The following is a 144,179-nucleotide window of genomic DNA, read 5'->3' as shown; positions in this document are numbered from 1 at the left end:
TTCCACAGTTTCACGTGTTGTGATTGTGGACAAATGCCGCACTCCACTTCATTCTTAAATGAATATACACTAGCTACCGAGTAAATTCATGGAATGTGTATTGTCTATTGTGTAACCTCTTTTGCATCAAGGTTGATGTAAGAATTCAGAAGACAATACATTTTACTGATTGCTCTGATGTGTATTAGACTCCTTTGATAGTTTCCACTTCTTAAATGTCATCTAGCTATTAAAGGCCGCAGCATCCCAGTAACTTAGCAACCTAACAAATTCATTATAGGATGATTTCCGAGGCTTTGTCACCACTAAATGTGGCACAGTTTAATTTTGCGTATGCTGGATTTTTCTCATTGCAAAGTGACTCGCATCAGAAACATCCAATATGATTGCAAAAATTGTGTTCACACAGGAAGCTTTGTGTCAGCAGAGATAGGCAGGATTTCCTCCACTTAGAGCTGATTAACCAACAGCATCTGGTAGTATTCATTACATAATCTGAAATGCCATGTCGGACCTTGTGTTAACATTGTGGCCCATTGGTCAGGAAGGTGCAAAACACATTTTTCAGCCGGACAGCTTAAATCTTTTAAACTGACATAATTATTGAAACAAATTATAAAACAGAGTTTAATAAAGCTGCGAGCCAGCGGAGGGTGTTTCAGATACCCTTTGGCAGTGGAGCTTGGAGGTAGTTTCAGTTCAGTTCAGTTTCAATTAAAAGTTGGTTTTTTTTTTGCTGAAGAAAAAAAGATGAAAATGGTTCATGGGTAGATGGAAACAGAAAGAAAAAGAAGAGGCAGATGATGTCAAAAACATCATGACAGAAAGAGCAACATTTTACCAAAGTGGTTTAAGCTATTAATCCTACCTAAATAAACAAAAAATTAATTAAATACAAATGCCTGAATTAGTTCACAGAACATTGCCAGACAGATATCTGAATAAACAGGAATCAGTGAACGATCATGCAACCCAATCCAAAGGAAAGAGGAAATTACTGAAAGAGTGATGCTTGGCCTCACTCAGCCTCTATTGATCTGCTCCCTAGATGAGGGCAAGGTGAAGGACACAGACATCAAATGGAAACGAGGAAGACGACTGAAAGAGGTACAGGATGATGAGAGATGGGAGTAAAGTGTTGCAGCAGGAGGTGAAGCAGGTGGAAAATGTGCAAAAGCAGTTGAATTGGAGGGGAGCGTGAAGGGGCTCTTCGGAAGATTGACAAAAAAATGGATTTGAAAGAAAAAGGATTGAAATTTTAGAAGAAGAAGTGTGCAGCAAGGCATTTAGGGTGAATGTCAGACAGCACGCACTGTAGTTTAAAGCGCTTCTGCTGCATTCAGTTTGCAGATCTACATACTAATGCTTCCTTACTGCGCCTCTTTACTCAATTCTCAACGCATCTTGCTTCACCCACTGATCTACCTGTATGTCTACACCAACAAAAGTGTGTTTTATTGATGGTAAAAGCTCATCCCTACACTCCAGAGTGTCGGCGCATCAATGAAAATACATCACAGAGAGGAAGCAGTCAACTTCAGCTTCCACATCGACAATAAATCTGAGGTTGAGAGGGCCTTGTAGGGTATGTGGAAAAAAAACTCGTTCTCGCTGATGAGAAAGGTACGTGACGCGAAAGGACACTCCATCTAAAATGGGCTTCTGTCAGCACAGAAATGGAGGAGATGGAACAGCAGGAGAAGGGAGAGCGGGAGATGAGCAGTGGATATGAGAAGGACAACAGATGAGCAGTTGTCTCGGCAGCAGAATCACATTCTCTGAGCCTGTCAACAAGACACTTGGAAAATACAGTTGAGTCCAGTGAAGGGATTAAAAAGGTAGGGAGTTGTGCAACTGAGAAATAGACTAAGGTGTAAAGCTGAGAATATTCGAAGAAAAGAGTTGTTGGAGGAGAAATAGCAGCTTTTATTGCAGACTGAGAGAGAGAGAGAACGAGTGGGAGCCCAGAAAATCAGCTTGGGAAGATGAATTCTGCTGCTGTTAAGTTCCACACTCATCTGACCTCTGCACGTCTGACCATTTCACCTCCCCGTTACATTTCACGGTAGCAATTTGAGCCTCTTGTATTCTGGCACAGTTTTGTTACTCTGCATCAGAGCATCAGTGAAAACACTGACAATATAAACTGGAAGCAGAAAATCCATTATTTTTGCACATTGTTTTCAAATGCTAATAGAAATAGTAATACTAGCTCGGACAGATAGTTGTGATTTGGCTGTTGATAATTATTAACATGAATCTTTTTCAATTTACGAATAGATAATAATACACTGCAAAAATATTGTGCTAATCGTACAAATATGAAGGAAAAGGCAAAGTTGTTGGTTATTTTTACAGTAAAATGTATATCTGGTTTTGTCATGCACTCAAGCAGTAGCCTTGACACACTTTAATGGTCCAAGCTCATCCTTACAAACCATCCATCCATCCATCCATCCATCCATCCATTCATTCATCCATTCATTCTCTATACACCGCTTTATCCTCACTAGGGTCGCGGGGGGTGCTGGAGCCTATCCCAGCTGACTCGGGCGAAGGCAGGGGACATCCTGGACAGGTCACCAGTCTGTCTCAGGGCTACATATACAGACAAACAATCACACTCACACCTACGGGCAATTTAGAGTAATCAATTAACCTCAGCATATTTTTGGACTGTGGGAGGAAGCCGGAGTACCCGGGGAAAACCCACGCATGCACAGGGAGAACATGCAAACTCCATGCAGAAAGATCCCAGGCCCAAGCCGGGTTTTGAACCGGGGATCTTCTTGCTGCAAGGCGAAAGTGCTAACCACTACTTCACTGTGCAGCCCTCCTTACAAACCAATCTAGAACATTTTTTTCAGTCCCTTTCTCTGTTAAAACATACAGAAACTGCCTTCTTTTATCCACCACATTCTTGACTGAAAGGAATAGGAACAAGTGATCAATAGCGTACAGTGCTGCTTCTTTTCACTCTGCAGAGTTTGGGATCAATGCACCTATCACTTGGGTTTTTGCAGTGGCAAAGAACTACTGTAGAGTCTGTGCATCCTGTAAACACAACTTATATGTCTGCTCATTTATTTTTCCTATTTTTATTTATACATCTATATTTGCATGTTACAGCAAAATAGACATTTCCAGTGTCACAGTTTGATTGTAATTCCACATTTCCATCATTAGTGTGTTCTGGACTTAATACTCAAGTACATGACTTTACACAATTTTTTGTAAAGAAGTTAGTATGTAGCTTTTTGTATCTTTGGAACTTTGAAATGAATACTGCATTACGTATATGCTGTAGTAGCTCAATAGAAAACTGGAAGTAATCATCAGGAGAAATTAGCATGTATAACATTCAGCATATTTCATCTGCAATTTAGAGTATTTCAGCATCCTTACGTGTTGTTAATTGTACAACAAAAACTATGTTATGGATCTTCATTATTTTTTGTTTAAACTGACTGTGACTTATTTCACATCAGTTGTCTGTTTGAAGATGTTTATTTAAGGAGGAAGTGATGAAAGTTTAATGATATGCAGCACAATTAAACCAAAGCATGTTTGCTTTGTCAGAGACTTCTTCCTCTTTCAGGCTTATTACAACAGAATATTACAACATACTAACATTCTCATTTAAGCCACGTCTAATTTAATTAATCAGAGCAAAGGACCTAAAAAAGTGTAGTGCATAAATTAAACTCGCATGCAGTGCTAAAGCATTTCTTTGCCACTGCAGCACCATGAAAAAAGAGGGTGAGGAGATGATCCGCTGCCTTGAAACCATTTTACAGCAGTCATGTCACAAAGCTCCCTTGGCTCACAATGATTTGTAATTTGTAATTACAAGAATTGATTAAAATGACCTCACCGGGTTACAATTTATTCTTTAAAAAAAAAAATCCAATTATTAGACTGTTGAGGCCTTCAGCTGACAGATTCTGCTTCTGCAATGCATATCTGGGAAAGAGGACACACAGACATCTCTTTCCAGGGGTCAGATGTGATGGAAAATACTGTGTCTGTTGAACAAAACCGACATAATTTCTATGCATCTCCAAAACCAGCTTTGCTCTCACGCACACTGATTTGCTCATACGTACTCACGATGCGTGCCGTGCAAGATTTTACCTCCATCTCTCTAAGTCCTCATGAACCCTCTCTTTCATGTTCCGTCCTTTCTTTTAAATTTAAAGGGAGACTGGATCAAACATTTGCACAGGCTAAACACAAAAGCAGAGAGGAGGGAGTGGCATCCATCACTGGCAGCCATTATATCTGTCACCGCTACCCAATAACTTTCAAAATGTCGCTCTCCTTTACTTTTAATCACATCCTGCAGTTATGCCACTCAATTTATCTCTCAGTTTGTTTCGACAGACTCTCAGTTTGTCGAACAGGCTGGCATGCTGTGAGTTATGTAACGGACCCAATTTCAGAGCTGCGGTAACTAATATACATGCATCAAAAATCAGATCTTATGTGAAAGCCTACTTTGTTTGTGTAGCTTCTACTGACCAAATTAAGTCTCACAACGATGTGTGTTTTTGCTGTGCGTCTCTGTCTATCTTAGTCTGGAGCAGTAATTAGATTATCATTCGGCTGATGAGCTTCCATCACGCAGCCACACACTCGCTGAACGACAGAATGTACACACACCGACGCACATTTGCACACACCCGCTGCCTTTTTTTCTTCAAACACAAAGTATAATCAGCACACACAATGCTGAAAATATTTGATTCAAGCCAATGTTCAGGTGATGAATTACATTGTATACACCTGCGACAAAATGACCTTCAGCAGACACAAAGCAGACATGGCTGCACCCACATTTAATCCATAAAAAGAAATAACATTTGCAGCCATGTTTCTTCTGTTCTCTCATTAATTTGATCATTAACCAAAACCTAACTCAGGAAAGCCCTAAGCTGCACACAGTATGGTAGCTACAGTATAATATGCATGTAGTAAAAATTGCCCAGAGGTGGAGGGAGAGACGAGAAAAACAAAGAGTGAGAGAACAAAGTGCATCACAGAACTGAACAGGAGGAAGCACAGTTAGCAAAGTTGTTGATGATTGGGACTGTTCTATCGTTGTATTTACACCCATCTGACACCCTTCAGGCCAAGTTTAGCCAAACTGAGGCTGAATCAAAGTAGCAGTGAGATAGAAGGAAATATGTTAATACCTTGCTGCGTTGTATTTTCAGGAGTTTCACAAAAGGAAACCATGAAGCAGACAACCAAAATCAATGTGACAATTATTATAATTCCTCAGCACGATGAGAGTTTCTTAGAATACTTCCGCGTATTCAAAAGGCTGTTTGGAGGGGAAATTATACTCAGAAATGTCACTTTACCCTTTTATTTGATTGCATCAAAAGATAATCTAAAGCTCCCATAAGAAGAAGGAAAATTCAGCAAAGATTTCACATCTATGCCACAATAGCGTCTGAAAAAACTCTGAAGACAAAGTCTAGGTCAGTACAGCGGATAATGAATAACAGAAAAATCTGTGGTTGAAAGGTCAATGCCTCAGTGCCTGAAGATAAAACTTTAAAGTAAGAAGGAAAGAGCACTCAATATCAAGAAACCCTAATCTAATCTTTTTTTGGAGACGAGTGGAGATCAGAGATTGAACCACATCTCTTTTTTTTAGCAAAGCTTTGGGGTCTGATCTAAGTATGTAACTTATTCAGGACATCATCCCTGTTTCACAGCTGGTTCCCCAAACAATCTGTCTTGAAATATTGGACAACACATCTTGCCTTGTCATGCTGTTCTGTACACACAAGTGAAGACAGAAAACGTGGGGGGAGCAACACATTAAGCGAAGAGATTAGAAAGATGTTATCTACATCTGTGCATAGCCCTATCCAAACTATTAATCAAAGATTCATTTTCCCCTTCATCATGAAGACTGTTAAATCCTTTAGGAGATGAGAGAATTACTACATCCTTACCTCTGTAAGCTCTTCATTTCTGCAGATTTAAAACAGCATAGTGTCAAAGCTCACAACAGACCGGCAGCCTCACTTTGTTCTAAAAGCATTAGTCTCTTAATCTCTTCTTTTTTGTGTGTGGCAACAGGAGTGTTGAAACTAAGCCACAACTACTCACAAAGTTAAGATGGTGAATAAATCAAATCCGCTCAAGCAGCTTATAGATGGGGCAAGATTGCAGTGGCATGCCATATCTGAATGAGTCCACTTTTACTTGTTTGTCAAATGTATGAAAGGATCCAGTGTTACAGATATTGTGCTTAATTTGTTTTGAAAAGCTCAAACAACTGTCAGTGTTTACTGATCGCTAGGCTTTTAGTGTAATGATAAACCCTCTTACATACGAGGCAAACAACAGGTGCTACTCCCATCCTTTTCCACAGTTAAAGAAAATGAACCCTGAGAGGCTGTTTTTCTTTAAAGTTTTAAACCCGTCTTCGCTGGAACAAATCTATAACCGGCGCTGTGCTGTGCTTCTATCATGCAGCAGGTTGTTAATCATGTTTGCACCATTGTGTGTACCGAAGCAGTAATTGCCAGTAGGAATACGTTGGTTGGGAGCACCTTGAAAGTGATTGTTTTAGTCACAAACTGTGATATGACTCTGTTAACATGTCAGCGCGACACACAAGGACAATTATTTCTATTGGCCATGCACATATGGGGTAGTTAGTCAGCCAATTACAAGCACGCGCCTCTGTCCTAGATCTTGAAGGATAATAGAGGCAGTAATTATGATGTGTTCATTTTAATGTGGTTTTATTGACAAGCATGGTGGCAGCTCAGCCTTCGCCCCCTATTGCAAGTGCTTGTGAAAACAGCTTTGCAATTCAATTAGATTTGACATTGTATTTGACTCAAACAGATACAGGTAAAAAAAAAAAATGGAGACAGAGGTGCGCTGGAATGCTGTGTAATTCAGCTGTGCAAAATCAACTGTAACAAATGTGTTGAAATAATTTTAACAGGATAGAAAACAAGACAAATTTCAACACAGGAGGATGTTATATACAATCATCCTTGCCTATAATCTGAGCAGAGAAAAGAAAAATACAGAGGAAGGTCTTGAGGATCAAAGATTCTTAGCAGAGAATTTCCCTGTTTTTCTGTGCAAATATTCATATGACATTCATTATTATGATCTTGATTTATTCAAGAATGTTTTTTTCAATAGATTGAAGTTCAAGGTCAAAGTATCATGTTCTTGCCAATACAACACGAGGGAACTAACGGCAAATCAAAGACACACAGTCAACTGAGTTTTCTTTTGCCAGTTCCTGTCCTTGCTTATGCTTCCTATTAGCTTCTTTATAGACATTATCGTCAGTTTGACACTCTTTATCACTACACTTCACTTGAGACCGTAAGTCTTTAACACCCTTTTATATTGCTATTCTTCATTTCTGTCCTTTTCTTGTCCTTTTTATCTTTATTTTACATTCATTACTCCAGCTTTTCATTCCTTTCTCCTCTTTCTTTGTTTTTTATCTTCCCTTCTCTTGAGACTTTAAGGTCATGGTCAGGCATTTATAACCATGTGCTTTAAATGCCGTTTAACCTTATCTCTGCATGCTTTATGGATGCTTCATGACTGATGGCGTGAAGCCCCTGTGCTCCACTCCAGGTGCTACAAGAAAACAGCTCTCTGTGTCTCTCTGTCTTTCTCTTCCTCTCTTTCTGTCTGTCTTTCTGTTTGCCCGTGTCCCTCACCCTCTCTCTGGATGGTACTTGTGGTACGCAGTGCATCATGCATCAGCCCGGCTCCTCGGTGTACAGGTAGGCGCGCTACAGCTGAGGCTCTGACAAATAGAGATAGGGATGGCCGATCACATGATTCAGCTAGCCCACATCCCGTGTGCTCCCTCTCGAAGGACACTGACGTCATGGGCAGAACCAGATCTGGTGCAATGACTGTGTCAATGTCACCTTATGTTCTGCTTAGCTGTTAGCATAGTGTGCTGGATGCCGCTGCTCCTGTCGTTACTGGCCTGGCAGCCTTGAGTGTAGCAAGGTGGAGGCAGCAGAGTGAGTGACAAGTCATCCTAAACTGCCACTTTAAAACCTGCTGTGGCTAATGATGTGTATCTTACAGTGGCATGTGTGCGGGTCCATGTGTGTGTCTTGAGTGCTTGTGCGCCATTACATCTGTGGGTGTCATTTTTAATGTGTTTTCATTTCGTTTAGCAATAAAGACATTGCCCATTAACCTCGTAATATAAATTTAATCTATTTTAACCCTTTGGTAAAGGTCAGAACACAAGAATAATCTAAATAATGGCCAAATAATGGTTAATATTCAATTCCTCTTCTATTTCGGGAGCATACCATCCATCTATAATGTATTCCATGTGACGATGCATGTTCATGCTGAACAAATAGTGTTCTTTAGCCTGGAGAAGTAAGTGCTATGTATGTTTAGGGACAGTTGTTCAGGAAACCTTAAGAGTTCTGTTGTGAAGTAAATCAAGGAGTCAAGCAGTTGGTATGGCTGCTTTCAGTTCCACGCGTCTTGAACTGCATGAAACTGTTACTTATTTAAACCGACAATTCAGAAAAGGTTGGTTACCTTGCTGACATGTTTCGACAGCTTCTGCTGGCTTCCTCAGAGCGTCATCTGACGTTTGGTGACGTGTCCTTTTTATCACGTGGTCGGTTTGACAGATCTGTCAGAATCTGTCAAACCGACCACGCCTCCCACTGTCTGGTGGTCTCCGGAGGATGGTGTCCCAGGTATGAGAGAGGATGTAGGCCCCCTCGTCCCGGTTCATTGTGCAGCCTGCCCGCTTCCTGATTTCGATGGCTTCCTTGATCCATCGTTTCAGTTTATTTGTCTCCGAGGTTATAATTCTCCCCCCGTCCCAGTCCATAACGTGATTTTGTCTTCTGCAGTGATCTGTGATGGCTGATTTTTTATTTTAACTGCATGTTGTGTTTTTTGTGTCAGTTGTAAAATAATCTCTGCAAAAGATGTAAATAACATTTACAAATGTTTGTGCACACATGTATGCCAATCTGCAAACGTGTGTTTTCTAAACTTGACACTACACAGCAAAATGCAAATGGTATTGTAAAGTGTGCAGCCTAATTGCACTTCATTGTCAGGGCCGTACTCTACATCAAAAAGAAACCAATCTCTTCCCCTGGAAAGCACTGAGAGATGATACTTGGTTTGTCAGCGGGAGCCTATGCGTTTATGTCTGTTTGTGTGTGCATTTGTGCCCATATGTCCGCTTGTGTGCACACATGAACGTGTGTGGCAGAGAAAGAAGCAGGGACAGTACATGCACATAAGCTTGTGTGTCTATGTGGTGGGAATACTAAATAACTGTTGCGAAAAGCCCTCCAGCCACTGTCAAAATTATCTTCTGTAGCAAGTCCCTGTAGCGCTGCTTGGCTGTATGAAGAGCCTGTGGGTTGGACTCGCAGTTGTGGCTCGGCTTGAAACTTGGACAAACCGTCTCACCAGAAACTTACTACGTCCTTACCTCGCTGCAGACGACACTGAAGCGAAATAAATAAATAGATCAACAGTCATGAAGTTAAATTTAACAAATCAGTTATGGCAGCGTGTATGGGCCTTTTTCTCCCTGTCTCTTTCTATTTCTGCAATGCCATACCCAGTTGCCAGGATACCACTTCAGTAATGCACAGTCCTAATTGTTTTGACTGAGTAACAAGCTGTTTAATAAAGGCACCTTGTACAATGTTGTGATTCAAGTCATGCACAAGCTCAGCGGATTAATTTAGCAGGGGGTGGAGTGGCTAGTGGTGTTGTCTGTATATGTTCTTCTAAGTCAAAGAAATTACACATAAACAGGTACATCAGTAATTTTAGTCACCTCAAACACAGCGTGAGTGCACAGCTCTCCTAATCCTCTCTGTGTCAACTGCTTCATTTCTCGATGCTCATCTTCCCACATCTCTTTCCAAAAGGATGTTTGACACAATTAAAAGCCATTTAGATGCTTTCTTGAATTGTGCACTGTCTTGTCAACAACAAATATACCAAAAAATTACTCACTTCTGCGTATTGCACTTCCATTTGTTTACTGCCATCACCAGACCATACAAGTGAGCTGTTGCCACAAGTACCTACAAAAAGTGTCAGTTTCATTGCAATAAAGGCAACAATTTGCCTTTTTTTTCTGCTGTAATGGATTATGCCTCTCAAACAACAACCATGCCTCAGCAAGGAGCAACACATGCAGGAGGTGTTGAATGTAGGTTTTCATGTGAAAATAACAGGGCTTCTCAGCTGCTGTGAACTGACAATGGCAATGAGCCAAAAGCAAAATTATGCCAGTGTCAAGCTTTAATAACTCTGCAGGCCTCCAACTCAACCTATTTTCCAATTAACAATATCAGCTTTTCCTCAAAAAGCACTGCGTAAAGTTCACAAAAACAGGGAATTTGTGAAATTTCTTGGATGAAAAAGGAAAATTAATATTTCTGTCCGGCAGTTTGTACAGGCTTTGAAAACTTACTAAATAACATATACATAAAAGCAGCTACTTCAGAACTCAGTATGAATTCACTGATAAATTGTAAAATAAAGATGAACCCAGTTCTTAAATACAGCAAAGAAGAGTCTATTTTGCAGTATTTTGTTTTTATAAAATAAAGCATTTAAAGCAATTGTAATGAGCTCAATTATTGACATTTCAGTAGAATTATTATCTTTATTCAGTTAAGCCAGTTCCAATGAATTCAATTCATATTAGACGGATTAGAAATGCCAACATATTTACTAACACAACTACATTAACCAGACATCAAGTCACCAATCTGATCCATTTCAGATTCCATTTTAACCAGTTTAATCTCACATAAAAAAAATCATTGTTCTTACTCGCATAGTCAAAAAAAGAAAATCTGCAGAATTTTATTTTAACAGATATACCACACATTATCGTTTTTGCAAGGGTATAAATAAAATATCTTACATAAATGTCACTTTTTCATTTTTAGCCTGAACTAAATCTTTATCACCCACATAATATTTGCTATTCCATTAATCTACTCTTATTATGCGTGTGTACTGAAAAAGGAAGCTAAATGGTCTTTCAGTGCGGAGTTATTCTACTCTTAAATGTTACAAACAAACTCGAAACAGCAATAAAATGCAAATACAAAGAGATACAGTACATGTATCCATTCATCCATCCTGTATACACCGCTTTAGCCTCACTAGGGGTGCTGGAGTCTATCCCAGCTGACTCGGGCAAAGGCAGGGGACACCCTGGACAGGTCGTCAGTGTGTCGCAGGGCTACATGTACAGACGAACAATCCCACTCGCATTCACACCTATGGGCAATTTATAGTAATCAATTAACCTCAGCATATTTTTGGACTGTGGGAGGAAGCCGGAGTGCCCGGAGAAAACCCACACATGCACAGTGAGAACATGCGAACTCCATGCAGAAAGATCCCAGGCCCACCCCGGGATTTGAACTGGGGATCTTCTTGCTGCAAGGCAAAAGTGTTAACCACTGAAGCACTGTGCAGCCCTGATACATATATCCCCACACTAAATGATCTAGAATATAGCGTACAATTGTGATAAATGAGGATGAGGTGATGATTGCTCCAATATTTTGTAGTGTTTGTTTTCAGAGATTTGAGGATGAAAGAGCCATTCACTTATTTACTCCTGTTTATGTTGGAAATCCTTCTGATGACAGAAGATAATGCAGTCATATTTTTTCATTTGCACTGTAGCCAAGAAATCTTTTGATTAATTTCAAGTGCCTTTCTCTTGCGGCTGATTGGATCTCAATTGAAGTAAATTAATGTGATGTGCATAAGCTATAAGTCAAAAAGGTGTGATTATCAGTTATTATTTTTATTCATGTATCATTCATGTATACTCCAATCCCTACAGGTCTGCAGAGCAAAGTGCATCCTTAGAAAATGTAAACATGTTTTAAATAAAATATTATAGAGGGAGATCTGATCATTTCCCAAGGCTTTACAGATAAATTATGCTGCTTAGATTGCTGCTAATTTTAGTTAGACAAAAATATAACACAGACACAGATTTTTACTAATTGCATCTGAGAGACATTTGAACTGTTAATACACACTACCAGTGAAAAGTGTGGACAACCCTTCTTGTTAAATGGTTTTTGTTTATTTTCACGACTATTTACTTCGTAGATTCTCCCTGAAGGCATCAAGACTATGAATGAATACATATGGAATTACGTAGTAAAGAAAAATGTGTGAAATAAGTCAAAACATGTTTTATATTTTAGATTCTTCAACATAGCCACCCTTTGCTTTGATTGCTGCTTTGCACACTCTTGGCATTCTCTCCATGAGCCTTACGAAGTAGTCACCTGAAATGGTTTTCCGACAGTCTTGAAGGAGTTCCCAGAGATACTGAGCACTTGTTGTCCCTTTTGCGTTCACTCTGCAGTTCATCTCATCCCAAACCATCTGGTTTGTGTTTAGATCAGGTGACTGTGGAGGCCAGGTCATCTGAGGCAGCACTCCATCACTCTCATTGGTCAAATCGTCCTTACACAGCCTGGAGGTGTGTTTGGGGTCTTTGTCCTGGTCAAAAATAAATGATGGTCCAGTTAAATGCGAACTGGATGGGATGGCATGTTGCTGCAGGATGCTGTGGTAGCCATGCTGGTTAAGTGTCCCTTCAGTTTCTCCTCCATGCTTCACAGTGGGAACCATGCAAGTAGAGACCGTTCGTTCACCTTTTCTGCATCGCACAAAGACACGGCAGGTGGAATAAAAGATTTCAAATTTGGACTCGTCAGACCAAAGCACAGATTTCCACTTATCTAATGTCCATTCCTTGTGTTTCCTGGTCCAAACAAATCTTCTCTGCTTGTTGCTTTTCCTTAGTACTAGTTTCGTAGGGGGCCTATGCAGTGGTGTAGTGGTTAGCAATTTCGCCTTGCAGCGAGAAGATCCCTGGTTCACGTCCCAGCCTTCCTGGAATCTTTCTGCATGTAGTTTGCATGTTCTCAACATACTCCGGTTTCCTCCCACAGTCCAAACATATGCTGAGTTTAACTGATGACTCTAAATTGCCCATAGGAGTGAATGTGAGTGTGATTGTCTGTATATGTGGCCTTGCGTCAGACTGGCGACCTGTCCAGGGTGTCTCCTGCTTTCACTCCAAGTCAGGTGGGATGGACTCCAGCCCCACCGCAACCGTAGTGAGGTTTCTTAGCAGCTATTTGATCATAAGGACCTGATTGGTGCAGTCACCACCCAACAGTTGATGTAGAGATGTGTCTGCTACTAGAACTCTGTGTAGCATTTATCTTTGCTTTAATTTGAAGTGCTGTTAACTTGACATTCCTGAGGCTAGTGACTCGGATGAACCTGTCCTGAGCTGCAGAGGTGACTTTTTGTCTTCCTTTCCTGAGGCAGTCCTCATGTGAGCCAGTTTCGTCGTAGCACTTGATGGTTTTTGCGACTGCACTTGGGAATACATTCAAAGTTGTTGCAATTTTCCAGACTGACTGACCTTCAGTTCTGAAAGTAATGAAGGACTGTCGTTTCTCTTTACTTAGCTGATTGGTTCTTGCCAAAATATGGATTCTAACAGTTGTCACATAGGGCTGTCAACTGTGTACCAACCTGACTTCTGCACAACACAACTAATGGTCCCAACTTCATTAAGAATCCATTTCACTCCCTGTGAAGTGAAAATCATTTCAGGTGACTACCTTATAAAGCTCACTGACAGAATGCCAAGAGTGTGCTGTCATCAAAGCAAAAGGTGGCTACTCTGAGGAATCTAAAATATAGAACATATTTAGAGTTATTTCACAATTGTTTATTTGCTAGATAATCTTGCTTCATAGGTTTTGATGTCTTCAGTATGAATCTACAATGTAGAAAATAATAAAAACAAAGTAAAAACATTGAATGAGAAGGTGTGTCCAAACTTTTAGTAGTGCACATATTACTATTTATAATTTGCCTTTTCTTTAAATTTACCTGTAGTTGTTCAGAAGCGTGTCTTTGAGAACTTAATGACATTTGCCTGGCACAGACAACAGATGAATCATGATGTGATATTTGACAGCATGTGCTTTTTAAAACTCAAATATACATTCTAGATACATTTTCCCTTTATAGTTAGTTGGATCATTGACATTTAATATATCTCATATTTCTTTCCAGTTGTAAATGGAAATAATGTTGTTTGACTGGCATTTTTTCATGCCGTGTTTCAGAATTTCTCCATTAAATGAAAAACAATATTTTTCCAAAAATATTCATCAGCAGGGCAACATTTAGTGCAGGCAGACTGGAACGACTGGAGAAAAGTGTCAGGTGTGATGTGAGATAGAAGAGTTTCAGCTAAAATTAAAGGAAAGGTTTACAAAACTGTGGTGAGACCAGCCATGTTGTTTGGTCTGGAGACAGTGTCCCTGAGGGAAAGACAGGAGGCAGAGCTGGAGGTAGCAGAACTGAAGATGCTGAGGTTCTCTTTGGGAGTGACCAGGATGGATAGGATCAGGAATGAGTACATCAGAGGGACAACACATGTTAGACGCTTTGGAGATAAAGTCAGAGAGGCCAGACTGAGATGGTTCGGACATGTCCAGAGGAGAGAGAGTGAATATATTGGTAGAAGGATGCTGAGTTTCCCACTGCCAGGCAGGAGGCCTAGAGGAGGACCAAAAAGGAGGTTTATGGATGTGGTTAAAGAGGACATGAAGGTAGTTGGTGTGAGAGAAGAGGATGCAGAAGACAGAGTTAGATGGAGGCAATTGATTCGCTGTGGCGACCCCTGAAGGGAAAAGCCGAAAGGAAAAGAAGAAGCAGAGGGCAACATTTAGTGATGCAAATGATGCAATTTAATTCTGTACCTGGATGAAAATATACAAATTATGCTCTAACAGAACAGAGTCTTCTAATCTATAATATGTATAATTTTGCCTATAGTGTGATATAACCGTATAATCTATTACCATGCTGGCGGATGCTATGGGAAGTGGTGCAGCACATTCAAACCTGTGGCTTGACCACCCAAACAAGAGTTTATAAGAGGGACGATTGCCAATGGAGAAATAACTCAGAAAATATCAATAACATTTCATTTTCTAATTGGATGTTCTGGTTACAGCCCACGTAGTTACCTGTTATAGAAATGAATTTGGACCACAGAAAGCAAGTAAGGCCAGGCACACCCTACCCAGAGTTTAAAAAAAAATCTTCAGATTTTCATATCAAGTTGCATAAGGAGAAACTTCTCGGATATTCTTCTCTATCTAATCTCACACCACAAGATTTGAAAATAATGGCGCATTACACGCTACGGGATATTGTTAAGTTTGTTGTTCCAGAGCAAGCAATCAGAGAGCAGCACACCACCTCACGTGGGGACGCAGACGTAAACAAAATGGAGACTGTGGTGCAATAACTTGCTGTAACACTAATAATAGCGAGAAAATAACAAAAGCAAAAGCCTGATTGTGTCTGGATGAGAAAATAATTGGGAGACGCTGTCAACAGTGGATGTCAATTCTTCAGCAAGAACTGGAGATGATTTTTAGTATTGCTTGACAACAGCATTAATTGCGGCGTCATACCCTTACCATTTTAACTCCTAATTATCAAATTAAGAGTTAAATGCTGACACTAATTAGGGCTTCCCCAATGAGTCTGTGAGCAATTTGACCAAATTTTTAATTCAGTTGTTGGGAGGAGTGAAATATGAGTAAATCATGCTGAAACTCTTGTCGTGTAAACCTGTAGTATGCCTAAGAGCACAGTACTCATGAAACGTCGCATACACAAACACATATCCTGCTCTAACCCATGTATGGATTACAGCTAATTAGTCTGCGGAATGTCAGTTTAACTTTGGCTAAATTCTCATTTATCATACCTGTTTATGCCAGGGATCACGCCCACTTACCCATGGTTTTTCCCCCACCTGCAGACTGAAACAAATCTTGCTATATGATTAAATTAAACAGTATGAACTGACAAGAGACGTCACACCACCTGTTGTCACTGCTTTTATATTCCTGTTCTACAAAGAGGAAATGTTCATTTTAATATGTTAATAAGTTAATTTAATCACCGTTTATAGAAACTTTGTATATTTAACACCCCAATTTACCATCTGTACACATACCACCTGACAACTTAAGCACTTACCTGTGTGTCTGTCATTTCTTTTTCTTCTGGTCTCTGGAGATTTAAGAAGTTATTCTAGAGTAAGATTAATACCCCCCCCCCCTTTTTTTGTAAAGTTTAAACATTTTCAGCTTCAACAGATGTGTGACTGCAAAAATATGCCATTTAAGGTTCATTTGAGTCTTTCAGTTGACTTCATGTATGCCATCTGAACAAACCGTTAATGTTTATGTTGTTTATTTGGTTTTGAAGAGTACTCCAGTCAAACAGGGTGACAGGCCAGCAGAGCCACTTCAGTAGCTACATGTCAGTATTTACTTTTAATTCTACACATCTCTGTTATCTAATTATCATAAATAGACATTTATTTCATCAGCTAGCCTTCTTTTTTTGTTATTGTAGCAGTTACACTTCATAAATGTGTTATTGTCAGCGATGGTGATGATGTCGTATGACACACTGCCTTGCTGGGCATTTACGCCAATAAATGGATATTGTGTGAAATGTTTAATGTGCGACACAAAGTAGTTTATTTAAACTGCTCCAGCTAATGGCTCTCAGTGCAGAGGGCTACCTGAAGACGGACTCGCTGGAGAGATTGAAGTAAATCTGTATACAGTGTTGTGCCGATGGAAAATTACATCCTGTGTCAGTCAGTTTGAGCATGGGGAGGCAAGTGTGAGCGCTGCATGCAAATGACTAGGATGCCTCAGCCCGGGCTCTGTGGAGGATGCTAATGTGAGCATCAAGCTTTCTTTAGAATGCAACTCAGACTCGAGTGGGGTGCACACCAACATGAACTCGCACCTGATGAGGTGAGCGCTGTCATTCAAATGAGTGTGAACCAATCAGCATGTGACAGGATTACTGACTTTGCCCTTGCAGAGTCAGGCCCTCTCTGTGTCTAAAGTAGCTTTGGAAAACCACACAATTTTCTCACTTGTCACCAGAAAGACAGCTCATATGTATTTATTATATGTTTACATAAAAGGCATGCTTCTTCATGAGGGTCAAAATGATATAGTCTTAAGCCCTTTTCACACTGGCATCGACAAGTTGAATGGCTGGTAGGTGGTAGTCATGAATATCCTGAACCCTTGGATATTACTTTTATACATATGTATATGTATATTTCTTGCTGGGTCTGAAAGGAATAAGATTCAAGCAATGTTTGCTCTGAATCAATAAGCGTGGTTCTGAGTTTTGCAGTAAAGTAAATAGCTGTGAATGTGTCTATGGACATATACACATAGACATGTACACATATTCATGGATTGTGGTTGATTTGTGTGTTAATTTCTGTCACTCCAGACAAAGTATTTTGCCTGTGGAGAGGTCGAACCAGAATATCAGCTTCACTGGGATTAGCTTCTATTGATGTTTCTTCTCTGGAAATAGCAAAAATAATCTGTGACCTCTAATTACACGATGACATAATCTGTGGATTACCCTGCATACAAGGAGATGTTGCTTACCATAAACCGCAGCGCTTTTGAAGCAGAACACCCAGATGGAAACAATCTTGGCTCAGGGTTTGTTTTTTTTTTGTAAGAATCTGGATCATTTGTGGTGAAAATCTTTCAACTTATTTCCTTGGGTGAGTTACGTTTCCTTAACAATGTCCAAACAGTCTTTTCCAACACGAGCGCTGCCAGTGCTGTGACAGTGATGGATAACTTACAGTATGTTGAAATTCTCTGCAAGTCTTCTATTGATTTTATTCTATTCTCTCAAATTGTCTGGGGAGTCTTTCATGTGTTGACCAACACTTTGAAAACACAGAATTCCATGAAGTAAGCGGCCAATTTCAGTTCAGACTTCTTGGTAAGACAAAAGATAAAACAAAAGTTGTCACAAGTACAAGAAAATGAATCACAAACTAACATGGGCACAAAAGCTGGTAACACCTGTAATTCTTTTTAAAAGCAAAGGTAATCCAATAAGGGCCGAGGTGGGCTAAGAGGCCGTCTTTGCAGCAGAGCGCCTCTGCTACTGACAGAGAGGCGAGGATTACTGCAATCCAAACACCTGGCCTCTCATTGTAGAAGGAGAAGCTATAAATCAGTTCAGGTCCCCATTTACCCTGCTCTCTTGTTTTCATCCCTGTCATATACACCCATTCAGTTTAGATTGGTGTATTGAGTTTGCACTTGTATTGAACCTGCTAAGTATGGACTGAAAGTGAAGTGTGCGCGCTTGTGTGTGTTCCATTTGCTTCTGGGTCTATAACATGCTCAGAAACTGTGGTGGATAATAAAGATTTACACACCATAAACATAAAACAACAAAAATGGCAGCTGGATAGAGTGAAGCAAAAACCGAAAGACAGAACACTGACGAGTTTCAGTTGTCTCTGGGTAAGACTTCAAATGCTACACCACTTTCCTCCACACGACTAATGCCATAGAAAACCAAAGATTTTGAGCTGGATTGCCTTTACAGAAGACTGAGTGTGCAGAGGTGACATGGTTGAGATTGCTCAGGGGTGTATTGAGCTCTTTTTGATTTTATTGCTAAATAAAACAAAATCCTAGTCAAGAAATGTCACTATTTCATTGTTTTTGCTTCATGTTTTGCATAAAACATTAGTTTCCAACCTTTCTGGCCCCTTAAAAGGATTCTTGGGCAGCTTGTGACCACTCATCAAGAGCTGTTTTTTAAAGGGCCTGGAGATGTGAGAATTTCCAGAAATTCACAAAGAAACATCAAAGACTAGATAACCCCCCCCCCCCCCCCCAAAAAAAAAAAATAAATAAAATTAAAATTAAAATTAAAATTAAAAATAAAAATAAATAAACATTTGGAAAGTCAAACTTCTGTGTGTTTTTCCTGATTTTTGGCATCCATTAAAATAAATAAATCTTCTCTGATTTGACTCATTGTTCTTTGGGGGATTTAGACTTCAGATTAAAAAACTGCTCCGTAGGATTAGAAAGATGCAAAACTGGCATTAATAGTAATTCATCCATCCATTCTCTATACACCGCTTTATCCTCATTAGGGTCGCGGGGGTGCTGGAGTCTATCCCAGCTGACTCGGTTGAAGGCAGGGGACACCCTGGACAGGTCGCCAGTCTGTCACAGGGCTACATATACAGACAAACAATCACACTCACATTCACACCTACGGGCAATTTAGAGTGATCAATTAACCTCAGCATCATAATAATTTTCAATCATTACATTCACAAATGGTTAATAAGTTTATCCAAAATGGATTCTAGCACATATGTGGAGCGGACAATGATTTACTTTCATGTTACACAGCTGAAATATTTGGCTTCGGCTTAGTCACTCCTGAAACTTTTGTGCACATGCTTTACACTATGATTATAATATTGTCTTTGGCAGTTACCTGAAGGTTTCCTGTGATTGCTTTTGAGACCATCTGTACAGAGTGCTCCTGAATTTATGCTCAAAAACATCTGTGGTATGTCTGATTCAACCAGCAGGAGACTTCCACACACAGAGAAGGACACCTTAGATATCTGTTTTTAACCCACATCATTGAATTAATTAATGCATTGTGTGTAATAGACAAACTCGTCAACACTGAATACTCACCTGGGAACCAAACCAACTTCTCTCTAAGTTGGCGCTGTTTTTTTTTTTGGGTTCTTTTAAATTTTTTAAAATCTTTTTTAGAAAAATTAAAGCATGTTCTGATTTGTTTTGACTTGCCAGACAGACACATTAATCTGAATAGAGGAACGTCTGAGAAGAGAGGACTTAATGAATACAGCGTGGGACTGCAATAACCTGATCTTAGCAGCCAAAGACTCTGAAGAACTGACTCACTCTGATGGGAAGTGCCCTTTAATGAGAAGTGCTAGTGATTGTAGGTGGTAATATTAAGAAAGGCAAAGGAGGATTGGAAAGTCAAGGGTCACGCTTGCTCACCTCTCTGGGCTTTGTTCTCCATTACCACTGCGGTACACAGTGTTTGCATTATGCTCCAACATCAAAGAGGAGACTCATTTTCTGCCTCTTTAGCAGAAGACCTGGGGAAACAGATGCTGAAGAGGTGCGTGTGCATGTTTTTCTAAGGACTGGGGTAAGAGCGCGAAGAGATGGTGCTGTCGAGGGATAATGTGTGTTTTCGGTTGCTAAGGAACTGTCTGGCAGACCATCAGGATAAACAGATGCAGAGAGAAAGATCAACATAAAAAAGAAAAAAAAACCTTTTCAGGATTTTTGTAAAGTCAAAGAGGGTTCTTAAAATTCTTTACAAAAGAATCTAGTGGAGTATGAAAGAAGGGACTGAGAACATATTCTCTTATTTTGAATTTTCAGACTTGACTCATCACTTTGCAATGAGCAGTTGTAAGAATTTAAAATATTATGTTCATTTTGAATAGGACAGGAGAATTATACATTATTAATTAGACCTCCTATCTGCTACTTATGTATTCTCATTAGTTTTGTCTGCAGTGATTTGGTTTTTTTTTATCTTCAATGTTTTTGAAGTTTATTTTATTTTTATTATTCTCTTGATATTTTGGAAAACTGTTCATCTAACAAACTGAAAGCAGTTTATTCATGCCAGTACAGCACAATGAAGTATAAAGAGTGAGGAGGAGACTGAGAGAAAGAGCTATGTTATATAACACTAGGTTCTTTTAATTGCTAAGCTGTAATGTCAAGCAGCCTGAACAAAAGACAAAATGCTAATAAAAAATTAACATCTATGTCAATAAGTCACTGCTTATATACCTAATTATCAGTTAAACTTAAAATTAAACGATCTCAGAATAGACATGTTGACATTGTGAAATTAAATTGTGTTTTTGTGACAACAAATACAAATGATTATTAATATTGTTGCACAGAAATTCATTTATTTTCACTTCCTCTTAAAATCTGCTGATATAAAATGAATTTCGATATTTTTACTTCCTTGACATTTCTTTGTCATGTGCTTTTATTTTGACAAGTGGAGAATAACATGATAATTGATAACTGATAATCATTGATTAACTTACACTTGCTAAATGAATTGCAAACCAAAAATCAAAACAGTGAGCCATTAACTTTTATTTCATAATTTGACGATGTAAGATTTTAGGTACTAATTGCTGTCATATATGAAGTAACCTTTAGGAGTTTTATTATGAACAAAGTGTTTGTTTACAGTCAGTGTTACTCCCTAAAATGCATGGTGCATGTGTTGGAGATTTCATAAACGTTGATTATGTTTCCTTCTGCATAAAAATACCAGCTTTTCTTTTTTTCAATGCACAGAAAAAACAGACAGCTACTGGACCATGAAAAGTCACTGAATTCAACAAAGCATGCGCTAGATTAGAATTTTGTGTTCAACTTTTAAGTCCACTCAAAGCAAAACAAAAAACAAAAAAACAAGACAACATCTACAACAAAAACTTGTTGCAGTGACTTCAAAAATGATTTATCGGAGATTTTCCTGCTCTGGTGCTCATCAAGTCCTCCAAAGGCAGTATTTCAATGCCCTTCAGAATGACTTGTAATGCCTTTTATATCCATTACCTGCATAGTTAGGGCACCCTAATTTACATTAACTAAAGTTACAATTTGTGGTGTTGATATCTTTTGAAGAAACAAAGTGGAGCTATCAACTCTTTTGAATTTGTAGAGTTATAACAACAGGACATCACTTGAGCCTTTTTTCTGATATAGAACAGTTATTCACATGACTCCAAGAGGTCATTTGTCACAAAAAATGTAAACTTTGGTCATTGTAAATGTGGCAACTGGCAATATTGTCATTTTTATGCCAAGGACAGTGTGAGCATTCTTGCTAGGAAAGTTGTCCATCCTTCAGTTGATACCTTGGCAAAAATGAGTAATGCAATAAGCCACATCTGACAAGCAAGAATGCTGCAAGGACTCAAGTGTAGATAAACACAGGAGACTGAAGACATGCTGGCAAATCAAAGAAACACAACAGCTAACAAGAGTGCAGTGAAAAGAACAGACCAGGATGTATTCTCTGGCAGAAGCCGGGATGGATAGTGAACACAAAAGGCCCAATCCCAGTGTCCTCACTCATGGACTAACAGAGTTTGAGGTGCATTCCTGATAAGTTCGTGTTGGCTGAGGGTCATCCCACTGTCAAATCGTCAAGTGCATTAGGTCTCTCTCTACAGACATTGTGAGCCCTTTATACACACTTACTGCAAGTCTGCATTTCTGCAGATTTTGGCTGAGGGAATTTCATAATGTCGTAAACAGCTCACAGTGTTGTGATGTGGAAAGCAGCCATGGCTCAGGTAGTAGAGTGGGTTGTATACTAATTCAACTGAATCATTGAATGAAATTGAATTAAATGAGAAACATATTGTAAAGCATTTTGTAAAATTCACCAAGGATTAAAAGGCATAGTATAATTGTAAACCATTTACCAATGGAAGCCCAGAATCACTAGAAAATGACAAAAAAAAAGAAAGAAAAAAAACAGCAATGAAATGGGAGCAACCATTTTTAACGGAATGCATTTACATGTGCATAAACACATAGGGACTGCACAGTAACTCGGTGGTTAGTGCTGTGGCCTGGTATCTTTCTGCATGGAGTTTGCATGTTCTCCCTATGCATGCGTGGGTTTTCTCCGTGTACTCCGGCTTCCTCCCACAGTCCAAAAACATGCTGACATTAATTGGTAACTCTAAATTGTCTGTCGGTGTGAATGTAAGTGTGCTTGTTTGTCTCTATATGTTGCCCTGTGATAGACTGGTGACCTGTCCAGGTGTCCCCTGCCTTTGCCTTGCATCAACTAGGATAGGCTCCAACCCCTGTGACCCTAAAGAGGATTAAGCGGTATATAGAGAATGGATGGATAAACATGTAGCTCAATTTAGATTTTTTTTACCAAAACTGAGTGCAGTGTGGTGTTCTATATTGACATGAGGATGATGATGATGACCCCTAATATATAGCACACATCCAGAAAAAAACAAACAAACAAACACAGAAGAATATGGTCCAAACCCACAATAGTATAACACGTGTTCATGTTGTCAAGGTAACATGACATGTCACTTGCAGTTCATCACACTCATTCATGTAGTGGGTTGCTTCTGTTAGGATTAGGTGCTTAGGAAATTTGGATTTGAAATTTGGATTTGGTTCAAGATTCAGAAACTACTAACTCCTTACTGGCTGGAACTTCCAACTGGCTTCCAACAGCCAGGATTGTCATTTAAGAAATTCCATCTGCAAGATCAGGACCATGGAGAGCAGCACAGTGCACAGTCTTGACAAAATGTCACTGTCAACCTAAAATTAAACTATTAAGCAAATAGAGACAATGGGATGACATGAATTAAACTGAAACACCTGATAAAGAAACGACCTGAATGAATCATACAGTTTGGTATTTAAAATGGATGCTATTCCTAGCTGATGTCAAGTATGAAATCATGTATTCTTTCAGTCAAGTGAATCCCCGCTTATCCAAGAAGTCTCGCTTGACTCATTTATGATAGTTAAAAATGTAACACTTAAAAAAAAAATCTTGCCTCTGAACATAATCCTGAAAGCCATTACATTTGCCTACACGCCGTAATTAGGAAAACAGTTTAGTAATACAAGAAAATTATTTCTAGGAGATATGCTTGCATTTTTAATGCCGCCGAAAACATGGGAGGTTTGTTTTTGTTTCAAATTCACCAAGACAGAATTCTGAGATTTCATGTTTTTGTGGTCTGTGTTTTTTTCTTTCACTCTTTCTTTTTATCCCCCGCTGTCTTCATGTGTGTCCATAATAAGACCCCAAAAAAGTCAAGCTGTGATTTCATGCCTTCTTCTTCCTTTTGGACTAGCAAAAGACTACAATTACATGCAGTGTCCATAAATTGCTATGTTTACTCGGGCCTCTACCACGGCCCTCATCGCAGGTCTTAGAGCCTTTGGGATTAAAAATAGTAGACTAAAAGACAGACAGTCAGAGACATTTTTAGAGTTATGACTATTTATTTGTGATAATACTAATACTGTGTGAAGTGATGCCATTTATTGCTTCCAACTCAAAAAAAAAATGTTCTAAGAATTGTGTATTCGTTCATATTCATTCATAAGTTTTCAATATTAATAATTACATTTTGCCCCGTTGCATTTGGTTGTCTAATTTACCTGTAGCTATTGTTCTGAATTCCTTTTAAATACCAGTGAAATCAGGTTTATTTTTTTCACAACTCAACTTGTCCAGCAGTCCTCTTATGTGCATGCAAAATCATTATTTCTAAATGTTGGGTTTGTGTTAACTCAAATTTCATAACTCAGCTAACCTGTCAGAATACCAGCGGTTCTTCCTTTATTGTCTGGCAGGTCTTTCAGGCATTTTAATTTCTAATACTTTACTCCCACCATTACACTTCAAAAACTGCTCTGAAGGAACAGCTCGAGGAATACAACCAAGAGCCCAAAGTGTTGATCCAGACTCCAAACTCCTGAAACCCCATCCTTATCAAGCATCTGTACAGTGTGCTGTAACAAGTCCAATCTAAAGAGGTTGCAACCAATCAGCATTCTTGTTCCAGACACCACAGACAGACAATTTAGAGCTGTTTTGGCAGCAAAAATGCGACATACATGATATTAAGCATCCCTGTTGGGGCTGATTGGGATGTATAGTTGATTAATATTCTGAATACTATGGCATATTCCAATATCCTTGCCAAGCTACAAAAAGGAACATTTAACATTATAAATATCTCTCACTGGAAACAGCTGTAGTCAGTACGAAAGACGACAAAATTTATCAATAATCTCTTGTACAGGTAAATGAGAAATTACTGTTACAATGTGGACTCATAAGCATTCGGATTTGACATTAAGTCTCCAACATTGATTAAAGGTTAATTATTTTGGTGGGTCAATTCTTCAAAGATGCAATAAAAAATGACAAAACCAAAACACAGACAGAGACAGAGGTTTAACGTTATGCCAGACTGATCAATATTTACTTTGCTGAACTTCTGTCTGCTTCCCCTTCTCCCATTCTTGCAAATACACCACTAAATTATAACTTGGATCGCACAAATGGAATAAGAACCCCATCTTAGACACGAAAACAAACATCCCCATCATCATGAGTGACACAAATCAGAAAATCCCTACAAATCATAACAGGAGGAATACTGTGGTTTGTGTGCAGAAAGGCTAGTTATGTGCATTGATGTCTTTGATGGTCTGGAGATGAGTTCGTGACTTTCATGAGCAAGGCTTATTAGCAGTCTCTAAATGCCCTGGCAAATGGCTTGAGCTATTATATAAACATGAAGTACTGGCTCTTTCAAACAGGTAAAGGGGGGATTTTAAAAAGGACACATTTGAAGATAATTGCAGGAACACGCTGGAAGTGAATTCATAATTTACTTGACATTCAGAGTTCTTTATTATTTGGCTAATTAGTTCTGGTTTGAGATTTCTCTTAATCAGAGCACTTGATCTGCAAGGCATAATGGCAGTCTATCAGAATATGCAACTTAATTAATTTTCTAGGCAGTCAACACATAGATAGATAGATAGATAGATAGATAGATAGATAGATAGATAGATAGATAGATAGATAGATAGATAGTATATGATGATATGCTGTATATTCTTTCGTCAGACATGATGACTTGCAACTAAAACCAATAAAGAGAGTATGATGTACATGTGAAATCATGAAATGGACAGAAAGGCCCTTCTAAACTGGCCACTAGATGGTGCTAATGTTTTTGCCACCTCATTCTTTTCAGTAGATGGATGTTCTCTGTGCAACACACGAGCCATTGGGGTTAAACACAGAAATTAAATGTATTCACTAAAAGTGTCCTATATTAATTACCTGTTGTCGTTAAAAATGTTGAAGAAACAAATAATTCAAAGACCTGAAGGTCTGCATGAGCTGTGTGCATCTTCTGCAACTACAAAAGGAGACAAAAAAAAAAATGAGTGTGCGGTTGCCATGGACAACTAGACATTAAAGTAAAGGTGAAACATATGAAGAGTTTTTTTTATTATTATTTTATTTTCCAACTGATAAAGATTGTGTGTTGATAAAAAAAAGAGAAAGGATGATGCACACAGCATATATATATATATATATATATATATATATATATATATATATATATATATATATATATATATATATATACTCGGTGATTAAAGTGCCACAGCTCATGTCATTTTGCATGTAAAATATCACATGTGAGTAGCACCTGTGGGCGCTTTACAGAGCCAGAGGGTAGTCTCTGGCTGCTGTGCACCAAACTACTGATGATGAACACAACGCATCTGCATACTTCAAGGCCTTGAGAGTCTACGAAGCCTTTGCAGTAGCACTGAGGGAATCAGGTGCTGCACTTTCACTTTAGCGTGATACACATCTAAGCACAGGCACCGCACCGCTCTATGGGGATGGGTTGCGAGTCTTTGTTTTGCTTTCAACTCCTTTGATATCTCCTGGTAGGAAGGTTGAGGAGGGGAGGAGGGGCAGGTGTTTGCAAGTAGAAGACAGAGAAAAATACATGGTGAGAGAGGAAGGGGAGAGAGAGAGCAAGACAGACGAGGTGGGTGGAGGGTGGGAACATTTCTTGGTTGATGGGAAGCCAAAAACTTACCTCCTGAGTCACCTCTGCTGTCCAGGATCATAGCATGGAGCCACTATGGATTACTCAGAACATGTGTTAGCTTGAGGTTATTTATATACTGTGCTGTGAATCAGAGGCAGTGAAAGGGTGACATGAATGATAGGAGGCTACAGTCTTACTGTTACTGTGAATATAGAACATGTAACTCCACCAGTGAAACCACATCAGTAACCTAGAGACCTTGTAAGAGCATCTTGTGACATGTTATCCCTGCATCACAGTAGAGTATCTGGTGCCACTTTGTTTTTTGGGGTCAATCTATTTCAAAGCACTTCTGATCAATATTTCCATATGCTGGCAATGTTTCAAATGGTTGAGTGAAATGCATGATCCTTCCACCCCAAGAAATGAACACCCAGCTCCCAGTTCCAAGTCAGCTTATTGTTATCTCAGGCCTTCGAGTTCAGGTTCACTTTCACTGCACTCACTAGCTTTGTTTTCAGATACAGCTAGCAGGTGGCTGTTTTTATGGAATCCACTCCTATAAGCTCATTGTACACAACGTCTCCAGCACCAAATGGCAGACTTGCTTGTAAACATAAAGAAACTTGAAGCAGCTAAAAGCCATATTTTCCCCCCTGGGAGTTGGTGGAGACCTAGAACTACAAGGAAAGTGGATATTGGAATTATGTTCATCAAGTGGTCAGAAACAACAGCTCCAAATGATTGATATTGCTTCTCAGGATTTGCAGAATATCTCATTAACCACGTTTGCAAAAAAATATTTAAATTTCAAATGATGTAGTACATCGGTGTTGTGCAGTCGCTCCAATTAGCCCCAAACTGAATTGCACTACTGATGTAATAATCAAAGAAAAAAATAATAATTCGTAGCTTGGCGCTGAAGTACTATGACTTTAAACCTGGTATATAACGGTAAATACTCTCTGAGAGCGACTAAGAATTCATTCCTTTTGCTGCTGTATATGTAATGAACTTCCTTCTGATTCCTCCTGAGAGCACAGCAGCTTGATGTGTTGAAGGAACCAAGCTGAGTCACTCTGCATTAATCTCCATACCAGCTCACTGGCAAAAAAAAAAGATGTCTATAAATGTTCCCAAGGTCTGGAAAGCTGGTCACCATGATAGCACACTGCAGTGTCACTCTCATCACCTTAAGTGGGTGGGAGAAGGTTACTCTGTATGGGTGTTTGTCTGTCTGCGTGTCAACTCCTGACATACAAGCTGACCGAAGTGACTGCCGGCCAGATGGACCCTGATGCGGACGGCTTGATCAAGTGGAGCGTTATCAGACCACCCACTCTGGCTGACATAAGCTGTGAGGGCTAAGCGTATTAGGAGGCAGGGGGTCCACGGGGACTATGGAGACACTTCAGAGTAATAAACTCATCAGGAGACAGACAGATACACCTGTTCACTACAGGGTGACTGAGACAGAGGTCGCGGCGAGGGAAGGGGAAGGAGGAGTGGATGGTGTAGTGCACAGACAGAAAGAGGGAGATAGCAGTTGAGGAGGGGGGCAGAGAGAGATAAAGAGGAAGAGACAGACACGCTTAGCCACAGAGGGTGAGACTGTGACCATCCCTGGAGTCAAAATCGCCTTAGACAAGACAAATTGAGCTGGCCTATTTGAGTCCAAGTCAAGCCAAACACCAAAGAGGAAACCTCAAATCCTGTTTTCAGATCCACAGTATCTTGAAATCAAAGTGACAAAGCTATTCAGGGGTGTTGTGGAGTAAAATAGACAGCATTAAGATTTTTGGGATAATTTTAAGATATGAGTCATTATGTCTGAAATTGCTTTTTAAAACAAAACCTTGAGCTATTACATCAAAAATATGAGACATGAGTGTTTTTTTAATAGAATTTTTACAGTGGTTTTGTAGCAGCTCAACTTTGATAGACACGGGCAGCTACACAGACTGGCAGCCATGTACGGTGAGAGGGAACAAAGATGAAAAAAGGCCAGACAAAGTGAGACGAGATGTAGAAAAGAGGGAGAGACAAATCCGCTCCCTGCACATACAGTAAACCCAATGCAAGACAAATATAGACACTCTACTAGGTCACCTATATAAAATTGGTCTGTAATTTTCAACAATCCTACAACACTTGTTCTTTATGAATTTCCAGAAATAATGCAGTGACCCATATGATTCTATCTCCTCTGTTTCAAAATCACTTTGACCTATTTTGATGTAAAGTAGTCCATGTTCTTACTCCTGCCCTTTATCATAAAAATGAATTAAGTAGATGAAACAGAAGAGCAAGTCAGGACATATGCTTTTACAATATAGAGATTATTCAGTGACATCCCAAAAAAAATACTGTATTCCTCCCACTGTAAGTACGAGGCTAGTGAGCAAACACTGCGTTAAATCTTATTATTTCTCATTTTTATTAGGTTACTTTAGGGGGTTAAGAGGTGATTGAAACCCAAGATAACTTAGTATTACATCCTTAAAATGTGAAACCCTGCTTCCTTCCCTTTTTATCTGTCACCGTTGCCCAACATCGGCAGATATTAAAACATGACTTCTGGTTTATTGTTTCAGTTTGTGGTGAGGTGTAGCAGATCAGGTGCTCATTCAATGATATTGAAAACCCGCTGTGCCCATTGTATCTTAATGGACACTCGCAAGTGACTGAAGTGACTAAACTGTTCTCCACCATTTACGCACATAGTGAAATGTCACCAATACACATCTTCAGAGTGTCTTAAATAACCATGTGTTTACTATTTAGCATTCTTGGAATGCTTGCACCTCTTGAGCTCACCCACGTTCTTAACAGAGCAGATGGTAGGTTTCAGCATGAAAAGATATAATGCCAGTCACTTGTCATGTGGAGAGGGACAAGGTCTGAGAGGCCATGGGATTTATTAGTGGTTTTTATTGCGGCTTGAAGTTGTCTTTGTTTCTCATCATTTTTGCTGATAAAACTGTGTTTTTACACAGACTTCTGTCTGCTTGAGCTGCTCACTATCCAAGTCAAAGGTTTTTAGTGGAAATAACAACATATTTTGCCTTTTCTATGCCCTGATGGTATGATATAAACACATAAATGCATACATCTTTAATTTTTAAGCACAGTGAATTGTAGAAATGAGGGATAAAACACAATTAAAAGTCAATATGTGGTCAAAAATGGGATAAAATCTTTCAGATCTCTGCTTATAATGAATTTTGGCCTGTCTATCATTCTCTTTATGACTCTCTTTGGTGACAGTTGCATTGTTTTTACTTTGATAATGTGTCCATATAATCGTGTTTTTTGTTGAAAGACACATCATGAGCAAAATAAGCAGCCAGCACTGTGACCGAGCATTTCCACCTCAAAACTGCAGTTTTCGGATGACAGTCTCAAAAACATAGATTCAGAGTATTGGGTTTTCATACAGAAAACCCAATGACCTAGTCCTGTCAACTCATGGGATGTTGATCTCTGTATTATTATTATTCCTCAGATAAATTTTCCAGTTTAAACATATATGGCCAAATTAAGCCAATTTCACAGCTTGCCATTGAGTTGCAGAGAGTAGCTTTTGCAATCGTAGTTGAGCTTGTGTGCTCAAGTTGCAGTGAGTGGGGGGTTTGGGTGGAGACTCAGGGACTTCATAGCCCAGAGAGGCAGAGTAACATCTAAAAGCATAATGGGACTGTTTTCATCAGGAAAAAAAACATTATATAGGTATCTTTAATATGCAAATGTGAGTATTTGAGGGGGTTAATCAATGACTGGAAAAGGACTTTAAGACCATTTCATATATCATGTCTGATACTTTTGTTTTGTGAACCACCAGTGCAAACACATGAATGCTATAGCACATTCCTATTGCTATCAACATCTTACTGTCATGGTCATGACAATATGAGAAACAACACCTGGAGGTGCATAACTCAAATTTGCAAAAGGAACATGTGAAAATGAACCTTTCATTAGATTTCTTAGTTTTACATTGTGAGCCTAATAGAAAAAAAACTTAATATCCTGCTAATAAGTGCTGATGAAAAGCTATTGTCTGTGTATTGTTTCTCAGGGGGCTCCTCTGTCACTTTGGTAAGCCCTTTATGCTGTCTAATAAACACCTGTTTGTTGGTTTAATTAATCTCTGTAATATTAATAAGCGAAACAACAGCTTTCCAGGGGAAGGAGTAAATGATCGTGTCACTATCATTGTCTCCCTAGTATTGTTTCTTCACCAGGTTGTGAAATTGCTCTATGAGAAAATAAAATGTTCTCAACTTGTTTTTTAAAAAAATCTGATTTAGATAATGTATGAAGCCAAGAGACAAAGATGATGGACTTTTCAAGTGTTTGACTTTTTCAGACAGAGGAAAGCCTGGAGAGAAAAGACAGTTGATGAGCAATTTTAATAAAGTAGGTAGTGATTAAAAATAGTGTAATGCGTCTTGGTGTGTCATTTGATGTTAGGCTAATATTTTAAAGCCCGTCCATGCCACAGGGCACGGCTGGCCTCATCTCCTTGTCTCAGCATGGTACCTGGCTCTGCAGGTGAAAGCAGAGATAATTGCACCTCAGGATGAATAAAAGTCGTTCTGCAGGTACCAGTATCCAGGGGCATGCCTCTCATTACTGCACCGACTTTCTGTGTCCAGTCTCACTTGGCTAAAGGGGATTTTGGCTCTTTATGACCAATAGGTGATGCTAAGAAGTCACAGAAGATAATTACAATTAATCTCTCTCACATGTTCTACCGGACAAGAAGGACATTTTTCCACTAAGAGCATGCTGTGAGCACCAATATAAGCATCCGACTCAACAGCTTCAATTAGATGTAGAGGTATAGGCCATCCATGTTATCTGCCCATGATAAACCACACCTGAAAATCCGTTCTTACTTGCGCTGCTGTGTACAAGCAGAGTATCAAAATGAACAAAAGCCTGTCACTGATGTGGCAGAGTCAGCCACACAGTGAGCATTGACCAGGAAATATTTCTTGGATTGTGAAAACAGGGTTGCCACAAACACACAACCAGGCAGACTGTGCTCGACCATTAAACGTGTTGTGTTCGATAGACTCACGAAAGGAAGCATTCATCACCTGTAGCCCATGTAAGGCAATCACTGTTCAGACACAGACACACAATGCACAGTTCATGTTGAGGAAGCCTTTTGTGTATCAACTTCTTTCAATAAATCATTGTTTACCTTGACATTTGATGCCACACCAGGTTAGTGAGCTGCTCTGTTGCAAAGACAGCAGCAGGGCAGGTCAGCATACAGGAAGGTAGATTCCTAAAGCTCAAACTGTAGAGAAGTGGGATAAACCTGAATTGGATGGGGTTTTGCTTTTCTGAAAGGATCAATGCATTGACATCTGACTTGGCATCCCAACTCTCCTCCTGATCCGGTTGTTTAAATGCAGGTTGGACACAGCTTATGCATTTGTGCATGAAAAGAATTTTTTGTTCATTTCTAAATGACATCCATTAAGATTTAAGGTCTCCATTTGCTATTCATCAAACCAAAACTTCATATGAATGCAAGTTTGATAAAAGCGTGCCCTCTTGCTGACATTCAAATGATGGTATTTTGTTTGACAACACTGTACTTTCAGCCTTGGAAATCGTCAACACAACGCCTAATTATGACAAGTTCATTTTAAGCAAATCTTTGCTTCCTGCAAAAAGAAGGTATTTAGTGGGGCACAATACAAGAAGAGACCATAAGAAATGGACAATAAAGAGCAGTGTGTGAAAGACAAACCCAAAATAAACTGAAAGTAAGCCTTTTTCAGGTCTTACTTTATGGGACAATTTTTTTTCTGCTTTTCACTTCGATTCAACGGTCTGAAATTAAATTGTAAGAAACTGCAGCTTCAACAGTCTCTTAGACACTGAAGGATTAACCTGTAAAATATACAGTGTATGGGGTCAAATGCAGGTTGAACTAACCTACAGTAAAGCAGATCATACCTGTATGGAGGAAAAGGATTAATATTTATAGCTTCTCACAGTCAGACTGCATAATATGTGGGCGCTGCAACTAATGTACAGTGCAACAGGATTGTGTCTTTAAAGAATGAAAGAGACAGATTTCCTTAAAAATGTAATTAATATGAAGGTCTCAGTTTTTGTGCTATCCTACGCAAAGAGCTTCTCATGCTGCGTTTACCTAGAAACGGCCATTTAATAGGCTGATAACATTCAAAGCAGGTGCTGCATTGGAAACCAGCTTTTCTCTAGTGCTGAACCACAGCAAAGTGAAGTAAACAATAAGGTGCTCCACTCCCTCTCCCTCTAACACGGTGAACAGTTGAACAGTGTAAAGACGAAGGGAGGCACAGATTCAGATGGCAACATGAAAAAAAATTTTTTTGTAGGAGACAAACAGGAGGAAAGTAAAAAACAACGGTGAAAGAGGTGACAGTGCTGCTGGAAAAACTCTCCATGTGTAAAAGTCAGCTCTGATTTTTTTTCTCTCTTTTTTTTTCTGACAGAGGTAGTAGAGAAAAAGAACACACTCAGGCTCCACATGTTCCATCGTCAAAGCTTAAATTTCTTTCTGGTAGAAGACTCTAACACTTTTTATTGCTAGAGGGGAAGGAGAAGTGGAATCAGAGTGTTAGGAAGGGAGGAAAAAAATTCAAAAATGGGTTAAATAGTGTAGGCATGAAGAGGCCGTCTCTCTCTTATTACCACCTGAAGAAAGGCCATTGCCATTAGATTGAAATTTAATTTACGAAATAGGGTTTTAATGCAGCTGTTCACCAGCAGCCCATTCCAAATACGCTTTCTGTCAGTGCATTTCCTGAGGGCCATTTAATTGGGCTAATGAAGAAAGCTGTTAATGGCTGGGTTTATCTCTGGCAGCGACGGTGACATTTTATCAAGGCAGGTGATTTTGCTGGCATTGTTTAAGCGCGGTGTGTAGCATTTCATAGTTTGAAAGGGAGAAAAAGCAAAAAAATGTTTGATTTTGGGGGAACAATGTGGTCTTCAAGAAAATGTGACAAGGGGCAGGACCCAGGTTCATTTAAAGTGCTAAAGGTTTGCCTCAATTACCTGCTTGTTTACTGTCAGATCCCGTGTGTCGTGAAGTTACTGCTAAAAGCGTGCATCACGGTCAAACACCCACCTTCCCTGCTGCTGTGTGATGCTGCAGGTGTTGTTTTTTAAGTCACAGGAAAGAGTCTGGCATGAAGGCAGCTATGGGGAGCAAACAGAAATTCAGTATTCATGTTTCTGTTACATCCAGCATTACATTAATTGACACTTGAATAACATTAGTACAATATCTGGACATCTGACAGGTTTCAGATCTGCCTTAGTCACATTAAAAGCTGTATTTTTGCAGATATATCACTATATTATGGAAAAGAACATCCGACATCCCCAGGAAACATCCGTGATTGCTTACAGATGATGCACTCCAATGCTAAATAAAGTCCAATAGATTGCCTATTTTATGAGGAAGAAGTGAAAGAAGTAAAATAGCCTCCATGAAGGTTGATTTGTGATGTTGTACAGCTCTGTGTGTGCATCTCGACTGACTAAAAACACCCAAAGTGAGGATTTCGAACTCTGCAGCTTCATTCTGTACAAGAATGTGAAAAAAAAATAAAAACAAAAAATCACTCCCGCTCACTGTGAAAACAAAACTGCTTGTAGCAGTACGTTCATGGGCTGTAATTGTCTTGTAATGTGCAACAACATATTCTTCCCCTCTGTTAAAGTAGATATTTTCTCAGTTTTGGGTTGCCACAGTCGCCCAAACAATGCATAGTTGTGCCTTAGTATCCGAGAGCAGACAGAAATATTTTCCACATATGTTGCTAATCATACACGGAAAATGTGACCAGCATCTGTGCCTAAATGTGCACCAGCGACAAGCTCACAGCGCTTCATCTGAGGCTTTATAATCCTAGGAATGCCCACATGACCGAGAGTTTAGAGGATGGTAGAAAGAGTGGACTTAAAATATGCATCACATTTGAATAGACACACAAACACACACACCCAGAAAGAGAGAGACAGAGGTAGAGAGATAGAGACAGTGATGTGACATTTACCTTCATCGGTTATCAACATCTTGACATTAGTACATCAAACCTGCTGTTTAATAATGAGCTTTGGTCGCCATCTGACTGAGCGAATCTGACACTCTTATCATTCCCTCCTGTCGGAGAGAAAGGTCAGTGGGAAAGTCAAAGAGGTTGAGACCCATGTTTATACATGGACGGACTACAAGATTATGCTGAACAATGCTGACATGCTGAAATAGCAGCACCAAATGAAAGGTTTGATTAAACTCGGACAAAACACAGTGGGCTCTGCTGATTTCTGGCATGTTTTCCTTGTTTTTGTGTTGACCCTGATGCACTTCTGGCATTGTCACTGGTCAGTTTATTTACATTCCCAGTTAGGCCTGCAATTAAAGACTATTTTCATTGTTGACTAATGGACACATTGTCTTAGTTACTTGTCTGGTCTGTAAAATGCCAGGAAATGGTATAAATAGAAATGCCCTTCACGGTATTCTGAAGTCCAAGGCGGAGTCCAACACACATTTCAAAAGACAGATGTTTTTTTTCCCACATAGGACAAATCAGAAAACCCTAAATCCATCCATCCATCCTTTCTCAATCCTATATAAAGCTAAAGGCGATCCTAGCTGACTTATAGTGAAAGGTGGGGCACACTCTGGACAGGTTGCCTCTCCATCACAGGGCTAACAGAGAAACAAACAACCACACAGACCCGTTCTTACACTTCCAGTCATGTTAAATTCACAACTTCTGTCACTATGCATACCTGAAGAAAACCCACACAGGCACAGCGAGAACATGCAACTTCACACAGGAAGGCCCCAACCCACCTTAATTTAAAAATCCTGCATCCTAAATAACCCAAACAGTTGCTAAATCCAAAAGAGTAGCTGAGTGGCTGAACATTTCAGTTCAGCTTCCACTAGGAAAGAACTCTTTATAGGAGTATTTCATTTGGCTCTTCTATTTGAAGCAGGAACTCAAGGTGAAATCAAGTTTTCCAACAATAATTTTTTACAAGTATAAGATTAGGTGAGATCTCATTGTCGCTTCCAGTACCTGCTGCAATCATCAGTTCCAAATCTCTTATAATTTCCCATCACACAATTTCCTGGGTAGGCTATTTAGAACTTTTAATTACATAGAAAAATGTTTAACACAATTACTGCTGCTTCTCAGGTGGCACAGCGCACCTGCATAGTAATGCAGGATTGTTACATAGACGCTCTATCCAGACACTGGTGCAGAGATGGATTTGTATTTATTTATTCATGTATTTTTGTGCCATAGAAATTCAGATTTAAGTCTGAAGCAGATTGCATACACTGTCCAATGAGTCAAGTTAACGCTTTTACACTTATGTATCTATGAATCTAATTTATGTTCCTCTTTTACGTTTTACTTTTTATGAATACATTTTGAATGAATTTCAAAATAAGAGGAGGGAATTCACTCAGTTAATTAATCAGTGAATTCCATCTCCACTGTGTTTGAACCTGTTGTGTGCCTTTTTGTCTTTTTTTTCCCGATGCTCCAACTGAAATTTTCAACCTGCTCCAACCAGCCAACCCCCCCATCCACCCACCCGCCCTGTCTCCATCCATCCAACCAAGCAAGCAACCCCTCCAACACATCTGTCAGTAAGCGTGCTCGACGCACCGTTTCCTTTATTGTAAACAACAATGAAGTGTGATATTTGAAAAAAGACAGCCTCAGCCACCGGTGAACTGCGAGCCACCAATCATTTGTAGTCTGTACCCAAAGCGGCTTTTGAATCCCTCCTTCTCTTCCCACCTCTTCAAATTCATTGGCTGCCGGAGGAGCAGCGACAATGTTTAATGCACCATGCGGTGTCCGGAGTTCAGTCAGTGAGAGGAAGCGCTTCTCTGTGCTTAGGGCTGTGTTACGTGCGGGAAATAGTAAATAACGACTCTGCGCGTATATGCGAAGTAAAAACCACCCATTTCCCCACCCTGACGGCTACAAGGAGAAGGAGAAGACAGAATGCGGCATTGTTGCTGACCAACCTCCGCTGTCTCTCTCTTGTGTGGACTTTGACGAGGACGTCGGGACAAGGACAAAAATGCCACTACGGGAATCAGAAACTCTCGGACGAGGAGAGGGACAGAAAAAAATCACCTTTTAAAAAAAATCACTTTGGATCTACCTTTTTTTAAAATTATTATTTTACTGCCACACATTTGGATTTTTTTCTTTTTTAAATCATAAAGCTGAACAGTTTCTCCTGACGAACGGTGACTCACTGCAGGCAGAAGGCGAGCCGCTGCATTCTAATCAGACAGCGGAGAGGACTTCAGCTCATTGACATTACAGTCATACTTTTCTGGAGCACTTTTTTTTTTATTTCCACTGCGCTGCACTGTAGCCTGCGTGTGCACATCGGAGGGCTTGTGGCTTTTTTCTCCCGCACACAGAGACAGGAGAGAAGGATTGGTTTTTTACCTATGCTGAAGTAAGGGGATGAAACTCTCCCTGAGCCCCGCTGGAACTGACTGTTTTCCTGTCTCTTTGTTTTTTATCCTGTTTATTTTAAGGACTATCATCCCAGCAGTTTCTGTCTTTTGGTAAGTTTAAATATTTGTCCGTCTTCCAAGCTGTTTGTTATTTCACATGCATCCCTGTGCATGCGGATGCAACAGCTTCTTCCAAGGACCGTTGAATCTCTCACAGAGAGAGAGAGACGGAGAAAAAAGAAAGCATCAGTGGAGAGAGAATTACACGGCTGTGGTGAGATGTTGGCAGCTCATTTTCTGAATTTTTATAAGGCTCATTTTAAATATCCGGATTATGCGGATTTGTTAATGCGTGTAAGAGGCTCATTTTATACACACTTATTCAAATAGCCGCCACAATAGGCCATCTCCAGTTGTACGTCTACAGTGGTAGCACATTATTAAAGTTGCCCTATTGCAGTTTCCCCATAATGCGTGAATGTGCCATTGTCAATCCTGAGTCAGGTCCAGTGCAAGTGCACATTAGAGATGGATTAAAAAACTGCATTCAGTTGTGTGGCTGTAATATTGCATGTGGTAAATAAGCTACATGAGGAATCATTATTTGCTCCGTGTATCTGGGCTGCGCTGAGTGTCTTCCCAAGGTTAACTAATTGACAAGCGTCCCCCATAATTGTGGAGATGAATTACACATGAGCCCTGTTTCATTTTTGGCTCAGAGGTGGATCTGATTTCTTCCTGGCAGAATGGACAGCGTAGCTCACTCTGTTTTCTTATCTGAATGAACACATATACATTATAACACATGCATTTTTTTCTCTCCTTCCCCTGTTTTCCCTTCTTAGGTGGCATGAGTGAACACTTACAATGACTATTCTGTTTGGAGACTGGATCGCGATTATTGCTCAGATGAGTCTGGGTGCTCAGCTGAATATAAATTAGGTGTTCAGCACCACAGATTGCTCGCAGAGGAGGAGAGCGACAAAGCAAAGACAATCCACAAAGACAAATGTCAAGGCCTCACATGATGAACAGGACTCTTTATTTAATCCCGAATAATAGAAATACCAAATTTGAACAAGATATCAACAGGTCAACGGAGGCGTAAACACAACACAGACTGTAGCAGCTTTTACTGAGTGGAGATGTATCTTTCGATTTTCTTTTTCCTGCTCTTGTGGGCTCAAGCCCTGACATTGAAAAACTTGAATTACTCTGTCCCGGAGGAACAGGGTCCGGGGACGGTGATTGGGAACATAGCCAAAGATGCCAGACTTGGGCTCGAACAAACTGGGCAGGGAGGACAGGGTAAGAAAGCCAACTTCAGGGTTCTGGAGAACTCAGCCCCGCATCTCATCGACGTGGACCCCCAAAGCGGACTGCTGTACACAAAGCAGCGCATCGACAGGGAAACATTGTGTAAGAGAAACCCCAAGTGCCAGCTCTCCATGGAGGTGTTTGCCAATGACAAGGAGATATGTATGATCAAAATAGATATTCAGGACATTAACGACAACTCACCTACGTTCCCTTCTGATCAGATTGATATTGACATTTCAGAAAATGCAGTGCCAGGAACACGCTTTCCCCTGACCAGCGCGCATGACCCAGATGCAGGGGAAAACGGCCTGAAAACCTATCAAATAACGCGCGATGACTACAATCTCTTTTCCTTGGAGGTAAAATCCCGTGGGGACGGGACTAAATTCCCAGAATTAGTTATCCAACGACCACTGGACCGAGAAGAGCGAAGCCATCACACTCTTATTTTATCAGCTACTGATGGTGGGGAATATCCTCGGTCAGGTACCATGCAGATAAATGTCAAAGTTATTGATTCCAATGATAACAGCCCCGTATTTGATCAGCCCTCGTATGTTGTGGAAATTCCTGAAAATTCTCCTCCTGGTAAAGTGTTGATTGATTTAAATGCCACTGATCCTGATGAGGGAAACAATGGACAAGTAGTCTATTCTTTTAGTGGCTATGCACCAGAGAGAATCCGGGAGCTCTTCTCCATAGATTCCAGAACAGGAGTCATAAAGATTCAGGGGGAAATTGACTACGAGGAGAGCCCAGTTATTGAGATTGACGTCCAGGCAAAGGATCTAGGTCCTAACCCAATCCCAGGCCATTGTAAAGTCAGTGTTAAAGTGCTTGACAGGAATGATAACTGGCCATCTATAGGCTTTGTGTCTGTGAGACAGGGAGCCATCAGTGAGGCAGCACCTCCGGGCACTGTCATTGCTCTCGTCCGTGTCACAGACAAGGACTCAGGCAGGAATGGGCAGCTTCAGTGCAGAGTGCTTGGTAATGTCCCTTTCAAACTTGAGGAGAACTATGACAACTTCTACACAGTGGTGACAGACAGGCCCTTGGACAGGGAAGTGCAGGATGAGTACAATGTCACCATCGTCGCCAAAGACAATGGCATTCCTCCTCTAAACTCCACAAAATCCTTCACCGTAAAAATTCTGGATGAGAATGACAATGTTCCTCGCTTTACCAAGTCAGTCTACCTTCTGCAGATCCCAGAGAACAACATCCCTGGAGAGTACCTAGGCTCAGTTCTGGCACATGACCCAGACCTCGGCCAGAATGGCACAGTGTACTACAGCATAATCAACTCCAATGTCAGTGGGGGAGATGTCAACACCTATGTTAATGTGAATGCTGCTAATGGAGCCATCTATGCTGTGAGATCTTTTAACTATGAACAAATAAAGTACTTTGACTTTAAGGTTCTTGCTAAAGATGCAGGGTCTCCACACCTAGAGAGCAATGCTACGGTGCGCATCAGTGTTCTGGACGTCAATGACAATATCCCTGTTATAGTTTTGCCTCTTCTGCAGAATGATACAGCTGAAATCCACGTTCCACGCAATGTTGGTGTTGGCTACATTGTTACCACGGTGAGGGCAGTAGATAATGACTACGGCGAGAGTGGGAGACTCACCTATGAGATCTCAGATGGCAATGAGGAGCACCTCTTTGAGATCGATCCAGTGACTGGGGACGTGCGAACGGCTCACCCGTTCTGGGACGATGTGAGCCCCATCGTGGAGCTGATCATTCGCGTATCGGACCACGGCAAGCCGACTCTAACTGCTGCCGCCAGACTCATCATCAAGGCCTCCAACGGACGCCCTCCTGATGGACTGCCACACATGAAGGACAATCAGAACTGGGACATGTCTCTGCCTCTTATCGTAACTCTGAGCATCATATCCATAATGCTCCTGGCCGCCATGGTGACCATAGCTATCAAGTGCAAGCGGGAAAACAAGGAGATTCGTACTTATAACTGTCGCATTGCAGAGTACTCGCACCCTCAGCTGGGGAAAGGCAAGAAGAAGAAGATTAACAAGAACGACATCATGCTGGTGCAGAGCGAGGTGGAGGAGCGGGATGCCATGAATGTGATGAATGTGGTAAGCAGCCCTTCCTTGGCCACCTCTCCCATGTACTTTGACTACCAGACACGCCTGCCACTCAGCTCACCAAGGTCAGAGGTCATGTACCTCAAGCCCACTGCCAATAACCTCAGCGTGCCCCAAGGCCACGTGGGATGCCACACCAGCTTCACAGGCCCAGTCACCAGCACTACAGACACACCTACTAACCGCATGTCCATCATACAGGTAAGAGAAATTGCACTCTTCTCCTTCACTGTTATGCCACCGCTTGCACGTCACAAACCTCAGAAAGCTCCCATTTTCTCTATCAGCATTTGACCTTTTTTTCATAAAATGAAAGAAAAAAAGAAGACAAGGACAGACAGAGGCAGAGAGGCCCAGGAGCACTGAGAGAAAGAGAAGAAAGGGAGGGGTGAGCATTAGAAGGATTAAACAGTCATTCTGGTGCTCTCATAGAACAGAGCCAGTGACATCAACACAAATCAGTTGTGCTTGAAATATGTCACGGCAGGCTTTTGAAATCAGTTTATATGTAGAAAATTTTCATTAATCACTCAGTGACTGTCATTTCATTCCTCTGGAATAAAGAATTTAGCCTGTGGCAGAGTTTCAAGCAGGTATGTGCTACCAGTAGGACCAGTGCCATTTTAAAGCGACCTGCAACTACTACTGTTTTTATCATCAGTGAATCTGTTCCTTATTCACCTGATCAATCGATCTGTTGTGTTTTTACAGTGTCAGAAAATGGTGTAAAATGTGTTTTAGCGTTTCCCAAAGCTTAAGATGACATCCTGTTTCTTGGAACTGTACTTAAATCCTTTCAATTGATTATCAAAATAGTTGATTAATTTATTAATTGACGGATAATTCATTAATCAAATAATTATTGAAGCTCTAATTTTAAGACTTTACAACTATTCCACAGATGTTTTCATTATTTTTTTTCGTCCTGTTTACCTGTATATTATATTAATATACATCTACAGTAAAATTAATCCAAGCAGTGCCTGGTGCTTGCTTGGTATGCCATGTTATTCTATGGCTGTTCATGGTTTATTCTCGCAACTTTAATTCCTAGAGATTAGTAGATTATACTTATTTTCACGGCTACTTTGTAGGTCTTTGTGAGGAGTACTTTGCTGTATAAGCCTCTAACGTGATAACTTCTCTATGTCTTTGGCCTTAAGCCCATTAAAAGTCTGTCGTGTCAGACAAGGATTAAAGCCTGCTTAAGACAGTGGTATGTAACACTGTGGATAATGGACAGAGTTAGCCCTTATTGTTTTGTTTACTTTTTCCCAGTCTTTCTGTCAGACGTTTCTTTATGTTAAATGGGAGTTTCTTCCCCCTCACTGACGCCAAGTGCTTGTTTATAGGGGGAATAGTCTGGTTTCTCTTGATAGTGCTGTATGGTCTCAGTGCTCTAATGTAGAGTTGTCCGAGATGACAAATGTTATGATTTTTATGATCTACTTTATAAATTAACTAGTATTGGATATGGATCATCCACTTCACATCTGCCTCAATGAACAATGAAACATCAGTGGACGGCTACTATCCCTGCGCTGGAAGACCGAAAGATTTAAGAAATCTTTCTTGCCATCAGCAGTCAGGCTATTCAATTCAAAATTAAACAGATAAGAACCCTGACAACTGAATTTCCCTTCGGTGATGAATAAAGTGATTCTGATTCTGATTGAATTGAAATAACGAACACAAATATAATGTTTCTTGTACAATGTGGTGACGGTAACAAAGACTCTACAGCAACTTTTATCCTTTCTTTGTTCTATCTTTGGCCTGTTATTTTTGAGAGGGACATTCTTTCCACTTCCATCCCGATGGACTTTAACTATAGTGTCAAGTGCTGTGCTATCTGTTGTGTCCCTCTATTTTCACCGGACGTTGATGTGACTGTTATCAGATGTGACGCGTTCCCACCAGGGAGGAAGGCCACTGTCTGTTGTTCTCAGTCTTGGCCCTGTTTCTATTATGAACCAGCTGCATAGGGCAAAGGTCAGCACAAAAGACCGTTAAGGCTTCCTCATCACAGGGACAAAATAATTGCTGGTGCATTCTGCAGGCTCTTTCTCTGCTAATGTAGTGATGATGAATTGGACTGTGTGAGGCTGCCGTGCACCCATTTTGTGCACTTCCTTTTCTCCTTTCCCTTCAGACCGTCAAAGGGAGCACAAGCAGGAGCACGAACAACACATTCCTTAGTGTCTTGTTTACAGAGGGTCCCCTTGATGCATCAGGCGTGCAGGGTGCTATATTGTATTATTCAACAGAAACCTGTGTAGAGGGAGATGGCCTGAGGCATTAAGTTTCTTCAGAAGCTGTACAGAGGCATATCACTTTCCTCCCTCCTCCCCACTCCATCCTCCTCTCTCCGTTCATGTGGACAGTAAGTAACCTGAGTCAGGAGAGTGGCTATGGGAAAAATATCAGGAAACGAAGACAGAATTCCCCACCCATCGATCCCAAGGCCTTTCAGCCCATCTGTCACTACAGTTGCCACAGAGGAGAGGCTAAATAGGAAAAATAAATAAAGAGATGGATAAAGTGGGAGAGCATATCGCCTGCCCAGTCAGTTTTACAAGGGCACCTTAGTGCTGCTGTCTTCATCTGCACCTAGTAGAGTCACTGTAGTTGTCTGCAACTCCTAGTCTTTCTCCATGCTGCTGCTGGCCTCTAATGATGTTTTATAGTGGTGCACTGGCAGACAGACTGGGCTGGGTCTCTAGCTGGGAGAGGGGAATAATATGAACATATCAGCCGAGCTCTGCTGCCCTTATCATTGTCACCACCATACCAGCAACTGGCCCAGTGGAGAGCTTCATTTCATTTGTAAAGAGAATTCCTAGGATAAGGAGATGGATGATACGTAATGATGCCTAATTCCGCTTAAGGCGTTGAAGGGAATTACTTAGTGTGGAATCAAGGTTAAAACCAATCTGCAGTCGAATTCCTCAGTGCTCAGGAAGGAGGGATTGCAGTAACTCGCTCCACAGAGTTAGACTGCGCCCACTCTGTCTTGATTACGTTTTAGGATTTTGTTGCACATTATGTTTAGCTTCAGCAGTGGTGCCAAGTTGTGGCCCACTGACTGGTTGAGACGAGCCTCTGTCGCTCTCTTGCTGCTTTTCGAGAATCTGACCTCATTGCGAACAAACATTCAGAGATTCCTGTGCCATTACTTTCGAATGGCCCATAATTTATCATACTGATTTGTTTTGATAAGTTTTGAGTGTTGTAATTTGATTCACCATAAAACTCTAATTAAAAAGCAGCCTGTCTCGCTGGGATACTGTCTATGTTAATAAGGTGCAAGTGGTGCAAAGGCAAAGGGGGTGTCTGCAAGGCTTTAATGGCTGCCTTTAGGTGGCGGCATTCTGCCTTGTGTACTGTGGCATTGAGATGAGGTTGGCAAGGAGAAAAGGGGCTCCAGTCTCTGCTGACTTGACATTGTCAGTTGGTTAGAAGGCTCCTACAGCTCTCTAATTAAAAAATATGCACATCAATACAGGAAATGTAGTATCTTTCTTCTGGACTGATCAGTCTCACAGTATTTTACTGTAGTTGTTATGAATGCAAATCACCGAATTTATCAACACACGGTTAATGATATATAAAATTTGCTAAATTTCACTACATATAGATTTGGACAAAAAAACCCAAAACATTTTGCCAGCTTAAAATCAGCACCAGTTTTGGAATGGTTTCTCAAAATGACTGGTAGCTCTAATCCTATTCAGTGAATTTAAAGATTGCTGAAAAAAGCTTTTAAGAGGTGTGACTGTGATCATTTAAGCAGCGTGTAGACTGTACAGGAGAGACAATTTTCGCTCCTTTGATCTGTTTAGGTTGAGCATATGCATGCCAACAATATAGCTGGAGCAGATGTTGAAAATGGATGCTTCGAGGAATGGTCTTACTCTGCATAATTTAGGGAGATTGTGTATGTGTGTGTGTGTGTGTGTGTGTGTGGATGTGGGTGTAACGTCATTGTGTATTCCAGGCATGTGATTTAAGCCTTTAGCTGGCAGACTCCGTGACAGAGCCCCTCTCTTTTATGAGCGTGACAATCTTGCATTTGTCCGAACCTTGAAACACCCTTCCTCCAAGAGACGCACACACTTGCACACACAAACACACAGATGCACATGTAGCCGGGCTTGGGCTGTTTTTGAGGATTCCACCGAAAAGCCTTATCAAAGCCTCCTCTGTATATTGTATTGAAATTGCTCCCACACTTCAGTGGCCACTGAGGCAATGAATAGAAAAACACTCTTTATTTCATTTCTATTCCTTCATCTTTAGATAACTGCTTTCCTCTGGAGCTTTCTATGGAACAAGTTTGGTAGACCTGTATATATTGAAACCTGCTTGCAGAGAGGATTGAGCAGCTCAGCAAGTAGGAGCACAAACAGGCATTTATAGGAAATGGGGGGACAGTTCAAAAAACCATTTGTAATTTGTGTACATTTGTACCCCAGCTGAGCCTCTGAGTCACTAGGTCAGATTTGTTTTATTTGCGCTTGTGAGTGTATAAAAAAAATCTCAGTTTGCCTTGGGGTATATCTTCATATTTCCACAAATAAACCTGCTGCTACTGTACATAACACTACATGCCGAAATTCTGAATTATTAATAGGCAGTTTTATTTTTCTTCATCTCCCCCAAAGCTCATATGATAGATACAACTGAGAGGAAGTGTAGTCAGACCACAAAGTGTTGCTCTAGGGAACGCCAGAAAATTATGTTATCTCTGTTTAAACAAAACTGAAAAATTTGGCATTGAGTGTGTTGTTTATTAGCTCCTGTTGCTGGTACTTTATTGGTGGTATTTGCAGAGATTCTTGTTTCAATACACATGCATCAAAGTGTCTTGAAGCTGTAGCAGCTGTGTAACACAGCAGAAAACAGCAGCTATATTTGCATCGTCTGTCATTAATAAATCATAAAGTTTAACAAATCAGAGGAAAGCGGAAGATGTCACGATAAACATCGGAGGTCTCTGGCTACACATTTGTGAACATAGGCAGAAGAGGAGGGCAGAACACAGGATAGGTGGGAAACAGAAGCTACTTACTTACTGATACGAGAAGAGTCTGAGCATTCATTTACTTGCCTTGGGTCTGATTGCATTGTGAGGCAGCATGAGAGAAAGTAGAGACGACTGGAGTAACCTCTCAAAGCTTGCTCTTTTTTTTCCTACTCCCCCCATGGCAATGACATTATCAAGTTTTAGAAGAGATAAAAATTAAGGAAATTTGTTCTGGTGGTAATGCGCACCACCAATGTCTTTATCTTCCCACTCACTTTTTTTTAAAAACTTTTTGGCCAGTATTTTCATGCAAAACACTGAACAGAGGCTAAAAACTCAATCGTGCAATTGTTCAAAGATGTATGCGGTTAATAGTTCATTACATATATAGATATTCTGTGAAAAAATTCTTGAAATTTATGGCTGCCGTGGAAGTGAATGTTTTATTTATTGCGAATTTTAAAAAAAATTCAACTAACCCTGCTAAATAATTGAAATGTAGGCCCCTGACTATGTTCACAACTACACACAATTTCCCCGTGTAACTTGAAGCAAACTCCAGTCCAGTCAGACAGTGGACAGAAATGTGTGTATATATAAGGACAATAATATATGTAAAGAGTGTATTAGTTTCGTCAGCCACTAGAAGTCTGTTCAGCCTTCTGCTTTGTTTTCATATGTACATAGCACATAGCTGTGCTGTGTAACGTCATTATTTTAACAGACCTCCCAAAACTGACATTGCAGGGTAACAAAGGAATTCTATTTGTCGTAAGTGTAGAGAAAGAGACAGGATATGAGAACACAAGTTGACCTCCGTGATAGCCAGATTGGCCGGACACATTAAACCAATTTACTTGGTTTAGTAGGAAGCAGCCTATTGGAGATGACATGGGCATGATAATAAGACTGTGGCTTGTCAAGAGACATTCGCTCTTGTGCTATTGTGTTTTTGTGTATGCCTCGATGTCTGTGTGATAAAGGGGAAGTGGATGATCAGGACTCCTCTTCCTAATTCACTGACGCCGGAACTTGAGAATAGCATGTCATTCTGTTTAGTAGCCAGGGCCGTCAATTTGCTTGGTTTACTTTCCATAGGCAGGCTCGCAACTCTTATGTGCCTCATTAATCACTTGCCTGTTGTATTTTTACAAAGCTACCATGCCCACGACTGCTCTTACTTTTGTCAACTGTCATTTTAGCTCCTTTGTGGCTATTTTCCTGTGTGACAATGTGACTTGTTTTTCCTGACCCTGTTGATATAACCAGTTGCCCATATTTCTATTACCCTGCAGGTGCACGCCTACGCTGGATGGATCTGTACATTTTGTACCTGACCATCCTTCTACTATGGTGTATTTTCTTTTTAATATCAACCCTTGCAATACAAAAAGAAAAAGAAGATTCTGACAAAAAAAACCAAAAATCCGTGCATGCCCCCAGTTGCCTTAGTGCTGCTGGCATTGTGCTCAAACAAGTCAGGCACAAGGAGCCAACCTAGCATTAACAGAGGTCGCAAAAACAAGAGAACAAAACATAACCTTCACAGTGGAGGAATCCAAGATTCAGCGACCATGTGTCTGCAAGAGTGTGTGCGTACATGGACTCACACTCGCGCACCATTGCTACCACCAGCTGTGCTCTGAAGCACCGGTCTTGCTGGTTCCCTCAGATTGGAATGGGCTTCCCTGTCGGGGCCGCCTGCCCCCTGAAGGCTCTTAGATCCCTCCTGGGGTCTTTAGACTTCAAGCAGCAGGGCGCCGGAGCTGCAGCAATAGATGGGCATAGATAGGAGTGACCACACAGTAATGTGCAGCAAAATGCACAGCCCACAGAAGGCTGCATAGGTGTGTGTGGCATGATGATGTATTCTTTGAACTGGCAGCAGTCGGGTCTCCTTGCTGTAAATCAAACACTTTCAAAGTCAAACAAAGTAGAACTCGCTCTGTTGTGTCTTGGCACCGGTCCAGCCTCAGAGAGCTTTTATTTCTGCCACATCTTCCTTCGCTGTGCTCCCTAGGCATGTGCTGTAGAAACAACACGCAGCTCAAAGAATGAGTTATGTGAATCTGTTCTCACCTTCTATCTCATTAGTATAAGAGAAATGATTTATCCCTCTCTGCCTGAATCTCTCTCTCCTTGTCCTTGCCTTTTACAGTTCAGCACTTCTTCAGCTCCATCAGTAATATGATTAATTGATTGGAGGGATATACCATGAATACCATCTCATTTACTTTAATTTCACCTAACTACATGTCAAAACAAGCCGTAATAAAATGACTTCTTCTCTCTACAATCACGGGAGTACGTTGCAGTAGCCCAATCAGGAAATTGCAATTTTGCGTTTGCAATTTGAGCGGTACTTTTCTAAAGAGTGTAACCCTGCCAGTGTGTGTTTGTGTGTTTGAGAAAGTCTGACACTCTAATAGGAGAGATCCCACTGTCTCCTCTGTTCCTGCTTATATCTGTAGCACAGTTTGAAATCTGACTCCCATGTCTAAAGCCCTGTGTGTGTCTGAGGGGAATTGACAGCCACTGTGTTTTGCAATGGCTGTTATGTGTTTGCGGCAACAGAGGCGAATGAGTCGGCACTCTCAGATGTTATTGCCTAAACAAAAGGCCCACTAAGTGGTGGGCACACAAGATTTGTCGTCAAACGTTGACTGTGTCTGCTCTTCGGGGTAGCACTGGCAACGCCGAGTGCTAATGGCGTATTGAAAATGGTATATTTGGCCGGTCTCATCTTTTTCTATTGTACTACACAGATGTACTCAATTGGCCCCTCACTGGGTTTATGTCTTAGAGAGAAATGTTTTTTGGGGCCTTTAGCATTCAGATCAATTGCTGGTTTGCTCCGTTTGTTATTGATTTTTGCTCTGTTTGGTACTGAAATACTGTTTTTCATTATCTATTGCTCTGAGCATTGTTTAGTAAAAAAGAACTAGTGCCTGCTCTCTCTCTTCACGGCTTTCCCCTGCTCTTGCTGCGACTCACACTTTCGGATTCCCTTTTCTTTTTCTCTGCTCTTGTCATCTCAGATAAGCGTTGCAATTGCTCATGTTACTGACGACCCAAGCCAAATTCATAATGATGAGATTATCTTGTCAACAGTACAGGGTGTATATGTCTACTGTATTGATCTGTGCGCAGTCCTAATAAATAAAGTACCACGATGGAAGCGTTGGCTCAATGATAACTCTGAACAGATCTTGCTATTTATACACTCTCAACACTGCTCAGATGATGAATGGAACTTTTTCCTTTTCCTCCTGTTTCTTTTTTCCTCCTGTCTCGTCTCTCCTCTCCTCTCCTCTCCTCTCCTCTCCTCTCCTCTCCTCTCCTCTCCTCTCCTCTCCTCTCCTCTCCTCTCCTCTCCTCTCCTCTCCTCTCCTCTCCTCTCCTCTCTGAGGTCACGTCGACATGCTGAGTCGATGTACTCCCAGATGGAGAGACATGGGTGCTGCTCTGGGAGGAACCAGTCAAATAGAATGCAAGGGAGGGAGAGTGGGGAGGAAACAAATTATCAGCGCCGGAGCCAGGGCCTGTGTGTGCATGTGTGTGTGCGCGTGTGCATGTCTCTTTAAATGACTGAGGTTTGAAGGGGAGTTTATCTATGCATTTGAAGAGAAGGTCAGCAGGGTTTAGAGCCTGAGATTATGTGTGATTGTTTCTTCTGTGGGCTAGCTGATTAATGCTAAAGCTGGTCTGACAGATTCTTAATGCACCATAGACACACTTAAAAGAGACGGAAAGGAACCGCTGTCCAACCAAGCATTATCCCAAAGCCTTTTCTGTCAGCCTTTACCCAGGTGTACGGACAATATCCTTCCTGTCTTCCATTCCTTCTTTTTCTGGCTCACGCTCCACTAAGACACCCCACCCCCAATGACCTGATACATATACAGTAGATAGGTCACCTTGAAGTGAAACATAGCCCATCTGCTGCGTGTGTGTCGGGTTTGTGTGTGTACAGCAACAGAGAGGGAGAACCCAGGTGTGTGTATGTGCACTTGTGCATTTATTGATATTAGACATATGAGCGCATTCTGTGTCTGTATTTGTGTGTTTATATATCCGTGTCTGGCCTCGGGCTTTGGGGAAATATCTAAAATCCTTTCATCCACAGAATGGCTCTTCCTCCATCAATTCAAACGGAATAATTTTGTACTTTAATGTTTCTGTTCACAAGCTCACAGCTTTCTTGTTAACCTGCAAACTAGGCCACAATTTCTGTATAGTTTGTTTCAACATGAAATTATGAAAAGCTTGTTTTTTTTTAAATTTTTCTTAGTAATACTTAATACATGTACAAGAAAAGAGGACCTAATAATATTGGTTGGAAAATGCTAAAGTGTAAGCGCGCTAAACTCACATGCTGGCTCACCATAAATGACAAACATGATTATGGAGATATTACCCCAGTCTTTGAAGGATGCACACTTTGGTTGTGTTTATTTTATGAATGCCTCTTTGCATTCTGATTTGTTTTAATCATATTTTTGCATTCTGTGGTCAGTACTTGCATAAGCCTCATTATCTGAACAGCGAAAACATGGTAGATATTACAAAACAATTCAATTTTCTTCTTTAATCTTGATTTTGTGTTATAATTGCTGCTTTTATTGGAAGCAGAATTGCATATTAAGTATTCAGTAGTGCCTCAGTTTGATTGTGTGCATAGTGAAACCTAGTTAAAAAATAAAAATAAAACTATGTGAGTAGTTTTACAGGGCATTTCAAGTAAACCCAAGTGTTACCATCAGCTGGACAAAGACACACGATATTCTCTGGTTATACAGAAAGTGACTAGGAACAGGTTATTTCAGTCTCCTTTGTGTGGAATTGAAGGAACCAGTTTAGTGTTTTTCCTTATTTGCTTCCTTGAAAAAGAGTTAGAGGATAGTATACCACTCTTAAATATTATACTGTATATCTGAGAGTAATTTAAATATAACAAACTCCATCTGTTGGCATGTCTTAAAGGTACCATGTGTCGCAGTTTCCATACATTAATTTCTTGGGTTGCAATTTCCATACATTAATTCAAGTTTTATTGCCAATGCATGAATGTAAGTTGGAAAATGAGATCTTACTTGACTTTTTCCTTTGCCTGTGACACCCTGTGGACCTTTTTCTATGTAAATAACTTGGGATGATGTGAATTTATGCTCTCTCTCAAGTGCCACCTCAGCTCTTCTACAGCACCAACAGTGTAAAACCTTCTCTAACAGGAGCTTAGAATTGGATTCTACCAATGTCATCAAATGACTAAAAAAAAACACACAAAAAAACCCCAGTATTATTTTGTGGGAAGTGGAAATGTGATCAATGTCCGGAGTGGGTCAGTATCAGCAGGGCAGTGGACTTGTGGAGGCGCCGTAAAACATAATAATGAAAACCAGTCTTCACACTGTATTTTGGCATGCAATTTTAACAATCTCATCTATTTACAGGATGCTGGTTACACCTATTTACTAGTAACAGACACTTTGTTTTCACATTCAGCGTTGTCTTTGTCACATCGCTGTTTTGCCCGATGCCCAGGATGCTCGATCGCACCCACCTTTGAGCACGAGTAACTAAATAACAGTAGCTTAACAACATTTTGTGTTATTAATAACAAGGATGTAATGTAATATGCTATATCTAGACATCTGTATTTCTGTCTTAATTATTTCTAGGCTTGTTGTCTTGTTACCCTAAGGTTCATATTAAATGCACTCAGAAAGAATGTGAGTGCATTATTGCTTTAACATGTTGTTTTAAGTCGAGGCTTCTTGTTCAGTTGTTCTGTTACGTCTGTGCTAGAACTAATGATTTAAGTAACATGCGTGGCCTCCATAGGTGCAGTGGGTCACCTCTGAACAGCTTTGGATTTTTGGGCTGAGTTGGCTTGGGATTAATGAGGGCAAAAGAAGGTCAGTGCTGACTCAAGACTTCAGTTAGCCGCACAGCTATTGTAACTATTGATGAGTATGTACTGAATGATTAGGAGCTCACACACCAAGATCATATCCTGCAACCTTTCTTCTCTTTAATGCTCTCCTCATAGTTTCAAAGGTGTATAAATGATTGAACATCAAGTAGATTTCTCTCCTTCCCATTCCTTATTCGCTTTTCCCCCAAAGTTTACATATTTTCCTTAATCAATAATCATAAGACGGTTCCCAGCTGTAAGCTACACAGGCCAGCTGGTTAAATGTGTCTACACAAAATGTCTCAAGTAGTGAGGGAAAAACAACACTGCTATTTTAGAGAGCTGGCGAACTGCTGCGTTAGGAGTTTTGTGTGTTGGAATAAATATCTATGCCAAAAGCTACATTTATCATTTACTCCTGGGGCTAAACTGCCACAGATGTGGATTGTGTTGATGGGAGTACAAACACACTGTGTTGTCTCGCCCCTCCTCTTCAGTGCAGAAAGTTTCGTCTGAGTTGTGTGCAGGGATGGCAGCAGAGACTGAATTGGCTGCTGAATTGTTGTCAGTGGTGTTTATAAAAGATAATGCTGGTAGGAGCTGCGTACATACAAAATTAATATTGCAGACGATAGCTATGAATATAACAAGGGCTGTAATTTTTGAGTAAGCAGATTCTTTCTTGCCCTTTTTAACTGTGGACCAGTTGTGAAAACAGAAAGGACATCACAACTTGTTCCAGTCAGATTCTTTTTGGTCCGGAGGACTGTGATTTACAGCAATTTTATTTCATGTTCAGATCCTGTGTAATTATTTTTTGGTTTGGTATCATGTTGACTGCCAGCGCCTGAACACACTGCCTCATTAAATTGCACTGCACTAAGGTGAGACTGCACTTAATAGCACTGGCTCAGTAATAGCATATACATACACACACACACACACACACACACACACACACACACACACACACACACACACACACACACACACACACACACACACACACACACACACACACACACACACAGTCAGCAGTTCACACATTTATGCAATTACATATACATACCAGTAAAAATAAATAGTGCCCTGAAAGTAATTTGGCTTGTTTTAGGATGCCATCACACAACAATAAAGTCACTTAAGCTGATTCAAGTGGCTCACTCACTAGTTAATAAGTGTGTTCCTTCACTACTGGGACCACACACACACACACACACACACACACACACATCCATATACAGATACCCTCACACATGAAGACACCAATTCCCTGGTCTGGTAGAAGAGGATTATGACAGACTTCTCACTCAGTTCCAAAACCCCAGGGTCAGTCATATGAATTCGCTCAATTTGAATTTACTTTGCAGCTTGTTAGGATATGAATGGTGCCAATGCAACCCTCATGAAGCTGGAATTAATTTTGCTGCTGGAATATCTCGCTCACATGGCATTTTAGTGATCACACGTTCAACTTGCCTAAAGACAGATGCACAGCAGCTGGTGAGCAGACAGAGTGAATTTGCAATACTGTATTGTTGGAGCTCGTTGCTTCTTTTGATGTTAAAAACAACATCAGAGAGTTATTTTTCATGTATGTTTTTGTTTGAAAATGTAATTAAGAGATGACTTACATTTCCAAAAAATGAGTAAAAAGACGATTATTAGGATAGAATTTGCAGTAAAAAACACAAAACAAAAACTCATTCATATGGTTGGGATATGTGAACAAATTGTCACCAAACCAGTTTGCAGCAAAGATTGCATTTAGTAGTGGTGGAGACAGTAGGGGTTGACAGATATGGTTTTTCTAGGGCTACTATCGATACCGATTATTAGTAATCATGGAGACCAGTAGCCAATATTTGGAATCGATACACATTTGCAGTAGGAATCAAAATCTTGGTGCCAAACTTAAGAATAACACAAACTCTGACAATCCACTTCATTGAAATGCCTTGGTTTACTGATGTTTTATAAATGCTTGATTAAAAGAAAACTTATCAACATTTGTCCTTCAGTGTTGGTTGGCTTTCACTCATAATGTGAATCCAATCAGATGCTGTGATTCAAGACCACAAACCAGAGCCATGTTAGCGCATGTTTAAACTCACCTGTTTTGCTGAGAAGTGGTTCAACAGACATATCAATAGCGATTATCAGAAAATTTCTGAATGTCAGATGTGATAATCAGCCATCTAGATGATAAAATGACCGCTAGGAGAGAATGTAGGAAAACAAAGCTCCTGATTTCACAAATTATCTGTACTACTTACTGCAAATAAACTTGTACAGTATACATTCGTACACAGAGAAAAAGAAACAGCCTTGAAGTATATGTCAAGCCTCTGGATGTCTAGTATCTGTCTAGTAGTAAAAGTATTCATTGATAATCATTTATGTTAATCTAAATATATGTAATATAAGAGTATGTTCTCCTGAACAGAATGTGGATATTTTTTGCTCAAATTCTTTTATTTTGTCATAAAAAGTATGTTATTTTGTGACTGAAACACTCATCTAGACTCCCATTTGTTTGATTTCATAGTACAGGTGCATTGTAAAATGGGTCACAGTCAAATTGGTTTTATTTACTCCCATTTAGCAAAAGAAGTTGACAGTTTGCCACACTTTCGAGCCTCAGTTGTGTGTTTCCAATGTGGCAGATTATTGTAATCTTTACCCGAGGGGATGTTGGTCAACATTAGAATGGTTTATGGGTAATGTTCTTTTTGGCTAGATAAGGATGATTCATTCAATAATAACTTAATCAGCCCATTAATAAATCAATTACATGCAAAGGAGTTAAAAAACAGATTATTATATTTATATATTTTGTAATTTGTGGTAAACAGATTATTCTGTATTGCTACATGCCTATTATGGCAAGCCTTCTAAGCCATTTTGCTTATGCAGGATTTAGTTTACCCCATCATTTGATTTTTCATGAATTATAAAATAGGCTAGCCTGTAAGATCTTCAGCACCTGCAATGGTATGTGTGTGGCCTGTAAGTGTGAGAGAAAGAGAGAGAAATAAGTCCAAGGATATGCACTCCCTCTGGAGGTTTGCATTTTACTATATTTTACGTGAGCTGGTTCTCAAGATGCTAATGATAGGCTTATGAATAAATAGGTTTAATAATGCGTTGCTGACCATCTCTCTGGGTCCATTTATGCCTCGGAGTCTTTTTTTGTTCGTGCTCTTTAAATGACAAACATTTAGCTTGGAAAATCCAAACTGAATCTCCATGTAATCTCCTATCTCCATGTTAGGAGATACAGGAGAATCCGTTTGGCATTGGGCGAATTGAATCGCGTTTCCCTCCCGGAAAAGTTTGGTAAGACCAATCATAGCACGGGAGGCGGGAGTTAATGCTGCGTCATCTTCAGCGCCTGGATTACCCATAAAACAATCTTTTTGTGGTCTCTTGGGGTTTTGGATGGCGTTAGTCGTTGCCTCTTTTCACTTGATGTTTCCGACGATGAGGAGGCAGTGGATGGCTCGTTACTTTCGGCTTCTTGCCATTGTTTGTACAGAGGAAAATCCCATTCCAAACGTGTGAGTAAATTTAAGCAACTTTTACGGATATGCACCGACTTGGTTTGGCTCCGATTTAAAGTTATTCCTAACACCGCTAATCGTTCGGAAGGAGTCTTTTGTTGCGTAGCCTTTTCAAAAATAAGTGTTGTACTTGAGAGTACCCCATGTATTCGCAGATTTTTGTGACAAAAACGGCAGTAATCATTCACCACGACGCTTTCTCGGCTGAATGCCATTGTTGTTTGGCCTACATGGACTACAAGGTCGATTTGTTTGTGCGTCACATCCGTGTTACGCTGATTGGTTCTTTCTTGTTCAAGCTGCATTCGTTAGCCCCTCCTTTTTGAAATCGTCTCGTATCATCGCAATGCCAGACTGCCTTTATTTGTATTTATATTAATACATAAATAAAGTCAGTCTGGATTTTCCAGGCAAACAAACATTACTACAAATGGATTTTTTTTTCTTTAAAAATGGCAGCTCTTAACATTTGATAGACTCTCAAATGCAACTATACCACCTGTGCACAGGGAATCTAAAGAAATGTGACCAACATAGCCATTTGTAGACAGAAGATAAAATTATATCTATGCTTGCTCAGGCTCTTGTTCAATAAGAATAATAAATTAACAGTAAAAGCACAGGCTGTCCTTCCTTTTCTTCCATTCACCTATCATTGATTTTAGCCCCCTAACTCAGTCTGTGGTTAGAATAAAAGTCAACTCTTCCATTACATTCAGTTTTTGTTTTGTTTTTTCTATGTGAAGTGTTTCTTTCTTTTTTTTTTTTTGAAACTGTGGGTGAAAAACGTTCCACTAAGACGACTTAGTGCTTTCCACTGGACTCCTAATAGGCATCTCTAATGACACTGTATGGTCAACCAAAAATAATAGACAATCAATGAGAGTGGTTGCATATTAATTATGAATATTGTCTCTTTGCTGGTGAGCAATGAATATGCAAAGGACAGGTCATGCTGTTTATGCAACTATATATAAAAGCCTCCAAAGTGCTACTTAGCCCTATTTAGTGAAGGAAAAAGCCTCATTCTGTGCTAAATGAACATGAACTCAAAAAAAATAAAAAGAATGAAAAGAAATGCAGTTCTGTTATGAATTGTGAATTACGGCAAACCATGATTAGCGAGATGAGACTATTGAGTTGAATTACAGCTGCCGGCATCACCAGCGTTCACAATAAACCAGCATTTTTTACAGAAAGCCTTTTAGTAGTTCTAAAACAAAATATAGTCACAATATTTCATGGCAGCAGCAACTAGTGCATGCACATGTGGGCGGCTCCATTCAGCTTGAGTTGTATTAGATTTGTGGTGCTGAAGTCGAGTTCACTACAATTAGAGATGGGGAGGAGAGGAGAGACTGTCAGTAAGGGAGATACTTTGCATGACTAATCGCTAGGGGTGGGACAAATAATCAATATATTCCGATACAGTCTCTAGTGATATGTTATCATTACACTGGCACTGATTGCACAGTGTGCTCTCTTGCTTTAGTGAGGTGTTTCTGTCCGTTCTTGCAGACATTTGTGAAATGTTCAATAACGGTCCACATTAACTTTCTATAAAGAAACTCCTCCTAATGCTGTATCAGAAAGGATGAATGCTGTATCAACACAAATTACATCAACTGTCAGCTCACTCGTTCACATGGTGGTTTTAATAACCTGCCATCTTGTGATGAACGTCGCGGTATAGAGGAAAATCAGTTCATTGTATGCTAGTAGCAAATCAGTCTGCACCTGATGCAAAGATCTGCTCATCTTATACTCATGTCTGACCAGCAACAAGTATATAAATTCATTCAAGACTGCAACAGAATGCTATACCTCACAGATACCAAGCAGCAGGAGATGATGCATCCCGCATCTCAACATATTTGAATAATGAGGGCTGCAAATCAACACAAATGCAAATTTCTGTGAATGTTTTCAGTTCAGCCAGGAACGACAGACACAGAATCTCTAATAAATTGTCTTGGACGTCTGTAACACCAAGCATCCTGCTGTGAAATTGTAAACAAAAATGTACAGATTCTAAGATCTTCATCCAAAACTAGCAGATGTAGGATATTCCAGTACAAACAGTGTGGTTCAGAACAGTAGGTATGAATGTCCTCTTACTGGTGGGGATATTTTTTTCCATTTTATGCAGAGGTCTGTTGAACATGCATGCTTGATTTCAGCTTCGCCTCCAGTCATTCATACAACTGCACTTGTTTACACTTGAGTACCAGTTTAACTGCTATTTTGAGCATTTGTCAAAAACAGCTCACCTGGGTACCTCAGAATTATGCTTGGTGTTTGAATATCACTGACAGCCAGCAGAGAATATTAAAGAGCTTATTTGTCTTCTTTGGTTGTCGTTCTTAGGTAGACATACTTCAAAAATCATTTGTTGTCAGACCTTTTTGAAACCTGTTTTCCAACAGGCTTTCTTTGTGGGGAGAAGACAAATTAATGTGATATTATCAAAATGCAGCTGTGTGCATGAATAGTCAAAAAAATTACAGCCTGATTAAAACTGATGGCATGTTCAGCATTATTTTGAGTAGAAGACACAATTGATAAGTTCATCTGCAACATATCATCAAAATGACACAAAAGAAAAAAAATCTACTCCTATCCAATACCATGATCGCTTATCAGCGGTCAGCGTAAGTTTCAATGTGACAAACAATGTTGTGTCACCTTGATATCCAAACTTGTCATTAAGCATAAAAGACATCTTCTGGCTGACTATTTCATGATTGATTACTGTCCACAATCATTAGTCGGAGGCATTCATCTAGACTGATAAGACCTCAGTACACTCGAAATCTGTCTGGTCGAGCTTTTAGTGTCATCAGGAGTCCTGCCTCACTTGTCTGAAATTCATTTGGACTTGACCTCCTCTAAGTTATTTGGAAGATAGTGGGAGATACTTAGCAGGCAGTAGACTGTGATGGCTTTAAGTTCACTTAAGCCCATTGATTGATTGGGGCGCTATCTCCAGGAAGATGTTTCAATGCTAATTAGATCTGATCCCTTACAATTGCTCCTCAGTCACTATGTAATCAATGCAGTCTTGTTATTTCCTTGTTTCTCCACCCCTTTTCCCTTACTCCCTCTGTCATCCTCTCACTTTGCTATTCGGCTCTGCTTTTTCTCTTGTCTTATATTTCCTGCTTTTGTTGCATCTCCTGCTTCTTAACTTGTTTACCTCTGTTTTATCCTTTATTCCTATTTGGCTGCTGCCGATCTACTTCATGAGGTTTCCAAGAGGAATAAACTCCCTTAGTGGTATTGTCACTTACATGCAAGCACTGAAACGGAGATGTGGTTTATAAAATTAAAACCCGCAATTGAGGTCTCTTTGGTATATTGACAAAGGGATGGTTGATTAGGAACCGGTCACACCATCTGACCTGACGAATCACATGTACTCACATGCACAGAATGAGAATTATGTGTGTGTTTTCTGGAAGACAGTAAAGGACAAATGCATGTATCATACCTAGCGACAATCGGTGGAGGGAGGGGGTGCACTCTTGTTCCTGTGAATAAGAGAGCTGTCCAATGATGTGTGAAAGAGAAGCTACATTTTGTCCTCGTTCACCACCCCTACCTTAGATATCAAATACAAATACACACACGCGTGCGCACAAAGACAGGTATACACAAACATAGTCCCATAGAAATGAACAGTGCCCCCAAAATGCACCAACATGCCCTGAGAGTAGAATAGCTCTCCAATATGCTCGTCCCATTTGTCTCAATCGGCCTGCTGCCTGAGCAGTCAGTCTTGGGGCCTCAATGGGAATACAGAATAGAGTGCAGCTTTTTACACTTACTCAGCCACACTGTGCTCAGTATCATCTGACCTTTGTGGCCTTGCTACATGGACTAGATGCAACGCATCATTCACCGCGATTCAACAACATGCTTTTGCAATTCTCATCCACACTACCAAATAAACTAACCTCTGCTGATATCCACACAAAGTGGATTGACCCAGAACTGCTGAATCTATCTTGTATTGAATAGGTTCAGAGCTCCTCGTAACCTTTGGGGTCAAAGGCACATGCTTTAGGTCAGTAAGTGAACCAGATTTTTAAACCTTAAAGGCTGAATATACGCACGCTGCAATTTTAGTGAGTTCAATTTAGGTCACTGTAGTTCAGCTCATTTCATCTTGCTTTAGTTTTGATCAGCTCTTTCAAGAAGTCTTACATTGGGCAAAACAGTTCTAAATGGTACTTGCAATGTTAAATGAATTTATGTGTTGTATAATACAGTGTCTTGATAATAATAATAAACCTACTCCGCATCTATCCGCTATTTATCACACTCCCTCAAATTATCCTGTATTCATTGTGGGCTCTGACTGGCTCAGTACAAAGCAGCCCATACTGGCCGTTATCGACCCATTAATTGGAAAGTGGCCCATTGTAGTGAAAGGGCTGGGCAGTATAGACAGTCAGGAAGAGATGGAGGTTTAAGATCAGGCTGGACTAATTGGCAGGAAAGAGGTTTCTATGAAGTGGCGTAATGTGCTTTTTATTGGCTCGTCGGGGGTGGAGCGCATGCTACTTTAAGTGTGACATGCATTCTTTATTCCTGTGATAAGAAAAACACTACAATAGTGAAGAGCATGCAATGGGGTTGTACAGTTTCTTTGCTAAAAGACAGTGGACCTTGCCATCTTGAGGGCATTTTATCAATAGTAGACATTACAGTGGTTTACAAATTTAAAAAATGAGCAGTTTTAGTCATTGGAATAAAGCGAATTTCTTTCTGTGCACAAGGATACCATTTGTTCTGTATGCACAGGTGCGGAGAATAAATTGAACCGTATAACAATAAGGAAAACCATTTTCGGTTAATGTCCTTTCCATCCTGATCAGACCTAGTGCTAACAGAGCTGAGTTGATTGAAAAGTGTGTCCAAGGTTGGTTCCCTGGCCATAAAAGTACAGAAGGGGCACATCAATATAAAGACTTCCATCTGGCCGTTTTGAAAAACTCAGGCTGTTATCATTTCAATGCCAAATGATTTCAAACCTCCATTCTTCTTGTACTTTGTGGTCAGATTCTGGGCTTTGATATATTCTGTGGGTGTTTTCTTTTAATATTGGTGAAGGCTGAGGTGGAATAACGTGTTGTAGGTAGAGATAAAGGTGCTGGCAAAAGCATGGAAGGTCAAAGTATGGAGGTGGCCTGTTTGACCTTCACACACCCTTTTTCATACTGAGCCACCGCAGAGCACGGATGACATTGAAATACTCTATCGACTGTGAGTCAAGCTGTGCATGTGAAAAACCCTGGCACAAGGAGACATTATTCACTAAACATGACATTTTACCGCTATGGATTCAAGACGGAGAGTTGTGCACAACATAGGGTAATTATTTGTGTTAGTGTGATGGATACCCCTACAACAGTATGAAAGCTATTTCTCTTGAAGGCATTTGTTTCCATCATCCCTACAGTAACAGGGACTTTGAGATATTCTTGTAATAATTCCACCAAAATAATAACACAGCTTCTCTCTTCCTGCATTTGCGGCTTACAGCGAAGTCTATATGTTTGATTGAATTAGCTGTTTTCATTATTATAAAGGTTGATAGCTATTTCTGCAAATGCCACAAAGCACACTGAAATCTTTTTGACCTTTTATCTCCTTTGACATGATTAAAAACCCTAATATACTCTACATTGATATAATTACCAAGAGAGTGAGACAAACTAGGAGAGACAGAATGCTTTCCTGTGCCAATGTGATTGATCCAGTCTGTACGGCAGTGTTGCTAAGGATTGAGTGTTTGTGCAGTTTATGCAGCAAGGTTTGTACCTGTATTCCATTATACTCTTGTACTCTGTCATACGCGCTGTTTGTTTGTGTGAATGTATATGTAAGATTTCACTGTGCAAGTGTGTACAGGGATGTATAGGGTTTTCTTTTTCCAATCGATCCATATAGCTTAAAGCCCCCCCCATGTGTATGATCAGGTGGCCCATATCAAGTAAACACCACGTTGTTCAACACATACAAGCCCCAGTTCCCTCTAACAATTTATCTCTCAGTGTGAAAATGGCAAAAAAATAAAAAAAAAGAGGAAAGAAGTGTTGTATTTCAGAGAGTCAGCAGTTTCTAACTGAAATGTTGTTAAACGGGACAAGGAGCAAATTGCATTTTAATTTCCATACAAACAGTGCTATGATTTGGATGCTAGATGTCCAGCTTCATCACAGTAACTGTAAAGTTTTCTATTTTCATCAGGACTATTCTCGTAGCAGTTATGGATTATATGATGCCTGCCAGATTTGATGTTCAGCTCTGTGGTTTACTCTTGAATAGCTAATTAGCCTGCTTCATTCGGTTAATGAATTGCTCAAAACTTGGCGATAGAGCTCACATTTATAGTATTGCTTATTTTTCCTCTTTTTTTGCCCCTACTCTGTCCTGTGCCTCATTTTTTCTGCCTAATTAATCATATGTCACTAGGATTTCCTGTTTCTCAGCAGGACTTATATCTGTAGAGCTCACTACATACTCTCTTCTCTCTCTCTTCTCCACAGACGGACAATTTCCCCACTGAGCCTAATTATATGGGCAGCAGACAACAGTTTGTTCAAAGGTAAGAGCTTGGATCTATAGCCATCAGTACACCTCAGACCTTTGTTTTATTTCGTCCAATAGTGCCTGCCCAATACCATAACAACAGTAACTGTACTGGCAATTAACTGTACTGAGTGATACATCGATTTGGTTGAAAAGTACAATACAAATAAAATAAGCTCACAAGAAATTTTTTTGTGGTTAGCAGTCAATGAGACAGTGTTTTAGAAACATTTTAGTATATTCTAAATTCTGTTATTACAGTTTTACACTTTTAGGATTCAGGGATGCTTCTCAATGTTTCCATGTACTTAAACTTTCTCTTTGGGAAAAGCTAGAAAACTTAATGAATTCTCAGCCATAGACTGCAAACTTATAGTCTTTTTGGTTTTCTTTGTTTGTCTTTGTTTTTTTGTGTTACAGTAGCTCAACATTCAAAGACCCGGAGCGAGCGAGCCTCAGAGACAGCGGTCATGGCGACAGCGACCAGGCTGACAGCGACCAGGACACCAACAAAGGCTCCTGCTGCGATATGTCTGCGAAAGAAGCCCTTAAGTTGAAGGCTGCAAGTGTGAAACCGCCACCTTTGGAGCAAGGTGAGCCCTCGTCGGCCAATTTGATTGCACGAGAAATGAAAGATGCTGTGCAAGGCAACGCTCGCGAGCCAAGTGACTGTAAATCCGATTTCTGCGCCGCTGTTATTTGGATTAATCATTGAGCTTTTGACTTGCCTGAACGCTCACAATCTGAACTTAAACTTGGCTACTTTATTCTCCCCTACTTTGTTCTCAGCACTTTTCTCATTTAAAGTGTGTGTGTGTGTGTGTGTGTGTGTGTGTGTGTGTGTGTGTGTGTGTGTGTGTGTGTGTGTGTGTGTGTGTGTGTGTGTGTGTGTGTGTGTGTGTGTGTGTGTGTGTGTGTGTGTGTGTGTGTCAATGTGTGTATTGGAGGGTGTGAGAGAGTGCGCATTCTATACACGTCCTCAGTTTATCAAAGCAGACAAGCCCATTATGTTTTTATAAGCCCAACTACTTCAGCCTCTCCATTTAGTCCCCCTTCCCCGAGCACCCGTCTCTGAAACTTTGATAATGGAACATGGAAAATGACTTAGTGAGCGGCAGGCGATGTAGCGTCGTAGTGTGGTGATTAAATATGAATAATTATTCTAACCGTTGTGGGTCGGGCAGATTACACATGACATGTGTAGAACAATAACTCCCCAGATATGAGTTGCTGCAGTTCCCCTCACCTCGCCCACCTTGCATGATGAGTGCAGGGTCAGCGGAGGCAAGAAAGTCAAGATCATACATAGGCAGAGAGAAAAGTAATGAGGCAGGAGGTATAGTAAATGTCATGTACCTCGGTGTGTGCCATTACCTGCTTGGCAAAACAGATATTCCCACAGAAATACAAATTTGCAAAAAGTCTCTACGGCAAGAAGTAAGAAATATGTATCTAACAGTCTTGTATACTGAACATGGATTCTGTGTAATGGTGCTATTAATCCAGGGAACAGAAGGGCTGTTTTACTCCTTGCGGAAGGACAATGACAATTTGTGCGACACTCTGTGCCGCAATATGCATGTCTGACTAGATAGCATTTTTTTCTTTTCATTGGTTTTTAGAATGGAAAAAAAGCCACACACGTTGGCAAGAGAAATTGGCCAATTAAAAAGCTCCATATGTTTCTCATTTTGAAAATGTTCTCATTTAATTGTCCATGAGGGACCGAAAGGATCACATTTATACACACAAGACACATGGCAAAGAGAGCTGAGAGAGAGTGTTAGGCTGTTGTCAGTCACAAAAAACTGTCCAAATACAAAATTATCAGTGGATGTGTGCTGAAACTGTCGACTAGAGGTGACCGCAGCCTGTCTGTTCACCTTTCTGTGTGTTGTCCTCGATCGGTTTGTTATTTTGCCACGAACAGGAGATCATCGTACACTCACACACACACAAGTCCGGCGGTGCTGGTTATAGGTTCTAACCTGCCTTTACTTGTTTCTCTCTCATTGCTACCCTCCCATTTATTCTCACCCTCTGCTGTCTTTTCACCCCCCACTCCATGACTTTCGTTCCACTTCTCTACCTCTCCTTGTTTGGGGAAATCGATTGATGTGAGATTAGACAGTTAACTGGCTGCAGCTGGCTGTGTTTAGACAATAACATAGGGGCTTAGCTAAGCTGTGGGGGAGGGCAGGGGCAGGAGGCCAAGGCATGGTGCAAGAGCGGTGATGAGGAGTGAGAGGTGGCAAACATCAATCTGGCAGTGTTCCAATGCATCTTTATTAACTGGCAAAAATACCAGTTGAAAGCTCAGAAGGCCTCGCTCTGAGTTGGAGTTTTACATGAGAAAACAATACTGGAGTGTAGATTTTAAAATATCTGCACATATATAATGATTTTGACTACCTTGATGGCTTCGAAGAGCTTTACAATTTGTTTCTCATTCACACACACTCACACAGTGATGGCCGCAGAGCTGCCATGAAAGGTTCTGGCCTGCCATCGGGAGCAACATGGGGTTCAGTGTCTTGCCTGAGGACGTTTCAGTGTTGGGACAGAAATCGATACACTAACCCAACTCTTACTGGGCGACAAACTAAACTACAACCCCTAATGTGATCTACTGTTGCTCAAACTCCAATGTCCTCGGCTCTGACAGGTCTACTTTTGTGTTTTATGGCCTCCTGCCGATGCAGGAGCGGCATCTAAGCTCAGGAGTAGTCCCATCTGTCTGACTCAGACCCACTCACGTACAGGTAATATCGTCTTTTTATGGCTAATTAATGAGGCTTAGTAGAAAGAATAAAGCAAATAGAGGAAAGTGAAGCATGAGCTGTTCAACGCAATCTGTTGTAATGCGCTTCTTTACATTCAGCCGTAGTCGTCTGTGGTTTAAATAAAGCCGCCTTTGTGCATAGACATATACGGTACACATGGAGCCACACAGGTGTTATCAGGTGAAAAGAAGAAAAGGGATCTTGTCATTGGTCACTGTCCCAGGGGTTGTTTTTCTGTAGGCTTATTCTCTTCACATCTTAGCACTTAGCATCTACTTCATAGGTCTCTCTCTATCCACCCCCCCCTCCTTCCCTTCTTCATCCCATCTTAAGTCCTCTGTTTCCCTCTAAGCATAGCCCTCCCAATTACTCTCTGTAGCTCTCTCTGCTTTCCTGCCAGAACACTGCGGCCTCATTCACTGGCTCAGTATAAACAAAACTACAAGTGCACAAAGCATGTAGTTCAAGTCCCAATCAATCCACAAACCTGTTTCCCTTCTTAACCTTGGGAGTCACTATGTTTGCAGTGTATACACAATTGTGCGCCTTTCTCCTTTTTTTTTTTTTGTTTCTGATTTACCATCCTTTGGTAGCTCTTTTCTGTCTTATTTTACTTTCTTTCCCCTCAATTTATTAGTTTCTACTTGTGCTCTCCTCTGGTAACAGGCATCAGTAGGACAAACAAACAAACAAACAAAAAAAACCTTCCCCTCATCCCATTCTTGTAATTCATCTTCTTGTCTCATGTTCAGTACGGTTTCCTTCCAGACAGCATAATCTGGACATCGTTGCACCATGGACCAGTCTCAAATTGATTAATTAGCCCTGCAAAATTGGTAGCAATGTATTAATTAAGTTTAAGTATATCAAATGCATTTTTTTCCAGTTTTAAACAGCGATTAATTGATGCTCCAACGCGCCTGCAGCAGACATTAATACTGGCTTGTCTGGCTCTGGCGGAGTGGCTGGCAGCACATCGTTCGCCTCTGTGGAGATGACTGCCATAGTCGCTATCACGAACAGACAGGCGGCAGTGGTGTAGCGAGATGTTACCCACTGATAGGGCTGTCCGAGTAAATGGGGAGAGAGAGGGATGATGGAGGAGGGCGAGTGCGGAGAGGGACGGATGCTGTTCGACTGTACCAGCTGACCCATCCTAATTAGCTGTGAGTGGATTATGGTAATCAAACCACCTCCTGCCTTGTTTTAAAAAAGAGAGGCATGAGTGGGACAGAGGCGGGGGGCAGTGGTGGTGGTGGGGGAACATGATACTACAAGGACAGTGAGAATACAGTGAGGAGAGACAGCGTGAGATGTGTTCGTATGACAGCGGTGAAATAGACTTTTCTGTTATTTGTGGCAGGGTGGAAGAAACCCCCACCTCCGCATCATCTCTACAGCGGGTGTGAATAACTTAAATAAGCCATACTTTGTCAAATTTCCTCATATGCAAAACACCAAAATGGATAAATGATAACGTTGACATTAAATTCAGTTCTTATTCAGCAAATCCCTTATATTTGTTGCCTTCTCTGTGGGTGTTCAGTAATTTGTGGTGCTGAGGGTGTCAGTGATGTGCAATACTAAAGAGATGTTCCTAAAACATCTGTTGCCTGTTTAGCCCTCTTCTTAGCTCTCTGTTTTAAGATTAGAGGAGCATTGGTTAAGGAATTGAGGATGTGGCTATAGCTTTATGGCACAATTTGTTCTTTTTATTCTGTTATGTAGGATTTCATTTTTTTTCCATTTTCATCAATTTCAAAAGTTTAATGGAGGAAAAACTGAAGTACTTGGTTTTGCATGGATCGTATATTTCATCCTAAATGGATTTTATGTAGATTGTTCTTTAGTTTCTGCAGCTTAAGTTAAATGAAAATGTCTAGAAGGCCTATTGGAACATCTAAGGTTATCTTACTAAAAGTATTTCATACAATTATGCTTCTTAGGATAACTATTTTTCTCTTCAGTTATTATGTTTGTCATTTCCATTTTAAATATATGCAATAGCCAAAACCAACAAGGATATTACAATGTATATTTTAAAAATCTAAATCATGCAGTTGATTTTTGAGTAACCAGTATGACGCTGTAAGAGTGCATGATTTTACATTCAGTCATCTGTAAAATCATGAGAAAATTAGATCCTAATAAGTTATTTGGTTAGTATAATAGGGTTTTTCTTCAAGGCCACACTGAGACCAAACAAACTAAATATTCAGACTTTAATCCATCTTACATATTCACCCATCATCCCTTGTGGCAGTTCTAATCTTAAGACTCTGGTATTACTGTTCTTTTCCAAAGCATCTTGAGTCCCCACAATCTCAATCTTTCCTTTTTTCTTTTCATTCAGAGCAATTAATTTTAAATCATGAGTGAACCTTTGATAAAAAAAAATTGCAATTCCAAGATTAATTGACTGGTCAAAAGTCAGATCAGATGCCCTTTTCACACTTGTAGCCATGGCAACCTCTATCTTGCTCACTCTGGCCTTCAATAAACCTTTATCTGACTCTTGGAAAAGGGCATTCCTTTCAACGTCATTCATATTTCATGGACAGATAAATGCAGACATGTTTTTCATAGGGAGTGTAGATGTGTATTACATCCATAATTTGAATGCTTCTGAATTTGTATTCAGAATGTAGTACTATCAACCTGATAGGACTTCATCTCTTGCATGTATACTTTTGATGCAAACAATGTGCTATTTGTATATAGCACTATATGGGTTGCAATCAGTAATGTATGTAAATGTATTCTGGTGATATTGTTATTTAGAACTTCCTTTCAAGTTTTCTATAAAGTGCTTTTATTATGACTGACTAATTGTTCTATTAAAGGCAAACTGAAGGAAATTACGTATTATTATTAGGGTTCAACTTTATGGGTGAATTACTGTTTTTAATCGAAGTAAGGTTTTTAGTTGAAGCAAGACAAAGACAGAGACAGTCTGAGAAAGACAAAAGCAGTTCAGACACTGCACAAGTGAAACCCAAGAAAACAAATGAACAAAGCAACACAAAATCTGGCTGCTGAACGACAGGCTGCTTGAAGACGCACTTTTTCTGAAACATTTCCAGTGGGCATTGAATCCAAAGTGGAATTGTGATGGAACAATGGCGTGGCCAGAATGTGACTCAGTCATATCATGTGGACAAAGAAGCTGACTTTTGGATATTTATTCATCAGATGAAACGTGAAACAGCAAACAGCAGTTACTGCTGTTATGTGGGACTGAAGAGTGATGACTCAATGACATTACAAAAGACACTTTGTTGTTGCCTTCAACAGACTTCTCATACCTGTAATGTTTGTATACAGTGTGTGTAATGATACTATATATATTTTCACCATGTAGTCAGTGTGATGACAGCTGTAGCACAATATTTTTTTCATTAATTTACACAAATATGAATGGAAAATGCACAGACCTTTACCAGCATTAGAAAACAGAGCTTGTTTCTCATCACCATTAATACATTGTTCACACCTATAACATTAGTGTACAGGATGTGTGATATTATACTATGTAATATTCATGGCTTTCCTTGAGTTCCAAGTAATCAGCATACTTAACTGCAGCTTTCCATATATTCTTAGTAGATGTACATATTGTAATAAAAAGCAATATAGAACAATAATTTCTTATTTACTTGCACATAAAGAGAATGCAAAATAAACAGATTCTTTCTTCTTACTGGCTTTTTTTTAGCTGAAAGCAAAAGCTTTTATTGTTTTCCCATTAGCAAGCTGGAACAATAAACTTGTTTAAACCCTTAGTTAGGGTGTACTCGCCACTGCAGAGAGGGCATTGTTAATGTGTGATTCTTCACAGGATGTTAAAGTAATTGTTCTGCAGGTTAATGGACAAACATCTGCTGAGAGAAACTTAATCCGAGAGCATCGTAATTAGTCAGTTTACAAATATTGCTCGAAACAGGTAGCATATGGAGGAGTCATGGTTTCATGTGATGCTATCACATCTGTCTGTTTAAACATGATTAATTGAGGCCGTCAGGGCGTGTTTACACCCGTTGTTCCAATGGAGACATGTACATGCGTCATTCCAGTGAACTCTCTCATAGCAGCTAGTATGGCTCGATGTGTTACAGAGCTCCTCTTTGCCTCTTAGCTCTTTCCATCTGTAATCATTAATTTAAAAATTAGGATCAGTTTTAGCTCCTATGTGTGAAGTATCTGCTGAGTTCTAGTATCAAACCGCTAAAGAATCTATCTAAGTCTGTAGCATGGCCTTGGGGAGTAGATTAGAAAAACAAGCATCATCTGAAAACAGCAGCCAGATGCTCATGTTTCTTCTTACTGTTTGTGCGAGCCATTGGGCAGAAAGGATTTGTCTCTGAGACTTTCATCTTTTCCTGCTCCTCATCTCCTCGGCTTTCCATGGCCTGTCCCTGGCTGGGCTGATAGCCTGATTCATGGCACCATCACCAGCTACTTTCCTGGTGGGTAAAATAAGAACCATCAGCAATCTGGACTTCTGCAGGATGCATCACTCAAAGTCACATAAGATTTGTGTTTGTGTGCACATACACATGTGCCGGATCGTGCATTCACCCCATTCTTAGAGGATGTGGCGGTATCGCACAGCAGTGAGGCGATTTGCGGCTAAGCTAGTGGAATCCTGTGGAAAGCCTAAAATCTTGTGGGGTGAAGGGAGGGGAAATATCACAGTCTTAGGATTTCTTCTCTCTCATTATGGAAGATTTAAAGGGATTAGTCTATTTTCTTTAATACACAAAGTTTTATTAAATTCTATTGTAATGATTGTGGTTCATGAAGGGTAATGTCCATTCTTGTGTCCTCCGTCTTGTGTGGAATGTGTCTGGTTTTGGGCTGGGCAGGCTGTGGGGTGTGATTTCCTTCCCTAAACCTCAGCCCGCCTGCATGGCGGATCACCGCCTGATCCTCATTCAGCTAGTGAAGCCTATCTCAAGCACTGTGGCACCACAGTGTTGGAGAGGATTGATGAATATCTCAAACTCTTACCACTTGGGCTGTAAATCTCTGACATTATTCCTTCACCCTGGTAGCCACAATGAATAATTACGGCATGTTTATGGAAGCAGCAAGTGAAAATGTGTCTTATTTCATTTTAAGCACCATTATAACCTCTCAACATGGCATGATTGGACTTCTCATCATATAAAAGACTGAGTACAAACCCATTGCCATTGAGAATGTTTTTCTCCTGCACCTGCATTAGGGGTTGCTGACCCTAAATGTTTGTAGATGCCCAACACTCTTTCCCCCCACCGCCATATAATGAGAACATGATAGGGTATTAATCCAAGTGTGCGCTCACTCATATTAAACCAGAAAAAAACATACAAAGCCATTTAAAACTGTGCGAAGTGTTATTCAAAGCCCATTAAAAAATCTAGGTGCACTGAGGATGAGGATTAGTCCAGAGTCATAGAGATTTAAAGGTAATCACTTCTTCTCAACCATACTGTTAAAGCTTTATCCACTGTCAAGTCCAGTTAAACATCAGTGATATCATTATTATTGTTGTTTTTATTATTTTGGTCAGTGGTACTCACTGTTTTTCTATCAAACACACCTTTTTATGTTCAACTGTCTGGCTTTTGTTATTGCTCTTATCAGAGGCCTCATCTGGTGGGTGAATTTGACTGTGTTTGTTTTAATGCCTCATTTGTGCATAATAGAATTCAGAAAGTGAGGCTAGGTGGTTTGATTAGTTTGCATATTTTCAAGTTTACAGTTTATACATCACACAGGCATGCTTGCTGTAAACACACTAGTAACCTACATTATCACCCAGTATATGCTTACACACTGCTGAGAGTTAACTGGAAAAAAAAAAAAAAAAAACGTCAGTAAAACTTGTTTGTATTGCACACACTTAAGATATATTCCCTCAAAGCAGCAGCCAGAGAGACAATCCAGGGTATTTATCAGCTCCATCATCATGACAGACATGTTTCCGCTCCCAGTTGTTCTCTTTGTAATCACATAAACAACCTTGTAAATGTGGTGTCTGTGCTATAAATGAAATTAATTAACATCATGTGCCTGAGCCCCATGACAGTGCAGCCTACGTTCATTTTTTCTTTCTTTTTTTTTCCAGGCATTAACCTCTCTCTGCAAAGCTTTGCTAAATTCGTGATTACAGCGCGCACAATTAGGATGTTATCACAAATTTTGATGCTGATATATGTTAAGATAGATGCTCTGCTGCAGAATTCAGAGAATGGAGATGTTGCAGCAGTTTTTCAGATTGCGGGTGGTACCGCGTGATGCTTTTGCAGAAATCGAGGCTTTGCAGTCCTGTGCTGGTGTCTGTGAGTCTGTTAGACACAGATTGAATGACAGCTCGACTGTGAGTTTTCAGAACATCTACTGCATTTGGAGTCTGCTTGCATGTTTCTGTTCTGCACTAAGCGAATGATTGATCGTGAAATTTTGAATCGTGGGCTGTTAAATGACCATTTACCCCCAACTTTTCCACAGGTTAAACAAGTGACCAGTCATAGTCCAGGTTTTTTTTGTACAGTATTGTTTTTGTCACAGCACCTCTTGGGGAGAATGTGTTGCAGAGCAGCAGCAGAATTGTTCTAGTATCTGCTCTCAGTGGGTGAAACATGTTGTCCAGCACAGCAGTAGGGAGGATACTACGGAGCAGATTATAATGATACAGAACATCGTCACTCCCTGGACCAGAGCCACTGCGGCCATCTGTCCTCTGTCCATGTACAGCTGGGCATTTGTGCATTTGTATATGTGGGTTCGCGTATGTGTGTGTGTGTTGGATGTAATTCTAGACATTAACCACTCTCTTTTGCATATGCTTTGATAGCCTCTTTTATTTCCTCCTTATCAGTTTTCAGTCATTTACATGATCATTCTCATCTCTACCCGCACTCATTTACATGGTTTCAAACTTAATATACATTGGGAAAAAACTAAATGGTTACAGCCTGTGAGGAAAGAGCTGCTTGTTTTGCTTCATTTGAAATCACCATACATTGGATTTAAATGAGAATAAATTAACTGGTTAGTTGGTATTTGCAACAGCTTATTGGCAAATAGCTGATTAATGGTAGAAGAAAATATTGATGAACAGTACTTGCAGCTCTATTGTTTATTGTAGATTTCTGTCAGTGTTCTAGCACTCAAAGCAGCTCCGAGATCAGTGGTTCTGTCTTTTTGATTTAATGGTGGGTTTTGACAGCTGGCTCCATTTTAAATATGGTTTCATGTTCGTACAATATCCATATTTGTTAAGTTTTCCAGCCAACAAATCCATTAAATATCTCTTTCTCACTTTCGCTATAGCTTCTTCTCTCTTTCTCCGAGACTACAGACATCTGCAAAGAAGAAAAGAAACTAGTGATGTACATGAAAATGTGAGACTGGCTGATTGAAGATGCCAGATTGTCCTAAATGTTCCACACCATTGATACATTTCACCCAAGTGCAAAATGCAACATGTGCAACAAATAAATGAATGATAACTCCCTTGTCCATCTAGAAAAAAAAACTACTTTTGATATGTCCAGAATGATGTAGGGCTGCAGCTCAGCTTGGTACTGTTGCAGCACACTTTGTTACCCATTTGACTCTGTCACCTGTAGCCACCCCTTCAGATAATGTTAAGTGCATTGTGCATGCACTGAATTTTAAAGCAGAATTAATATTCTTTCTCATGGGCTGTTTTTATTTTAGCGAAACTAAAGCCTTTGCAGCTGCAGCACAGGGCCATAGTGGGGAGCAAACACCATTGTTCTGTGCAACAAAAGAAGAAATTATCAGGACAGGGTTAATGATAATGTCACAGAGCAGTGATACAATATGTGCTAAGGCGCTGCACCTCTTCAGCTCCATAGAATCTCTGAATTAAGGATGTTACTGGGTGAACTGAAAACGGTACAAGTTTTTATCTTAATTTTGCATTAATCATACTGCCTACAAACGCTTCAGATTTGATCAAATGCAATCGAACCTCATCCTATTCTTGTGTTGGATCTCTTTCAAACCACAAGAAGCCCGTCTTCCAAGAGCACAGGCCATAAAATTAATGAAACATGACAAATGTTACAGATAATGACATGAAACAGTTTGGGATTCAGTTTTAATGTTCTGGGGTTAAAATAAAGAACGCCCCATGACTTGTACTTATGTGCTATGTTTGATATGTCTACAGAGAAATACTGGAAACTGGAACTTGGATTTTCTCCAGGTTTGGGTATAATAGACTGAGTTACTTAATGCTTTACTGTAACATTGTATACCTAAAAATATATATCAAATGAACCACATTCAAAATTTCAGACTGATGGAGCAACAAAGCTTTTTTTTCAGCAGGAAAATATTACGTATGACAAATTCACACCTGCAGCCAGTTAATGCAAGTTCTTTCTCTCATCAGCTGGAAGCAGTATAGTGAGAGGTGTAGTCATGGGTAGCAGAGATGGTTTTTTTTTTTTCATATGACATTGTTTCTGATCTCACCATAAGCATCTCACTCTCAATTCCACTGCTTGTTAATGAATTCTTGTCTCATTTAAGGTAGAGACAGAGTGAAATACTGCTGTAGTTTTTCATCTGATGGGTGGTATTAAGGAAGCTTTTACTGAAAATAACACACTGAACAATGAATTGCTCATTTTGGATAACTGAGAAGCTGATTCGAGTGAGCAAACTGGCTGGAACACTTTTCATCAACTGTCATCAGTCAACTGTTAGGCACCGTCTATCCACATCTTTAACACTATGTAAACCTTGAGGATCTTCTTCCAGCTTAAAAGAAGCATCTGTTAATATACAGTTTTAGGAATATGTTTTGCATGATTTTGATGGGACACGCACAATAAACTCACTTGTTAATATATTTTTGGAGAGATCTGCACTGAAGTTTGGCTTAGATTGTGCTCAGTTGGGCTGCATTGAATGGAGTAACATTATTAATTATGAAAACGCCAATGACACATTGTTTGATCAATTCTGCACAGTCACTTACAAAGAGGGGAGGGGAGGATTGTACAACTTTGATTGTGTGAGAACGAGATGCCTGATAAACATTTCCCTTGACAGTGAATTCAGCACAACTTCCTCTGAATCGCTAAGATACAAATGCAGGGGCCCCTCTGTCTGGGCTGTTTCTTGGCTGATGTGAATGAATATTTGTGGTGCCCTGGGGCATTGTTTCCCCATGTTACACTGCATCAGGAACCAGAGAGATAAATGGGCCTGGCCTGTCCAAGGCATCAGGACTTCTCCTCTGTTCAGCCATAACTAGTAATGTCCTTTCATCCACTGCCTGCAGTGCTATAGATAATGGAGTATTTGAAGAAGAGGAAACGTTAAAACAAAGAGAGGGGATGTGGTTTGTGCGATGACAGCGGATGGGATGATCAGAAATGTCAGCAGAGGGAAAAAAAATGAATATTTGAAAGACAATATGCAACAACAGTCGTGTGGTTTATACGTATGAAGCGCATACAAAGGTGTATTGAACACGCAGAAATATGAGATGCGGGGCTGTAATAAAGTGAAGAAAAAGGCAGCAGCCATTTGATCTGTGATGAGAAGAAAGAGCTCATGGATGGATGGATGGATGGATGGATGGATGAAGAGGGGCGGGACAGCAGGCAGGCTCCATGGGAGATTGGCTTAAGTAGCGTGGTGCCGTGGCTCCCTGCAGTCACCAAGCCATCGGTTCAAATGCAAAGGAAAAACCTGTCGGAGTAAACACATACCCTGCTAAGACGCGCTTGAACCCATTCGCATGTACACACACCTAGAGACATACTCGCTTGCTCTGTGAAGGCTGTGATTAGGCCGACCCCTGCCGATGTCATAAATATGTGCTAAAGCATATATCCCATAAAAAGTGCTTTGTGATATCTGTATGGATGGCAGCAGATGTGGCTGTATGAATTTCATCAAATATATCCGTTAAACGTACGGCACTGTGGTATAGCTTTGCCATACTGACAGATATACAGCACGTGTATATGTGCGCCTCTTCGAGTATGTGAGGAAGGCAACTGGGAGTGTTTTTGTACGATAACCTCAGTTTGTTACTTTTTGATCCTGCTAAATTAAGATAAGGGGCTTGGTTAATTAAACTGTCACATGGCAATACCTTGAGGAATTGCGAGGCCAACACAGCTTTAATTGGGTGGCTGCTATTGTCCCGACGTTGCCTCCCTTCTTCGGGGAAGCAGCCCCACAAAGGGGGTGGAAACACTATCGTGGCTACTAGCGAAGGACGTGGGATGACGCACACGAACGTTTAAATGAAGAAGCAAGGGGGCAAAGATGGTGTGATCTGATCTTAGATGTTTAAATAAACTGTACCCTGCTCTGATTTAACATAATTTACACTCTGAATACATCATATGCTTCGTTTGCCATGCCTGCAGTTGCTCCTCAACAGGGTAAACACCAGATTAGGCTTAAGATGAGGAATTTTAATTGCTTCAGTACAAGAAGGACAGTTGTGTGATTTTCTGTACATTGCAATTGTCTCTGTGGTGCATTAGTTGCAAGGGTCCCCAAAGCCCAATGGACAATGTCAGCAAGCTTAAGATGCATCTGTAATTACCAGCAGCCAATTAACAGCTGACCTCACCATCCCACCTCAAACCACAACAAAGATCTATTATGGAGATTTAGAGGTTTGCCGTGTAAACAACTAAGTGTGATGGATTTTCCTACAGAGCTTATGGGTGTTTGCACCTCCTTTCAGTTTATACGCACACGCTTCATTGGAATTCAGACCGTGGTGAGCTAGATTTAATGGATGTGTTGCAGATGTGTAAGTTTTTCTGTAAGAGGTTTTTACAGACAACTCGGATGAACTTATCTGTGTTACTTTCGCTTGTTTGCACTACATTCACTCATGTTTTCAGTTTCTAATATTGGGATTAATTGTAGCAAATGAAAAATATTCACTGAAAGAGAGCGTGCCGGGACATTATGCATTTTAACTAAATGCTGTTCCATTCTAGGTGAAATGCAACATTTTTCGGAGGCACCGCACAATGCATCATATTAATTGAAATGTCTGAAACTGTATCTGATGTAGTTTAAGGAAATAAGCACTACAGAGATTATTAAGGGATCTTAGAAGAATTGTGGGGTTGTTGTTGCTGGAGGAGGTTTCCTGGGTAGCATAATGCTCATTCAGTGGGGATGTTTCGAAAACAGTTGTCCATCTGTCCCTGAAGGTGATCAAAATCTGCCTTGATTAACAAGTGGGAAATCGTGGTAATGGTCCCCTGTGCTGTCTCTCATCCCCTCCCAAGTGGGATTCAAAGAGGATGAAGTTTTGAGCCGAGGGATAATCTAGTTCCCTAGATTGTGATAATGCTGCTCAGGATGATCATGTGGATGAGAGCGGGTTTGGGCGCGCTCATGACTGTGGGTTCGTGCTTGCATGTACTTGTGTGCCTGTGTGTTGGTGCTCAAAAGAGAAGAGGCAGACAATAGCAGAGTGAGCCAGTGAATTAGTACACATAGGCCGATGGAAAATACGCACTCTTGCTGTTGCTGTATCCAGGCAACCGCATCAGAATTCAAGACATATCGAACAACAGGTGATTGCCACCACCTTTCTTTTTCAATTTTATGCTGATAAATTATGACCACTTTATACCCTTTTTTTTTTAAAGTTCATGTAAAACAAGAAATCCTACTGTATACTTAAATTTACTGTTGTTAAAAAGTTGTGAAAAAGTCTCAATTTTATGGAAATTGTAGGCTTTTTTGATTTATTTTAACAAGCAAACATCTGATCCTCTTTGATACAAAGCTGATAGATAAAGGGAGTTTACTTAAAAAGGCTACAAGAAAAAATAGCTTTTTAATCATTTTTTGAGCAAAGACATTGATAGATGTAATATTCTTTTGGGGAAAGAATGAGTACGTCCTTGGAATAAGAGGCTAGTATTGCCTCTTTTAGCAGAAATAACTTCTTGTAGATGTTTTGCATAATTGTCCACCAGTCTCTGACACTGACCTGAATGTTTTTGACCACTTGTCCATGCAACATTCATCAATTTGCAAACTGATTGAGGTTGTTTTTCTATGTGCTGCCTGTTTCAAATTCCCCCCCACAATATTTCAATGAGATTCAAATCTGGCCTGTTTTTTCTTAAAGGCCATTCCATCACCACTCTTCTTTTTGAGTTATTGCTTGATAGTTTTGCTTGTGTGCGCAGCATTATTACCCTGTCGAAAGGTCCGCTTGCAAATCAGATCCATCTCTCGGACAGTTGGGCTCACGCTATCGTAAAGAAACCCCCTTTGATATGATGCAGAATTCAAAGTAGAATCAGTTACTGCATGCTGCCCAGTCCCCGAGGCAGCACGGCAGCCCCGAACCACAACATTTCCACCACCATACTTCACAGTTGCTGCGAGGTTCTTCTCCTGAAAAGCTGCCTTTGATCTGTGCCAAACATTTCTCCTGGTACTACTGGCCTAACAACTTTATCTTTCATTTGTCTGTGGAGAAAACATGATTCAAGAAGGCTGTGTTTCTTGCCTATATGTTCACTGGCGAACTGTAGTTCTCTTACGTTTATCTTTTTCTGATTTTTGATACATGCACTTTGACATCAACAGCTACAGAGTTACCTGCAGATCCTGCGATGAAATTTTGGGTTCTTATCGTTGCATCAAGCAGTCTGCTCTTGGGCTAAATTTCCTTGGGTTGGGCACACTGGTAGTAGTATGAAATCCTAGCCTCTTTCATTTGATTTTTCTTTAGTGGAATACTTTTTTCCCAAATAATTTAGAAATCTCTTTTAAATTTGTTGAAAAACTTAGATATTCACAGCCCTTTTTCTGAACGCCTTAGCAAGATCTTGGCAACAAGCAGTTCAATAGCAAAGAGAACACCAGACATTAAATGTCAGAGGTTTAAATAAGACGGGTTCCATCTGTCACTCCCTCAGAAGATTTTAATCATTAACACCAAATCTGGAACCCTGGATTCTAATTTTATGGATTTAAAGGTGTAATAAATATCAGGGTGTCTGTTCCCTGTGACTGATCTGTTTTGAACTAGTTCAACAATAAAAATAAATATGAAATGCCAGTTTTATATCTTTTCATATACTGCCTTTATCTGTAGGCACTGTTTCAAAGATGATCAAATGTTTGCCTGTTCAAACCTGTTGAAAAAGTACACAAATTCAATTATTTTTTTCACTGACTGTATTTAATTTAGTAGCCCTACACTGTTGTTTGCTTGAAAAACAATTTCTGTGTGAAAGATGATCAAAACAGGATTTCTTGCAAATAACTGGGACTTAGCTTTGTTTGTTACTTGTGATTTTTTTTCTGTTCTTTGCGACTCACAGTTTTTGAAATGACAGTGAGCTTAAGCTTTTCTGAATCTCATTTTAGTCTTAAGTTCCCTGTTGTTCCGCATGGTCTCATCCCACCCTGATCTGTGTCTGGTGTTGGTGTCCAGCTGTTCCATCAGCACGACAAGTGGTTCAGGAAACTCCCTGATTGTTCACTGACCAATCACAAACACACCAGAATGCTGTCAACGAGCATTTTCCACCCAGTGGTTTGCATTTGCCTGCACCTGTGATTTTAGCCCAGAGGGCATGGGATGCAGGAGGGGGGTGGCAGAATGGGGAGAGGCTGGGCACTGAGGTGGAAAGGCAGTCGGAGTTGGGATTAGGCTGTCTTTCTGTCTGTCGAGATTAAACGAAATAGATTCATAGCGAGTTTCCCTCCCATTTTGTTGTGTTTTCCTCAAAATGCATCAGAGGACAGCTGAGCCTTACCACCCGTATTTGCATTTTTGTAATTTGCATGAACTCATTGGAGCTTGGAGGCAACTTACAGTTGTTGTGTTCACGTATGCCGGCACGCGTGTGTGTCTGGGCATGTGCTTTGTGATTTGACAAGCAAAATAAAGAACTTGTCCAAACACTCTAATAAACATGCCTGAAAGAACCTGCACTGCATTCATGGAAATCTTGCACACTCTGTTCACCTGGAAAGCTGAAGACTTTGTTGTCGAAAATTTACTGAAATGTTAAGGAATTACACTAACTGCCTTCGCTGACTTATAGTATGTTGTAACACAGTATCACACTGCAGTAGAGAGCCTACTGTGGAGAGCTACTAGGATAGATAGTCACTCTGCACTGCAGTGCTTTCCTATCCTGGGTTGTGAATCTTATCAGGCAGAGTTGTGGTAGTGGATTTTGTGTGTGTTTGTGAGTGTGTGTGTGCCTGTGTGTGTGTGTCCAGGCCCCTCTGGAGTCCATTAATCCCAAATCTAACAGACTTACTGCAGAGGCAGCCTTTGATGTGTGCTGAATGCCTCTCTGGAATATTGGATGCTGCTTCCATAATATTCACTTTCCTTTCTCTCGTCAGGAATACATTGTTTTGTTTCGCCCCCCGTGATGCCGGTGTTGTCCAGCAGGACAGGTGGCTGCCATGCCATGAATTTGTTTACGATTCAGGTGTGTTTTCACCAGTTCTCTGATCTGTAATTTTACATCTCTGAGCTCTTTTAATCCCATTCTTATCTTGTGTAAGCCTTCTAATCTTTGACCCTAATCTTAAACCGCCACATAGAATGGGGCAGTGTGGATTGAGGAGAGTTGTTTTTCTCACCTTCAGATTCAATGCATACATTTGTCAGAGAGAGACGGGGTGCTCTAGCTTCTGAGTTTTCTCTCTCGTGAGCTGGGTCTGAAAGGTATTTATTGCTTTATATTTCTATTTATTTGTGCTTTATTGTAGTGGCCTGGACTTGAACCCAGCATATATTCAAGCCTTGTGCTCATAACCCACCGGTCTCAGGAGTGAAACAGATGGAGAGGCAAAGAAAGTATAAATTAGATAGTGAGATGGAAAACACATTTCTATTTGAAATGATTATCCCCCCTGACGGGTATACTAATAGACTGCTATTGCATTTCCGTCAGTTTCTTTTAATCTAATCATACTTATAAACAGATGAGTGAGAGCGTTAGTGTGTGCGTGTATTTATCCATACAGAGACATAAGCAACCAGTGTCTAGACGGCAAACACCAATTTGGCTGGGGCATGGAGGAACATCAATGCTAAAGCAATGTTGCTGAAACACTAAGCATGTTCCTCCGTCTTGCATGGAGAGGAGATTGCAGTGACAGACAGACGGCGATAGGAGGAGGAGGTGGTGCAGCAGAAATAGAGGAGAGGTTGGCAGAGCTCACTGTGGCTAATACATCCAAAGTGTGTCAGTTAGCTCTCTAAATGTGTTAGGCCCCGGGGCTGAGAAAGCCAACACCATCGACTCAACCTACCTCTCTCCACCTTTCCACTTAGCCTCTGTTCAACACCCGCCAATATCCTTAGGGGAGTTACACTGCTGTTCATTGGCTCAATTGATCAAATGCCTACATGCTAAAGTGTACAGTTTTCTTATTGCACATATTAGTCTCATGTGCTGGAAGATGAATTTAGAGTAGCGCAGTGGTATGCAACACGGCAGGTAGCTATGCAGGTGGTGTGCGATTACACTCGGTTGCTTCTTGTTTTTTTTTTTTTTTTGCATCTGCATCTCACTGTTTAGCCGGCTGTCAGGCTGAGGATGATTCCCTTTTATTACGGTAGGTCATGATACTATTTTGTTTGATACGTGAGACTGTATCACTGTCATGTGCAGTAATAAACAAAAACTAAAGTCAACTGAACTTTGCTTTATAATCTGTATTGTTGACAGTGTCTTCTTAATTTAGCCAAACACTAATTGGCACATTGACACTCCATTTTTAAAAACATTTAAATAGTGCATATTTCTGATTCAAAATGTAATAACAAATAATACACAGAGTGAAAATTCCTGTTTTGATATGCTCTCATGTTGTCAGAGTGGAAGAAAAATGAAAATATTATGCACACACTAGTAAACAGGCTTGGTCTGTCAGATTAGGCTGTTTGAAAACATCTGACTAGTGTCATAACAGGTACGTGCTTAAATTCTTAAAATCTTTTTACGCAGGTGTTGATGCTGTTCGTTTAGCTGAATTAATGTAAGAGAAGTACACAAGACATCTTTCTCCTGGTTCACAAAAAAAAACCTTTCAGTACAACGAAACTGCATCCTCCTATCGTTTTGAAGGACATGTAATTTCCCCACATAATGTTTATTTATGATATATCGCAAATACATTCCCAATCAACATATGTTTGCCATTTTTAGCATTGCTTTACTGTCATATTTTAGATGGGGTGGGATTGTCCTTCTACAGAAAGTCCAGGTGTTTTTCCTCCCAAACCATCATATTTCTCTAAACCTTACCAAGTAGTTCTAGTGCCTAAACCTGATCAAATCTCTAACAGACAGGTAATGTTGTAGAAGATCAACTTAAGTCCAAACCACAAGTTTTGCTGCAAACAGGAAGTAAGTCCAATTTTAAGTACTTTTCTTTCAAAACACAATTGTCACTGCAATTTAGTTGGGCAGAAATGTACTTTTTTACAAGGTTGGTCACTGATATACCAAAGGTTCTGGTGGTGGTTTTCCTTTCTGCAGTATTAAATCTGAATAAATAACCTAGCAAATAACCGCTTACTCTTATCATCCAGCAATTTGTGAACAAGGATTAAGAACTGTAAATGTCCTTGTTTTTGTTTTCTACAGTATTCATTGGGTTACAAACCGCTGAAGATGTGCAGATACATGTCCGCATAGAGATTGTGTTTGTTGTACAAAAACATGCATTTCAGATATTTCAGTATTTAATTTTTATGTGTGGGATATCTTTCAGTCCCCTCAGCTCCATAAGCCAGCCATGACCAATTGATTCTTCTAATTCCTCGAGGTTGTTCCCCCTTGTTTGATTGCATTACGCCCGATTGTTAAGCTTCTCTTCTACCCACTTTGTCTTTGTTTAGTTGGATTTGTTTTTGCCACTATAAGACAAAGGTATTGTAAGTGGCAGAAAGATTCTGATGAATTTTACTATTGCAACTTTTTATGTCAGAGCTTGGCTCGCTTCACGTCAATGGTGAAAGTGGGCGATTTCATACCACAGAAGCTCAATGCAATAACAAAGACAATATTCTTCTACTGTATGCTGTATGTGTATGTGTTGTATTACAGTGATGGTTCTGTTGAGACAGAAAATCAGAAGCACTTTCCCTAATCCTGCTAAAGCAGTACACATGGGAATGATTACTCGCACAAAGCGATGACACCCTGAGTTGTTCAAATCCCTTTGTTCAAAAGAGAGCGACAAACAGAGCGGCAGACAGAGAGAGGGAGAATATAAAAGAAAGTGATTTAATTCGCCAAATGTGACAGCATTGTATGTCTGGTGGATCTCGTTATTGTATGGGTTGTCTCAATGAAGCCTCCACAATTCTCCTTGTTTTCCACTCTCCTTGTTGTCTTGGGCTAGTTATCAGGACAGAGCACAACACCTTCCTCTGAGGCGCTAAATCCAGTCATTTTAAGAAAAGATCCCTCAATTCCAGTGTTGGAAATAGCATCATTAAAGTAGCATGGTTAAAATGTAAAAATCTGGTAGAGTGAAGCACTTCAAAAGACGACCCTCTGTGAATTAGCAACAAAAGGTTTCCCTTCATTCTTTCTTTAATAGGGTGTTTTAAACCTGTTTTCTCCTTGGATAGAAACAGGATTTCTGTAATGAGCTGGTGAGTCATAGATTCTCTCGGCTTAATTTTTTTTAATTCCCTGCCCCCTCCCGTTTTTTTTTTGCTCTTTCTCTCGCTCTTTTTCTCACTTTATTTCTCGTGCTCGCTGTCTCTCTAAATGGGCCAAGGCAACTTTCTTTGCTGTCTACTGGGGGAAGGAAGTAGATTACAGCTATTAACAGGCAGAAGGATGCTGATCAGCCTTTCTGGTCTCTGGTCTAATGCCTGGTCCATTCAGTGCTCTCTTTCTCCTAAGGGCCTACAGCTATAGGCATCCTTCAAACATGGTGTGTTTGTTTGTTTGGTGTGGGTGTGTGGTGGAGGAAGTGCTGTTTGACTGAAACAGCCCATTTGATTCCTACAAATATGCCCAAATACAATCTAAGAGTGTCATGTGGCGACCAAAGCAGCAACAGAAAAAAAGAGAGAGTGCACTCCCCTCACGCCTGCAAGTGCTAGTGAGTAGAAATAAAACACGGTGCAGACATGCTGTGTCTATTTGTGTTGCTTATGAGTGAACATGCTGCGATGCACACACAATAAAGACAAGGCACACACAAGCATGCTATATTTAGATGACAAACTGCCATAAACCCAGGCTAAAGGGGGAAGAAACAAACAAAAGAGAGGGAGGAAAAAAAGCAAGGCGGTCCAGAAGCATCCCCTGTCACGGTGCAATCCCCCATGTCCTAATTACACAGGCTTAGAGGAAACGGAGGATTAGCCACTGATTCACCACGCTTCTCGCCTCATCTTCTAATAAGTCCCCTTCTTGTCTCCTTGCCACCCTTTGTGCCACCTCCCATGTCTCTCTCCAGGTAAAGGTAGCAAGATACTATTGACCTGTGACTTTCTGTCTCCCATTGTTCCTTTTTACTAGCATGTCTGCCTCAGACAACACCACCTAATCCCATTTTACCAGAAGGCTGTGGTGCAGACTTGTTATTTCAAGCTGTTTTAATCATTTAAGGTTTAGTATTTGGACTTACGGAACAGTGTGTACATAAGTGTATGTATATTCATTTTTTAGTATTAATGAGTACAGCCTGCCTATTTATTTCATTTTTCCCCTTTTTTTTTGCTGGTCAGCTGTAGTTCTTGAAGTCTATTTATTTAGTGGTATACAGTATATCCCAAGCATGTTTTATTTATAAAGAAACAACAAACTTTCCCGTACTGTGCAGAAGTTTTAGTCACTTCAGATGTTTTGATATTATGCAACGACATTAGAGAAGCATCACATTGGTCCCAGCTTTGATCTGCAACGTGACGACAACCCCAAACATACAGCCAGAGTTCTAAAACCTATCTTCAGCTATGAGAAGAACAAGAAGTCCTGAAACAGATGGTATGGGCCCACAGAGCCATGATCTGGACATCATTACGTCAATCTGGGATCAAATGAAAAGAGAGAAGCAATAGACACAGAGACTAAATTTACAGAGCTATGGCAACTTCTCCACAAGGCTTGAGGCAAATTACTGTTTCTGTAGAACTTTTTCAGAAAGAAACTTCTCAGACTTTGATTTACGGCCTACATGCTCTCAGTGTTAAGTAGATGTGAATATATCTCTGTGCAATATCATTTAAATGTCAAATGATTCAAATTTGTATCACATTACAGTAACTTTAGCTTGAACAATGGAGTATTTGCTCTTATGTAAAATTAAATGTTTTATCCTCTTTAGCATAGAAGATGTCAGTGTAGCACAATTTTCTGAAGAGATTTTCTGCCAGTCTTTAGAAGCAGCATTTTTTGCAGCTGCTCTTTGATGGAGGGGTTATGTTGCTTTGCCTTTCTCTTTAAAATCCCCCCAAGGTGTTCTATTGGATTCCCATCAGACGACATGCTTGGCCAGGTCATAGTTGATGCTTTTTTCTTCTTTAGAAGAAAACACTCGTGTGATTTTTGGCAGTGTGCTTTGGACCGTTATCATGCAGGAATATTTATCTTCTGCCAAGATTCTGGAGACTGATAGTCTTCCTGTCAGCCGTTATTTTTATGTATCCACAGGCATTCATGGTGCCATCTATCAAAGTCACCTCCCCAACGACGTTTGCACTAATGCAGCTCCATATTATCACACTCCAACCTTTGTGATTCACTGTCATGACTATGCATTCACTGTTGTCCAGGTTCATACCAGTTGTTTACGTTGGCATCATCTAACCAAAGAATGTGCTCCCAGTATTCATCAGACCTCTTTTCATGTCTTTTATAAACTTTACTCTTGCAGTCTTGCACCTAACAGCAATAAAGGGTGTTTTTCTTGGATGGCATCCATAGAGGCTGACATTGTGCTTCTGCTGTGCTGATCTGTCACAGAAACTCTGATTTTCATTTAACCCTGTGCCAAGTTAAAGGCACTTGTCTGTTTTTCAGTGTTGTGCAAGTAGTGTACTGTTCGTGGTAACATTTTCGGAAAGCAACTGGCTTTCGATTAGTGGGACTAAGGCTAAGATTCTATCCCTCCTGTGTGTTTCTGACAGATTTTTATTTAGTCATTGATCTCCCTGTATCTGTCTCCATCACTGTCAAGTTTCACAGTCAAATTTTTCAGTTCTTCTTCCATGTGGAGCCATGATGCAAACATGCAGATAGATGCTGCACGTAGGCCATAAGTCAGCCATGTTCTGGTGTTCACAGATAATTTTAATAACCATGTTCATGCAATTTGGCTCACTGAAAATCAAGAGTTTGGTCAATTTGATTCCAGTGATCACTGTGTCCTAACTCGTATGTCAGTGGTCAGAAGTGCACTGAATTTCTGTATTTTCAGTAAGAAAATCCTTTTGATTGGGCTCTAACATCAATTTAGATATAATGCAGTTACTGAGAGGTAATACAATTTTCAGTCATGACATTTAGATGATATTGCACAAGGGTGTAATCATCTTCATTGTATACTCTTACAGGAAACCTAAATTTATGATAAAATCACAGTTTTGTTTTGTTTTTTTGCTAATTTATGTAAATAGGCAGCGAACTATATCTTTTACAACCTGGAAAAGCTCTCCAATAGTGTTGTGTCCATATTTGTTATTCAGTCAGACAATACAAACAATTAACACATATGTAATCAACATAAGTAATGCAATATGGGCCTCTTTTACAGCTCTTATTTATTATGCTGACTACAGTTGGCATTAATGATCCCATATGTATATTTTTACTAGCCAGAGGCATCCTGCACTATTGTCTTAAACACTTTCATTGTATTTAAAATATAGAGGGTGTTCTGTGTTAGTAGCCATGGGCCTGTCCTACATTTTGAATCAAATGCTGTTTGTTGTCAACTTGTGATGTTTTCATTGACTTCTACAATCAGTGCTGATTAGTTTTACGTCCCACAGACTACCAGACTGAGATGCTAGTATCAACCCTTTCTATAATTTTGTTTTATAAATTGTTTGTAATTACCTGGAAAAAACCTACATTCGCTTCCTTATATATGATTTGTAGACGTAAATGCAATTATTGACAGAATTAACTGAAATTAATGTGATCTCAAAAATGCGGTATGGGATTCTGATTCATTGCACTTTTGTTAAATTCAGTGAATATCTTCCTTTGGTTCCACTAGCTGTTCACACTGTGTGCACTTTGAAAAACAGTCTGGTGTTTTTACACAACCTTGACTCTGTAAAGGGGAAATAAAGACGTTGGCTCAGCCAGTGCACTCAACATAATTCCAGCCTGTTTATGCCATGGATATGATATCTAGATATGATGCACAACCAGTGTTGTAGCTGCAAAGACTACAGGTGTCATGTATACACAGATTACCGGATATGTTGCTAAACTAAGAATATTTATTTGCTTTTAGTGTTATGGCTTTTTCATGTTAATTGTTTGTCAGGTATAAATAGCTCGATGACAGCAGGGATGATATAAGGATCATTCCTCTCAGACATCTACATCTAATAGCTTGCCTGTGGCTGCTCTCCTGCAATTGCTCCACCATTAAACCACTTAAAGGGTGAAAAAAAAGAAAGGCGATCCATAGCCAGAGGAAATGTGAATTATACAAGGTCTAAAGTCACAGGTTGGAAAAGAGGCTCAGGTTTGTTGACTGGCTGAAGCTCGGACATTCCTTCGCTGTCCTTGCAATATTTATTGACTTCCTCTCACCGGTATGAACAGTGAAGGTTTACAGCTGCTGTATGCACAGTGAAAAAAAAGAATGTTTTTCCTTTGTTTATTCTGCATTTAGTTTTCTTCCTCTCTGTTAAGAAAAAAAAGCAATAAAAACAAAAACCTCTATGAAGAACGCTTGGGAGGGTCATCCAAACACAGCAGTGGGAACTTTCTGGGAAATGTTGTCACACGTTACAGATTTGGTTACAGATAAACATAAGTTTGACTGTTCTCAGCACTTTTTGGCCTTGGATCGGTTCCCATGGTTGTTCATTACTGTTGAACCTGTTTGTTGAGCTTGTTTTTTGTTTTTTTTTCCTAGTGTGAGGTCTGATTGTCAGCGGATAACAGGGAAACGTTGAGATCTTTTCTTTTTTTCCCTTGCTTTTTTTTGCACCGTTGTCTCAAGGCTGACCTTTACTAGCAATTAAAGCTGGTAGAAAACTTTCATAATTGAGATTATAGCAGGCAGCTCATGGCCATGTGTGAATGGCAAGTATAAAGCATGGAGTAAAAACACAGTGAACGTAAGGAAAAGTTGTTCATTTATGGATGAGGTAAGTTTTAAATGAGGTTCCTTACAAAAAAAAAAAAATCAATATCAATATGCCTTCAAGTTGCAGACACAATGACACTGGAAGTGCACATTCCACTTTGGTATGGACAGGCAAACACATACACACTCACATACAGCTGTTGTTAAACAGCCAGGTAAGTCATTTGCACGCAAATTTGTATTGCTAAAGATTTTTAGGGCCCTCATTGCTGATTTGTGTTAAAGGCAAAGTGCTGTTTGAGAACATCAGTTTGGCTACCCAGATGCCCCTCGTCTCTGCAACCCACAGACCCTCCTTACCTCCTACAGCACACAGCTCTGCTTGCTCATCATTGATTAGGCTTTGTGTGTTTGTTTTTGTTTGAATATGAGCTTAGGCTCCTCTTCCTCCCCCTCTCAGGTTTCTATCCCTCTCTCTCCTATGCATAAATACTCTCTCCTCGGGGTGTTCTTTGAACAACTTAGCCAGGCATTAGCTGACGGAGGGGCCTGCAGTTCGCGAGGGAGCGCCTGAAGAGAGGACGTGTTTGATCCGAAGATATGTGTCCTTGATTCCAACTCTGTATTGCCAGCCACCGGTGCTCCCCACCGCCACTGCCAAGCATTTCCCGCTATGCATCGGTATTCTCTGCCTCCCACTGAGATAAAATCTATTACAGTGAAGAGAAGTATCCGTCTCATTGTGCTAAGCCACCCACTGCACTAAACAATCCACACCCACTCCCACAGCTATACTTCCAGCACAATTTTGAAGTAAAAATTATATGCTAACCAACAATTCAGCTATACTTTGCATTATATTGGTTGCAGGCTCTGATGCAAAAATTAACAATAATATTATGAATGAGAGTTTCAGCCAAACAAGGAAAAAGTGCATTTTTAACTTCCGTTTACCCTGAATTACCATTTTAAATTGCATCACAGGCATAATTTACTGTTTATGGATTTCAAGCAGAGCGCTAGACCAGCAAAAACTGTAGATCCCACAGCAAACGGTGATGACTACACCAAAACAGCAGTTTCGTGGAAATAGTATTGTGGTGCAACCACTTGAAATAATGTTGGCAAAACAGACTGGCCAACTGTAAAAAACAGTCAACTTTACCAGCTCCGTTAGAGAATCCAAGCAATATCACATGCAGTAATTCACTTGAGGGCAGTTCTTATTTTCACTATTACGAGGAGAAACTTTTTATTTGAAATAATGCAAAATATAACATTCAGATTTTTCTGTGTCGACATAAAACCAGCTCACATCAGGTTAAATGAATAAGGGAGTTCATAATAAAAGGATTATTTTCAAAAAATAGAACTTCACATAGGTTCCACAAATCCTTAAACATGTCAGCTCTAACATCTACCTCAACAAAAATTCATCTTTCTTATGAAACCCCAGGACAAATGAGCAGTTCAGGGAAGCATGTCAACCGATTTCTTCGAAAGCAAAAAAAAAAAGTTTGAAAATCTCTCTACAACTGCTGTTGTTCGGTACATTGGCAACCTGAGAAGCCATAAGATATTTACTAAACATTAGGCTCAGTCAGAGTGAAGAGTCTCTCATCTGTGCAGTTCAAATATTTAGTCACCCTGATTGGCTGAGAATGTGGGGAGGGGGTTCCATGGATCAGCTGGGCTTGATAGCAGTAGGCGAGGAGATTAAAAACAAAATAACACGCACACATGCACACATAAACACACACTGTGAGCTCCCTCAGGTGAACAGGTGCAGTTATGGTCTGTCACAGATGCTCTGCGCATTTCGTCAGCTGCCATTCCTCCTGTCCACCTTGGGTGGGTTGGGGGAGATTCACCACAACACAACCTCAACTCACAAATGCAAACACGCATTATCTCAGATCATTCTCCAGCCTCGAAGGCTATTTTAGTAGCTCATCGAGCTGTCTAATGACCACTCAGGTGCGCGTGACGGTAAAATGATCAAGCACGAGTGTTATGTATTTGCTGCTCTCAACTTGTTTTTGAACTTGGGGAACAGTCAACTACATGATGGGTTTGTCCAGTGTTCAGTTTGCTGCTGCCGCTCCTTTGCTAGCAATAGTCCGTGAGTACAACTCTCTTGGTTCATCCCTCCCTCCCTACCTCCCTGGGAACCACAGTGTGTGACAGGGGGACATTAATCACAGGGCCGAGTAATAAAGCGAGAAGGGATGGGCATGTAGGGCCAGGGGGGCAGGCGTCTGGAGGGAGAAAAGGCTGTTTAGGGAAATCACACCGCGCGTTATGACACACACTGATACACAAGCACACTTTTACACTCACAGGTTTAGGTGCACATCCTTCACGCGCCACAGTGAAAGCTTCCTCCCTGAAAGTTAGAAAAATTCAATCAGGGAGAAGGCAAACAAACTGAAAAACAACTTATAATTCCAAGAAATGTGACCAGTTGTGTTTAGTTGGTGCTCTGCCGTCACGCTCACTTGCGTGCAATGTCACGAGGCCTGGCCTTCGTTAATGAAGTGTTAATTTAGCAAAGACTTGTAGTGGGGATAACAAAAGTGGCATTTTTAAAAATATCATCTGGAAGAGATGAGAGGCGTTTGGCTCAGTAGATGAAGCACCTTCACCGTTGCTGTAATGCAGAAATTATTTAAAGATTGTAGTGTCTGATTGTGTTGCATTGTATACAATTTAGCTGTGTACTGGGTTTGACTTTTCAAACATTTCTTCTTTTCCAGTGTTTATTTCTGACCTCATGGGGTTATTGGAGTTTGTTTTTTTCCCTTGTGTTTGTGTGTGTGTTCAATATCAGCTTCATTCTGTCTTGACATTTTACATTGCACCCTTGCTTGTGAATCATATCCAGTGGAGTTGTGATGGTGGTTATTGTGTGCATGGGTGTGTATGTATGCACCTCCACCCTCAATTCTTTTTGTGCACTTTGTGTTGCATCTGCACTTGTGTGGTGCTCGTCAAGGAGTATTACAAAATGGTCGGTTGAAAAATGAGATACCAATAATAGTTTCCTGTTCTTGTAAATCCACCATGGCTACACAACAAAAGCTCACTGCTCAAGATCCTTGAGATTGAGCCATTCAACTAGCTGAAAGCAGAGAGGACGACATTGTACATCATTATCCTAACAAGAAGAAAAAACTAAAAATAATATAAAGACCCTTATTGTGTCCAGTGTTCAGAGACAAATTTTAAATCATTGTCTCCTTTTGGTGAAAAATGAATTAACATATAGCATGTACTTGTACAGATGTGTGCATATAATGATTCTTTCTCCTTTGCCATTTTCTGTTAAGACTTTGGGTAGTCATTATGTTTCAGATGCTGTGCAATGCTTTTAAGTGGAGTTCGTCCCTGAAATTATTTATTCTGATTTTATTCATATTTTATTTTTAATTTATTCTGCAAAATCAGTGTCTGAAAAGTCTGTTTAGAAAGAAACATGTAGGGACTTAAATTTTTTTTTTCTTGCTTTTGCACGTCATTGGTTCAGAAAGTAATTAATAAATCCTTCATTCATCTATCTTTTCACCTCCACCGGCCTCTCTCACCCCTGGTGTTGTTAGCAAATATCTAATGCTGACAAATACCGCAGTGAACCACAATCACTGACTTATTTTCCTTGTATTTGCTGGTGTTGCAGCATTCAGGAGCTTTCTGAATTTGTAAAAGTTTCTTTGACACCACGTGTCCTGTTCGTGTTTCTCAAAGATTTCTTCGAGTAGCTTTGCTACTTTTATATCTGTTTCAATTCTGTACTTCTAGCATTAAAGATAAGTGGCAGCTACAGAGCTGTCCTATCTAAGTCATTGTTACCCAAGTCTTGAAATTTTGCCCTAAGGCAAGGCAATTAACCCTGCCAGAGGTAGTAAGATAGCTCTGACTGCTTGCTGTTAAGAAAGCATCCAGAAGTACAAAAGAGTCTGTGGAGTTAATTAAACCTTTTTGTTGGCAGTAGAGGTGTAATAAATATCCGATTTCAATCAAGGATTCAGGTCAAGTGTCTACAATAGGGCCGCAAAGATACAAACATCAGCTGTGCTTGACTCCTGATTGGACAGTTTGATCAGAGTTTTATTGACACTTTTCTTAGAAGGGGACGCAGAAGCTTGCCTTTTCTCTTCCTTCTGGTGTCATTTCGGTCGTGACATATACTGTCCAGTCTAAAATCTTTACTACATATCATTCCATCATTTCCTGTCCTTTTCATTTGATCCCATTTGGTTCACGGGCACCGTGGTTATAAAACTGTCCTTTTCAAGACTTGAATGCAAGACGAAGTTTAAGGACACATTTTCTTTAGCTATATAATGTCAGTGCTGCAGGTTTCACACTTGATAAATGCATTAAATTTGAATTAAAGTTCCCTTTTGATTTCACAACAGATGCTTAGAATTTTGGCTGAATACATTAAAGCATGCATCAGCGTTAGAAAATCTCCTTTAAAGCAAAAGTGATAGGACAGGATGCGCAGGTTTCAAAATGATGGAGAAATAATGAAGCTAATATAGTTATGCTGTGTGCTAATATGATTCTATATATTAAAAATGTAAATTATGAAAATTACCAGTGCGTTTCATCATTTTACTGTATCAGATCATTGGCTGACAGGTGAATCAAATTGTGACAAACAATTGCATGTTTCAGTGTATCTATCGATGTAATTTATCTCAGACCACATGCGGCCGCGAGAGAGAGAGAGGACTGAGCACGCCCTGGTAGCCAAATCATCACAGGCAAATGTGTCCTTGGTGGAAGCATCTATTGCACATCCAAGAGAGCTGGTGGAGCCATGGTGAAGAACAGAGGGGGAGGAGAAAGAGGAAGAGAGAGAGAGAGAGAGATGAATGTCACCCCTGCTCTCATATGTCATATTGTTAGCCATAGATATGAAGAGAACGCCTCAAGGTTGAATGTGCAGCTGAGACATGAATAATCTATCAGAGGTTTTCTCCGACTAAATAGAGGAAAATATGTCTGCATGGATTATTTATGCTTTAATATGCACAAGGCGAATATGGACAATCACCTCCGAGAGTATAAAGACATTGTAGAGGCCAAGTTAATTGTTTGTGTCTGGAATTCATGCATGCCGGGTTTCTGAAAGACAGAGGTTGTCAGCCGGTAAGTGTGGTTACATGTAGGTTCTATATTCTGCACCTCGGTGATGGATTACAGTAATAGTGCGCTTTAGTCGGAAAGTGTATTCAGGTTTGTAGTTTCCTTCTTTTTTTTTAATGTACAAGCTTTCTACTGAATCATCGATCTTAGCTGTTTGACATGTTGTTTATATTTTCTTACTCAAATTCACAAACCCTGACACACACACGCTCATATGCCTCTCAGTGTGTGCAGATGCATTTACTGAGCCCCACACCATTTAAATGTAGTCCGTCTCAGACTGGCCAGGCCCCGGCTTTTGTAGCTCACCTTATTTCCTCTTCAGATGACTGCCCTGACATGGGAAATGTCAGGCTCTCCTTGTCAGCGTTGTTTGGCTTCTTCAAACATTTGTGAAGTGTTAAGCTCATCTCTACAGCTTAGGAGGGCAGTCTCTCAGGAATCTAGGCTGCTGACCCGCAACACAGCAAAGACAGCCTAGCCAAGTGCACTCAAGCACATCCACTCTGCCCGCTCATTCGCATCAACGGAAGATTGTATTAGTCCCAAGTTTGTGGTCTTTAAAGCAGCACTTTCACCAGGCTGTAGAGCTTCATGTGTTGCATAATGGAATTGATGGGGTTAGCTTTCCAACTCCGAGCTGTAATGTTGCTGTCTTCTTACATTTAGTTAAGAATTATAGTGAAGATGCTGTACGGCTCCGAGGAGCTTTGAACCCCTATAAGTGTTACCTTATCAAAACAAAACCCACGAAAACTGTTCCAATCCCCATGTTAAAGGGAAAAAAATCCTCAAAATCCCACCAACTGATTTTAGTTTCAGAGTTCAACCCACGACAGGGTTGTTTGGGGAAGATAAATTACACAGACACACAAACTCCTGTGACTAGAACTGCCTGATTTTTCTGTACAAAGAAAGCTGCATCGCTATAAGAAATTCGAAGAGTGGTGTTTGGCGCATTTGCTTTCACAGGCAGATGCATCACGTATCTCAAAACCAATATGCAAATGAGACCAGGCTGCTGTTTAGAAGAAACAAGCAACCTGTGGATTTTACTGGAGTGCTTTGTTAAATCCTCCTGTGGGTTATAGCGCTCTTGTCCTTATTTAACCTGTATCATGCCAGTTTTAGACACATTTAACTAATGGAATAGTGAAATGTAGTAGCAGTGCCAGCCGTGATAAACAATATAGGTTCAATATCGTTTCAATTAGTTTGTTGTAGCTGATTATTTATAGTTAATTTCGCTGTAAGATGTGTGGAAGAGGATGACAAACAAGAGACAAGTTGAACTATTTTCAGTCGGTATCGTCACCACTGTTAGTACCGTATTCTGTCTCTCTGTGTGCCTTCTCTCGATTTCATCCCACCCTGCCAATGGAAAAATTCCATTTGTGGGACAACAGATGCTCAGTTTTTTTCCCCCTACTATTTTTCACTTCACGCCCAAAAGGAGAAAAAAAAGTGCTTCTCTTTTTATTTTATTATTTTTTTAACCAAGTTCTGGATCCATTTGACACAGGCATGAACACTCCCATAATCATCCAGAGTGTGCATCCTTCTGAATAGAGATGAAAGAGGCGAACATACACTCACACTTATACACACGTGCACACACACAGCAACAGCAAGGAGCACGCAAATAAACAGGCACAAACACACAGGGAAGAAGCACAAGCCATTTGGCACAGCCTCTCTGTCTAGGGAGGGCTTCAAAGCCCACTGACATGAATTTATGATAACGGCACTATGCCTTTGCCAAACCTCAACTGTTGTTGTTTTTCTCTCGCTCCCTCCCCATCCTTTCTGTATGCTCTGCCATCCCCTTGATCAGAGCTTTGGAAAATGCTAGCAGGTGTCCCCCAGTCCCCTTGGAAAGCTGTGGGCATGTGCGTGTGGGTTTGTGTGCACATGTGCATGCATTTATCTGTGTGCTTGGAATAGGACATTTCTAACAGCCTCTTCCTTTTTTTTTTTTTTTTTTTTTTTTTTACATCATTTCATTAGGCTTGGCTCTCCTTCCCTAACTTAAGGCTCCAACTCCTTGTACTGTTCAGTTCAGTGTCATAATAGCGCTATGATTCTATTACCCTCTCACTGTGTGGTTTTACTCTGTTCTTTGCACACTACTGATGTGAATATCACTTTCTTCTCCATCCATCCCCTCCCTTTATTTCTGTCTCTGCAGATGAGGATTGTGTGAATTGTACAGAGGAGTGCAGAGTACTGGGTCATTCTGACCGCTGCTGGATGCCCCAGTTCCCTGCCGGAGGAAACCAGGCAGAGGGCATCGACTACCGCAACAATATGTTTGTGCCAGCGGGAATGGAGACTGTGCCCGAGACAGAGACCTACGAGACTGTCAACCCAAATGGAAAGAAAACGTTCTGTACTTTTGGCAAAGAGAGGCGTGACCACACCATTCTGGTTGCCAACGTCAAGCCCTACTTGAAGGCAAAACGCGCCCTTAGCCCACTGCTCCAAGAGGTGCCCTCGGCCTCGAGCAGTCCTACAAAGGGCTGCTCCACTATGTCGCCCTGCTCGTCAGTCAAAAGCCCAGCTGATGGAGCTGAAGGCAAACCTCCTCCAGCCACCTGCTCCGGCCACTACGGGCCTCCTGATGGTCAGTACCTTTCACCAACCAAACAAACCAGAGACCAGGGGGTCTACCCATCCTTGCCTCCCTCAGACCCCGTGGCTAAGGTGCTCGCAGAGGCCCGCTCCAGGATCAGCCAAGAGGCAGCAGGTGAAATGGAGTGTGTCCTGGAGCAGGTGGAGCCGGACGGGAATCGCGACGGAATGGACGCTGACCAGGTGGTGAGAGACATCGACAAACTATTGCAGGACTGCAGAGGAAGTGAGGCCACCGGCACACTCAGGAAGTGACACAAAGGACTGCGACAAAAAGAAGTGGGAAGGTAGAGAGAGAGGAGTAGGATGCTATTCCAAAAGACTCTCACGCCAAAACTGTCACCAAAACAAAATGAAAAGTTTGAATGGCTCTTATGACAGGAGCCCTTTTCACTGCATTTGTTGTAGAAAAGTACCAACTCTGGACAGACAAACTTTATTATGCCAGTCGTTTGGCACCAGTTTTGATGCTAAGCTCCCGACCAACAAAAAAGAACTCGGTAACAAGCTTCTGAATTCTTCTGAATTTGTAAACTCTTTTTTTGTTTTGGCTTCTTAAACAAATTGCAGAGGTTCAAGCCTCTGGCACCTCGCAAGCTATTATCTAAGTGCCCACCAGCTCATAAGTGTGTTGTTCATGGTCTATTGTGAAATCCTACATATCCAAGTATGTGTAGGGGAATTTCTGTTATGTGTGATGGACATAGAAACTGAACGACAATGGACTATTTATGGTCAGACATGACAATCGACGCAGAAACAGAAATAAATTCAAATCTGTTCGGGACAGTGGAGGACCAGAATACACAAAACAACCTTATCTTTTTTGAATTTAATATAGGTGTTTAACATGTGATGGATCCAGTGTCTGAAGAGACTGGTTAATCAGAGGTGTGTTCACATGGGCTTTGTTGTGGACTTGGGGTTGGAGCGACTGAAAAGCTCAGCTGAAGGAGAATTATTAACAGTGTAACCATGTTTCACCTGTCATTTGTAGCTACATGTGTAAGCTGTGTCTGTCTCACACCTCTATTTAAATGTTCATGTTGCTGACGAGTGTAGTTGCACGCATCAATTTTACACATGTGCACTACACTTTGCACATACATATTGCTGACACACTCACATGCACTGACGCACACACAAACACACACAAACACACATATACACAAGAATGCTTAAACACAACTGTCCATCTGTGGATTTGTCTTATACATGTACATCATCAGCTTTCAGTCCCTTGTGTACAGTGAATTATCATGTGTGTGACTTTGCCTTAAGGCAATCACGAGTTGTATAAAAAGGGACATTTTTCCTCAACTGTGAAAAGATGATATCTATATGATTATATAGATGACTGTATGTATGAATCCATGTATAGTGTCCAAATATTAACAAAATATTTATACATTTTGTAAGAAAAAAGACATGAGGAATCTCAACAAAAAGTGTCCTGGAGTTAAGGTCAAGAGCGGGGTATTAACTCAAAGAACTGCGAAGGACACTGCCATTGTTTCGAAGATGAATATCCGAAAAATATAAAGAAACAAGAAAATGTCCCTTCACATTATCACTATACATAATATCATTATATGTGTAAATGTATCCAATTTAGATGTGTTTTACATCAAAAAATTGACATATTTTTTATTGATTTTACTGCAATTTCTGTGCATTTGAGCCAAATTGTTATGTGTACAAAAGCTATATTGTGTATTTTATTAAATTAATATATAGTTGTGTTGCAATATACATGGGCTTATATTGTATTTGGCAAAAGTTGCCTTAGTAGCTGTCGAACTCTGTGAGTTTGCTTTAGTTTGGGTTTTTTTGTTGGTGTTTTTTTTTTCATCTCTATTCTGCATCTTTGCAGGCTGGCTTCAGTGCTTTTGAGATGTCGCCTCTTTTTACCCTGAGATCCAGCTGGATCAAATACAATAACTGTTGAAAGCTTAATGAGCCAGCTGATCTAGAATACAATTCAAACCAACTACAAAAAGCAACAACCACAAGATAACAGTCTGAATATTTTTACTGAGCAGATTTTTACAGGGCAGCTATTTTCTTTAACAATAACTAGTATGCGTAGTTTGTGTTCATTATGTTTTTACTTTCTTTCCAAAAAAAGAAACCTGCCATATGGAAAGTGGAGTGGTTTCCTTGGTGATCATAAAACTGCCTTACTGTCTCTGCAGAGAGCTTGTTGTATCTGTGGAGCTTGTGACTGCTTATAAAGCCCTGGTCCACCAGAATGTGCATTTTCTATAAAGGACCAAAAGAGGTTCTTTTTCAGCAGTCTGTGTTGTTTATGTATGTACTCCAATACATGTTAGAATTCTCATACTTTGCAGAGAAACTTGACATCTGAAATTCTATCTGAAGTTCCTTTAGATTTGATGTCTTTAGCTGTTTAGGTACATGGTTTATACAACCAGGTGTCTTCTCATTCAGGCTTTCTTAAAAAAAAAATATACAGACATTTATTTTTGAAAATTTTGGCACATTTCGGCCACTCTCTGAAATAATAGTGGGAGGTGCTTTTTCTAATATTATCTGACAGTAAAATACGCAGAACAGTAGGCTACTAGACTAGATATGTTTTGGAAAATGTGACCACAATCACCAAATGTATGTCAGATATAGCCATGAGAGGGAACAGTGACTTACATCCATATGGCTCCTGGTGTGTGTTCACTGCAGAACGAGTGTCTGAGCTGAATTGGGATCTCAACAGCAGATGTAACACATTCTGTCCTGTAGACATATCTCATCTGAGTGTTTTGGTGTTTCTCTTCTTGCTTCCTTTTTCTTAATTGATTTGCATGTTTGGACATTCTCTTGTCAATCTGCCATTCTGCTGTATCCTTTGCCTTCTTGCCATCTTTTTTTTTTGTATTTTTACCATTCATAAGCTTACATTCCTCCTCTTCAGCTGTTCACTTTCTCACCTCAGAGGAGCAAACTAACTGTTGCCTTTTCTCCTCTCTTTCATCTGTAAAGTATTTGGTTTCGGTTTACCCTTGCTCTTTTCCTAGGAGATGGCAGAGGCTGTTTTTAGAGAAGGCTTGGAGGATATGACGGAGGAGGAGGAAAGAAAATATTTCTGGTTCTTTTTTAAATGAGATTTTTTTCGTCGTTGTTATATTTCTCAAATATCTGGATAAATCAAGCAAACCTGGCATCCACGTCATACAAACAGTCAAAATGTGCTGTTCAAAGTGCTCACTACAACTGTGATCTTAACAAATAATGTCGTCACACACATGTACACAAAAACACAGGAGCACTTGAGCAACACCCTGCCTTTCATTTAGATGCATAGCTGTGAAAAGGTAAAGGCTGAAAGAGAGGGCAAAACACTGCCCAGACAAATGTGACACTTCCACACTTGTCTTTGTGGTTTATTTTCTTTTTATCTCATTACGCTCAGTCTTCATGCTAGAATAAGCTTTCTCTACACTGTGTGTGTGTGTGTGTGTGTGTGTGTGTGTGTGTGTGTGTGTGTGTGTGTGTGTGCGTGCGTGCGTGCGTGCGTGCGTGCGTGCGTGCGTGCGTGCGTGCGTGCGTGCGTGCGTGCGTGCGTGCGTGCGTGCGTGCCTCTTCGCTTTCATGCCCTCATTGTTTGACAAAAACAATTCCTTTCTTCTCTAATTTCTGTTACCTCCGTTCTATAGATTAAATTCCAGCATTTCGCATTTAACCTCCATTGCTGTGGTTTCATTTTGGCATTAATTAAAACAGAGTGCAGAGGTCATTCCAGAATTTTTTGTTTGTTTTTTAACTCAGAGCCGGGCTGCCGCAGTCACTGTTGCAATTGAGGCACGTTTAAAGTGCTGTCCTCTCTAATGGTGTTCCTCGGGCCCAGTTACTGTCTGCACACTCACAAAGTGAGGGTAAGGAAATGAGCTGGGTCCGGTGGAAAGGAGGTATTCTTTAAAGCCATCACCCCTCTCCCAAGCTATTTGCTGTTTAATAGAGCAGAGGCTGCTGTTGGGGTCAACACATAGTTGGAGATTGAGGATAATTTAAGGCCTCTCATTATTGTCTAATTACACACTGTTGGCATCATACACTGTTGGCAGTGCATTACTCAAATCTAGAGTGGGTTATTTTTGTCCACTTGAGACTGTTGGTTTTACCAAGTGATTAGGACAGGGCCTTGTTGAATGTGGCTAACCACCTCTGGTCTCTGACTCACACTGATGCAGGTGCACACGGACTCAAGACAGCAACTGCTTCACACACACGTAGAGACAACATGCCTTTTTTGGTTAGTTAAAACAAGCACCCGATGTTTGTCAGTGTTGTCCCCTCACCCCCAGGCCCACACTGATAGCATAGGGCTCCACGCTACAATGGGCAGCTGGTGAAAAAGACCAGAGACATTCATTTGTATGGATTATTTCAACTGCTATTGTCTAAAGGCTGTGTTCATTGTGATCTATCTGAAAAAAAATATGAAAAGATCAAATAAAAAAGCAATTACTAATAACGCTTGCTCTTGTCCTTGTATGAGTTGGTTGAGGAATGGTTACTCATGGCTTTGATTTTTATTTCTCTTTTCCCGAGAGATAACCTTGTGCACCCAATACTTTTTCTTCGCTCCGGCAACTACACGGCCAATTTCATGTTGTTAAATAGGTTTGTATTGTTTACTACTCCAGTCGGCTTACTTTGGAAAAGATGAAAAATGAATTCAAGATTCTTTTCACTTGTGTTCTTTAGTATTAAATGAACATATGCAAGCGCCTCCTACCAAAGCATGCATACACATGCGCACAAATGCTGTCTTGCTTTGGGCAAATGATCCTCCATTCATCACATTAGTTCACATTTTCGGTGCACAAATGATTACTGCTTGTGCTGATTTATTTTTTTTGTAATTTCTCAGTGGCAAATAAATTGGTGCTTGAAATTATGTGTACTAATGCTTCTCAGATAAGATTTTTGCATTCCACCCTTCAGCTAGATTTGCATTCAGAGGCCAATTTGAAGTCTCTTCAACACTGGCCTGTGGTTAGAGGGATATACTATATGCCTCCCAATTGCTCAGTCAAGTCTGGTTTGCTTAATTCCTAATTTATGGCTATTATGTGGTAGATGCTCCAAACAGAGCATACTGGCAGGTGTGACCTTCTGCGTAGCGTTCTGTTTCCTAAGAATAATAGACAAACTTTGTAGTGTCGACTGGTGCTTAAAGTATTAGTGCTTTGAAATGGGTTTTTAATGTCTTTTTTTTCAGTGTTTCCCAATACAAAATAACAGAGCATGGAAGCTAATGATACATCATTACATTTATCTAAGGAAACCATTTCTTCATCACTGTTTAATTGCAACTGTACATATGGTTATTTTTTATTACTTTTGTGACTCTTTGCATCAATCAACATGCAGCTGTCTGAAGATTAGTAATTCCCAGACTGCTGTCCTTCTAAACACTTACACAGGGCTCTCATATCCTGACTCAAATGTTTCCCACAAGCTGAAAGTGTAGATACTATCTTGGGGCTAAAGCAATTAGAAATTAAGAAACATTTGTTGATGCGAACTTTTCCTGACTAATCACTCATGTTTGTGTCAGTTAAATGGATAATTAATGTTTGTAGTTGTCTCAAAAACAACTCCAATACACTTAAGGTAGCAGCAACAGTAATGTAAATGCTTTATGTGTCCTAAAATCTGGAGCCAAAAGTGCTCATTCAAAGACATCAAGATAAATTATTCCTAGAATTATTTATTATTTGAAAAGGACTCGATCAAATTAATTTTCTTTTTCTCCACAGAGAGAATGTTTTACCCCATACTGGATTTACAGACCATTGGTATGCACCAAGGCTACTTTCTGTTTGTATCTAACTAGTCGCCTCAAGGCAGATATTAATTAAAAAGATAGTCGAGGCACTCTTACTTAAAAAACACCGTTTCTAGAACTGCAGTGTTTAAATGCAGGGCTGTCTCATTTGGCCCACTGGTTAGAGTTTCCTTTAAACCCGCAGCATAATTTCAAGCAAACAGCAGGCTGTCTACTTCTATGTGTCAATCTCCTTCAATCATAATTTCTCAGAACTTTTTGGATCACACATTTTCTTTATATATCTGACAACAGTTTACACACATTGCCTTTCACAGCTTGCATCAGTCAAAAGCACATGTAATGCAATAGAAACAGATATACTAATTAATAATTAGTAATGAAAAAAAACAGTAATAATGTGACTTTACATATTAATGTTAGTTTATTTGTACAAAGCAAAAAAAAAAAAAAAGGTTTTTGGTGGATAAACAGCTAAATGAGGCTACCATACATTTAGCTATTTAGTCTCAGGCAACTTGAGTTAGAGAGATTTAGGTGTAACACTAGATAGGGAAATTATATTTCTGCATTTTAATCAAGGTCCTTGATCCAAATAGCTGTGCTGATGGGATTTAATCAAGTACTGTTCTGTATTGAGCTGGCTGAAAGGGCAAATGGAGAGGAAATCTTTTCAACATGAAGAAGAGAAGGGGTATTCATCATATTCTATTGTTAAAGGACAAGGGTCCTCCTTTCATTTGTGGTAGTGTTCAGGAAGGTACTGCAAATTGAAATACGTGTATGTGTATGACTCCAACAAGGACAGGGAGAGTGTACGTGTGTGTGTGTGTGTGTAAAGGAGATGTGAGAGATACTGGAAATACGAATGTACATCCCATAACACAGCCCCGTCTCCTAGAAATTATATTCCTATACAGCTAAACTGCTTTCCCAATTAGGCTTTCTCAGACTCATTTAGGAACTCTGTAGGAGTCAGACAGAGGTGGTTGAGGTGGATGTCTGGCATATAAAGTGCAGGAATTTTCCAGCACAGATTGAAGTTCACATCCATACTCCTGTGTGCTTACATTTTGGCAACAAAAGCACTTTGGTCGAGGTTAGGAGAAGATTGTGGTTTTGGTTAAATGTGATTAAAATCCTTGTCTCAAGTCGTGGTGGACTTTTTCTGTATTAAACCAGACTGCAAAACAAAAACATGACACGTTTATTAATGTTGTACTCAGTCTGGAAGGATATTGTGGTGCAGGATCAGATATTTTACCTGAAAAAAATGTTGGTGCTGATGTTCACAGTATCAACACAATTACATTTCTTTCAAAGTGCAGATTAGCTGCTGGAATTTACAACACTGGGTTGCACAGTCATTCCTGGAGATTTTGATTTGATAACCTGAACCAAAAAAAAAAAAAAAAAGCCCAAAACAGAAACACTATAGGTTTCTATGGTGACGGAGCCTTAATGGGTGTTTAAGAGAAAATTTGTTTTTGTGATGTTCTGTTAAAATGCAAATTCGACTGAATTTCTTCCTTTTCTGAAAGAATGCCACCCTTCAGCCTGAATTGGATGTTTTCGAGAACACAATAAATAAGTAAACTGATGGAATACATAAACCATGTGATATTGCAACATGTCGTGATGTTTACATGCTACTTGGCAGTTGCAGTGCTGAGAATGTCTCCCCTGCCAGGCATTTCCCCCCCCACTATCTGGGTATTGTCTAATTCATATCTCCCATTTTTTAATAGATCAAGCATGAATGCAACGAGAAAGCTCAAAACCACCAATTAACACATGTTCATTACATGCATCCCTTCTAGAAAGTTGTGACTGCGTCCAGCACCTCAGACTGCCAGTTCCCTTTCACATTCCAGCCCTCCTTCCCAGTGTGGTAAGTGTTCAAGTGTTTCTCACCCGAAGCGGAATAGAAAGCAGCAAAATAATGGCACCAGACAGCTTCAGTGAAGGGGCCAGCTCACATCAGTAAGGGAAAATGCTAGATGAAAAGGTCAATAAGCAACACGGGAAACTTAATATGAAGTAGACATATGAATTCCATCACATGGATTAGCGCCTCTGGCAAAGTGCAGGACTGACTGACACTGCTGAATCAATTCATAAATACCCAATGTCTGGTGTGTAAGACACTCAAGTGCTAAGAGGACCTTTCACTAAATGCCACCTGGACTTTTAAAGCAATTTTATTCACCTATTTTGTTTCCTGTTATTGGTGATACGTTTCCCACTTTTGGTGTTTCTAGTGAAGTTGGAGACTCGAGTTCTGAGTCTTTTTGCCATTGTACTTTGTTCGTCAAGGTTATTTCCCTATTCATCATATTTTGTCCTACATTTGCACAGGCATTAGCTGGTTCATTTCCAAATGCAATGGTTCCTAAATTATACATGTTTGAAAATGTCACTTTTTAATGCTAATTTCACAAATGGTGAGAGGAATGTGCTGAACACCTATGTTAGTGCTGATCATTTGTAAATCTAAGGGCATAATGACTTTTTTTCTTTTGTTTCCGAAGTACGATATGTCTGAATCAGTTATTTCACCAATCAATATTCTAGTGATTTTGTTGTTAGACTTTGTTGATAGCCTGCCACTGAGGCCATCACAGAAAGGATGTATTGGATGAAAGAGAAGACAGATACCTAAATGGCTGGACGATAACAACAGGATGTGATTTGGACAGAATGTCAGGAGGGAACAGGAAGGTCAATATTACAGTAACAGAATATGACCTTGGGGACGAACTTCTTACTACTGGAGCTGTTCTCGTTTGGCAGAGCTGCACCATTGATCCTTTGCTCTAATATCAATTAGCCATGCCATCATTAACTGAGCTTTACCACAATGTCATTTTGACAATGTTCTTTGGAATATATCCTGAGCTACCCATTTTGTCTGCTCTATATTTAGACATTCCTTTGGAAGGGGAGCTTGTGGAAGTGTTATAAAATCATGTTGGAGGTAGGGCTAAAAGCGGAGTTAGAAACCTTTGAAGAGATGAGTCATTTTCCAATCTGAGGTCAATACAACCCAGTAAACAGAATGTGTGCTTAAAATTCCACTCGTAAAAGCATGCATGCAGAATTGTAAGCACACAGACATGCAAACATGTACCTCACACTCACCAATTACTTTTGCTGCATGATAAATCTCTTGATAGGAAAAATAAATTAGCAGGGCAGATAATTAAATTTACCTTAATAGCTTGTGCTCTTTATCTGTCATATTGACTCTCTTTGTTAAAATAAGAACATAAATGGCATTTCAAAGCAATTATGTGAGTCAGTGGCAGGAGTTCTGTCGGTTTCTTATCAGCATAGTGCTTCTGTCCTCAAACAGCTTCTGCCCAGAGTGGTATACAGAAATACTGTAGATACGAGAGCATTAAACATTTGTGGATTTTCATTTCTATTCCTCTCTGATACAAATATATCTAAACAACGTGGCTTTCTATTTTGAAAGAGCAGCAAGAATATGCTGAATAATCTCAATGAATTGTCTTTTTTTAAGGTGAAATCTATCCGTTATATCCGACTGAAGTTCTGGCAGCTTGGTGAGAGTCTACTTGCATGATGAATGCTTTCACAAGGAAAATACTTCACTTTAAATGGCCGACGACTTGGCCTTGAGAGTCAATTGACCAGTGAAAATCTGTGAGACATTTGTCTGTTGGCACCTTTTCAAAGAGCTCTGTTTTGGTGAAGTTGCTGGCTTTAATATTGTACAGTATATATACAACAGCGACAACTGGCAACTTTTTGTCGGATCAAAGCCCTGTCCCTCTGCCCTCCTCCCTTTGTTTTCAAAGTTTATGTATCTCCAACATGAACACAGCAGTGGGTATCATAGAGGGACGTCGGCCCCTCTCTGAACTCAGAGACACGGCTGACAAAGGCGATTAAAGTCTCTGACAGCATGCCTGCATATGATTAGACCGTCCTTTGGAGCTTTGAACCCCTAGCCTCATCCGCGACTATTCCCTAAACTTAGACGCTGTAACACGAGCGAAAAATGAATGCGCAGTTTGCATCAATGAGGGGTGAGAAACGGAATGATCAAATACAAATCAGCAGGGGAAAAACAAACAAAGAGTTGCTAAATAAGCGGAGCGACAGACAGAGGCCTTTTCCTCGGCTAATGGCTAGTGCAAATAGAATGGGCCTTGAGGGATTTAAAGGGCTGCGGCTGACAGTTAAAGCAGTCTAAAGCTGATCTACAACAAAGTGAGAATGTGATGCATCCACACAGCACCAATCTAGACAGGATGAGAGGGTGTAAATAACAGGCACTCCCCAGAGATGTGTGCCACATAACACAAAGACTCCCTGATTTGGTTGTTTGATTTGTTGAATGCGATCTGACATTTACTTAACCAACTGCAGGGAAATTATCTTTAAGGTTTCTCAATTTTGGCTTCGCAGGTGTACTAGCTTCCATCTGCCTTTCTATATTTAAGGTTCCACTGCGCAAATCTGTAGTGCATATAGTAATACTGCACATTATGCATCACACACCGCTCATATTTTGCTGGTGTTGGGGACAGTGATGCAACTTTATATTGAAAGCAAACCTAATGCTGAAGCACTGCTACAAGATAAGCATTTAGAGTCATAGTTAAATTATGCTGGCCTTAGGTTATCCAGGAAAAGAAAAGAAGAAAAAAAAACAGAGGTCCATTTCCATTTATGTCTCTTTCTGTTCTTATCTGGTCAAACATCCCTGCCATCACGTCTCCGTTACCTTAATGGAAAACATTAGAGATGCCCTTCTAATGTTTCACCTTTCAGATATACTGCTCTTTTCCTGCCTCTCTTTGTCTCTCTCTCTTCCTCCAGACCACCCCGACTATCACAGCAAGTGACGTGAGTGTGTAACTGTGCATGTGCCGTGCACACATAGTGTTACCACTCAGATCACAGCCCAGTGCACATCTGAACACCTTTTTTTCCCCAAGTGTCAGTTGAGTGGCAGAAGGACAGTGACAGTGCTGTCTCAGATCCACTGTCTGTGTGACACAATGTGCCTGACACCAGTTTACAAGGACGTGTCACATTGTACATGAAAGCATATGAGCTCAGGCAAATATATCAGATCAAATTGTGACAGCAAATCATGAAGAGCTCTTAATTTATTGATGTATTAACTTATCGAGGAATTGATTCTGCTAATGGTAGTATTGATTACCGTCATACTAGCTTCATGTAGTCAGGTTGCAAATCTCACAGTGGCTAATGAGACACATCAGCATTTCATGTGAATATTTGTACATAAGCATATTGCCAAAGAACAGGCTGGTACATTCTGTCAAGAGAGGAGAGAAACAGCAGCTTTGGTAAGAAGCAGCATGAGATTGTGTATGGTTTTCATAACTATAACTATAAAAGTGATCTGTCCCTTACCTGCCATAATCAGGCAGTTTTATGTCTTAATCATAAAGGGGAAGATTATATAATTATAGTGTGAGACATTTTGGAACATACTGACAAGACATTTTAACTGACGTATGGTTATGAGGATCTGAAACTCAAATATTATGTTTCCTATTCTTAGTAAGGCAGATGAAAGAAACTATGCGTGAAAAAATATTAAGGTGCTGGAACAACAGCTGGCCAAAAAAGGAGACAGATTGCTTTGCTCTATTGCAAATGAAACCGGTGACAATATACGTTACTGAACCTCTACTGTAAGAGGAACTCAGAACTTAGAATGTCTTTGCACATGGAAAACAATGGACTGATATAGAATAAAATGTTAATGTAACAGACTCCTAAAGGATCATAAACTAATTTTGTGGTGCAAAAAAAAAATGTAATCTAATAGCTTGAAATATAAATAGGGGGAAAAAATGCATATTTTGCACTTATCAGGCTGTCCATTCATCACCTCCAAAGTCATTTTGACATGCAAAAACTCTTTAGAGGGCCAGATGGTTGAGCCCTGACGTACATGAACCGTTAAATTTCAAAAGGTTGAGATGATGCCACGGGTGGCAAAGCTGCATCTGGCATGGTACTGAGACGCCTGTGTGATATCTAGACCACATCCATTCCTGATGGCATCATTCAGGACCACAGGGGCACAGAAGGATACCCAGTAACAACTGACTGGGTAAAGTAAAGAACCCCCTAAAGCCTATAACATCTCAGAGAAAACTGTTCTTTTTACAAATGCAAAACAGTGCGAGAAATTTTAATATACTCAATTTAGCAATTTTTGGGGGGGAAATTTTAAATGTGGAAGAGTTTAAATATATACTAATCAACCACATCATTAAAACCATTGATAGGCAAAGTGAATAACATTGACTGTCTCATTATAGGCCACTTGTCAAGGGGTGGCATAAATTAGGGAAGAGGTAAACAGTCAGTTCTTGAAATTGATGTGTTGGAAGCAGGAAAAATGGACGAGCGTAGGGATCAAAGCGGCGTTGGCCAAGGTCAAACTGTGATGACTACATGACTGAGTCAATGCATCTCCAAAACAGAAGGTCTTGTGGACTGTTCCTCGCATGCAGTGATTGGTAACAAAAGCAGTCCAAAGAAGGACAACCATCCCATTCATACGTGTGGGGACTGATGGCTGGCCCATGTGGTTCAGTCCAACAGAAGAGCTACTGTAGTGCTAACAACTGAAAACCTTAATGCAGGCTATTATAGAAAATCGTGAGAAAAGACAGTGCTGTATAGCCAATGACCAGTCAAAACACTCATAGTGACCCCTGTGTGCAACCATGGAGCAATGAAACAAGGTGGCCTCGTCTGATGAATCACGCTTTTAATTAACATCATGTGGACAGCTGGGTGCATGTGCGTCATTTGCTGGTGAGGAAAATGGCAGCAGGTTGCTCTATGGCAAGCCAATGGAAACAGTGTGATGCTCTGAGCAATGCTCTGCCGACAAACCTTGGGTCCTGGCATTCATGTGGATGACACTTTGACATGTACTACCTACTTAAACAGGAGGTACGTGCCCATTCGTGGCAACGGTATTCCCTAATGGTACTAGTCTCTCTCAGCAGGATTACACCCTGCCAATATGCAAAAAAAAAAAAAAAAGAAGAAGAAGAAGAAGAAAAGTAGAATGTTCAGGAATGGTTTAAGGAACAAAATGAAGACTATGAGGTGTTGCTTTTACCAACAGATTCCCCAGACCTGAAATTTGAGCATCTGTGGAACAAACTGGAGAAACAATTCAGATGGAGGTCTCATTTTACAGACAGACAGACAGACAGACAGACAGACAGATGAATATGTCAGATTCAGGCACAAAGACACACCCTGCTGGTTAGTCCACACTGAAAGGCCATGTTGTTTCCTTTTCTTATGTAAATTGTCAGTGCTTTGAGCACAACAAAATTCCACTAACCTCCATTGTATTGGGCTGCAGCACAATCCTCACTGGCAGAGATCTCAGAACCTTGGCAAATACAACCAAAACTGCCTGCATGACTAGATAGTATTGGGAAAGGTGTTTATTTGTTATGTGGGTGAACTGACATTAGGTACAGCTTTCACTGTGCACCTGTATTTCAATGAATCAGTTGTTTGGCACATTAAACAGTGTACACAAGGTGCTGCCAGTGTGTGAGGAACGCAAGACTTCCCCTTGGAGAGCAGACAGCACTCAACAGACGACTGCTTGTTGTCACACATAGGTTATGTAGGCCAGGATATGCCGACTGGCGAGTACAAAGCAGAGCACTCAGCACCTCCCCCTAAAAACTGTTCATAAATACTGCAGGGTGACGCTTTGTCTTTCTGCTGCACTGAACCTACCCTCGGTTACAAGACAGCTGTGCTTTGGCAATGTGCTTCACAGTCATACACAGCATCCAGCCTGACAGCCCCCATATATACTGATGTATTGTTGTAAATGTTTAAATGCTTTTACTGCCGTGCCAATAAAAAAAAAAAAAACAACACGCACACACGCACACGCAGTAATGTACTTCCCCACAAGCATGGGATGTAGAAATGGAAAGAAATGGTGTGTATGAAGCATTGGGAGATAAGTTGGAATATGACTGATCAGACTGCACACACCTACAAATCTGACGTCTTTACTTGTGGAATTGCACAATTTGCCGACTTTATTTATCTAGTTTGCGCAGCTGACAGCATAAAGCTTTGCATATGCAGTAAGGCTCTGTGGCGGAAGTGGTGATGTTGTGCATAAGCTCTTTAAGGTCAGAGCGGTTTCAAATAGCAGGGAGGGTGAATCACACAGCAGACACACCTGATTAAAAACTTAAACCTCTCTGCAAGAGATGTTTCGTCGTTAGAAAAGGTGTAATTTTGAAGAAAAAAGTGAGCGTTTGACAGGCGACTGTTGAGGAGTTTTGCATTTCAGCATGAAGCCTGACACTTGTTTACATAGTAAATTCAAACCTGTCCGGCTTACAACCTGATATAGCTGCTTATTTGGATGAAAAGCTCCCCATAAAAATACCTTTATTTGCATAAAACCTTTGATTTAACACAGATGAATGCACACGAGAAAGAAACAGCCGCTTTGTTGAGATTAGAAGAGTTTATTTGTCACATTAGTCAGAATTACCTGTGTTGGTGTCAGCTGTGTGGAGTAGGAGCAGTGCAGGAGGCATGGAGAGAGGAGAGGTGAAACAGAAGCACAGCAAGGGAGAATCACTGTAGGGTACATCCGAGTGGGAAAAAAAAGAAGAAAGAAAAGGAAGAAAGAGACGCATTCATTCGACACCTCATTGCCTCATAAGGTGCTCCCTCACCTCCTCCTACTGATAATAACTATCTTTGCACACTGTGAGCCACAGGAGAGAGGAAAAGCTCCCTTTGCTCCTGCTTCATACTTCCTAGGAGATCTTGATGGGTGTGAGAGGAACCCGAGCAGCTCCGTTGGACTGAACCTCTTCTCCCCTCAGTGTGGTGGCTGGAAGGATGTCTGGTGTGACAGCTGGAAGTCTGTTGTGATGGAGGAGGGCTGTGGAGTTAGATAAACTACCAACTGATGTCTGCTTTAGAAGGCACCGGGATCTGTGATACAGGCACTCATGCAAACAGACTCAACTGGAATGGGGGAGATGGGCAGTTAGATTAAAAGGGAGGGATGTATGGCAGGATTACAGTGACCATATGTCCTCTCGCCTTTCGGTGTAACCTCTGCCTCTCCCCTTTGACTAAATGACATCGCTCACTGTGCCGAAATCAAAGAAGTCATCATAAAACCACCATGTAAACAAAATAGAGGGGGAGGGAGAGAGATTAACCACCAGTCCTCCTCACAAGTCTTAATTCTTGTTTCTCTTTTTGCTGTTTTGTTCATGAACAGATGCTAGAACAGATGAACACTGTGGCTTTGGAAAGGTCAAACTATGTTGGCCCCTCTGTGAAATTGGCAATAACTGTTGACCAACATGGCTAACTACCAATGTAGCGATTATGCTGTAAATTATTAATATTATTCTTTGTAGACTGTGTCTTTTCTTTCATTTCTGTAAGAAGAAGGCAAAGCGGGGGGAAAAAAACCCCCACTGGATTTGAACCTGGACCAAATCAAACCCCCCTTTGTGCCACTAAAGTCCAATTTTCCCCACCTGGTACTGCTGTGCCAGTCATCACTTCTCAGTTCTTACAGACAAAACCTTTTCCTACATGTGGTTTTGTTCACCTCCTCCTTTCATCAGGGTCAATTGGGGAGCCAAGTTCCGCTATAGTACCAAGGCTGTATGAGCAATTTCTGTCCCAGTGTTTGCTAGATCTGTTTTGTCTGCTTCTGTCTAGACCTCTGTGTGCTGTTGTGCAAAAGTCGGGAGACCATCCACTTTTAAGCTGATAAAGTTATGCACCACACTGCTGACACGACCAGCTCATTCTAGTTTCCTTTCCTCCCTCTTTTAGCTCCCCATTTCATTATTTTTTGTCTCTACTCCTCTTGAATTTAAACTCCTTTGCTAACTTTTCGGTCCTCTGTCAGTTCTGTCTCCTCCCTTGCCTCCCTCTTCCTTTACATCCATCCTCTTCATATGACTTTATTTCCATGTCTTACCATGCTTCACCAGTTGTAGTCTTTTCCTGAAATTTGAGTCACATGCTGCCTCTTATCCAAATGTAAGTATGTGGCAGGTCTCCGCTTTTAGTTGTCAGTCAAAACTACAAGCCTCCACTCATCACAGTGTCATAGGTGTTGATGAGAAAAAGACTGTAACCTCTATTCTCATACGAGCATTCGGCAACAGTTCAGTGGCCCCATCAATCCCACCTCCATCAGCTTGACAGAGCCGTAATAACGCAAATCGCTGTGACTTTCAAATGCAAAATGATGGCAAATCAGTAGTCTGCTCACATCTTCTGCCTTTCACACAATGATAGAAAAAAGGCAGGGAAGGTGCTGTGATGAATAATAAAATGTTGTTTCATGGTTACAGTATATTATCCAAAGAGAGTCAGTGTTTTTCTTCCTTTTCTTTGTTTAAACTGATTTTCTAATGTTGACTTAAGAAGACGAGTCGATGTAGCAGCTACAGAGCTACAGTAAGAAGCTAAAAGCTGGAGTCTGACACCCACTCAGGGTTTTACACCCACACTTGCCCAGCACCATTATGGCTTTTTCTGTGTTGGCAACAGCACAGTTCCCCTGGAACAATTGATGGTTCAGTGCCTTGCTCAAGCGCACTTTGATGGTAGCTGTCAAGGGTAAGAGTGGTATTCACTGAGGTTTTTGTAGTCGGTCCAGATCTGGCAGATTTTCAGTCGGAACGCTGTTTCTCTAACCTCCAGGCTACTACTGAAGTCAAGTGTGCACAATCCTAGAAAACCATCAAAGCCTGTTTTGAAAATGTTTCACTTTGTTTAGAGGCATGGTGCCGAGTAATGTTGGATTAGGTCACCCACTGCTGCTGTAGCGTATCCCTAAACTGCAGTAGTGTTAGCTGGCACTATATGATTTCAGCTAATTTGGTTTTATTCTTTTTTATTACCGTCCTTTCCTCATTTTTCCGCTGCAACATCCCATCGGACTGTTTTGTTTGTTTAAATCATTGAATTTGAACAAAACCTCCCCCATTGACAGTTTTCTAACGGTTTCCTGATCAGTCTTGAGACAGTCTATGTAGCATATGCTACACAGATCCTGCCCAGGGGCTGTCCTTGGGTCATTTTATCAGAGACCACACAAGACCAGTTTTTTTTCCAGTGAACGATAGACTGCAACAATCCAATGTGGCTTCCAATGTTTCAGCAAACTTGGCCATTTCTTCTGCTACCCGGCTGTGTCTCTAATAATTTGTTAACTGTTTAATGTTATGTATATAATTGTAGATATTTAATAGTTCTATGTGAAGTAATAAATTCTGTAACCACTATTAATCATTAGACGGTGAAATGTCCAGAGAAATCAAACGGTAGCCTCTTTCTAATGATTCCCTTGATCTTAAATTTTCCAGTGTGCGGTTAAAAACACAAAATAAAATGCATTTCCTTCTCCACTCCAATTTCATGGTCCCACTCAAAAGCTTCCTCTGTTTCCTCCTTCACAAAAAACAATAACCACAGCAGTTCACAGGAAATGGGGTCCTCTCGAGGCAAAGACAGCTCACAATATACTTCCTGTAGTAGACAATGAAAAGATAGCTAAAGAAAAATACAAAATATCCCCAGACTGTGCTTCAGGTCAAATGTTAAATATCTTATTTTAGATTTGAATTAAGTTCTAATTATGTTGAGTTTTAAATGTGGTATTATACCCTTTATTTTATTCAAACTGCATACAGTAAGTCCCTGGCCTTTATAAAAAATAATCATTTACCTGATTTTCTGTCTGTGTTTTTGTTCATTTGTCTTATTGGAGGAAAAGGGTTGAGATCCTAAAATTAGACCATTGTTTCCAAGCTAATGACTGGCCATGACTCACCAAAGTGTCTGCATGGGCATGCAAGGTCTACTGCAATCACTGCCATGCCGGTGCATTCCCTAACTACAAATGAATCCATCTCTCATTTTTATAGCATGATAATGTCACATACCACAAGGCTACGGCTGGTCAGGAATGGGCTCACAAACATGACAAACTCAGCACACTGCTGCCTTCCCTGGCAGTGGATCCCATTAAATAAGGAACAGGATGGTTTAAGAGGGGACAACAGCCTTCAGCCGGAGTATTCACTTTCAGGACCTGGTGACTGGAAGCAACACAAATCCAACTTGTTTGCATTTTTTAAAATTTATTTCTTTGACTGAGGGGAAATATAAGGTCATGCTCCCAGACAATACCAGCTCCGAGGAACTGCTCAATACAAAACTCCTCTAACTTCCCTAATTTTTCTTTGTTGGCATTAGTTGGAGGTTGAATAAACATTCCACTCTTGAGATCACATTTAGCCAGTCTAACATTACTCTACGAATAGGAATAGGAGTTGCCACAAACCCGCATAGTCAACATTTTCATCTCACTTTGCCATCTGCACAGCAGTTAACTAAGCCTTTTTGGAGGGCAAAACAAGGTGCAAGTCAATGTTAAAAGATTATCCTCTATTTTTGTATCTTGAATATATTACATGTGTTGCATCATAAAGCATCTGCCAGTAATACTACGATAATCACTGATGCTAAATATAGATAGACCTGTGCTGCCAGTTTCTACCAGCAGAGAGCTATCTGGGGAAAGAGGTGTTTAAGGGAAGCTTGCCAAATGCGATTTCAGACAGAAATACACCAGGCCAACTGTTTGGATTTAAAGTGCACTAAAGGCTGCAACCGATGAATCAAGTTCCAACGGCTTAATGGAAACGTTGAACTGCCCTCTATTTTGCAGTATTTTCCTTCATTTGACATCTTGTGTTTTTAAATCTATTATTAATGTACTGTACCTCCGGTGTGCCACTTTGCTTCTGTTTGAATGGGAAGTAACAGAATAACTAGATTGTATGAAAAAACAAAAAAAAACTGGCCATGTCACCACAGATAGTTGCATAGAATAATTAGTGAAGAAGATACATAGTTTGGAAGTGTTTGCATTGCAATCATCTGGAGTTAGTGGAAAACATTTTCCAATTTTTTCTTAATTTTTGTGATAAAATTTAGTAGAGTTATGGTGCATATGATACACAGTGGGAAACGCAGTTCAGAGAGGTTACGTTGTGGTTCTAAAAAAGTAAACCTTTTAAATAAAACATGGTATCTTTTTTATTTAAGGTGAATGGAATTAGTTTTTTTCCCTATTTTACACTAAAACCAACCAATCTCCCCTGAAAATCTATATTTTTTTCTTTGTTATTCAAGCTTATTCCCAGTGTTCACATGTTCTACTCTTAAGTATGAATGTACAAAGTCATAGAAGAATACAGTACGAGCAGCGTGTTTTTAAATAGCAACAGGGCAATGCTGCACGTCTCTGTGGGAAAACACTGCAAGTGACATAGTTAAATAAAACCAAACTGTGAAATACAAAGCGACTTTGTTATGCTGTAAAAAAACACACTTTTTTATTCTTTTCAATCTGAAAACAGCACCTGCGTGATAACACACCATACATATATGTATTAAAAACACTAACAGAGATGTGTTTTGGAGGCGACTTACTGATGTCACCAATAATACATTTGCTGTCTGGATTCAGCTTTCAATTTGCAATCTTTACAACCCAGCTGGTAAACTGTGTTGCCCAATTTCTGTCAGAGCAATCATTGCAAATCAAATTTTAGCTTGGTTTGGTTATTTGTTTATATAATAACAGCCTATCACCTGGGGGAAGATGGAGTCTTTTTAGATGAAGAAATCTTCCTTTATTCTGTTGGCCAAGCTGATGAGCAGCTGATAGAGGGACTGCCCAAATTTGGGAAGTCATTCTTTGGCTTCACTATCACCCCTCTGGCTTTAGATGGTGTGTTGATGTTGACAGGGTACATTTGCCAAAGTCCTGAGTAAGAACAGCTGTAAGCAGTTTCAAAGTAATAGGTTTTTGGCTATAGATGTGTAAAGTGGCATATGGTGCAGGTGCATTTTCAAATGAATTCCTCTCATATTTATGAACAAATGGTAGAGCGAGACAATGCCCAATTAAGGCTGTCAAAATCCCAGAGCAGATTTATACTGTATTTTAGCAGACAACAGAAATAAACTAGTTATTTTCATTCTCTAATGTAATATTTCACTTTGGATATTTTGAACCCATAAATAGCTAGAAAGTCAGTACAGTACCTTAATCAAATCAATAAATTTTGTGGTGCAGCACTCTTTCTTCTTGTCACTGATACTGATGATGATTCTTTATAATAGCTCTGGCTGTATGTTTTGGGTCACCGTCAAGCTGCCGAATGAATTTGGGACCAATCAGATGCCTCCCTGATGGCATTGCCAGATGGATAAGAATCTGTCTATACTTCTCAGCACTGAGGAAACCATTAATTGCGACCAAATTCCCATCTCCATTTGCAGAAATGCGACCCGAAGCCTGCGAGGAACCTCCACCATGCTTCACTGTTGCCTGCAGACACAAGTACTTGTGGTGCTCTCCAACCCTTCGGTGAACAAACTGCCGTCTGTTGAGGCCAAATATTTGAAACTTCAGAACATTAGTCCAGAGCACCTGCTGCCTTTTTGTGCTCCCAATTTCTTGTGTTCAGTGAATGACTTTTTGGATGCAAATCTTCCATAATTGCATTTTCTTACCAGGTTAGTCGGTACTGTAGATGTGTGTAGGTGTATCTTTTGTCCACTGCGCTTAGGTTCTTCGGTCAAATGCCGAATTTCTGTGTTTGCTCACTGGTATCTGGTATAACAGCTTAACACTGCAATTTTTAAATTTTTAATCTGGAAAGTTGTCTGTTATTTTTTAGTTTTTTGAACAGCATACCCATATCTCACTGTGATATTTCATTATTTGTCAAAGGTACATTTGGAAATCCAAAGTATGATATTTCCTACTTATACACTAATATTATTAAAGAAGATATATAATAGTCACATAATGCAAATGAGTTTCAGCCTGAAACTTTTGCATAGCTCTGTGCATTATGTAGTTTTTCTGCCTTAAAATGAGCTATATCAGAGACACGGATATTTTAAATTCAAGAATTACTCATTCTTGAAGTATTTGAATATGAACACTATGAGCTAGAAATTCACTGTAAAGAGGCATGAGACAAAGGTAGACTCTACATTCACCTTTTGTTTGTAGATCAAATACAATGTAATACCTTCCTCAGCTAAGAGCGTCCAACAGCTCTTCAAAATTCCTCTGCACATAATTACCTGGAAAACACCAGCCTCGGGCTATTTTAACGTAGAGGCAAAATTATTTCAAATAATAGAATAGTCTTCGCACATATTCAACACTAATTGGATAACTGGAAAACAAGATAGTGTTTACATGAATACAAAAATGCTGCTGATAAATTGATACCATCCCTCTACACCCTTTAGGTCTGAGATTATCTGCAAGTGCTAGTATTAATTTATACATGTAGTTTGTCTTCCATACAGTGCAACATACAGCAATACACATGCAGGATCAGTGCCAGGTAAAAGATCTCTGTTACACACACATATATATATGTATACATTCAATTTAATGACTGCTGTTGAAACACAGTGCAGTGCAAAGATCAAAAGTAGGCATTAAGTCACATCCTCACTATTTGAAAAAGGCAGCATACACACACACACACACACACACACACACACACACACACACACACACACACACACACACACATATATAAGGTTTAACCTCACCCTTTCCCAACCTAACTGTAGCAGCTCGTACTGTGATTCATCACTCCAAAGCATTTTATAGCCTCTGATCTTGCTCAGTTATCTGATATTTCAGTATGTTAGCGTCTGATTTTGCTAAACAGCAGGCCAGTTCCGACAAGCTGGTTCCTATGGTCATCCAAGCTGATCATTAATTTGGTTTAAATTATAAGTGTAAATTGTTTCGTGCTAATCCTTGCATCTGTTTTCATCGCAGCTCTCGACAGGCTTCCCCCAACATGAACTGTCCTGTGCACGCCAACAGGCTGCACTCATTGTACAGTAGAGAACTTAAAATCAACAGGCCATCTGTGAATAGATAGTAGGGAGGGCTGGGATGGGGCGGCAATAATTCTCCATTCCAGATGTGACCCGACGCCAAGCTCGGCAGGATGAGGGCATTGATTCAGGCGGGAGGGATGGAGGGAAGGTCATAGAGGTAGGAGGGTGACTGGACTTGTGTTGAGTGCAGAAGGGCAGATTTGTTATGTGCACATGACAGTCGAGGAGGGCACGAACATGTACAGCGTCTGGCTTTGGGAGTGATGTGGCAAAACAATGAGGGCTCAGAGGCAGCCAATCGCTGGTTGGAAAAACAAACTTTGGGGACTGAGGTGGGAAGGCAGATGGGGCAGGAGCCAGGGCCAGACGAGGACAGCCATATGTGAGAGGCAGCTGATGTGTGAAGTATTATGCCCAGCAGTAGCCCTCTCCACACACTGCTGTGTGTGAGGGCACCTTGGCCCCCTCAGAGCCACATAGATAAACACTATCCAAACCTTCTCATTTACAGCTTCTCATTAGTTAGAGTGGGGAGGAGGAGGGGAAGGACTGCGAGCCTGCCCGTAACCCTGGCACTCCCACCGGAATGAATTAGTCTGTTTTATATTGTGTTGTGTTTTAAGGTAATATTTTATTTTAGCGCTTCATTGACCTCTAGATTTTAATGGACAGATGCAGAGGTTTTCAGACTGACTTTTTAAACATCCATCAATCAGCCTCATTGTTATTCATACTGAACATTATAAAGAAACATTCAGTTATTTGTCCTTTTGAAAGATGTCCTTGTACTTTCTAAAACTGTATCTTTGAGGCGAGCTGGGCAAACTTTCATTCAGCTTCAGTCCATTTTTGTTCTATATTTAATAGCCTTTAAAAGAACACTTTAGAAAATTGTTTATCTCTACTTTTCCGGCCCGTATGTTAGCAATGGGCACTCACCATTTGAAGAAAGCTTTCTTCTGGCACATACTCTCTCTGTCATGATTTGTTAAAGATCTGTGCTACAGAGATTTTAAACGTTCAGAACCAGTCAGGAGGGACGACATCTTAAAAAATACTCCTGCTGCAACAGATTTTATGGTCTTATGCTAAAGACTTACAAAGTTATTGTGAGGAGCTTGCTATAAAGGAGATATGTTGTCAGATTTGCAAACTACTCGGCTTTGTAACCAGTGGTTTTACATTTAATCATAGAGAAGAACCACAGACTGTTAAAAAAAAGGACACCATGACAGCTGCCCAGAAGTGAAGCCAACATATCTCAGAAAGGAATATAATTGAACAAGTCCCAAACAAGTGGCTATCTTAATTTTGGCGGAATAAAAAATTAAATCAACACAGGAGCCTAATACTGCACTTCCTTGCCACAATAGTCTGGGTCCAAAAGTGAGTCAGTCCCACAGACCCCTTTGTTAAAGTGCTAATCTTTATAGCAGAAATAACTGTGTTTACAGACTGGTGCAAAAATTGTGTTGGTGTTTAAAGCCAATTTTCCCATTCATAGCAACTATACGGGGGGTGAATTTGTATTTTACAGACCCGTCTAAATTGTGTCAAGGCTTTAAGTTAGGCAAAATTCAAGGTGTGGCCAGTTTGAACGACAATGGGTGCCATCACAGTAAAGTCCATGGCCTGATTCTGCTAGAGCCGTTCATTCATTCTTCAATTCTCTGACGAATTTTTGATTTGTTTGAAATTATCAGTCATTGCCAGGATGACACAGGCCACAGATACCAAACTGAGCTTCAAAACCGCTCTTCATGAATTCAATGTGTCATCACACAAGGTTTGTTCATCTTCAAATGAAATCCATAACCTTAAAAATGAGTACAAAAGTCATGTGGATTGTTTGGCACCAAGGACTTTGTTAATATGTGAATAAAATGACTCAACAAACACTACTTCAACAACAGCTACTCAGATTTTAAAGTGTGTGAAGTGTATATTTTGCCATTCATCATTCCAATCAGCTTTCATAATTTAGACCAATTATAATCATGAAGAATGATAATCAACTGAACAATTTCACTGAACTTTATACACACACATAATGTTTAACTACTTACCTCAATTTTGGTGTGCACTTTAATTAATTTATTTAGAAATTGTTTTAGCTTTTTATACATTGTGTACAATAAGTTAAGGAGGATCCGCAGAGTAAGAATTCCATTGTACAACGTAACTGTCTGGTTTCTGTGTGCATAACAATAAACCTCTTGAATCTTGAGCCTTATTTTCTAAACACAATGTAGTTTGAAGAGGATGATGGCACTGTAATATATTTGAGATGGTCTGTGAGGTTTTTTGCGTGGTAGCTATTTTGCCAATGCCTTCACAAAAACACCAAGACCAAGAAGGCTTAGCATAAAAAACACGAAGATCCTGTTTTCCACCATAATAATTTGAATGACTATTCAAGAACATGTTGTAGTACTCATGTTGTCCTTCAGGACTGATAAAAAAATAACAGAAAAACAGAAATCTACTTGTACTGAGATTTGAGGATGGCTGTTGTTCAGTGTATAGATAGATAGATAGATAGATAGATAGATAGATAGATAGATAGATAGATAGATAGATAGATAGATAGATAGATAGATAGATAGATAGATAGATAGATAGATGTGTTTTTATGTGTTGTATTTTATTGTTGGAGCCTGTCAAGGAAGAATTTCTTTCATCGTTGGGGACAGACAATAAAGTCTGTCTGTCTGTCTGTCTGTCTGTCTGTCTGTCTGTCTGTCTGTCTGTCTGTCTGTTTTACACAAATGATCATATACACACTCTTTTAAACCAGTGGTTTTCAACCTTTTTGGATTTGGATGTCCTACAATAAGAAGTGTGTAGCTGAAGTCACATTTCAGATGTCTGTAAGTTGACAACAGCTCCAATTAATGATTTTTTTAAATAGATTTTTTAAAACCCTTATATGGTTTAACTTCAGTAAATGTCCAAATGATTCAATATCTCACCATAAATCAAACAGAGTAAAACTTCAAGAACTAAAAGCAGATTTATGTATCAGAACCTTTTTTTAATCTTCTTTTCTCTCAAATTAATAATTTCATGACACTTCAGATTTATCTGAACATTTATCTGACATTGCTGTGTACAGCACTGTGTTGGTACTTTTGCTTCTGATATGAGTATATCTTCCATCCCTAATTATCGTGCCACTTTACACCAGCAAAGGCTTCACCTTGGACCATATAAACACATGAACCAAATGTGTTATCGCCCAACCAAGCTCATTAATTAGGTTGTAGTACATTCAGTCAGGACATGTCAACATATATTGAGAAAATCATCTGTAATGGAACCATTCTGCTGAGTGTACTGCTTTTATTGGGAATGAAAACAAGTGAATTATTGGGGCAAGGCTGTTGTCAACCCCTTCCACACCCACTGATTATGTATTCCTCCTAATCTTACACAGTATCAAACTGTGATTCTGGAAGTAGCACAAACAGAACCTGTCTGCACCTGCCGGCACAAGTTATGCAGAGCAGCAGGGCACGAGATGTTGGATTCTTGGGACAGGTGCACATTCAAACAAGCCAATCCCTCATTTTAGATCCCCTTTTCTGAAATATCTCAGGTCCTTGAAGGATACATTTTTTCAAACCTGTATGGAAGGTTGAGTCTACCCGTTACCTCAGTGTTGTTTCAAGATGAAACCATGGGTGTAGGTGATGAGGCCTTTTTGGTTTGAGAATTCAAGCTTTCTGTCTAGGATTTATCAGAAAATTTGAAATGCTGTTTCCCAGCACAGGTTCACTTTGTCATAACAGGAGATTTTTGGTGATTTTGGGACTGGATTCACAGGCAGCAAAAAGTTGCACTCACTAGTGATGGATGCATCAGCAGAAAATAGAGTATACACAGGTAAAATACCTGAAACTAAAGCATCAAATAATGTGCTTTATTATTAGTATCTATCTATCTATCTATCTGTCTGTCTGTCTATCTATCTATCTATCTGTCTATCTGTCTATATGTCTATATGTCTGTCTGTCTGTCTGTCTGTCTATCTGTCTATTTATTTTAATATATCAGTGAGCAGCCACAGGAATCACAGCAAGAGGAATGCATGCAAATCGATGACAAGTCTGTCATATTTTGTATGGCTTCATAAAAAGTCACTGCTTTTGGAGTCCTCTCTAACTGACACAGAAAACCCCAGTAGGCCCTTACATGCTGGCCTTTAGACAAACTTCATAATACTGTAAGTGCTGTGATCTTAAAAAAAAAACAAAAAAAACCCACTATGTGCTGCATCATTACTCCGCCAAGGAACAGCGGAGTTATGTAACGATCGGCGTTTATTTGATTGTGAATCTGTCTGTGAGTCTGACAGTGTGAAACATTAGTCAAAAACGGACTAACAGATTTGGATGAAATTTTCAGGGGAAGTCAGAAATGACGCAAAGACCACCTCATTAAATTTTTGCAGTGATGCGGCTTATAGTCTGGATCCACAGCTTTATTAAGGGTTTACCATTGCTAGATACAGCTGCCGGCACGGCGCTACCATAACCATGACAACAAATGAACACTGTCAGTTACCCGCTGACAATCACATGATTGCAATCCTACTACAAATTGACTGATTTATCAGTTGGAAATCAGACAAGGAACACATGATTAAACTGTGGGGTGTTTCAAAGTGTAGTATGTTGTCCAAAATATCACAAAAACGTCATAGTTTAGTATGTCGTGCAAAATGTCACAAAAACGTCATAGTTTAGAATGTGGTCTAAAATGTCAAAAAAAAAAAGTGATAGGTTAGAATGCCATCAAAAATGTGACAAAAACGTCATAGTTTAGTATGTGGTTCTAAATGTCACTAAAATTTCATAGTTCAGTATGTGGTTCAAAATGTAAACAAAACATCATACTTTAGTATGTCATCGAGAATGTCACAAAAATGTCATAGATTAGAATGTGGTCTAAAATGTCAAAAAAAAAAGTGATAGGTTAAGAATGCCATCAAAAATGTGACAAAAACGTCATAGTTTAGTATGTCGTCCAGATTGTCACAAAAACATTATAGATTAGTATGTCATCCAAAATGTCACAAAATGTTGAAAAAAAATGTGATTTTTCAACATGTTGTAAAAACATGCCATTTGATAAAATAATGTAAAGTAGGTTGTGAAAAACACTATGGTAAGATTTTCTTTGTAAAAAAAATCATTTTGAATTTTGTCCAAAAAAACGCCATAGTATACACACGTGGACAAAATTGTTGGTACCCCTCAGTTAAAGAAGGAAAAACCCACAATTCTCACTGAAATCACTTGAAACTCACAAAAGTAACAATAAATAAAAATTTATTGAAAATTAAATAATCAAAAACAGCCATTACTTTTGAATTGTTGATTAACATAATTATTTAAAAAAACAAACTAATGAAACAGGCCTGGACAAAAATGATGGTACCTCTATAAAAGATTGAAAACTATTTGACCAGAGTGACATGATTAACTCAGGTGTGTCATTTAATTGACATCACAGGTGTTTCCAAACTCATAATCAGTCAGTCTGCCTATTTAAAGGGAGACAAGTAGTCACCCTGCTGTTTGGTGAAAAGGTGTGTACCACACTGAACATGGACAACAGAAAGCGAAGGAGAGAATTGTCCCAGGACATCCGAAAAAAAATTATAGACAAACATCTTAAAGGTAAAGGCTATAAGACCATCTCTAAACAGCTTGAAGTTCCTGTGACAACAGTGGCTCATATTATTCAGAAGTTCAAGACCCACGGGACAGTAGCCAACCTCCCTGGACGTGGCCGCAAGAGGAAAATTGATGACAAATTGAAGAGACGGATGGTTCGAATTGTATCCAAAGAGCCCAGAGCAACCTCCAAAGAAATTAAAGGTGAACTCCAAGGCCAAGGTACATCAGTGTCAGATCGCACCATTCGTCGTTGTTTGAGCCAAAGTGGACTTCATGGGAGACGACCAAGGAGGACACCACTGCTGAAAAAAACTCATAAAAAAGCGAGACTGGAATTTGCAAAAATGCATGTTGACAAGCCACAAAGCTTCTGGGAGAATGTCCTTTGGACAGATGAGACCAAACTGGAGCTTTTTGGTAAGGCACATCAACTCTATGTTCATAGACTCAAAAACCAAGCATACGAAGAAAAGAACACTATCCCTACAGTGAAACATGGAGGAGGCTCAGTAATGTTTTGGGGCTGCTTTGCTGCATCTGGCACAGGGTGTCTTGAAAGTGTGCAAGGTACGATGAAATCTGAAGACTATCAAGGCATTCTGGAGAGAAATGTGCTGCCTAGTGTCAGAAAGCTTGGTCTCAGTCGCAGGTCATGGGTCTTCCAACAGGACAACGATCCAAAACACACAGCCAAAAACACCCAAGAATGGCTGAGAGAAAAGCGTTGGACTATTCTAAAGTGGCCTTCTATGAGCCCAGATCTGAATCCCATTGAACATATGTGGAAGGAGCTGAAACATGCCATTTGGAGAAGACACCCATCAAACCTGAGACAACTGGAGCTGTTTGCTCATGAGGAGTGGGCCAAAATACCTGTTGACAGCTGCAGAACGCTCATTGACAAATACAGAAATCGTTTAATTGCAGTGATTGCCTCAAAAGGTTGTGCAACAAAATATTAAGTTATGGGTACCATCATTTTTGTCCAGCCCTATTTCATTAGTTTGTTTTTTTAAATAATTATGTTAATCAACAATTCAAAAGTGATGGCTGATTTTGATTATTTAATTTTCAATAAATTTTTATTTATTGTTACTTTTGTGAGTTTCAAGTGATTTCAGTGAGAATTGTGGGTTGTTCCTTCTTTAACTGAGGGGTACCAACAATTTTGTCCACGTGTGTACTAAGTCGAAAAAAAATGCGATTTTTTAGACATGTTGTAAAAATATGCCATAATGAAATAATGTAAAGTGTGAAAATCACTATAGTTTAGTGTATCGAAAAAATGTCATAGTTTAGTATGTTGAAAAAAACGAGATTTTTCAACATGTTGTAAAAGCATGCCATATGATGAAATAATGTAAAGTAGGGAGTGAAAAACACTATGGTAAGGTTTTCTTTGGGAAAAAAAATCATCATGAATTTTGTCCAAAAAAAAATGCCATAGTATACTGTCGAAAACAAATGCAATTTTTTTCAACATGTTGTAAAAACATGCCATATGATAAAATAATGTAAAGTAGGCTGTGAAAAACACTATGGTAAGGTTTTCTTTGAAAAAAAAAAACATCATGAATATTGTCCAGAACTGTGTCAAAGACACAGGTTCAAATCCAGCAAAAGCCGCTTTAAAGAAAATGTCCTAGGATGTTGTCCTGAACATGGAAAAATCATCATAATTTAGTATATCACAAAAATGTCGTTGTTTAGTGTGTCGTCCAAAATTGGACAAAAATGTCATAGTTTAGTGTGTTGTCCAAAATTTGAAAACAGTGTCATCATCTAGTATGTGGTCAAAGTTGTTATTAGTTAGTGTGTTTGTAGCTCAATTGGTTGAGAGCGTGGCTCATGACTAGAAGTGTGTCACAGGTGCAGGTTCAAATCCTGCAGGTGTAGTTTTTGAAAAAACATCATAGGATGTTGTCTTGAATGTGGAAATATGGTCATAATTGAGTATGTCGCCCAAAAATGTCATAGTGTAGTAACCTGCCCAAAATTTGAAAACAATGTCATCGTCTAGTATGTGGACCAAGTGGTGGGAAGTAGGAACGTTCATAGCTCAATTGGTTGAAAGTGTGATTCATGAACAGAACTGTGTCACAGGCACAGGTTCAAATCCAGTAAGAGTATCTATTAAGAAAATGTCACAGGATGTTCTCCTTAATGTTTAAAAATGGTCATAATTACCTCCGTCAGGGTGGTTATGTGACACCTAGCATTCGTCTGTCTGTCTGTTAGCAAGATAATTCAAAAACGCCTGGACAGATTCAGGTGAAACTTTCAGGGGATGTAGACTATGGTAAGAGGAAGAGCTGATTTAATTTTGGTGGCAATTCGGAAAGGATCCTGGATTCTGGATCACTTTGAATTTTTTTGTATGTGGTTTAGTATGTGGTCCAAAATATGACAAAAACATCAACAAGTTGGAACAAGGTGTCTAGATAGCTCAACTGGTTAAGAAGGCGGTTCTTAAACAGAACTGTGTCAGAGATGCAGGTTCAATTCCAGCTCATGATCCTCTACTGCATGGGTTTCCTGTTTTCAATTCAGTTTTATTTATATAGCGTCAATTACAGTCAAATTGTCTCAAGACGCTTTACAGAACCCATATGTCTGACCCCCAAAGCAAGCCCAAAGGCGACAGTGGCAAGGAAAACACCCTTTTAACAGGGAAAAAACCTTTAGCAGAACCCAGCTCTATATAGGGAGGACCCATCTGCCTGCTGGCCGGGTGGGTTGAGAGGGACAGAGGACGGCAAGGGGGAGGGATGGGAGGAGAGGGAGAGGTGGGAAAGCAAGGAAAGTACAACACACATTTGGATACATGTATGACAAGATATGTGACACAAACAAAGTATAAGCTAACATTGAAAACTGAGTCATAATTTAATCTTATGATGTACGGCTCTGACATTAAATATACTACATATATAGCTAGCAGTAAAATTCAAACAGTATGTAGATTAGCATAACAAGTATAGTGAGGGGGATGCAGAGTTGACTGGTGGAAAAGGGGAGCTGGAAGTGGAGGGCTGGAGGAAGGTCAGCAGCAGCATATATGGTGGAGACTAGACCAGCTGGTGGAACATCGACCGCAGATCTGAAGCATCCAGCTCTGGGACCAGGGACACTCGGAGAAATAACACAGGGGCAAACAGAGTGAATGTAATGCAATAATGTTATACATATTAAATGTAAAGGTAGATAGAGAAGGGCTCAGTGCGTCAAGAAAAGTCCCCCAGCAGCCTATTTTCCTCTCTCCCTGTTGATTAATTAACAACGGAATAAAATTGTTCATGAAAATATATGTCTTATGTTTCCATGAAAATACAATACAATACTTCAATTTCTAAATCGTACATAAATGTATGTGAATACAATGTTCCATGGGAAAGTCAATATCCTTGGCGGAGGTCTGCGCTCTCTGAGTCATAGTTTGGTATGTTGTCCACAATGTAACTGAAACGTCATGGTTTAGTATGTCGTCCAAAATGTGGAAAAAACGTCATAGTTTAGTATGTTGTCCAAAATGAGAGAAAAAACGTCATAGTTTAGTATGTTGTCCAAAATGTGACAAAAGCGTAGTATAGTATTTTGTCCAAAATGTGACAAAAACGTCATAGTTTAGTATGTCGTCCAAAATGTGACAAAAATGTCATAGTTTAGTATGTCATCCAAAATGTGACAAAAACATCATAGTTTAGTGTGTCGTCCAAAAAACGACAAAAACATCATAGTTTAGTATGTCGTCCAAAAAATGACAAAAACATCATAGTTTAGTATGTCGTCCAAAAAACGACAAAAACATCATAGTTTAGTGTGTCGTCCAAAATGTGACAAAAACATCATAGTTTAGTGTGTCGTCCAAAATGTGACAAAAACGTCATAGTTTAGTATGTCATCCAAAAAATGACAAAAATGTCATAGTTTAGTGTGTCGTCCAAAAAATAACAAAAACATCATAGTTTAGTGTGTCGTCCAAAATATGACAAAATGTCATAGTTTGTCGTCCAAAAATAACAAAAACGTCATAGTTTAGTATGTCATGCAAAATGTGACAAAAACGTCATAGTTTAGTATGTCGTCCAAAATTGGACAAAAATGTTATAGTTTAGTATGCCGTCGAAAAAATGTCATAGTTTAGTATGCCGTCCAAAATGTAACTGAAACGTCATGGTTTAGTATGTCGTCCAAAATGTGGAAAAAACCTCATAGTTTAGTATGTTGTCCAAAATGAGAGAAAAAACGTCATAGTTTAGTATGTTGTCCAAAATGTGACAAAAGCGTAGTAGTTTAGTATTTTGTCCAAAATGTGACAAAAACGTCATAGTTTAGTATGTCGTCCAAAATGTGACAAAAATGTCATAGTTTAGTATGTCATCCAAAATGTGACAAAAACATCATAGTTTAGTGTGTCGTCCAAAAAACGACAAAAACATCATAGTTTAGTGTGTCGTCCAAAATGTGACAAAAACATCATAGTTTAGTGTGTCGTCCAAAATGTGACAAAAACGTCATAGTTTAGTATGTCTTCCAAAATGTGACAAAAACATCATAGTTTAGTATGTCGTCCAAAAATGACAAAAACATCATAGTTTAGTGTGTCGTCCAAAATGTGACAAAAACATCATAGTTTAGTGTGTCGTCCAAAAAACGACAAAAACATCATAGTTTAGTGTGTCGTCCAAAATGTGACAAAAACATCATAGTTTAGTGTGTCGTCCAAAATGTGACAAAAACGTCATAGTTTAGTATGTCTTCCAAAATGTGACAAAAACGTCATAGTTTAGTATGTCATCCAAAAAATGACAAAAACGTCATAGTTTAGTGTGTCGTCCAAAAAATAACAAAAACATCATAGTTTAGTGTGTCGTCCAAAATATGACAAAATGTCATAGTTTGTCGTCCAAAAATAACAAAAACATCATAGTTTAGTATGTCATGCAAAATGTGACAAAAACATCATAGTTTAGTATGTCGTCCAAAATGTGACAAAAACGTCATAGTTTAGTATGTCGTCCAAAATTGGACAAAAATGTTATAGTTTAGTATGCCGTCGAAAAAATGTCATAGTTTAGTATGCCGTCCAAAATTTGAAAACAATGTGATCATCGAGTATGTGGTCCAAGTCACGGGAAGTAGGTATGCTTATAGCTCAAATGGTTGAGAGCGTGAGCCATAGACAGAGTTGTATCACAAGTGAAGGTTTGAATCCAGCAAAAGTACCTTCTGAAAAAATGTCACAGGATCCTGTCCTGAACATGGAAAAATGGTCATAATTTTGTATGTTGGACAAAAATGTCATAGTTTAGTATGCCATCCGCAATGTCTAAAAAACGTCATAGTTTAGTATGTTGAAAAAAAATGAGATTTTTCAACATGTTGTAAAAGCATGCCATATGATGAAATCATGTAAAGTAGGGTGTAAAAAACATGATGGTAAGGTTTTCTTTGGAAAAAAAAATCATCATGAATTTTATCCAAAAAAATGCCATAGTATACTATGTCGAAATTTTTGGGGGGGATTTATTCAACATGTTGTAAAAACATGCCATATGATTAAATAATGTAAAGTAGGGTGTGAAAAACACTATAGAGTGGTTTTCTTTGAAAAAAAAATCATCATGCTGTACAAAATTTATAAACAATGTCATTGTCTAGTATGTGGTCCAAGTGGCAGGAAGTAGATACGTTTATAGCTCAATTGGTTGAAAGCATGACTCCTGAACAGAACTGTGTCACAGATGCAGGTTCAAATCCAGTAAGAGTATCTTTTGAGGAAAACATCATAGGATGTTGTCCTGAACGTGGAAAAATTGTCATAATTTAGTATGTCGCCCAAAATTGGACAATAATGTCATAGTTTAGTATGTTGTCCAAAATGTCAAAAAAATTCATAGATTACTATGTCGTCCAAAACTGGACAAAAATGTGACAGTTTAGCATGCTGTCCAATATTGGACAAAAATGTCATAGTTGAGTATGTCGTCCAAAATCTGAAAACAATGTGATTGTCTAGTATGTGGGTCCAAGTCATGGAAAACAGGTACGCTTATAGCTCAAATGGTTGAGCGCTTGAGTCATAGACAGAATTGTGTCACAAGTGAAGATTCAAATCCAGCAAGAGTATCTTCTGAAAAAAAAATGTCACAGGATCTTGTCCTGCATGTGGAAAAATGGTCATAATTTTGTATGTTGGACCAAAATGTCATAGTTTGGTGTATCGAAAAAATGTCATAGTTTAGTATGTTGAAAAAAATGAGATTTTTCAACATGTTGTAAAAGCATGCCATATGATGAAATAATGTAAAGTAGGGTGTGAAAAACATGATGGTAAGATTTTCTTTGGAAAAAAAAATCATCATGAATTTTATCAAAAAAAAAAAACGCCATAGTGTAATGTGTCAAAAAATTTGGGGGGGATTTTTTCAACATGTTGTAAAAACATGCCATATGATGAAATGAAGTAAAGTAGGCTGTGAAAAACACTATGGTAAGGTTTTCTTTGAAAAAAAAATCATCATGAATTTTGTCCAAAAAAAACGGCATAGTATACTATGTTGAAAAAATTTTTTTTAGACATGTTGTAAAAACATGACAAATGATGAAGTAATGTAAAGTAGGCTGTGAAAAACAGTATTACAGTGGTTTTCTTTGGGGGAAAAAAATCATTATGTGTCAAAAACATCATAGTTTAGCATGTTATCCAAAAAGGCCCAAAAACGTCATAGTTTTAGTATGTCGTCCAAAATGTGACAAAAATGTCATAGTTTAGTATGTCGTCCTAAATGAGACAAAAAATGGCATAGTTTAGTATGTTGTCCATAATGTGACATAATCGTCATAGTTTACTATGTGGTCTAAAATGTGAGAAAAATGTCAGAGTTTAGTATGTCGTCCAAAATTTCAGTAAAATGTCATATTTTTGTACGTTGTCCAAAATGTGACAAAAACGTCATAGTTTAGTATGTCATCCAAAATGTTCTAAATTGTACATAAATGCATGTGAATACAGTGTTCCATGGGAATGTCAAAAACCTTTGTGGAGGTCTGCGCTCTCTGAGTGCTTTTCTATTTTAGTATGTCATCCAAAATTGGACAAAAAATGTTATAATTTAGCATGCCGTCAAAAAAATGTCATAGTTTAGTATGCCGTCCAAAATTTGAAAACAATGTGATCGTCGAGTATGTGGTCCAAGTCATGGGAAGCAGGTACGCTTATAGCTCAAATGGTTGAGAGCGTGAGCCATAGACAGAGTTGTGTCACAGGTGAAGGGTTTGAATCCAGCAAGAGTACCTTCTGAAAAAATGTCACAGGATCTTGTCCTGAATGTGGAAAAATGGTCATAACTTTGTATGTCAGAGTCTCATATGCTATTCCCAGAAATGTCATAGTTTAGTATGTTGAATAAAAATGAGATTTTTAAACGTGTTGTAAAAGCATGCCATATGATGAAATAATGTAAAGTAGGGTGTGAAAAACACTATAGAGTGGTTTTCTTTGAAAAAAAAATCCTCATGCTTCCCAGAATTTGTAAACAATGTCATCGTCTAGTATGTGGACCAGGTGGTAGGAAGTGGGTACGTCTGTAGCTCAATTGGTTGAAAGTGTGACTCATGAACAGAACTGTATCACAGGTGCAGGTTCAAATCCAGTAAGAGTATCTTTCGAGGAAAACATCATAGAATGTTGTCCTGAATGTGGAAAAATGGTCATCATTTAGTATGTCGTCCAAAATTGGACAATGTCATAGTTTAGTATGTTGTCCAAAATTTGAAAACAATGTGATCGTCTAGTATGTGGTCCAAGTCGTGGAAAGTCGGTATGCTTATAGCTCAAATGTTTGAGAACTTGAGTCATAGACAGAATTCTGTGACAGGTGAAGGTTCAAATCCAGCAAAAGTACCTTCTGAAAAAATGTCACAGGATCTTGTCCTGAACATGGAAAAATGGTCATAATTCACTATGTTGGACCAAAATGTCATATTTTAGTATGTTGAAAAAAACAAGATTTTTCAACATGTTGTAAAAACATGCCATATGATGAAATCATGTAAAGTAGGCTGTGAAAAACACTATAGAGTGGTTTTCTTTGAAAAAAAAATCATCATGAATTTTGTCCAAAAAAAACACCATAGTATACGATGTCGAAAATTTTTTGGGGGATGTTTTCAACATGTTGTAAAAACAGGTCATATGATAAAATAATGTTGTCCAAAATGTCACAATAACGTCATAGATTAGTATATTTTCCAAAATGTCACAAAAAGTCAGAGTTTAGTATGTAGTCCAAAATGTCACAAAAACATCATAGTTTAGCATGTTATCCAAAAAGGCACAAAAACGTCATAGTTTTAGTATGTCGTCCAAAATGTGACAAAAATGTCATAGTTGAGTATGTCATCAAAAGTATCACCAAATGGTCATAGTTTAGTATGTTGTCAAAAATATCATTAAAAACGTCATAGTTTAGTATGTGGTCCAAAATGTCACAAAAAGTCATAGTTCAGTATGTTATCCAAAATGTCACAACAACATCATAGTTTAGTATACGTCATCAAAAATTTGACAAAAACGTCATCATTTAGTATGTCGTCCAAAATGTCACAAAAATGTCATAGTTAAGCATGCCATTAAAAATGTCAAAGAAATATCACAATTTAGTATGTCGTCCAAATTGTCACAAAAAAGTCACAGTTAAGCATGGCTTCCAAAATGTGACAAAAACGCTATAGTTCAGTATGTTATCCAAGATGTCACAAAGACGTCATTATTTAGTATGATGTCAACAATGTCACAAAGACGTCATAGTTTAGTATGATGTCAAAAATGTCACAAAAACGTCATAGTTTAGCAAGTAGTCCAAAATGTGACAAAAACATTATAGGTTAGCATATTATCCAAAATATCACAAAAACGACATAGTTTAGTATGTCCTCCAAAATGTCACAAAAACATCATAGTTTAGAATGTCGTCCAGACTGTAACGAAAACAGCATAGTGTAGCATGTCGACCAAAAAGTCACAAAAATGTCATAGTTTACTATGATGTCCAAAATGTGTCAAAAACGTCATAGTTTCACGTCGTCCAAAATGTCATAAAAATGTCATAGTTTAGCATGTCGTCTGAAATGTCACAAAAACGTCATAGTTTAGCAAGTCGTCCAAAATGTGACAAAAACGTAATAGTTTAGTGTGTCGTCCAAAATGTCACAAAATATGTGACAAAAACGTCATAGTTTAGTATCTTGTTTGAAATGTCACAAAAACGTCATAGTTTATGTCGTCCAAAATGTGACAAAAACATTATATTTTAGCATGTTGCCAAAAATGTCACAAAAATGTCATATTTAAGTATGTCGTCCAAAATCTATCAAAACATCATAGCTTACTATGTCATCCACAATGTCACAAAAACGTCATAATTCAGTATGTCATCCAAAATGTAAAAGAACACCATAGTTTAGCATGTCGTCAAAGTTGTCACAAAAACGTCATCGATTACTATGATGTCCAAAATGTCACAAAAACGTCACGGTTTAGTATGTCATTCAAAATATGTCAAAACATCATAGTTTAGCATGTCGTCCAAAATGTGACAAAAACTTCATAGTTTGGCAAGTCATCCAAAATGTGACAAAAACGTCATAGTTTAGCATGTTATCCAAAATGTCACAAAAACGTCATAGTTTAGCATGTTGTCCAAAATGTAACAAAAACGTCATAGTTTAGTATGTCGTCCAAAATGTGACAAAAATGTCATAGTTTAGTGTGTCGTCCAAAATGTCAAAAAACGTCATAGTTCAGTATGTCGTCAAAAATATCATGAAAACATCATAGTTTAGCATGTCATCCAAAATGTCACAAAAACTTCATAGTTTGGCAAGTCATCCAAAATGTCACAAAAACGTCACATTTAAGTATGTCGTCCAAAATCTATGAAAAACGTCAGAGTTTAGTATTTCATCAAAAATATCACGAAAAACATCATAGTTTAGCATGCCGTCAAAGTTATCACAAAAATGTCATAGTTTAGTATGTCGTCCAAAATGTGTCAAAAACGTCAAAATTTACCATGTCGTCCAAAATGTCACAAAAGTCAGAGTTTAGAATGTAGTCCAAAATGTCACAAAAACATCATATTTTAGTATGTCATCCACAATGTGACAAAAACTTCATAGTTTAGCATGTTGTCCAAAATGTCACAAAAACGTCACATTTAAGTATGTTGTCCAAAATCTATAAAAAAACGTCATAGTTTAGTATGTCATCAAAAATAACACTAAAAACGTCATAGTTTAGTACGTCATCCAAAATGTCACAAAAACTTCATAGTTTGGCAAGTCATCCAAAATGTGACAAAAACGTCATAGTTTAGCATGTTATCCAAAATGTTACAAAAATGTCATAGTTTAGTATGTCGTCAAAAATATCACTAAAGACATCATAGTTTAGCATGTCATCCAAAATGTCACAAAAACGTCACATTTAAGTATGTCGTCCAAAATCTATGAAAAACGTCAGAGTTTCGTATTTCGTCAAAAATATCACGAAAAACATCATAGTTTAGCATGTCGTCAAAGTTATCACAAAAATGTCATAGTTTAGCATGTTATCCAAAATGTCACAAAAACGTCATAGTTTAGCATGTTGTCCAAAATGTAACAAAAACGTCACAGTTTAGTATGTCGTCCAAAATGTGACAAAAATGTCATAGTTTAGTGTGTCGTCCAAAATGTCAAAAAACGTCATAGTTCAGTATGTCGTCAAAAATATCATGAAAACATCATAGTTTAGCATGTCATCCAAAAGGTCACAAAAACTTCATAGTTTGGCAAGTCATCCAAAATGTCACAAAAACGTCACATTTAAGTATGTCGTCCAAAATCTATGAAAAACGTCAGAGTTTAGTATTTCATCAAAAATATCACGAAAAACATCATAGTTTAGCATGCCGTCAAAGTTATCACAAAAATGTCATAGTTTAGTATGTCGTCCAAAATGTGTCAAAAACGTCAAAATTTACCATGTCGTCCAAAATGTCACAAAAAGTCAGAGTTTAGAATGTAGTCCAAAATGTCACAAAAACATCATATTTTAGTATGTCATCCACAATGTGACAAAAACTTCATAGTTTAGCATGTTGTCCAAAATGTCACAAAAACGTCACATTTAAGTATGTTGTCCAAAATCTATAAAAAACGTCATAGTTTAGTATGTCATCAAAAACTAGACAATTCCCGCTCGCGGAAATCGTGGGAGGGGCTCGGGATGTGTGCATGTCCGGAGCAGCGCGGGATAGGCATATTTACTCTAAAGGCTGTGTGAAGGTGAGAGGTTTAACTGGTGTTTCCAGTCTGTCGCAGGCTTTTATTTTGAAATTGTGCTGTGCGTTTATTTTTTGAAAGGCAGAGACAAGAAGATCTCACCTGGTCAACATTTGGATTGGAGTTACTCGCAAGGCTGTGTGAAGTTGAGAGGTTAAACTGGCGTTTTCCGGTTCATCGCAGGCTTTTATTTTGAAATTTTGCTGTGCTTTTATTTTGAAAGGCAGAGACAGGAAGATCTCACTTGGTCAAAATTTGGATTGGAGTTACTGTCAAGGCTGTGTGAAACTGAGAAGTTTAACTGGCAAATTGTGCTGTGCTTTTCTTTTGAAAGACAGAGACAGGAAGATCTCACCTGGTCAAAATTTGGAATGGAGTTACTCCAAACCAGGGGTGTCAAACTCAGTTCCTGGAGGTCCACTATCCTCTATGTTTTATATGTTTCCCTCTTCCAGCACACCTGATTCAAATAATCAGCTGATCATTAAGCTCAGCAGAAGCATTATAACAAGCCTGATCATTTTAATCAGGTGTGTTGGAAGAGGGAAACCCATAAAACATTGAGGATTGGAGTTACTGTAAAGACTGTATGAAGCTGAGAGGTTTAACTGGCGTTTCCAGTCCGTCGCAGGCTTTTATTTTGAAATTGTGCTGTGCTTTTATTTTGAAAGGCAGAGACAGGAAGATCTCACCTGGTCAACATTTGGATTGGAGTTACTATAAAGGCTGTGTTAAGCTGAGAGGTTTAACTGGCATTTCCAGTCTGTCTCAGGCTTTTATTTTGAAATTGTGCTGTGCTTTTATTTTGAAAGTCAGTGACAGGAAGATCACACCTGGTCAAAATTTGGATTGGAGTTACTATAAAGGCTGTATAAAGCTGAGAGGTTTAACTGGCATTTCTTGTTTTTCGCAGGCTTTTATTATGAAATTGTGCCCTGCTTTCATTTTGAAAGGCAAAGACAGGGAGATTTCACCTGGTCAAAATTTGGATTGGAGTTACTCCAAACCAGGGGTGTCAAACTCAGTTCCTGGAGGTCCACTATCCTCTATGTTTTATATGTTTCCCTCTTCCAGCACACCTTATTCAAATAATCAGCTGATCATTAAGCTCAGCAGAAGCATTATAACAAGCCTGATCATTTTAATCAGGTGTGTTGGAAGAGGGAAACCCATAAAACATAGAGGATTGGAGTTACTGTAAAGACTGTATGAAGCTGAGAGGTTTAACTGGCGTTTCCAGTCCGTCGCAGGCTTTTATTTTGAAATTGTGCTGTGCTTTTATTTTGAAAGGCAGAGACAGGAAGATCTCACCTGGCCAACATTTGGATTGGAGTTACTCTAAAGCAGGTGTGTCAAAGTCAGTTTCTGGAGGACCACTATCCTCTATGTTTTTGATGTTTCCCTCTTCCAACACACCTGATTCAAATGATCAGCTCATCATCAAGCACAGCAGAAGCCTGATAACGAGCCTGATCATTTGAATCAGGTGTGTTGGAACTGAGTTTGACACCCCTGCAACAATGGCTGTGTGAAGCTGAGAGGTTGAACTGATTTTCAGGCTGAAATGCAGCTTCTGTGTAGGTATTGGGCGTGAACGTGGGTGTGGCACACCAATGAGTCTGTGTGTGTGCGTGCGAACATGCCTGCGCGTGTGTAAGGGCGGTTGCTATGGTCCCCATAGCAACGGTGCCTGCCACAGACAGCAGAAAAGTGCTTCTCAGCAGCAGCGCGCAACGTCTCATTTTGGCGCTAATTGTGGGCTAACCGTGAACGCTAGCTGAAAACCGAAATGACCGTGAGCGAGAAGAAGGCCGTGGCTTTCCATAAATGTAATTGTTGTCCAAATATTGTGAGAAATGACCGAGTTACAGCGATTTAAAAAACACTGTCCCTCCATGAGCCAGAGGATTCAGTTTACATTGGTTCCTATGGAGAGAACGGTGCGACTTTGGTCTAAACTGCTGCCTGCCATTTCACTTCAGAAAGAGCGAGGTCTTCAAACTTGGATTCATTTGAATCCCAGGAAAATTGTTTACAATCTGACAAAATTTCATTCCCCTAACATTTATGGTTTGGTCGTGAGGGCGATTCGTTCGTGAAATTTTCAGGCGGATTTTTCTCCTCTCCTCCACTCTACCAACTGACATGCCGCACTCTAACCAGAGCAGATTTTGAGAATTTTCACTTTTTTGAGGACTCACTGATCAAAAACTGTAAATCTCAGCCTGATATAAAATACATTCCTGCAGAGACAAGAAAAATCCCTGCGTTTTGATGGTTAAATGAAGTTTCTAGGTGAACGTATGGCGAAGGAGTGGCGTTTGGAAAAAAGTGGATTTTTTCAGCCGATTTTTTTCACTCCCCATTCATTTTCAATGGGACTTTTTTCGCAGTTTTTTGCGAATAATTCTGCGATAAAATGACGAATTTCTTAGAAAAGTCATAGCACACTATTCCCGATGAAGCCGCACGTTTTGATATATAATTTGCTTTGGTTTTCTCAAAGCCCTAGGACGAGTTAGCGACCGAAAAACGGCGGAAACGTGAATAATAAACGCAACAGGAGAACAATAGTGGCTCGTGGCTTCGCCACGAGCCACTCTCCTCCCATTGCTTTGCAATGGAGAGGAGAGTGGCTCGTGTCGAAGCCCGAGCCCCTAATAACACTAAAAACGTCATAGTTTAGTATGTCATCCAAAATGTCACAAAAACTTCATAGTTTGGCAAGTCATCCAAAATGTGACAAAAACGTCATAGTTTAGCATGTTATCCAAAATGTTACAAAAATGTCATAGTTTAGTATGTCGTCAAAAATATCACTAAAGACATCATAGTTTAGCATGTCATCCAAAATGTCACAAAAACGTCACATTTAAGTATGTCGTCCAAAATCTATGAAAAACGTCAGAGTTTCGTATTTCGTCAAAAATATCACGAAAAACATCATAGTTTAGCATGTCGTCAAAGTTATCACAAAAATGTCATAGTTGAGTATGTCATCAAAAGTATCACCAAATGGTCATAGTTTAGTATGTCGTCAAAAATATCATTAAAAACGTCATAGTTTAGTATGTCGTCCAAAATGTCACAAAAAGTCATAGTTCAGTATGTTATCCAAAATGTCACAACATCATAGTTTAGTATACGTCGTCAAAAATTTGACAAAAACGTCATCGTTTAGTATGTCGTCCAAAATGTCACAAAAATGTCATAGTTAAGCATGCCATTAAAAATGTCAAAGAAATATCACAATTTAGTATGTCGTCCAAATTGTCACAAAAAAGTCACAGTTAAGTATGGCTTCCAAAATGTGACAAAAACGCTATAGTTCAGTATGTTATCCAAAATGTCACAAAGACGTCATAGTTTAGTATGATGCCAAAAATGTCACAAAAACGTCATAGTTTAGCAAGTAGTCCAAAATGTGACAAAAACATTATAGGTTAGCATATTATCCAAAATATCACAAAAACGACATTGTTTAGTATGTCGTCCAAAATGTCACAAAAAGTCATAGTTCAGTATGTTATCCAAAATGTCACAACAACATCATAGTTTAGTATACGTCGTCAAAAATTTGACAAAAACGTCATCGTTTAGTATGTCGTCCAAAATGTCACAAAATCGTCATAGTTAAGCATGCCATTAAAAATGTCAAAGAAATATCACAATTTAGTATGTCGTCCAAATTGTCACAAAAAAGTCACAGTTAAGTATGGCTTCCAAAATGTGACAAAAACGCTGAAGTATGTTATCCAAAATGTCACAAAGACGTCATAGTTTAGTATGATGTCAAAAATTTCACAAAAACGTCATAGTTTAGCAAGTAGTCCAAAATGTGACAAAAACATTATAGGTTAGCATATTATCCAAAATATCACAAAAACGACATTGTTTAGTATGTCGTCCAAAATGTCACAAAAACGTCATAGTTTAGCATGTCATGAAAAATGTAACAGAAATGTTATAATTTAGTATGTCATCCAAAATGCCACAAAAACGTCATGGTTTAGCATGCTATCCAAAATGTCACATAAACTTCATAGTTTAGAATGTCGTCCAGACTGTAACAAAAACGGCATAGTGTAGCATGTCGACCAAAATGTTACAAAAACGTCATAGTTTAGTATGTCGTCCAAAATGTCACAAAAAACGTCATAGTTGAGCATGTCGTCTGAAATGTCACAAAAACGTCATAGTTTAGCAAGTCGTCCAAAATGTCACAAAAACGTCATATTTAAGTATGTCGTCCAAAATGTAACAAAAACATCATAGTTTAGCATGCTCTAACGTTCTATCATCAGGAATAATATGAAAAGGGATACAAATAACAAGTTTGGCAATAAATACCCTCCTGTCCACACTCTGGCTTTAGAAACAGTCAGAGGTTGTGTAATAACAGCATACAGCCGTATATTAAAGCACTGCTTAGAGCTGTATTGATCAGTGCTCTTGGTTTCTCAAGGGCCTTGGTCTGGTGAAACTCCGGGTCTGAATTGTGTCAGGGTTCATGGATCTTGTTATACTTCATGTGAGTCTAGTTTTTAAATTGAAATTGCTCTCAGTCCCTCCCTTTAATGATGCCATTGAATGAAACATGAGATTTATATATTTACTGAATCATGCTTAACCATCTTCAGCACCTACAAAACATCTATGTACATTTTCCATGTATCATGGTACATGTACATGCATCATTAACTGGGTGTTGGCCTTCATGTTGTTCCCTGATTTAATTTCCCATCTATCATCTTTTTTAAAGTATATTGCTTAGTCATGCAGCTCATGTACAAATTGTGAGCAACTCTCAATGAAACATCTGATTGGCTCAGCATCATAATTCTAGTTTTATCAATCGATTATGTGCCAGATGCATAAGACATAAACAGCTCCGTGGGAGGCTACTTCATCGATTAGAGCGAGACTCGTGCTGTGTGCTCTTACCCCAATGCACATGCTTTTCTATTGATGATCAAAACATGCCTGATGAAAGCAGACCTTGTTATGATCAGAATTTAAATGGTTTGCAATAAAACACTATCTGCAATACTTGTGGCAAAGTCTGTAATTCACATGGCCTCATTTGTATATTGCTAAAGTGATTTACATACTCATATCTTCACTATTATGGATAAATAGTTTACAAGTCTTCGGAAATCACAGCCTCACATTAAATTTAAAACGCTTCTTTCGGTATTACCATGTAATTTTCAAGAGTGTTTTTGGAAATGCATATATGTCTGTACATGTTGAAATAATGGTAGCATACTGTATAATTTTACTTATGAGTAGATGCACATATTTTCCTCCTTACATCTGCTGCTTTCGTCCTTCTCTTGCTCATTATGTTGTTATGACCTGACTCAAATGAAAGTCAAAGAGGAGAGATCTGTACATCTGTTAAACTGCATATATATTTTAATGAAATATCACATCACAAAACAAGATCTAAATTATTCAAGTACTATCAGAGAAGTAGCATGTGTATGGATAAGTATAAGGTGAAGTGTCGAAGACAAGAAAAGCAGCACAAAACAAACCCAACCAAACCAGTGGCTGAGAGGAAGAGGACAATGATTCTACCAGCTCATAGTGGAGGACCAGGCAGCAGATTTACTGTTTTACTTCAAAAAAAGGTGAGGGACCACTCATGTCAGGCAGCACAAACAGGAAGTTTTCGGGCTGTCATAGTCTGACTCACCAGATTTGGGATGCAGTTATAAGCCTGTCACTGACAGCTCATTTCAGGTGGCTTTGTCCTTCCCTTCCACTCGCTGCGTGTTCGCATTTTCTCTGCTCACAATAAGAACAACCTCCAGGCAACTACCTACCATGCTGAAAATTTCAAGTTTTACCGAGGATATAGATTTTGAAGCAAGGGAGCCCAGCTTTTTTTTTTTTTTTTTTTTGGTGTAATATACCTTTTAATGGCAGTGCTTATCTTTTTGGCATGGAAATGTTCCACCAAAACAGTTTCACTTGTCACTACTTTAACTGAACACCAAAGCCACATGCTTTCTTTAGCCCATCATGATGACTGTGATCGGTTTAAAAGATAAAAACAAGCCAGAGCATCTTCTTCCACTATAGCAGAATGAAGGTTTCTTGTAGCCAGATTATTATGTGCTACAGAATGGGCTGGCGAAGCAAAACGAGGGCTGCCAATCCCTCCGTCAAGATGGAGTTCCACCACAAAATCTATAAAGAGTATTTTTTGCAACATTACATGCTAATCAATATTTAAAGTTTCTCAAAATTACCAAACACTCATTAAACAACCTAAACTAAAAAAAAAATCAACTTCCCTTGAACAAACACTGAAGACATCAGTACTAGCACCTTGCAGCATAATACATGGCAGGGGATGCCATCACAAGTTGACCTTTCCAATACTATTTACATCACAAAACTAGTCTGTGTGCTACTATTTGTGAAGGATACTTAACTGCTGTGGCTGGAAAGCTGTTGGAAAACCGGCCACCCCTCTGTTGCCAGGGTTGTGCCCCCCAGGCAAACACTCGACCTACATTTGCAGCAACACTAAACATTTACATGACTCATCCCCTACTGGGAAAAGCCATCTGAACTGAAAACAGAGGAGCACTGGTTCTGCAACAAAATTGGTTGGCCATGTATGGCTGAATTTTTTCAATATTACTACTTGCCATTGTGTAGTGCAGAGAAGTTCTTACAGTGTTTGAGCATAGTCATAGGTGAGCTGGTGTGCTTGAGAGGCAGCCAATATGGGTGGAGACACATGCGGTACTCCATCGATCTGCACATTCTAGAAAACACAACAGTGTATAATTACAGATAAGCGAATTGAAGGCATGAATGGATTACTTTCATTGGGGAAAAAAAACAGTTAAATATGTAATTTTGCTCAATAAAGACAAAGTTTTAGGGGTTTAAATCAATGTCCGTGACTGAAAACAAGGCCAAAAATAAGGTAATCTGATCCAGTTTGACAAAAAATGTAGTTGGCGAGCCCCAACTTAGTCATTCACTTGCCTAAGGTGTGTGACAAAAATGGGAAAAATGCATAAACAGAGGTTACACATTACATTTATTCCAAAATGACTGATGAAATAGGTTAAAAAGTGGGCCATGAGTGTCGTGTATAAGAGATTCAAACAATACAAAAAAAAAAAAACTGGTACAAAAATTAACTGTTTCTCTTGGGAGGAGACAAGGAGAGTTAGCTACTACTAATCCAGCCACTTTGACCCAGAGTTATCAGGTGGTAGCCATTTTCTGACACAGCCAGGCTCAACCATACAAGCAGCAGGTGGGGAGGAAAGGATATCACAATATGTACTCACACAGTTGTACTGCATTGCAACAGAAAGAAAATGCAACCATGTATCTATATTGTCTTTTTTGGTCTGAACCACATGAAACTGTGGGTGTGAAAATGATGCCTTTTAAAGAGCTAATTTAAGCCAAAGTGCCCTTTTGTTCCAAACATGTCATCTCTCTAGGTGTTTAAAACTTGGCTTGGGTTTTGTCAAAGATAGAAACGGAAAGGAGCACGCATACTCACACGTTTTATATACATACATATTCTGATGCAGACTGCAATATCAGAGTCTTCCCTTCTGGAACTGTACCCACACATTCTCCTTGTTGCAACAGTATTCCCAGAACTACACTGGTGATTGCACCACATAGACAGCTGGTTCTGGATGTACGTGCAGATGCATTTTAAACAGAGCCAATAAATCTATATCAGCTGCCTTCAGGGGCTCTCAAGTGTGTCTTAAAAACATATATGTATCCCTTCTTGTCAGAGCCTTGAGTAATCTGCTCTGGTCTGGTCAGGAAACTGAGAACAGCGTGTCTGACATGGTAGTAAGAGCATTGTGCTTTGTTAAACCACATGATGTGTGTATATTTTTAGGATGAAAAATATACCTATAGATCTAGTTGTACAAACTTTACAAATGCTCCTAAAATTCATATCTTTGGCTTGTTAAAAGAATGATTTTCACACCAAAAATCTTGGTTCTTTTGAATAATAACTTGCATGCAGAAAAACTGTTGAATATATAAAACATGTTTTTTTTTTTTTTTTTTAAATCCTCTGGCTAGTGGACAGACAGATTTTTCAAAATACTGTTGATAATTAAGCATTGGATTGTGCATCCTAAGTAGTTCCTTGATTTGCAACTGCGGGGGAACTAAAGTAAATATAATACTATGTAACCTGTGCCACTAAAACACATTTTAATTACTTTTTTGTGCTCTGCCAACACTTTCTAGTTAAAAATTTATTTGTATTTGACATATTTCTGACAAATCTCAGCACTTTTTGTCAGAACTATTTGAAGCTTTGATAGACAAGCCAGAGTATATGTCCTGAAATTCAGCATTTGTCGTGACAAGCACAGCAGAGAGTGGACAGCTGCATTATTTGCCCTTGCTTCATCTTGTTGTTCAACCTCGGAAAAGGTTTTTTTTAGAGTTCATGGACGTTTCCAGTTTGATCACTGCCATTTCTCATCTCCTGTCATTCAAGCTTTGCTGCTAAATGATTAATCTCAGATCATTCACACCTGCAAATAATCACGGCCAACATCATTAACCTGGTTGACCCCCTCTTCCCTGTCCAGCTCATTTTTCTCTACTGCTGAGCCTGTTCTTCTGCCATTCATCACTCCATGCTGACATGATCTCCAAACACCATGAGAGAAGAACAGCATGTCTTATTGATCTCCCGTCAATGCCTGGAATTGACCAAAAGGAAAGTGATATAATGCCCACACTTTGGTATTAAGTGCAGAAGAGGAAAAGGGCGAGACAACACTCTGTTACTGAAAGTGTGTTTACCTTTACTTAGAGAAATTTTATGGTGGTAGCCTAAAAATATGGTATAACCCATGCATGTAGATGAGCCTGTGTTACATTTCTTCAGAATTTACCCCCATTAAACCACAAGTTGATTTGTAATACTAAAACTAAGGGTGCTCAGAATAAAATAAAAATTCAACACAGTGATCATGGTTACAAAGCTAGTCTGATTTTAAATGAATTTCGCTTGAAGGATGACCTCATCTGACCCTGGCTGCATTTTGGAGACTTGTGTCTTTGTGCCTTGTTTGCTTGGCTTTTTTTTTCCCCACAAGAAGCTGGACCAGACTCTTTTTCAAGCCCATTAGAAAATTGTCTGCCGCTTTTAAAGTGAATAAAAGGAGCTGATGTGAAGGGCCATTACTGAACTTCTTCATCTCTGTGTGCTGGTAATGTATTCCTACCTTAAAGCCTTTTTGTTGTAGTTCTGCTTATGTTCGGGTTGTACCACATTGAGCTTCAGTTACACCAGTATGGTGTTTGCAGTTAGCGAGTCCCTCTCTTTCTTGGTTTCCACCAGATTTTGGTGTGTTGTGTTTAGTTTGTATTTATTAGAGTGTCTCTTTCCATCCTTCCATCCATTAGCTGTGGATGGAAGTGGCAAAATTACTCTCGCCCAACCAGGCATTGGGTGAGAGTAATTGCCCTTTTATAGTTAAGTAAAAAAGTTTTCATTTACTATGCATGTGTGGTCTTCTCCCATCAGTCTACCCCTGAGCCAGGTTGTGACAACACATCGAAAGCACACGAGTATTGTTTTCCTTGCATGTAGTGAGTATGTAGTTTAAATGTATCACTATTTAAATGTTTGTTGAGCTCTCGGTATAATTTCTCTCTTCCTTGTACATAAACTTCAATAAGGACTTCCTACCCATCACCATGCTCTGAGGCAATGCTTTAATTTCCTATTACTGCACCAGAACATTGTGCACAGCCACCACTTAGGAAAGACATTTATTCCAGAGGAACACAGAAAATGAGCAAAATATAATGTTCTTCCATGGTTTTTATTCCTGACATGTGTCATTGGAAAGTATATTTTTAACTGCTGTCATACTGTAACAAGAAAGAACAGATCTGTGTGCTTCAAGACATACAGTACATCCTTCAAAACCTGTCAAAAAATGTGGTTTCTCAAAAGTCTCTTTCTTGCAATTGTACCAATCCAGGTGCTAATTGTTATGACGAAAATATGTTGCAGCCTTTCAGAGGTTCTAAAACAACTGTGTTTTTTTTCACTATTGTGTATTATTCCGTAAATCTGCCACCCTTTGTCACAGTTTTTACAGTATTTTCAGTTTGTCTTTTACTCTTCAGACCTTGTCTCAAGTCTCCAGACAGAACCTGTGTGGGAGTGATTGTTTCATACTGGGAACTGAAGATCCTGTCATCAAGACATCAGATTTGGTAGCGAGTACTGCTGCCAAGCATCAGTATCTTGGGCTTAATCAAAATGGGTTTGGTGGCAGAGCCATTGAGTGGCACTATTATATCAATTAGCACTTACTCTCCAAAGCCATCTGGGTAGTGCAATCATCACACCCTCCTCTGAATTCTGTATATTAGTATGTGCTGCCATAGCACTGTGGCATTTCTTCCCTGGTTCCAGGTAGTGCAATATTTTAAAATGAAATATGAATGACATCCAGTGTAGACATCTTGTTTACATCTCCTTGATACAGAAAACAAAACTGCAGTATCAAAAAAAAAACAGTCACTAAATGAATCAGAGTTTTAGGCTGAGTTTACCTTTTGTCTGAGGTGATTAATGCTTACTGCACTTGCTCTACTGATTTATTTTTCTTCCGTGTTTCCTGGTCTCTTTACATTCTGGCTTTGTTTGAGCTGACCACCTTCTAGGGCTTTAAAGTGC

The 144,179-nt window shown here is 39.6% G+C and overlaps 1 protein-coding gene across 4 annotated transcripts; it reads left to right on the top strand.

Annotated features, from left to right (window-relative positions):
* Positions 1–36,564: 36,564 nt before the first annotated feature.
* pcdh17 (protocadherin 17) lies at positions 36,565–99,104 on the top strand. Of its 4 annotated transcripts, none has more exons than XM_022196278.2 (5): positions 36,565–37,307; positions 38,042–40,627; positions 61,697–61,755; positions 62,163–62,332; positions 94,170–99,104. In XM_022196278.2, the coding sequence occupies exons 2-5, from the start codon at positions 38,342–38,344 to the stop codon at positions 94,865–94,867; spliced, it is 3,213 nt and encodes a 1,070-aa protein (XP_022051970.1). In that variant the 5' UTR covers positions 36,565–37,307; positions 38,042–38,341; the 3' UTR covers positions 94,868–99,104. The 4 variants fall into 4 exon arrangements, with proteins under 4 accessions (XP_022051970.1, XP_022051969.1, XP_022051968.1 ...); XM_022196277.2 differs by having other exon boundaries at positions 36,566–37,307; positions 62,160–62,332; XM_022196276.2 differs by having other exon boundaries at positions 36,566–37,307; positions 38,042–40,837.
* Positions 99,105–144,179: the final 45,075 nt, after the last annotated feature.

This window comes from Acanthochromis polyacanthus, chromosome 2 (assembly GCF_021347895.1).
Source record: "Acanthochromis polyacanthus isolate Apoly-LR-REF ecotype Palm Island chromosome 2, KAUST_Apoly_ChrSc, whole genome shotgun sequence".
Lineage (NCBI taxonomy): Eukaryota > Metazoa > Chordata > Actinopteri > Pomacentridae > Acanthochromis > Acanthochromis polyacanthus.
This window is presented reverse-complemented; position numbering and strand designations above follow the sequence as displayed.

Coding starts and splice junctions, on each gene's coding strand:
- pcdh17 (XM_022196275.2), top strand. CDS start 38,342: ATGTATCTTTCGATTTTCTTTTTCCTGCTCTTGTGGGCTCAAGCCCTG. Junction 61,756..62,159: donor AGACAACAGTTTGTTCAAAG/GTAAGAGCTTGG, acceptor TTTGTGTTACAG/TAGCTCAACATTCAAAGACC. Junction 62,333..94,169: donor ACCGCCACCTTTGGAGCAAG/GTGAGCCCTCGT, acceptor CTGTCTCTGCAG/ATGAGGATTGTGTGAATTGT.